The 144,179-nt window shown below is 39.1% G+C and overlaps 4 protein-coding genes and 1 non-coding gene across 10 annotated transcripts; 2 read left to right on the top strand and 3 right to left on the bottom strand.

Moving 5' to 3' along the window:
- The first annotated feature begins 1,832 nt into the window (after window positions 1-1,832).
- LOC133063027 (small Cajal body-specific RNA 14) lies at window positions 1,833-1,974 on the top strand. Its single transcript, XR_009694337.1, has one exon. It is a non-coding gene; the product is annotated as a small Cajal body-specific RNA 14 (non-coding RNA).
- Window positions 1,975-45,086: 43,112 nt separating this feature from the next.
- MAT2B (methionine adenosyltransferase 2 non-catalytic beta subunit) lies at window positions 45,087-61,995 on the bottom strand. Of its 2 annotated transcripts, none has more exons than XM_061151901.1 (7): window positions 61,722-61,995; window positions 53,861-54,055; window positions 51,140-51,254; window positions 50,798-50,950; window positions 47,818-48,011; window positions 46,732-46,845; window positions 45,087-46,225 (listed from the first exon to the last, which is right to left on the bottom strand). In XM_061151901.1, the coding sequence occupies exons 1-7, from the start codon at window positions 61,749-61,751 to the stop codon at window positions 46,055-46,057; spliced, it is 972 nt and encodes a 323-aa protein (XP_061007884.1). In that variant the 5' UTR covers window positions 61,752-61,995; the 3' UTR covers window positions 45,087-46,054. The 2 variants fall into 2 exon arrangements, with proteins under 2 accessions (XP_061007884.1, XP_061007883.1); XM_061151900.1 differs by lacking the exon at window positions 61,722-61,995 and adding an exon at window positions 59,094-59,272.
- Window positions 61,996-75,870: 13,875 nt separating this feature from the next.
- HMMR (hyaluronan mediated motility receptor) lies at window positions 75,871-113,767 on the bottom strand. 4 transcript variants are annotated; one of them, XM_061151896.1, is made up of 18 exons: window positions 113,633-113,767; window positions 110,497-110,595; window positions 109,928-110,010; window positions 107,519-107,566; window positions 104,061-104,249; window positions 102,919-103,005; window positions 102,734-102,834; window positions 100,656-100,730; window positions 100,347-100,525; window positions 99,541-99,689; window positions 97,952-98,166; window positions 95,360-95,476; window positions 90,426-90,572; window positions 90,015-90,167; window positions 89,828-89,927; window positions 88,798-88,974; window positions 77,775-77,937; window positions 75,871-76,812 (listed from the first exon to the last, which is right to left on the bottom strand). In XM_061151896.1, the coding sequence occupies exons 1-18, from the start codon at window positions 113,676-113,678 to the stop codon at window positions 76,793-76,795; spliced, it is 2,148 nt and encodes a 715-aa protein (XP_061007879.1). In that variant the 5' UTR covers window positions 113,679-113,767; the 3' UTR covers window positions 75,871-76,792. The 4 variants fall into 4 exon arrangements, with proteins under 4 accessions (XP_061007879.1, XP_061007881.1, XP_061007880.1 ...); XM_061151898.1 differs by having other exon boundaries at window positions 107,519-107,563; XM_061151897.1 differs by having other exon boundaries at window positions 109,928-110,007.
- Window positions 113,768-114,000: 233 nt separating this feature from the next.
- On the top strand, window positions 114,001-122,357 carry NUDCD2 (NudC domain containing 2). The gene is made up of 4 exons (XM_061151895.1): window positions 114,001-114,489; window positions 116,381-116,429; window positions 116,648-116,799; window positions 119,556-122,357. The coding sequence occupies exons 1-4, from the start codon at window positions 114,082-114,084 to the stop codon at window positions 119,637-119,639; spliced, it is 693 nt and encodes a 230-aa protein (XP_061007878.1). The 5' UTR covers window positions 114,001-114,081; the 3' UTR covers window positions 119,640-122,357.
- Window positions 122,358-127,962: 5,605 nt separating this feature from the next.
- CCNG1 (cyclin G1) lies at window positions 127,963-135,338 on the bottom strand. 2 transcript variants are annotated; one of them, XM_061151894.1, is made up of 7 exons: window positions 135,106-135,338; window positions 133,606-133,869; window positions 131,395-131,648; window positions 130,752-130,830; window positions 130,578-130,676; window positions 130,164-130,367; window positions 127,963-129,205 (listed from the first exon to the last, which is right to left on the bottom strand). In XM_061151894.1, exons 2-6 carry the CDS (start codon window positions 133,867-133,869, stop codon window positions 130,176-130,178), a joined length of 888 nt encoding a protein of 295 aa, XP_061007877.1. In that variant the 5' UTR covers window positions 135,106-135,338; the 3' UTR covers window positions 127,963-129,205; window positions 130,164-130,175. The 2 variants fall into 2 exon arrangements, with proteins under 2 accessions (XP_061007877.1, XP_061007875.1); XM_061151892.1 differs by having other exon boundaries at window positions 130,173-130,367.
- Window positions 135,339-144,179: the final 8,841 nt, after the last annotated feature.

The raw sequence follows: 144,179 nt of genomic DNA, 5'->3' as shown, positions 1-144,179 counted from the left end.
AAGGTAGAGTTTCGGACAAAATTGCTAGCCACCTTTCCAGATCTCTTCTTTCAAACACAGGTTACATCACAATTCAAACAAATGCCATGTAGCATAGTGCCACCTCAGTGAAAACTAGAAAATAAATTGTATTGATCCAAGGAGAGCAAACGATACAAAGTTAATCATTATTGAAAAGGAAGTGAAATTGATAGAGGCCCAGTCATGTCAGAACTCTTTGCAAACCCATGGACTGTAGACCACCAGACTCCTCTGTCTATGGGACTCTCCAGGCAAGAATACTAGAGTGGGTAGCCCTTCCCTTCTCCAGGAAATCTTCCTGACCCAGGGATCAAACCCAGGTCTTCTGCATTGCAAGCATATGCTTTACTGTCTCAGCCATCAGGGAAGCCCAAATCATTATTGAGTCTCTCCATTTAAAACAATAATGACAAAAAAATAAAAAAAACCTTTTTAAAAGAATCTTCCCTAGAAATCAGATAAACCAAACATGTTATTGCCATGTTCAAGAGTCAGTCTACAAAATAAGGCAAGCTCTCCTTCAGAAAGATGCAAAAGTCCACTTGGGAGCCCAATTTACGCTTATTATCAAAGTACTGATATTAAAAAGTACTGAGAAAACTTTCAGAATGCTTTATGTGTTAGTACATATTTAAAAACCATATCTGGATCTTTCTTCATCCCCTAGGGTCACAGGGTGCATGAGAAGTGTACATGGCGGCATACAGTTATTTGTAGCAGTATTTTCAGCAGGGGCTTGGACCAAACGACCCTTCAAGGTGACACAGTATTTTTCGAGTCCACAAGCTGTGTTTATATCCAATCCCAGCTCAGACAAGCTTCACTAACCACAGAAGTTGGGATAGAAGCCAGATGCATCCCACACATCCCTGTGGTCCTCCAGCCTTCTGGCAAACTCCAGGACCAGATTGGAAAATCTGTGCCCGGTGCGGGGGCCAAGTTTGGCGTGATCCGGGGAAGATTTATACGGCTTTGGTTGGAGTCCACACGGTATGTGCTACTTTGGCCAAGTTCAGCTTTGGGGTTTCTGACTCATTTGAAGTGAAATGTATCAGGTGGGGACAGATGGGTTCCCCGATAGGGATCAGAAGAGTCTCCTCCAAATTCTGTGGGACCCCAAGACAACCGAATTGCCCACCTCTCTACTTGAAGTCCTGGAAACTTGCAACGCAGGTGGTATCAGTGCAAAGGAGCTGGAGGGACAAGTGCTTCCCAGGATTCGCCAAAAATAAAAATAAATGGCTTTTAATTTCTGAAGGGAGAAAGGCTGGATTGATTTTACAGGCTCTCCTCTAAACAGCAATTTACATGCTGAAACTGTAAAGCTGAGGGTAAAATATCCCTTCCAGGTGATTTGAAATCCGTTGATTAATTTCACGTTGATGACCTTGTTCCCCTACAACAATAGAACTTTAATTCATCTCACTCAGGCTGCCTCTAACTAGTTTTCAACAATCACTAAATAACCAGCAAGTGGGGGCTACTCGGTGCATAGAATCCCTATTAATAAATACAAATGAAATGAAGCATATCAAAAGAACCTGAATCAGGTACCAAACTAAATAGGATTTTCTCTGAATTTAAGATCAAAATGCATCCCCATCAGAAACATCTCAGATACTGTAAGGCAACTCTGCTCAATAGATAGAAATAAAAGGCAATGGATAAACAAGGTTCTACTGTACAGCACAGGGAACTATAGTCAATATCCAATGATAAGCCATAATGGAAAAGAAGATGAAAAAGAATGCATATATATGTGTATATATATGTATAATTGAATCACTTTGCTACATCAGAAATACAACATTGTAAATCAACTAATCAACTATACTTCAATAAAATAAATTTTAAAAAATAAAAGATAAGGCAGTCACATACATCAAAACATATGGTTCCTGCCGACAGGGTCTGTATAGTTATCAGATTTTCTGTGCGATGGCTCCATACATGTTAAAAAAATAAATAAATAAAAGATAATACACAAATAGAAGCCACTATGTAATTTTAAAATTCTCTAGTAGCCACATTAAAACACAATAGGTGGAATTTCATCTTTTAAATATTTTTATTAAACACAGTATACCTAAAATATTATCATTTCAACATGTAATCAATGTAAAATGTCTCATGAGATTTTTTACATTCTTTTTCCATGTAAGTCTTTGAAATGTGGTCTGTATCTCACACCGAAAGTGTGAAAGTGTTAGTTGCTCAGTGATGTCCGACGCTGCAACCCCATGGACTGTAGCTCGCCAGGCTCCTCTGTCAGTGGAATTCTCCAGGCAAGAATACAGGTGTGGGTAGCCCTTCCCTTCTCCGGGGGATCTTCCCGACCCAGGGATCAAACCCAGGTCTTCTGGATTGCAGGCAGATTCTTCACCATCGGATCCACCAGGGCAGCCTATCTCACACTGAACAGCATCTCAGTTCAGACTTTCTGCATTTCAAATGCTCAAAAGACTCATGTGACTAGTAGCTACCATTAATGGGCAGTGTAGCTCTAAGGTTATAGCCACCCTAAACGTCTTTCTGTAAGCAAATATTATAGTTAGCTCAGACACAGGTTATAACAAGATGAATAATAGCTTTGATCTCACAGAAATGGCGCCATTTGGGAGGCAGTGTAACAGCAGGCCATAGGCCGTCTGAGAAAAGCCTGCTGAGGCGCTTACTCTGCCTGCCTCAGTTTCCTCATCTATGACATGAGGATAAGAGCTCTAGCTATCTCACATGGCTCAGTGATTAAATTAGCCAACACAAGTAGAGTATTTGGAACCACTTCTGGCATATCGTAACAGTCAACAAATCCTGGCAAGAAGAGGCTGATCAGAAATCTACCTTGAGGGCAAGGACTGTTCCTTATTCATCACCCTTAAGTCCCAGTATCTCTCTTGGGCCTGGTACCTGGTCAGTGAATGTTTTCTTCTAAGCTCTTAAGACACTGTGACGCACTGGGACCCTGCTTCCAGAAATAAAGGGAATTTAACTCAGACTGCTGGGTGCGCTGCCAGCAGACAGCCCTCAGCTATCCTATTGCTAATGGGATTACCACAAATGGAAGATCAGCATCTTGCTTAAACTCAAGCACTTTTTTCCGGGGTAGTTTACTTACAATAGGACTATCAGGCAGGCTCTCTCCTCAGGGAAGACTGAACTCATCCCTTGGGTATGCTTATGCATGGACTTCTCCACCCACCCTGTCCCGCTTCCTCCCCCTCCAGCCACAGATCCGAAAGGCTCTTCCTACTGAACACCCTGCCTGTTAACATGCAGCCCACAGAACCCAACTGGTGATGGATACTAAGAAACAGGAACTCTTCTGTTGCAAGAAGAGTTAGGACGGTGAATAAATTATTTACCAGTGGCTTTCTCACATTTTCTATTAACCTGGTCAATACACGTGCCACCTGTGTACTAGGCATTGTGGCTTGTCTCTTTGAGTCTTTCCACCAGTGGCTCATTTCTTCCAAGACGCACAACCAAGCAATGACAGAAGTAACGAGAACAGCTGCAAGCACTGAGACTCTTTCAAGAAAGCCTCTTTCTTCTTTAGGTTATCCAAGACCCACGCACTGCAACCAGACGCATGCCGTCCTGAGCCCAAACCCCGGACTTCTCTCCCATCTCGGACTTTCAAATTCTTAAATTTGCCCTTTACTTAAAAAAGTCAATGATTTCACCAAGAAAGTTTGATTAGTTTCTTTTACTTTCTGTAATGAAGTGCCATCCTTTTTACACTTGAAAGGATCTTTGTAATAATGCAACATTGATCTTTTGAATACAGATGAGCTAACCTAGATAATAGGATTTAGAATGTGAGAGACTGGACTTGGGAGGATACTTAAGGCTCCAGTGCCATCAAGAGGAATTGCAGCATAAGACATCTGCTGCCAGAGACATTGTCTGCCGCCGCATTAATAGATGGAGGATGGTGTTCCTTCCCGCACGAAGTTTTTACTTTGTTCAGCAGATGTCAATATGCTCTATCCCCAGATGTCAATCACCCAATGTGGGGAGGTGGTGGGGGAGAAGGGCGAGATTTAGCCCTGAGATCCATCCTTTCCACTCTGCAGCTTTCGACTTCAAAGGTGGAGAACTGGGATTCAAATTTGATACTAGAAGACAGTTTAATAAATCTTTAGGAAAAAAACCACAGTAAATCATTTATTCAAACAATACTATTTTGCACCAGGCTTAGGTAGAGGCTGGGGCTTCCCAGGTGACTCAGCAGTAAAGAATCTGCCTGGCAATGCAGGAGACCTGGGCTCAATCCCTGGATGGGGAAGATCCCCTGGAGCAGGAGATGGCAACCTCCTCCAGAATTCTTGCCTGGAGAATTCCATGGACAGAGGAGCCTGGTGGGCTACAGTCCACGGGGTCGCAAAGAGTCGGACACGACTGAGCGCACATGCACACACAGGTAGAGGCTAAGGATACGAGAATGAACTAAACACAGTTCAAGTCCTTGAAGAGCTGACAAAGAGAGGCAGGGGAGGTCAGCTCTGGAAAATGAAGTGTATTTTGCAAGAAGTCACACAGTAGGTGGCTATTTTTCCATCTCTCCAGCCCTTAGAAAAATAGAGAAAAGAGAGCTTTTTGATGGCCCCCACCCTCCAAGAGAGAGACTGAGGAGAAACAGCCTTATACAGAGCCTCACACACCCGGGGCGCTCTTGCTCTGTTAGGGTCGAGGTCATGACTTCCCTGAAATGAACAATGTTAGATACAACGTCAAAACAAAGTAAAAAGAACTATTGTGAAAGACTTACTCCGGTGACAAGTCCAGGAGGAGCCAAGCTATTATTCTATTTATGGTACATCTGAAATTATCCATGTCTTGTTTAATTAAGCCCAAATTTAGTTTGGGGAGTAAGGAACAGCAAAATCAAGTGAGATACTAACTGGAAAGTAGTCAGAGCCAGAGACAGCCTAGTGTGGGATGAAGGGAAAAGTGATGTGAAAGTGTTAGTCGCTCAGTTGTATCACTTTTTGCGACCCCGTGGACTGTAACCTGTCAGGCTCCTCTGTCCATGGAATTCTCCAGGCAAGAATACTGGAGGGGGTGCCATTTCCTCCTCCAGGGGATCCTCCCCATCTGGAGATCGAACACTGGCCTTCTGCATTACAGGCAGATTCTTTACCATCTGAGCCACCAGGAAAGCCTGGTGGGCTAAGCTGGGCTAAATCCTATCATCCAAGCCCCGAGGGCGTCTTGAGATTTAGACGATAGGGTAGCTGAGAGTTCCTGCTCCCTCACTCTGTAACAGGTAGTATGAGAAGCACTTTATTTGCACTGTCTCACTTACCCCTTCGTGGGACTATATGAGGGGGTTACCTCTGCCTTACAGATGAGAAAATTGGAGCCCAAGGTTGAATTACTTACCCAAGGGCTTGAAATTCTTAGGGTGGAGCTGAAATTAGAACTCAGTTTATCTGAGCCCAGAGCCTGAAGTCTTCAACAGGTAAATCATACCAAACACTTGGCCGAGAGGATGGATCAACAAGTCACAGGACTAGGAAGGAAGGCCGGGATATCCGATAGGCTCACAGGGAGAAGGCAAAGTAAAAGACAAGGTGGAGACATAAGCAGGTGTCATGGAGGCAGTCTAGCCATACAGAGTCAAGTTTGAGGGCAGACCTTAGAGTGACAAATAAGGTCAAAGGAATGGGGATAATGAACACGGGACCAAAGCAGGGGTTCCCTTACTGGAACGTCTTATAAGACAAGGACTTAGTCACCAGGTAAGACGGTAAGAGTACAGATCTAGACATAAAACGTGAGTTTCCAGAAAAGCAACAGCAGAGCTAATTTAGATGCCCTCATTACATTCTGCCTGGGAATAGAATTGGTCCCAGACTCTGGCCTTAGGCTACCTCTATGTAGGAACATGATAATCTCAACCCATGGGCCCTGAAACCTCCAAAACATGTTCTGTGATATTCTGGCTCCATGAAATGTTAAAAGAAAATAGGAAAAAGAGGAAGGAAGGAAAGGGAGAGGAAGGGAGGGAGGGAGGAAGAGTTTTTAATTCCTAGGTTCAGATAACTTTAGAAATTTTACATGCAATAGCATCCTTTGAGAGATTTATAATGCACATTAGCACAGAACTCCACCTAAAGAAGCAAACATTTTCCAAATTTATTTGTCCACTGAGGCCCGCAGGGCACATCCTAAAAAAATAGTGTAAAGAAATGCAGGGGCAGAGACCCACCCACCAGCCATCTCAGAAGAAGAAAGGGTATTACAGAAAGTGGGATGGCCACAGAAATGGGCATGAAGAGTCAAGATTGACCAGGAGTTATGTTGGAAAGAGTCGAAGATTTCATTTGAGAAAATGAAGATCAGATTACAAAGGAGCTGGGAAGCCTGAATGGACAGATAGTACGAGGGTCCTAAACAGAGGAATCCTAACATTGAAGATCAGATGTACTGGGTCTCAGAGCTCAACATCTAAATCGGGAGGGAATTTAGAGAGGAGAGTGGGGTGGGGAGGTGGGGTGTGTGTTTAACTCAAAGGTAGTGTATGCCTTGGAAGTGCCAGAGCTCTGAAATCAGACATTTCCTTCTGAATGCCAAGACATTCATTTACCAGCCTGGCACCCTGGCCTTAGGGACTCCCTCCCCTTTCGAGCACCCTGGAAACAAAGGCTTGATGAAGGAATATGACTTGCCCAAACTTCTACTCAAAAAGTATCTCAGCCACGGTTCACAACCAGTGTAGCTGCCTCCAGAACCACTGGGCTGGACCATGGTATTAAACCATCGCTGAGATCTGTTCCCTTCAACCCTTCAAGGACAAGAAGCCAGTCTCCATGGATCCCCCTGGCACCCTCTGCATCTCCACTTCCCTGTTGGTCGGCTGGGCATCACCTGTGTCCCACTTGCCCCCACAGGAAAAGTTTTATTGGAATACAGTGTTACATTAGATCTGTGCTATTGCTTTTAAAAATTCACCAAAGTCCACCTTTAGCCAACATATTTTTATTCCAGACTACTGTTATAGTTATTTTATTTCAAGCTAAGAGATACACTCAGTCCAGTTATATCGTTGGACACCTTTCAGGTGGCAGAGCCAACGCCATCCCTGAGGTGTGTCTCCGGTGGTTTCTATTCTCTGAGCAGCGTGGTCCTGCACGTGTTCCGCCTGCGGTTACCTAAGAGCAACACCTGTCCATTTCCTGTTGGATGTACCCCACTTCACACTACCTCCGACAGGTGATGCTCAACTCTAGAAGTCACCAGTTCTAAGGGCTTTCCCCCACCTCCTCTCAAATTAGACCCTGGCTAGTCTGGGGTGAGCAGCCCGGGGGGCGGCCCAAGGGGTCCAGAGGGTTCTCCATCAGAGTCGCCCCCGCAGGGTCATCCCAGCCCCTCGCTGCGACAGGCCCGCTGGCGGCATCTCTGGAGGTGAGAAGGTGCTCGGAAACCCGCCCGAGCCTCAGCTTTGACTTGTAAACAGAGGCTTTGAAAGAGCAAAGTCGTGAGTTTGTCTCCACTAAAGCAAACTTCCTCTGCTGTTTGCTTTGGGCGTTTTGCCGCTGTCTCTGCTGAGTGCGCATGGATTTTCTGTGCCTCTCAGAGCCGCGCGCAGCTCAGCTGCCACCTCCAGGCTCCCAACAGGCGTGAGCCAGTCCGGGTCGAGCCCTGGCCGAAGGCTTTCCTCTCCCGCTCCGCGCCTCCTTTAACTCTTTCTTCCCCCAGCGTCGTCAGGTGCCCCATCGAGCACCCTGCTAGAGTGCTAGTTAGGAGGCAGGCAGTCTGCAACTTGCCAGAGTGCTAGTTAGCAGGCTCCCCGTGTATCACTGGCCGGCACACCCCGCTGCTCCCAAGAGGAAACCGAGCAGGAGCCAGGAGGTGGCTTCCTGGGCGCGTGCCAGGCAGCGCACCCTGATAAGGTTAGTGCCTGCTACGCAGGGCTGTAGTGAGAGCTAAAGGAGATTCTCTCCATTTTCACCAAAGGGACTAAAAAAAATCAGAGTGAGGTATTCTGCCCAAGGTTAACTTTAGGTCTGCCCACCTTCCAAAACGGAGCTCTCCTGGGAATTCCCTGGTGGTCTAGTGATTAGGATTATGCTTCCATTGCCTGGGGCTCAGGTTCAATCCCTGGTTGGGGAACTAAGATACGGCAAGCTGCCCAGTGTGAAGCTCTCCCAGGTATGAAATTCAAAGCGCTGGCAATTTCTCTAAGTGCTGCCTGAAGCAGGGGGGTCCACGTTCAGATTCATTTTTCTTGAGACATGTGGCACCTTCACTATATCTTTCATTTTTCTACTTTGAGACAGGCACGGGTATTAAATGCTCATTTTCCTTCTTATAGAAACAAAAAGAGTACAAAGTGATTTCATTTTGCACCTCCCTCAATATCAAGTAAGCAAAAGGGGACACCTGGGTGTGTAGTGACTACATACAGCCACAAAGAAGGAATGTGCAGGCTAAGTCGCTTCAGCCATGTCCAACTCTCTGCGACCCCATGGACTGTAGCCTGCTAGTCTCCTCTGTCCATGGGATTCTCCAGGCGAGCATATTGGAGTGGGTTGCCATTTCCTCCTCCAGGGGATCTTCCCAACCTGGGAATCAAAGTGCTGGCAACTAATTTTTCAAAAAATGTTAAACACAGTATGGGCCCATACAGCCTGACAAACCAAGTATGCTCATAGGATAGGTCTAGAACTGTCTGCCAGTGCAGCCTCTGCAATGTCCTGCCTTAGGAAGAGTCAGCTGATTAGCTCTGTTAAGACCTCCTGCAAACTAAGGGGCCTGGGGACACTGGAACCCAGCAGGACTAGACCTATCTGTGAAAGTGACACTTCAGAGTTTCTATGATCATGGGGTTGAGGAAGGTCACACGGTTCCATCTTCAGAGAAAGCTGGCTGGATTCTGCCTACTTAATAGATGTGGAGGAAGATTAAATGCAAAAAATTTCTGATAGCAACAGCAGGATTTAAGTCCTATCTAAGTATTGAGGGCTGGGAGGAAGGATGGGCTTATGTATTATCTTTGTGACATTTCCAATTAAATGCAAAATCAACACAACATCTTCTGCCAGGGTCACAGTGGTAATGAGTGCTCACCCCAGCTTGTTAGCACAACAATCCCTCAAAACAGCTAAAAGGGGGATAAATCAACTCCTTTGCTACCTTTATCAGCATAAACAAAGAGATAAAAATACGGTATAAAATTTTAACTATCTTCCCCCTGTTCTACCTGCAAATGTGAAATTCCCCTGTGCTTCAATAAAGGAAAAATACATCCAATGAAATCTAACAAATGTGCCATCTGTTCGGAAAGACGGCAGGCATCTTTTACATGTGACACTACTGCCCTCGTGTGGTGTAAAGGTATAATGCAACTGTCTTCCAAAAAGGCTTGAAAGGTTCTGTCTACAAAATGTAAGTCTCATAAATGTAAGTCAGTTTTAATGAGGCACAATATATGAAGAAACTTTCATTTCAGAAAACACAAATATCAGTTATAATTTAAAAAAACCCTCCATGCAAATCAGGCTCTGGACTGAGCTTTCTTATGAAAGGGAGAAGAAATCAAGGGAAACAAGTGTCGTTAGGAAACAGCTGGATAGCAAGGACACAGGACTCTCAGACCTAATGATAACATCAGTCACTTCCCTGCCACAGTGCCGGCACCTGGCTTCCCACCTCAATGCTTTCCTGTATGGTTTTGCAAAGGGATGAGGGGAGGAGAGGAGGGGGAGGGATGGAAGACTTTTTAATTCCTACTCTTATTTATTATTTCTGCACCATTAATTTGTACCACCACCTCTGTCTACATCATTCAAGTCCATGGCCTTGAATATCCTCTGGGATATTCCTGAGACGGCATTGTTCGAGGGGATGGCAAGAATTCAGTGTCTGGACAGGGAATAACAAGGAAAACTTCCCCAGCACAGTGAACTAGACAGAAAAGAGACAACATTATAACTAAAATGAAACAAATAATACTTCCATTTTCTTCCCTCTTCTACTGGCTACAGAGTCACTCAGTTATTCAATGAACAAATTTTTTAAATGGCATGTGTATGAACATACGAGATGGTGGCAGGAACACTCAGCCCTCTCAGCCAGCCTTCTTCCTGGTAAAACAGGGCAAATGCCTTATATTTAATCCTTTCCATCATCCTGTGGGGTGATGGGCATCAAAGTCTTTCCAAGATTGCTCACAGCCTGTAGGCTTTCATCATAACATTCTAGTTTCAATTGAGGTGCAAGTGTTAGATTTAAATTTCATGAAGGAGATTGTTTGGATGATAATCTGAAAGTTGTTGAGTGGATTTCTTGAGCTTTGTGACCCAGAAGGCTCGGTTGTTTCCTGCAAGGGTTGAAATCAGGCCAATTGACTACAAAACGGGAAAGCCCCCCGAGGTCCTCCCCAGGGGAGCCCAAAGCATTGCCAGGTGTAGGCTGCTGCAGTCGGCGTTAAGGTTGCTGGCTGAGTGGCGGACATGCCAGCTAGGCGCCAAGCACCTCTGATGGCCGCAGGCTGCTGTGCCCCATCCCAATCCCACCACTGCCCCAGATCCTGCTGCAAGGGTGAGGGGGACCCTCACTCTCCAGCTAGTAAGCAGGGGGCAACAGAGCTGGTCTTTATTTTATTCCTATGAGGCCTGTCTGCTGTTCTGTGCGAGTACCCGCTCAATTGGAGGGAAATAATTTGCTGCATGTTTATTCCACCTTTAGAAGTAGGAAATTAATCTTTCATCAGACCAGTGACGAGGATGGCCTACTGAAGATTCACACGGAAAAGGCTGGACAGCAGTGTCTGAGAAAACGGGCTTCAGCCTGAGTTATACCCAAGCCCAGTACACCCCGCCTCTGCCACTGACTGGCTGTGTGATCTCACTGAGTTAATCCCTGTCTCTGGGTTTATATCCTAATCTATAAACTGGGGATACCTGTCCTGACCCGATTCTCTGGGTTGGTGTGAAAATGCTTGCCTGCTTGGCACACGAGACAGGTCAGCTGATGATAGCAGAGCTGGCACTGTCAATACTTGAAGCAGGTTTTGAAGGCCAGGTGAATTTGAGCTTGGGGTGAGCAGAAGCTTCGAAGCCAGAAAGCCTCTGGGTGTGATTTAGACTTAGTGACTATGAGGGATGCACACTCTCCAGCATCACGTTCAAGGGCAGGGTGGGGAGTCTGACAGCCCAGCCAACATGACCTGTAGCCATTTGTAGAGCATTCACTCCTTCCCTTGAATTCTGTCAGGGGCCACTATCGATCATCTTCCATCCCTTCTGAGCCATCGCTGCGGCTGGGCTGACAGGGTGAACGGTGAAGTGATGGCTCTTAAGTAGGAGGTTTTCGCGACGCCACACTGCTCTGGCTGCTGCTGTAGTCTTTTCACACCAGGGTGACCAGCCCTGCCCTGGAGCGTCTCTAATGTGGTCCCCCTAGTGCTGCTGAAAAGCAAGCCATGGCCTTCTTTGTTTCTTTGCTGTCGAGAGCTGGGCAGACGGATTAAGCGTCCAGTCCCTGGTCTCCTTTCAACCCAGTGTCTGTTCTCTACTTTGTATCCCAGGCCCTTTTTCAGACCAACTCCCGACAGGAATCTTGGCTTTTGATCCGTCATTACCTTTTCCTGGAGCTTCAGTCCCAGCTGTTTTGTCCAGACCCATTCTTCCTTTCATTCACTCCACTTCCACTTTTTCTTTTTGCTGGTGAAAAACAGCCCATTTGACCTGCCTCATCTGCAGTATCTTCCCGAGAAAAATTGAAACTGACACCCCAGTCTCAAGCTGGAGTTATTTTTTTCTTTTTTTTAGTTTTATTGTGACAGAAATTACATCTTAAAATGGATCGTTTAAGTATGTAATTTAATGAGTGATAGTAACATTACAATTGTACCATCACCATAATCTAATTTTAGAATATTCCCATCTACCTAAAAAAGAAACCTTGTGTCCATTTAGTGTGATTTCATATTTCCCACCCCCAGACTTTTGAACATTTCATATAAATGCAATAATACAAAGCATGTACTTCTGTGTCTGGTCAAGCTGAGATCTTTTTACATAATCTAATGCCTTGGCCATCACCTTGGACAGGCCCCAAAAGACCATACACCCTTCTGCTTTTCTTGTAGCCTCTTAGCTAAGATGCGCACATTTCTCTACCACTCTGAGTATCCTCTATATACTAGGCTCTGGGCTTAGGCTCAGGATACAGTCAGTGGTCAGCCACACTAGACACAGTCCTTGTTCTCACAAAGTCACACAAGTATTTATTTCACATAAATAAATTTAAACTTATCAATGTGATATGTCCTACAAAAGAGAGACAAAATCTTTTATTTTATTCTGAGCTAAATGAATACAGTTTACAAGAGTTGTCTACTACCAAGCATCTTGAAAAACATAGACTTTCTGGTCAAAATGGAAATGTTTTTTGCTAAAAGTAAAAGACATGGTTATTCTATGCAATCCCTATCAAAATCCCAGCTGCCTTTTCTGCGGAAACTGACAAACTCATCTTGGAATTCGTATGGAAATGCAAAGCACTGCAAATAGCCGAAACAATCTTGAAAAATAAGACCAATGTTGTTCCTAATTTCAAAACTTACTACAGTGCTACAGCAATTAATACAATGTGGTACTGGCATAAGGACAGGCATGTAGATCAACAGAATAGAATTGAGAGTCCAGAAAAAAGAAACGGACTTTTATGGTATATTGATTTTTGGCAAAGGTGTTAAGGTAATTCATTAGAGAAAAGTATAGTCTGAGTCTCAGCAAATGATTCTGAGACAACTGGGTATTCACATGCAAAAATAACCTCACAACAGATTTTAAACTAAATATAAGGGCTAAACTATAAAACTCTTAAAAGAAAACATATGTAAATCTTTGTGACCTTGAATTAGGCAGTAAATTCTGAGATATAACGAAAATTTGAGCAACAACAATCAAAAATAGATTAGACTTCATAAAAATTGAAAACTTTGTGCAGCAAAGCACATTATCAAAAAACAAATAAATAAAAAGATAACCTACAGAGTGGGAGAAAATATTTGCAAATCATATATCTGATAAGGGTTTAATATCCAGAGTATATAAAGAACACTTAAATCTCAACAACAACAAAATAATCCAATTAAAAACAAGTAAGGGGTTAGAGTTAGAGAACAGACATTCTCTAAAGAATTTATGTTAATACAAATGGTTTTGAACTTTGTGGGAGAATGTGAGGGTGGGATATTTCAAAAGAACAGCATGTATACTGTCTGTGGTGAAACAGATCACCAGCCCAGGTGGGATGCACAAGACAAGTGCTCCGGCCTGGTGCACTGGGAAGACCCAGAGGAATCGGGTGGAGAGGGAGGTGGGAGGGGGGATCGGGATTGGGAATACATGTAAATCCATGGCTGATTCATATCAATGTATGACAAAACCCACTGGAAAAAAAAAATAATAATAATAAAAAAAAATAAATAAAATTAAAAAAAAAAAATAAAACAAACAAACAAAAAAAACAAAAAAACAAATGGTTAACAAGCACATGAAAAGATGCTAGGGTTATTAACAAAGTATAATTTCATTTTACAGAAAAAAATCACAATGAAATATCATCTCTCATCCATTAGGATAATTCTGGTCAAAAAGACAGACAATAACAAGTCTCAGAGAGGATGTGCAGATATGGGATCTTCATACATAGCAGGTAGGAATGCAAAATAGTGCAGCTGCTACAAAAAACAGTTAAATAGTTCCTCAAAATGTTAAATATAGAGTTACCATATGACTCAGCAGCTCTACTACTTGCTATATACCAAGTAGAATTGAAAACACATGGCCTCACAAAAACTTGTACACAAATGTTCATAGCAGCAATATTCATAATAGCCAAAAAAACAGCAGCAACATAAATCTCCATCAACTGATGAAAGATTTAAAAATGTAGTGTATCCATGTAGTGGAATATGATTCAGCTGTAAGAAGCAATGAAGTACTGATACACACTACAACATGTATTAACCTTGAAAGCATTTTGCTAAGTGAAAGAAGTCAAAAAAGAAGGCCACGTATGGTATGATTCCATTTATATGAAATGTTCAGAATAGGCAAATCCAGGGAGGCAGAAAGTAGACTAATTGTTGCCTAGGGCCGGGGGGAGGGACGGGGGTGTAGTGGATGAGAGTGATATCGAAAGTGTACAAGATGTCTTTTGGGCTGATGAACATAGCCTGCAATTAGATAGTGGTGATAATTGGACAACTTTATGAATATACTAAAAAATGCTGAACTGTATACTTTAAAGCGGCACGTGAAATATATCTCAATAGAAGATCACCATAAGCCAATTCAAACAAAGCAGAAGTACACATAAAGTGAGAAGAAGAGTCTGCGTTCCCTTTTCCCCACACGACTGTCATCAATGTCGTCTCTAGGCTCCAAGCCTACTTTTCCATAATCTGCTTTGTGATGCTTTTAAAAAAAATATTGATTTATTTATTTGGCAGGTTCAGGTCTTAGTTGCAACAGGCAGAATCTTTAGTTGGGGCTTATGGGATCTAGTTCCCTGACCAGGGATAGAACACAGGCCCCCTGCGTTGGGAGCAGAGACCCTTACCCACTGGACCACCAGGGAGGTTTCTGCCTTATGATGCTCCCTGTCACATTTCTCACAAGAGGCCGATTGGCAGGCAGCAACGTCTCTTGACCCCAGGAGCGCCGTTAGTTCCATTCCAGGCTCCAGGGTCTTTCAGCCTTCCTAACAGCATCTCCATGTCCCCCCTTTTTTTCAAAAGGTACCAGTCAAAGCCAGGACGTGCTCCCGTCACAGGGCTGAGCCCTCCTCTGAGGTTCTGATAACATTCAGCCTCATCTTGTTTCTCAGTCCTTGATCTGGGAGCTGCTTCCCACAGTTACTGTCTTTGTGATATCTGGATTTCCCCTTCTTTCTTTTTCAGCACTCCAACCTTGTAAGTATTTCTGTACGTCAAATCCCTTATGTTGAAATATTTTGTATGGTTTCTGTTTGCTTAATTGCATCCCAACTGACAAAGCCCATTATATACCTATATACTCCTCTAAGTTTCTTTTCATTCATATTGAAATATTACTTACCATTGTTCTTTGTATAATGGGATACTATGTTATACAAGTTGTTTTACATTGTAGGCATCTTTATCAATGTACTTCCACATCATTTTGTATACAGTTAATGTATCCTTTTTATGGTACTTGGATCCATTTCATCTCCTCCCATGATGTTCATTGCTCTAAATGTGTCTAAAGTATATTGTTCTTTCAGGGAAATTTAATTGCACTGAATTCTAATTATATTCACTTATTTATGAGGCATCTACTCTGTGAAGACATTATACTGAGTGTTTGAGAATATAAGGATAAATTAGACATGGTCCTGCACTGGAGAAGATATGAGATACAGCTAAGACTATAAAATTGAATTTTTAAAGACATTTCCAGTTTTAAGTAATCTGTCCTTCTCCTTCAATACACTAGATATCTTACTCAGATTTTTTTTTTCATTTATTTTTATTAGTTGGAGGCTAATTACTTTACAATATTGTAGTGGTTTTTGCCATACATTGACATGAATCAGCCATGGATTTACATGTGTTCCCCATCCCGATCCCCCCTCCCACCTCCCTCCCCATCCCATCCCTCTGGGTCTTCCCAGTGCACCAGCCCTGAGCACTTGTCTCATGCATCCAACCTGGGCTGGTGGCCTGTTTCACCAGGTTTTTATTTTCAGTCAAATACAAATTTTCATTCAGTTGCTACTATGCAACTCTTTATCCTGTACTCATCTGCCTCATTCATACCTTGCAATGGCTTTAAGACAGAAATTTTGAGAGTGTATCTAATTTTTTTCAGATGAAATGGTAGTAGTTCCAAGGAGATATCAAATTTATCAAACTGGGAAAAATAATAATATAGTTATATCTAATATTACACTGGTATTCAGAGACTTACCTGAACCAAACTCAACTTGGACCCTACTGGAACTTAAATAGACTTCCACTGGGTCACCAAAAGGTATTTTCTTAGACATCCTAACAAGGTCATTTCTCTCGGCATGCATAAGGGCAAGATATTGATCCTATATTTCACTTACACCTGGGAGAAGTACAGAGGTCCTGAATAATCTATTAATGACATTTTCTTTATATAAGCTTTCTTTATAAGTCCATAGAATATTCAAAAGGCAAAAGAGGAATAGAATAAACTTACTGGACAGCGCTAAGGGTTGCTAGAGAACCAACACGTGACTCTGAAATTTGATCATTAAGAGACAAAAAACGTCAGCATATACCACAACTTTCTAGGGTAAGTATATCTTAAGACAATAAAAACAGCTTTAGTGAAGAAAGTTCGTCTGTCTAAAAAAAAAAAAAATGCCAGTCAATATACACAGAAGAAATTATACTATTCAAAAATCACCATTTCACAACCTTTAATGAGATAATCAAACCTAGTCAATGGTCATTGTGTTAAGCTTTCTAGAGCTTCTGCAATAAAGTACCACAGGCTGGGGTGGCTTAAAACAACAGAAATCTGGGAATTTCCTGGCGGTCCAATGGCGAGAACTTGTCACTCTCACTGCTGGGGCCTGGGTTCAAATTCCTGGTTGAGGAACTAAGATCCCACAAGCCACATGGCCAGAAAAAAGAAAACCATAAACTTATTGTTTCACAATTCTTGCAGTCTGGTAGAATAAAATGAAGGTGTCAGCAGAGCTATGCTCTCTCTTTCTCACTTGGTGATAGCCCCATCTAATGTCAGCATTCCTCAGCTGACAGCTGGATAATTCCAATCTCTGCCTCTGTCATCACCTGCCACACTCTCTGTATGTCTCTGACTTCACATGACCGTTTCCTCTTCTTCTAAGACATCAGTCATGTTAGATTTAAGCCCATCCCAATGACCTCATGGCTTCCCTGATAGCTCAGTTGGTAAAGAATACACCTGCAATGTGGGAGACCTGGGTTCAATCCCTGGGTTGGGAAGATCCCCTGGAGAAGGGAACGGCTACCCACTCTAGTAGTCTGGCCTAGAGAATTCCATGGAGTATATAGTCCATGGGGTTGCCAAGAGTTGGACACGACTGAGCAACTTTCACTTTCACAACGACCTCATCTTAACTTGATTATGTCTGCAAAGACCCTATTCCCAAACAAGATTCCACTCACAAGTACCAGGGCTTAGGACTTCAACAGATTTTTTCTTTTGGAGAGGGGAACACAGTTTAACACATAATAGTCAGCAGTAGATCATAAAAAGATTAAACAAAATGTTGATGGGAAACATTACACTGAAAGGATGAGAATGTCGCCACCTGAACCCACTGATCAACATTAGTATCACTAAAAGCTAAACAACCAAACATCACATATGACATGACATGATCAGATGTAAATAACTTGGCACCACTAGAGCATATTCTTACAAAACAAATAAAAAATAAACTGATTTGGAAATGAGTTTGCCTTTAATTCTTCCTTCCCTCCCACAGGGTACTGGAGATAGAGGAACATGTTAACCTGCATTGCTAGGAAGCATTGGCCAAACCCAGGTGAGACAATTATCTTGTTTCTAAAGACATGGAGAATGAAGGAGAGGAAAGTGTTCTAAAGTGGAAAAAGTAGAGCTAAGAGAAAATTGAGCTTTAAGAATGAAAAAACAGATCACATTAGGAAACCAAATCAATACACAGGAAAATTGTTAGAAAAAGTTTATAATAAAGTAATTTTACTATGTACTAGATATTAGATAAGAATATTTTCCTAATTCTATCATCCTATTGTGAAACCATATCCCTTTTCAAGAGGCATTTTGTAGCATTTGGTGATTCACTGACAGGGTATATAATATTTACTTTATGTTTTAAAAAATTTTATTTATTTGTGTGCATCGATTGCCATGTGCAGGGTCTTCATTGTGGCTGTGGGCTGCGCTCTAGTTGTGGCATGCGGGATCCCAGTTTCCCCAGCAGGGATGGACCCCACATCCCCTGCATTGGAAGGTGGATTCTTAATCACTGGACCACCAGGAAAGTCCCTGTAGGATTTACTTTGAAATGCTCCACACAGTGGACACTTTCTATTGAATGAATAAGTGGAGGGAGGGATGAAGATGAGGGGGCTGCTCTGGCTTTCCCATGTGGAGTAGGTCACTCTTTTCAGAACGTCAAGAGTTGCTCATCCAGGTGAGACCTAAAGACTACCTCTTCAAGAAAGTAGCATTTCAGAAACAAGCTCATTTCCTGAAAATGTCATAATCCTTTGGATCACATTCTGCCCACATCATAAATGGACTTAAGGATGAGCAAGGACTGCCATTTCCTGAGCACCTATCATGTGACAGGCACTGTGATGACACATTAAAGCTATTGTCTCAGTTAATCCCTAAAACAGTCACACGAGGCAAGTACCATTTTAATCTTCATTTTACAAGTCTGGAAATCAAGGTGTGACAAGATGAAGCAACTTTCCCAGGGTCCCAGAGGTAAGAACCAACACAGCCATTGTTTGAACAGAAATCTGTCTCCCTCCAAGGCTTGTGAATTTTAAGAATGGTGCAGCAAGATCAACTGGGAGGGCTTATCAATCAAAACTCTGCATAACCTACATGAAAGACTTTCAATGAAATTTAGGAAATGGAACCCACATTATCTCCTCTCCCTCCCAAGACCTCACTATATCAAGGCTAAAGGGATCTTAAAAGAAAAAGGCATAAACTTGTAAGAGCAAAGACTAGAAGGAAAAATGAAAATAAAACTTTCAACTCTGGAAAACAGACTCAGTGTTCATTGCTTTAACAGACCTGGGCAAACAGAACCCTAAGCTGGCAGAGGAAGGGTGGAGAAGCAACCCATTTGACATCAGAACTCCAAATGCACAGGAGTTTGTCACATTATGTACCTCTGGGATTGTGGAGTAAAAACCTGAAAACTCATGGAGCCTGCTTCATAAGCAGTTAGATGCACAGAGTCCTTCCCTCATCCTACACAAAGGTCCAGCGAGGACACCTCAGAGGCTAAGGTAGGGATTGTCCACAAGAAACAGGAGGATTAAGAGAAAGTTAACATACCAAAACTTGAGTCTTCCAAACTTCCTCCCCGACCTTTAGCCCAGAATGTCGACACCCCAAAGTATACCCTCTGGGCTCGATCTAACAAAAGGCCTCAATGTGGAATTTGACCAGCCAGGGAGGAAACACCGAACAACCCTGGCATTCGGGGCTCCCTGGTGAAGTAGCCAGTGAAGTCGCCTTCCAGTGAAGCCACAGCTGACAGCATCTGTCCTCCCTGCAGCTGTTTGAGCCCTGCTCTTAAAAGTGATCAGACTTGTACGATTTCAATTATACGACATTCTGGAAAAGACAAAAACCATAGACAGAGTGAAAAAAAGAATTTGTGGTTGCCAGGGCTTGGAGGGAGGGAGGGAGGAAAGAAGAGGCAGAGCACAGAGGATATCTAGAGCAGTGAAAGCACTCTTGTGATACTGCAATGATAGTCTTTATACATCTGCTCGAACCCACAGAATATACAACACCAAGAGGGAACTCCAAATAAGCTGTGATCTTGGGTGATTATGTAGGTTTATCAATTGTAACAAGTGCACCTCTCTGGTGAGAGACGCTGACAGAGAAAGCTGTAACGTGAGGGGATGGGCTATATGGGAACTCTGTACCTTCCCTTCAATTTTGCTGTGACCCTTAAACATCTCAAAAAATATTTTTGGGGTAAATAAATTTTTATTAGATCACAGTTGCAGTCACCATTTAGTTATTGGTGGTTTTCATGCTACAGTGACAGAGTTGAGTACTTACAACAGAAACCACACAGCATGAAAAGCTTAAAATACTTACTATATTTACTACCTTTTAGGAAAACAGTTTGTCAACCTCTGACATAGGCTTGGAAATCATACACCATTACTTCCATGGTATCTTGGTATTATTCTTACAAGTAGTTTGAAAGGTTATAATTTCATCAAAATAAAAAGTTACCCATCTCATTGCCCCCCTCAAAAAAAGATGTATATGAACTTGATGAAACGGGTCAGGAGATAGAAGGTGTGGTGGAATAAGAGGACTGAAAACTCTGAGATGTGCTTTCAACTTTAAGCTTTGTTTGAATGCTTCTTTCCCCTTTCTGGAAATACTCAAAGTTGGCTTACTTTGGTTATCACCCTACATAAGAAAATTTCCAAATAGAAAAAAATAAAAATAAAAAAAAAGCCCCTTTACCCATTATAAATCCCCAAGTCTCAGAAAACAGACGTTTTGGTTCTGATTTGGTAGAACACACAAGTGTACAGAAAATAACATCAAAAAGGGGGAGCAATAGCATAAAAAGCCGACAGCAGGGAAGTGATTAAATATACTGTGTTACACTCACAGCCTACAATAGTATGACATAGATATATTTAAAGATTGCTTGTTGTCATGGTTAAATGTTTATGATAGCACATTGAACAAGTCAAGGTATGGAGAAACACACACAGAGAAATCCATGCTAAGGAGTGTGTGGAGGGGTGAGCTGCCCTCTTGTATGTGACATAATGGTTTCTAAGAATTGGGGATAATAAGATCTATCTGTTAAAGAATGCAAAGTATTTAGCATATGGCAAATGCTCTGTCAATATTATATATAAAAAAAAAAACAACTGTATGAAAACAAGCCAAAACAATTAACAATGACAATTTCTGTGTGGTAAGATTGTGAGCTATCTTATTTGTATGTGTGGCTTGCTTCCCACCCCCACCGCCCCCCACCTGCCCCGTTTTCTATAATGAACATCCATATCTTTTTTTTTTAGTCAGGAAGAAAAAAATTGTCTTCTGCCAGCCATGCTACTTTCACCTGGAAGTTAAAGGACCCATAATTGACCAGGCATAATGTTCAATTGCAGACATCCAGAGAGAGTCCTGTAAATGAACAAACAGAACGGCTTTCACTAGCAGCAAGAGCATTTATGTCCAAAGAGAGCACAGTGGTCCCCTTATGAAGGCTGAGAGCTTGACATACATAGAGTGAAACAGGTTTTAAAAAAGTGTGTGCACTGGCCCAAGTTTCTCAAAAAGCCTAAGGGAGACCAAATATTCCTCGACAAAAGTGATTATTAGATACGTATTAAGTCCAAAGTCCTGAAGTATGTGTTTAGCTTGGTTATGGATTAACACTGAAAGAAAAGGAGGCTTGATTATTAATAAACATATTTCTTACTTAATCTGCTGAGGGATGCTTTGGGAAACTAAAGCATTACACTACCCTGTGGACATTCTCCAGGCTTGAGTGTGGGTGTCCTCACATATGTAAAGTGAAAAGCATCAACAAGTTCCTAACAGGGGCCTTGTGGATGGCTAGGTCTGAGGTTCTGTCACCACTTCTGAAAGGTCTCATTTCAGATTATCATTCTCCTCCCTACCCTTTTCAGTGAAAAAGCTTACAAGGGTTTTACACACTTGAGAAGACTTCTTTCAGAAAGATCCCACACAAAGTCCCTTGGAATGGATCCATCTGTATGGACTGAACTGTAGTCCCCCAAATTCATCTGTTGAAGCTTTGACCCATGATATGACTAGTTTAGAAGATAAGGCTTTTAAGAAGATGTAAATTAAATAAAGTCACAAGTGTGGGGCCCTAATTTTATAGGACTGGTGTCTTTCTAAGAAGAGGAAGAGGTATCAGAGCACGACCTCTGTGCACAGAGAGGAAAGGTCACTTAAGCACACAGTTAGGAAGGCACCCACTGTCTGCCAGCCAGGAAGAGATCTCACCAAAAACCCACGCTGATGTATGGAGAGAGTAACATGGAAACACTACCATATGTAAAATAGATAGCCAATGGGAATTTGCTATATGACTCAGGGAACTCCAACCAGGGATCTGTAACAACCGAGATGGGGAGGGAGGTGGGAGGGAGGTTTAGGACGGAGGGGACATAGGTAAACCTATGGCTGCTTCATGTTGATGTTTGGCAAAAACCAACACAATACCGTAAAGCAATGATCCTTCAATTAAAAATAACTAAATTAAAAAAAAAAAAAAAGAAATCCATCCTAACAGCACCTTGATGTGGAATGCCCAGAATCCGGAAATGTGAGAAAACCTGTCTCTTTAAGCCACGGAGCCTGTGATATCGTGTTATGGTGGCCTGAGTCAATTAACTCATCACTCTTTTTTTTTCAGGAAGAAGTTTTATTACACATATGAAGTAAATCATGTGTCCATTATTAATTTTTTTCCTGGTTGCAAATAAGCGGTAATCTTTTTGCCTTTGCACATGCTCAGCTGTGTCTGACTCTTTGCAACCCCATGAAATGTAGCCAGGCAGTCTCCTCTGTCCATGGGATTTTTCAGGCAAGAATACTGGAGTGGGTTGCCATTCTCTTCTGGGGATCTTCCCAAACCAGGGATCAAACCTCCCCTGTGTCTCCTGTGTCACCTGCGTTGCAAGCGGATTCTTTACCTGCTGAGCCATCAGGGAAGCCCAATAAGCAGTAGGTATGCACCGGACACCATATGACTTGAGTTGAAGGTTTACAACCACGCAACATGATAACTTCTGTTGGTGTAACCAATTAATAAGAATATCCTGAGTATAAATATTTTAAAATGTAAGGTTTTAAAATGAAAAATATGACTTAGGGAAAAATTCTTAAAATAATTTCAAACTATCATTTAGTATTTACTTGGACTAATAAATATGAATGTGACTATTTCCTTTTCCTTTTCATTAGTAATGAATTCTCTTATTTCTTTCCAGGCTTACAGTGTATCTGAATATCTTTAATCCATAGCTTACACAAAAATTTAACCACTCCACATTTAAGAATCTAAGGAAACAGATTCTACAATGGTTAGATTGACCAAGTTTTGAACTCCCCCGTTTTAATTCCCTTTTCATAAAGATCAGGCTAAAAGGGTATTTGCCTCTTATATGGATCTATTCATATTACTTGATGGTTCACTTTATTCTGGCTTGACTGTTTGTCTGAAGAACTAGATACATAAGAATCAAAATAGCTTCCTCTGATTACCAAATAAATGAATAATGAAAAATATGCAAAAGCCATCTGGGTCTACACAAGCCAATCCTAGATATCATGATTGTTCCCTTAAAGGCTGCTGAGGTTTGAATTATAGAAAACTGATGGGAAAATTCTTTTGAGTTGTTCAGGTATGTTACTGAGAAGCACAGACAGGATCATGGAGATTTTATCTTTGACATTAACAGAAAGGAACTTCCATTGAAAGCAAAATGCTTTTATGCTTCAATGCTCTCAAAAATGACCAGCAAGTCACTCTAAAATTTACTTCTGAAAAGGAGTCAGCTTCGTATTGACCTCATGAGAGCCGGATTTTGTTAATTGGAAGCTCATCTATGAACAGACATCCAAAAGTTCAATGAAGAACCGTAACACACTTTTAGTACAGGTTTCTCTTCATCTGTCATCTTACAGAGCAGTCAGTATTGGGACCTGTCCCTTTTTCTTAAGATATAAAAGTCCAGTTATTGCCGCAACATATGTTCGGTGAGCTGGTGACTTCTGGAGGGCAGGGTTTGGCTGGCCTCTTATTGATTTGCTTGACCTCAGAAATACACAGTAAATATAGCATTCTGGTCAAACTGAAAAGAGAAACTGGTCTCCCAACACTGCCCATACCAATCTCAACCCTTCACTGATTTAAAAAAAAGAAAAAGGAGAGGCAACAACAAAAGAAAAAACACCCACAAAAACAATAGGCGGCAAGCCCATTATAAATAAACTGATCTGCTTCAGCAAAGAGGCCTGGTTTTCGCCACCTAATTTAAAAATTACCATGCATTAAGGTAAAAAAATCAGAGTCTCTTTACATGGTAGACAAAAGGGGGAGCCAGGAAGACCATCTGTGACTGAGCAAGAATTGTGTTATGTTAGAGGAAGGGATGCTTGACACACCTCGTTGGCCTACCATGACCTCATCCTAATTTTTCCGACAATAGTGTCTGTAACACAACAGAAGACCTTCCAATGAAGAGTAATAAATCCAGACCTATTTAGTGATTCTTCTCACTACCCGATATTAAAGTATACATTTATTTTCACTTGTATATTGCCCTTGAGCACCACCAGAATCAAACCCATAAAGGCAGTCACCTCCATCTCCTCAATATTTGATGAATAAATAAACTGATGGATGAAATATAATGGACTGAGATTGTTGCATTTGCTTTCAGCAATCTCCTGAAGATGAAATTCAAGTGATTTGGAGAGAGGGAAATGGAACTATTAATACTATAACCAGAACATTATCCCTTGATCATTAGGCAAAAACTGGGAAAAGTCACCTGATATAAAATAGAGAAATCATGGGACTTAGCTGATGGTTCATTGGTTAAGATTCCCAATGCAGGGGAATCGGGTTCCATCCCTTTTCAGGGCACTAGATTCCACATGCTGCAACTAAGACCCAGTGCAGCCAAATAAGAAAAAAAAAAAAAAAGAGAGAGAGAAATCTTATTAGGAACTATCAAAGAATACTACATCCTACCATCAATGACTACATATAAAAACCATAATATAAATACATTGCAAAGCTATACATTTTAAAACAATCAAGTCACAGAATGTATTTCAAGGGGTAAAATGTGACTGCATGTATATTAGGTGAAAATGGCAGCTAGCAAAGGCATCATGTGGTTCTATTTAATTATTTGAAATCTCACACCACTAGAAACTCAGTAATCATCATTAGATTAATTCAATGTAACAAGATTTCTTTGCACTTATTGCTGCTTTTTGGAGGTGTCCGTATTGGACATGTATTCATACATAATTAGAAATAGCTCCATGGAGTTCAAGAAGAAAGATTTTGCTTCAGCCTGAAGCTCATAGCTGGATCATAGGACTACAATTACTGCCCTCATATTCATATCATCTACCCTTTGGAGATAGTATGGGTGAATGAAAGCAATTATCTTTTAAGAAACAGGACTCTGGGAACTTTCCCTAGTCGTCCAGTGGTTAAGACTCTGCCTTCCGATGCAAGGGGTGGAGGTTCGATTCCTGGTGGGGGAGCTGAGATCCCACATGCCTCAAGGCCAAGAAACCAAAACATAAAACAAAAGCGGTATTGTAACAAGTTCAATAAAGACTTTAAAAATGGTCCACATTAAAACAATCTTAAAAATTGGGGGAAGAATCGATACATGTACTAATATATGTATGGCTAAGTCCCTTTGCTGGTCACCTAAAACTATCACAACACTGTTAATCTGCTATACCCCAATACAAAATAAAAAGTTTTTTTAAAATCTTAAAAAAAAAAAAAAAGAAATAGGACTCTTGAAGAAAACAAACAATAACAAATCTGACTCTTAACCTGGTCTGTCAAGCTCCCTGGACCCAACCAATAGCAACAGGGCTTTTCTGACTATCCTCAGAACCTGATCCTTTCCTCTCCCTTTGGATACCTTTCTTAATGTATGGATTAGAGTCTTGCCTCCCTTGCCTTTTGTCCATCACAGATCTCTTGCAAGGAGGAAGCTCCTGTCACAGGCAGGATCAAGTGCCACCTGCAAACTGTCTCAAACTGAAACAAAATCTCCTTACAGCTGCAAGTTTACTTAAGGCCTACCACATAGGGTCATTTCAGGAACATATGGTAATCCCAAAGTTAGATTCCCAGGGTGGGGATGGGGAGAAGTTTCTGGAGTGTGTCCTCTCAAAGTATACAAATATATACGAGATTCACCGGAGGAGCTAGCTAAATGGGATACTTCCATGACCTCTCTTCCAAGATTCCCTTTTAGTAGGTCATTTTTATTGTGTATGTTGAATAGGTTTCTAAGGCAATTCTGCAGCAGATAACCCACAGATCACACCTAGAAACAGTGCTTCCAGACTTTAATGACATAGGGCAGACAGTGAGGTGAATGGAAGTGCCTCAAAATTTTACCCCAACTGGCTGAGCACAAGTCAAAAGATTTGCCTCTAGCTAGCTATTAAAAAACAAACAAACAAACAAAAAAAACACTGAAGTAATGAAAAGGAAGACTTTCAGAGCATTTGGCATTTATATCTCAATTCCTTCCTTTAGGAATGTGATGGCATTCTTACCTGGGAACTTTAAGCAATACTGTTTTGCATTTATAGTTTATTTTGCTCAGTTTGCAAAATGTTTTGCAGGGTATATTTGGTCTCCCCAGATTGACCATAAACTCCTGGGGTAGTTTGAAGGCTTTTAAAAAATTTTTTTAAATGACATGTTAAGAGAGAAAATGTGCTTAGCTCAGCTCTGTTGATGCAAGTGATGAAAGGTCACGAGGTGTATATTTTATACTGCCTCTCATTTAGCTCTAGGTCTGGAGTCAGATCCCTTTTAAACTGGAGACCAGAGATAACTATTAGGTGGAGAATACTAACATTTTAAATTAAAGAAAGCTTTTATTTTGTAATGAGGGCAAGTTTCATTTTAATGCAACAGTCCTCAAAATGCAGTCCACAACCAGCCAAATTCAAATGACCTTATTAAAAATGCATGTTCTCAGGCGCCTCCCAGACCTCCTGAATCAGAACTCAGGCAGTGCACCCAGACATCTGGATTCAATGAGTTCTCCTGGCACTGCTTTTGTCTTAGCCCAGGCTGCTACAACAAAATACCAAGACTGATGGGGGCGGGAGGGAGGATCTAAACAGCAAACTTTCGTTGCTCACAGTTTTGGAGGCTGGGAAGTCCAAGATCAAGGTGCTGGCAGATCCGGTTCTCAGTGAGAGCGTTCTTCCTGGTTTGTACATGGCCGCTTTTTTGCTGCGTTGGACTTCATTATGGCGTGCAGGCTCTTCCTTGTGGGGCCCGGGGTGTCTCTAGTGGCAGAGCATGGAGCTTCTCTACCTGTGGAGCACGAGCTCTAGAGCATGCAGACTCAGCAGTTGCCCTGCTCAGGCTTCTCTAGTTGGGCTTAATTGCCTGGGAGGCAAGTGGGATCTTAGTTCCAGACCAGGGGTGGCACCCTCGGCCCCTGCATTGGAAGACAGATGCTTAATTACTGAACCGCCAGGGAAGTCCCAGCAGTGTTCCTGATTTTACTGACATGGCCTTTCCTAGATGCGCTCTCTCTTCCTCTTATAAGGGCATTAGATCCCATTACGGAAGGCCCTACCCTCAAGACATAGCATAAATCGAATTACCTCCCAAAGCCTTGCCTCCAAATACCATCACACTAAGGGGCTGAGGACACATTTCATCTGTAATGTGTTTGAATGCACACTTAAATTTTAAGACTGGGGTTGAAAGGGACGGGGGAATCTGTTTTATTATCTAAAACAAACAAAAAAACTTGAAGTCAATAAAATAGTAAAGCTAGCATGTAATCAAGGTGTACAACCTGCTTGATAGAAAACACTATTCATAAATTATCAGATGTGCATGGAAAGAGATTCCCCCATATACACATATAAAATAAATGCACAGAAACAGGAATATTTCTATTGCATTTTACAAACTGCTTTGTCTCACTCCATCTCAGTGGACCCTCCTAACTTCCCCGAGATGAAAATTAAGTCCTATTACTTCCCTACTTAATAGGTAGAGATACAAAGTTCAGAGATGACCTAGGACGAGTCACATGGTCCCCAAGTCGCCTAAATTCTGTATTCACTTCCCTCCACCAAACTGCATTTCCTTCCTTTATTTTAACAAATGAATTTCCCTGTTCTTTCACCTTGTTTCTCAAGGATTGGGGTAAATGTTATCTTCTGAAGCTCCTTGCTCGTTTGTTTGTTGTCTGCAGACCTTTTCTTCATTCACAAATTAACAGCTTGTCCTCGTATTAGCCAGATGGATGGCTGCACCTGGTTAATTGGAGTTGTAAGATGGATAAGTGGATTAAAGAGTACAGCGGCTGGAGTGCTCACTGCTGGCCAGACATAATTAAGAAAGGAGGAGTGAGCAAGTTCTACTGGGGCTTCAGTGAGGAAAGGGCCCAGTGGACTGATTTCCTGGAACTGCTTCAGTTGCTCAATTATGAGAGGCGCTCGCTGCCACGTTGGGAGAACACTGCAATTCTGCTGCTGAGAGGGCACAAAATTCTGCTCTCTCCCTAAGATGTTCAGCATTTAAATCAGTGTTTCTCAGTGTGTCTATCAACTGCCTGTCTCAGAATCATCTGGATGTTTATTAAAAATACAGATTTCTTGACCTCATCGAAGGCCCACTAATTTAGGGGGTGGGGGTCGGTGGTGGGGACCAGGAATCTGCATTGTTAATAAAAGGGAAAAAGTGAAAGTGTTAGTCGTCAGTCGTGTTTGACTCTTTGCAACCCCATGGACTGTAGCCTGCCAGGCTCCTCTGTCCATAGCATTCTCCAGGCCAGAATACTGGAGTGGGCAGCCATTTCCTTCTCCAGGGGATGTTCCCGACCCAGGGATTGATCCCACGTCCTCTGCAATGCTGGCAGGCCCTTTCTTTATCGTCTGAGCCACCGGGAGGTCCATCTTCCTCTAAAGGTGGGAACCACTGACCCAGTGCATCCTCAAACATGTAGAATTTCTAGAATCACCTTTAAAAGACTTCACAACCAACACTTTGGGAAAAATAACTGGTAGAGCCCTTGGCTACCAAAACCTATAGCAATGGAATCTCCAAATCCCCGAGGTCCTTGACCAATCAGAGTCTATTGTCAGAATACAAGAAGGTTTTGGATGTCTCAGAAGCCTCCTGAGACACCTGTTAGAAACACACTTTCTCAGCCTCAGCCCAGAAGCTGTGAATCAGAAAGTCTGGGGACGAGGTACCCTCAGGACGAGTCTGGGGTTTGCTGAAACTGGAGGACCACTGCTCTAGATCCGTACTGCTCACCCATCAGTGCATGGATGAAGTACCTGGAGGGAGATCTTGTTAAATGCAGATTGTTTCAGTAGGTTTGGGAGCGAAAAATCTCCCAAGAGATGTTGATGCTGCTGGCTCATAGACTCTGAGTAGCAAAACTCCAGGCTATTTTTTAATCTAATGGCATGAGAGAAAATTCACGTTTAAAAAAAAAAAAAAAGAGCAGGTCCCCAGGCCTAGGTTGAAATGGTCGATTAATCAGCGCATTCCAAGCAAAGAAAGTAAAGCTGCTCACTGCTATGCACAAACCAACCGAACACTGTAAATCAATTATACCCCCAATAAAAATGAAAAACAAAAAAGAAGTGATGCTGCTAAAATACCATCAGTTGGCTTTGAGCTCTAATACTAGGGATGCATTTGTACCGACTGTCCCACAGGCCATCCTCTAAAACTGTGATAACTGTTAATAAGATCACAGGTTTTTATGTGGCTAGGAAAGGAACCCAAAAATGGATTTCCAAGGATCAGACTCTGACCCAGTTTACAAACATTGTCATCAATCAGCTAATAAGCTCTGATAAATTATCCCAGTTCTCTCTACAGTGACACTGGGTCATGTAAACAGCCCTGGTCAGGGACTTGGGGACTTCTAGTTCTGACTTATGTCACTTTACTGGGCCCTCACACATGCAGAGACAGTTTCAGGGTCTTGGTTTCCCAGGTGGCTCAAAGGTAAAGAATCCGCCTGCCAATGCAGGAGACGCAGGTTCAATCCCTGGATCCAGAAGATTCCCTGGAGGAGGAAATGGCAATCCACACTAGTGTTCTTGCCTGGAGAATCCCATGGACAGAGGAGCCTGGCAGGTTGCAGTCCCTGGGGCCACAGAGTCAGACATAATTTACTGACTGAGCACACACACACACTACCCTTGAAAGTCTGTATTCGCTGACCCCTTCAGTCCCATTATTATCCTTGCTCTATTGCTTCTGCAGCTGCACACTACTGCTGCCTACTTTTGCACCCGAGTTCAGTGCAAGCAGTTTGGTTCCCCTGAGTCAGCCTCTACTCCTGGTCCAGGGATCACAAACCTGAGCAACACGTGTAGGATTCAGGCGCTCTGTGCTTCTTGTGCTTGTACTCACCTTTACCTTGGTACGTTTTCAATTATTCAGCCTTGACCTTCCATCACACTCAAATTCCTAATTTGGAATATCGTCACATACAAGATTAGTTTGCCCAGCTGACAGCGGTTTACCAAGTAGCCCGCATCCTCTGAGATGTGGTATATATAAATTAGAGTGAGAATCTGCTTCTAATAGGGACCTACCAGAATAATTTGCTCAATAAAGACTTTGAATAGCTAGTAGGTTTATGGAATTTCTCTAGTGTAATTAGGAGAGGCATTGTTGTGTAATGAAGAAAATTAATTAGAACTAAGTGTTTAGGGATTGTCTGGTTAGGTAACCAAAGGCATATTTGCAGCCTAATTGTTTTTTGGCAGCTGGAGGCATTTCATACCCTTTCCGAGTGTTTAGTTAATGGATATTTTAACATGCCCCACTGTTTGCTTTTCCTTAAACTACTCCCATATTTAAAAAAAATAACAACAAAAAAAAAACCAGTTCATCAAAGGTTTGAATCAAGTATTTATCCCATTGGACAAATGCCTCAGTTATCTGATTTATTTGATCATACTGTCTGCCAAATGCTAATTATTTTCAAAAGAAGTCCATATTGAGACTAATTTGCATGCCCTCCTGCACCATATAAATTACAGAGTTCTGCTGTGTGCTTACAAAACACAAACACCAAAACATTTTCTAATGTCTTTCCAATATTTCTTCTAACCTGCCCCCAAGTCGCAAGCTTTCTGTCTCAAGTCTCCTCTGGAACAAGACGGAGTTTTGAAAACACAGTCTGTTTTAAAATAAGATGGATGATTCAGTTGGTTGACTATTTTTCTCATATGCATAAGATTTTGAGGTCAAGCAGACATAGATTCAAATCCTGGCTCTGTCACTTACTATGTGATCTTCAGAAAATTATTTAAACTACCTAAGGCTTAGTTTCATGATCTGCAAATGAAGATAATAAGCCTGGCATTACAGGGTTGAAATGAAAATCAGACAAAAATAAATATATTTTATTAAATTAAGATATGTTTGGTTTCAGATGAGAGAAAACTGACATAAAATAACTTAAAATGACAACAAAGAGGAGAATGCTAAGTGCTAATTATTTTCAGAGGAAGTCCATATTGAGACTAATTCTAAATAACATTTATCTAGAATAATTTTATATTTCCAAATGAAATTACAAAAATATTAACTTCCATATATCCTTCAGCCAGCTTCGCCAAATATAAAATTAGCTATCATAAAATTATCAAAATCAGAAAATTAGTATTGACAAAAATATACCTTAGTTTACAAACCTGATTCAAATTTTGGTAATCATCTCTTTTCTGGCCCAGGATCTCACATTGTATTTAAGTTTCATATCTTCTTGGTCTCCACCATCTGGGAAAACCCCTCAACTTTCTTTATTCTCTTAACCTTGACAAGCTTGAAGAATATTAACCAATTATTATATAGAGGCCTGCTTTTATCTTGTTTTATTGCTAAATTTGCCCCAGATTTGGCCATTGGGCAATCCTTCAAGTTGATTTCTGTGTCATTTTCACATACCTCTGTTATTTTGGGGGGCCCTTCCTTGCTTTCTGACACCTCTGCGTATCTCATTATTTAAGCCCTGGAATGAGTCATTTCTCCACAGAAACTTAACGGAAAGTTCAAGGCAATAAAGCTGGCTCCAGGTACAGCCAAACTAAAGGGTTCAAGGAATTTCATAATGAATTCAAATCTGTTGCTCAAACTTTTGGCTCTGTTTTTCTCAGGTTCATTCTTAGGCAAGTGATTATACATGGTGGCTAAGATGGCCATTGATGCTTACCTCAGAACTGTTTGGCCTGAGAAAACTCCTGAGAGTCACTGTACAAGTCCCACGGAGAGGTCATGTTAACACAACTTAGGTCACATGTCCATCTCTGATCCAATCTCTTTGGTCAGGTATGTATCATATGACCACAGGCAGGGAGGAGAGGAGTTCAGCACAATAATAAGGGCACTGCTGCTGCTGCTACATCGCTTCAGTCGTGTTCGACTCTGTGCGACCCCATAGACGGCAGCCCACCAGGCTCCCCCGTCCCTGGGATTCTCCAGGCAAGAACACTGGAGTGGGTTGCCATTTCCTTCTCCAACGCATCAAAGTGCAAAGTGAAAGTGAAGTCGCTCAGTCGTGTCCGACTCTTAGCGACCCCATGGACTGCAGCCTACCAGGCTCCTCCATCCATGGGATTTTCCAGGCAAGAATACTGGAGTAGGTTGCCATCGCCTTCTCCCAATAAGTACACTAGAAAAATTTAAAATAAAATATAGGTAATAAATAAAGGCAACATATGTATGTGTGTGCTCAGTTGTGTCTGCCTCTTTGCAGCCCCGTGGACTATAGCCCACCAGGCTCTGTCCATGGGATTCTCCAAGCAAGAATACTGGAACGAGTTGCCATTTCCTTCTCCAGGGAATCTTCCCGACCCAGGGATCAAACCTGCATCTCTTGTGTTTCCTGCACTGGCAGGGTGTTTCTGTAGAACAAAACAAACTAACATGGATGTCAGCTTTCTTCTGACAGTCACAGTGCAAGTTCCACGGAGAAGTCATATTAGCACAACTTAGGTCATACAAGGCACTTCAGAACATCCAAAACATTGAGCATGTATTAAAAATATGAAAGCTGCCAGTTAGCAAAATTTGCTGAGCATCTCCTTTTTTGTTGCCTTAAAACAAGCAAACAAAAACAAGAGCAGAAACTAGAGTGAGGAAAATGAAACGAGAATGGAAAGCCAGAGTGAAAAGGCAACCCATAGAATGGTAGAAAATATTTGTAGGAAATATTTCTACCATAGAAAATAATGGTAGAAAAGCTCGATAAGCAGCTAGGAAGACATACAAATGGCTAACAGGTATATTGAAAAGATGTTCAATGTCACTAATTATCAGGGAAATGCAAATCAAAACCACCATGAGACCATCTCATACCTGTTATGATGTCCATTAGCAGAAAAGTAAAAGATAACAAGTGGTGAGGATGTGAAAATATTAAAACACTGTTAACAGGAATGTAAAAGGGTATAACTGCTATGGAAAACAGTATGGAGGTTTCTCAAAAAAATTAAAAATAGAATTATTGTATGATCCAGTAATCCCACTTTGGGGTATTTAGCAAAAAAATTGAAATCAGAATTCAAAAAAAATCTGCACTCCCAGCTTCATTGAATCATTATTCACAACAGCCAAGACATGGAAACAACCCAAATATCCACCAACAGGTAATAGATAAAGAAAATGTGGTATATCATACAATGGAGTATTATTCGGTCTTTAAAAAGAAGGGAATCCTGGGGCTTCCCTGGCGGTCCAGTGGTTAAGACTTTGCCTTCCAATGCAGGGGGTGCAGAGTTGATCCCTGATCAGGGAACTAAGATCCCACATGCCTTGTGGCCAAAAAACCAAAACATAAAACAGAAGCAATATTGTAACAAATTCAATAAACTTTAAAAATAGTCCACATTAAAAAAAAAATTTTTTTTTTAAAGAAGGAAATCCTGCAGTATGATACAGAAGAATCTTAAGGATTGTAAAGTATGCTAAGTAAAATATGCCAGTCACAGGACAACTACTGCACGATTTCACTTTAGGTTAACTAAGACAGTCACGCTCATGTGAGCAGAGAGTATTAATAGAATGGTAGTGGCCAGGGGTTAAGGAGAGAGGGGAATGGGGAATTGTTAATCAATGCACACAAACTCTCAGTTGTGCGAGATGAGTAAGTTGCAGAGATCTGCTGTACAGTAATTAACGTGACTGTATTGTATACTTCAAAATTTATTAAGAGGGTAGCTGCCATCCTAAGCATTCTTACCAAACACACACACACACAAACAAGAAAACCTAAAATGAGGAAGTCGAAGCCTCAGTTTCAAATGTGGGAAGAGAAGTGGGGTAGGGATTGATTACATCCATGTTATCTGGGGAGATGACAAATGAGGGTACCACTTTATTAAATGTAACAGTCACTCCACACTCGGAAGACCTTTAATACTTTCTTAGTATTTGTTTGTTTTGTTACTATGATGGTGATTTAATGAGAGGCTGCTTTTTTAAACAAACAAGCCAGAATACAAATTCAAGTATGTCATGCCCTTCAAGAGTCTTGAGAAATAGTCTAAGACATTTGTTTCAGTGATGTTCCAAACTGCTGTGTCTAAAGTATTCCCCCCAAGAGCATATTTTCAAAAATCAATTAAAATTCATTTAAATTCAAGATTAAGGAGAGTGATCAAGTTTGATGTACCTATTTGGCATTAAAACAGTAAGGTGATAATAGAAAATCACTGGTTTCCATTTAACGGAATCCTATGAAGCTTTTAAAAATAATGGAGCACATATATATGTATAGCTATGAAATGACCTACAAAACACACCATCCAGTGGAAAAAAGCAAGGAATACAACAGTATGTATGAGTTCAGTCACTCAGTTGTGTCCAATTCTTTGGGAGCCCATGGACTGTAACCCACCAGGTTCCTCTGTCCATTTGATTTTACAGGCAACAATAGTGGAGTGGGTTGCCATTTTCTCCTCCAGGGGATCTTCCTGATCTGAGGACTGAACAACATACAAATAGCATGCTTTTAACTGTTACTTTTCAAGAAGGAGTACGTGTATGAGTATATGCTCAGTCTATGCACAGCCTATCTCCGGAAGGATATCTAAATAATTGGGAGTTTTCGAGTAGCTGTTGTTCTAAAAATATTAGTATGTTTGTGGCATTTTCACATGTTTGATTCTTAGCTCTTACTAGATTTCATGATCCCTTAGGACAGGGCTCATGCTCTGTTCTCCCCTATATTCCCATGTGCACAGAAAGTTACACTACAAGACACTCAATAAAAGGCTGCGTATTAACATGCTCAGATTTACACCTGGTGAAGCTAAGTAAAGATGGAGGATAGAGGAAAAGATTCATCAAAATGAAGATGAAAGTAATGTGAGGGCTTATTTGAGGAGGTACTCAAATACAATACAATCAAGTATCCATATTCTTATCTCATATAAGTAACTAAAACTTGGTAAGAGCTGTGCATTCCACTGACTACTAGTTATATGTGTAACAGAAAAGATAACTTTCCATTTCATCCCCAGAAACTGGGATAAGCTTATCCTGCAACCCAGTCTTGCACACAAGACATCTGCAGTTCTGTTTGCCATTACAAAATTAATAGCCCATGTGGTTGCCAAGAAAGGAACTTGGAAAGGGAACTTCCCACCACATAGTGTGTAGTTAGAAACAGCTGGCCCTGTGGCCAGGGAATATGCTGACGGCCGCTGAAGCATTTTCTATGGGTCATTGCCATTCTCGGAGCACCGGACCAGCCCACCAGCTCTTCATGAAATGATACAAACACACAAGCAGGTGGGTGCTGCTCCACTTCATTTCTTCATTCAAAACATTTCCTGAAGATCATAGCCATGAGTACATGTAAAGTGAAATATAAAAGTTCCAGATTGAGAGCAAGTACATCTGAGATTTTGTGACTTGATACAAGTTCAGAGAAAGACACAGTCCGTGCTTATGTGGATTGAAGTGTTGAAAAGTCTGCCAATCTGAAAAGTCACAATGCTTGATATTACTACAAGAGGCAATGTGATAAATCACTTTCCCCATCAACATCAGAAATCAGCTGATTTCATCTGCAGATTACAGCATTAAGTAGAGAACACGAAGGAAGACAAAAGGGTTAGCTAACACTTTAAATTTCTCCAAGGACCTACCATAGCCATGAATGTTTATAGGGGTTATTTCAGTTTTCTTTACACAAATATCCCTATTTTATTGCTGGAGAAACGAAAGCTCAGAGAAGTTAGTTAACTTGTCCCAGATCAAACAGCCATTGCAATGTCAAGACTCTACATTTAGGACCTGGCCTAAAGCAACAATTAGTTCCCCCAATCTGATGGCCAGTGAAAAGCAAAGATGAACAGCATGATCTCTGGGACCAGATCACTTGGGCACGAATCCTGATGCCATCACTTGTCATCTGTGAGACTTAACATGCCTATCACTTAGTTTTCATCCAGTCCTAAAGAGGGGCAATGCCAAAGAATGTTCAAACTACTGCACAATTGCACTTTTTTCACATGCAAGCCAAGTAGCTTGAAAAGCCCTCAAGCTAGGCTTTAACAGTATGTGAACTGAGAACTTCCAGATGTACAAGTTGGATTTAGAAAAGGCAGAGAAACCAAGATCAAAATGCCAACAACTGTTACATCATAGAAAAAGCTGGAGAACTCCAGAAAAACATCTACTTCTGCTTCATTGACTATGCTAAAGCCTTTGACTGTGTGGATCACAACAAACTGTGGAAAATTCTTGAAGAGATAGAAATACCAGACCACTTTATCCATCTCCCAAGAAGCCTTTATGCAGGTCAAGAGGCAACGGTGAGAACTGGACATGGAACAAAGGACTGATTCAAAATTGGGAAAGGAGTATGTCAAGTTTGTATATTGTCTCCCTGCTTATTTAATTTATATGCAGAGTACATCATGTGAAATGCCAGGCTGGATGAATCACAAGCTGGAATCAAGACTGTGGGGAGAAATATCAATATCTTCACATATGCAGGTGACATCACACTTATGGCAGAAAGTGAAAAGGAATTATTAGCCTCTTGATGAAGGTGAAAGAGGAGAGTGAAAAAGTTGGCTTAAAACTCAACATTCAAAAAACAAAGATCATGACATCCAATCCCATCACTCCATGGCAAATAGATGGAGAAACAATGGAAACAGTGACAGACTTCATTTTGGGGGATCCAAAATCACTGTGGACAGTGACTGCAGACACGAAATTAAAAGACGCTTGCTCCTTGGAAGAAAAGCAATGACCAACCTAGACAGCATATTAAAAAGTAGAGACACTACTTTGCCTACAAAGGTTTGTATAGTCAAAACTATGTTTTCCAGTAGTCACGTAAAGATATGAGAGCTGGACAATAAAAAAGGATAAGCACTGAAGAATTAACGCCTTCAAACTGTGGTGCTGAGAGTCCCTTGGACTGCAAGGAAGTCAAACTAGTCAATCCTAAAGGAAATCAACCCTGAATATTCATTGGAAGGGCTAATGCTGAAGCTAAAGCTCCAATACTCTGGCCACCTGATGCGAAGAGTCAGCTAACTGGAAAAGACCCTGATGCTGGCAAAGATTGAAGGCAGGAGGAGAAGGTGATGAGAGAGGACAAGATGGTTGGATGGCATCATCCACTCAATGGACATGAGTTTGCGCAAACTCTGGGATAAAGGACAGGGAAGCCTGAAGTGTTGCAGTCCGAGGGGTCTCAAAGAGTCAGACATGACTAAGCGACTGAACAACACTTACCTTCACCGTCTCCCTTACCTCCATCTGTAAAATGAGCATAAGAACAGTAACTACCCATGTGGGTTATTTTGAGGGTAGGTGGATTTATATAAGTAAAACACTTAATGTTAGCTTCTGACTCGAGAGAATCAGGACAAACACACTTTGATGGGAAATAGAAAGGAGTATGATAAAGGTGTAAATCACAGGAAGGTAGATCAAGGCAAGACAAATAGTGCAGAGATCTCAGTTATGACCTGAGACTGTATTTGAGGGTGGGAGTGGGGAGCAGCTCACCAAGAGAGAACATGGTTGACAATGGAGAGAAAGAACATTAATGAAGACAAACTGGGAAATCAGAGTTGCCCTGTGGATAGGAATATTCTGCAGTTTTTCATCGGCTTTGCTGTTGTTATTATTCTCTCGTCTTTCAACAGAAAAAGCATCACTTTGTTGAACTATCTCAAAAGCAATCATGTAAAACAGTCAACTCTATACAATTTGCACTCCTCTGAGAGGTTTAGTCTACCTTCCTCAGCTCAGGCAAAGCCTTCTGGAAACAAAGCACCAACTTGGATTCCTAAATGAGCTTCAGTCCCCGTGGTTCAGCTACTCAAAGCTTCCAGCAGCACAGAACCTAATAGTTCAGGCTCCACAGCTGGGTTCTGAGCCTGGGGCTTCCAACGACTTTTCGCAGAGCTTCATGATTGGTTTGCTTCCATGGGATTTGGATCAAGAAGATGAAAAATGAGCACAAGATTATTTGGAAACAGTTCATATTTAAGAAATCTTCAAATGCTTTCACAAACAAAAGTAATCTATGAATACTGTATAACAACCCTCTAATAACTTCCCACTTGCTAATGTTTATCACAGGAGGAAAATTAGCAGCGAGTACACCCATACTTCGAAAGTTAGGAAAGGGAAGATAAAATCCACGTAGTCTGGAAGAAAATCACTTTAGTCAGTGGAGAAGAGCAGTTCATGAGGGAAGTAAACTGTATTTGAATTTCCCAGCATTGTGGTAATCAAGTGTTCTATCTAGATGATCCCTATTTTTGACAGAGTATCCCCAGCCTCCAGCACCCAAACCACCAACCTCTGTCCCCACCAATTCATGATAAGCCATCCCAGGAGCATGTACTGTTCTGCAGCCACAGGGATGGGGTTATGCAGATTGAAGATCACCTATCTTTAATGCATAAAGTTGAAACCAAATACAATAATCTCATAACACTCAAACAAATCAATGCCTTCAGTCACCATCCACCCCGATTCTCTTGTGGGATCGATGGTGACCCTCACACTTCATTCTGGAGCCGAGCCTCCCTTCAGGGCCCGCACATTAGTGAGTCCAATTGGCCATTTTTTTTGTTGCAAAGCTGCTGGTTTAAAAATCAGCATTTATAAAGAAGCTTATTGATGCAGTAAAAAGCCATGACAGAGATGTAATAAATAATGTTTTGAATTACAGTTTGGACATTTAAAAATGCTATGGGCTCATTTTCATGAGGTATTTGCATTTTTAATAGGAAAAAAAAAAATCTCTGAGCTTCCAGTCCCAGGTTAACAGCCTCATTCAAGTTGTAAATTTTTTGTAGGAGCAATTACAAACTGTACAAAGATTCATTATTTCTCGAGTACTTTATCAGGACATTTCCCCATACATCTAATTTGTCCTGTCTGAAATGTAACTTGACATAAGGGATTCTCTTAATTGCTTTTGAAGCCCTTCCAAGATAATCAACAGCTTTTTGGAGGATGATAAAAAGACAGTAGACAATATTGCCAGTTTGCCTAAGGATCGCACGCTGAAGTTTACGTTTAAGAGATAGCAAAGAAAGGCAATAATTGGCTCTTATGCTATTGAGTATCTCTATTTTAACTTGGTTTCCAGTTAAACAGCAGTGTCTAAGAATAGTAGGAAGAAGATGCCCCATTTTTATCTGCCCCATTCCAATATCTTGTCACCTTGGGGGTGGGGGTAGATGCAGTCCTTATTTACAAATGGACAAAAGTATAGTCTTTTTATTCTGAAGAATCCTAATCAAAGATTAAATAAAACATAACCAAATTTGGGGAGGAGAAGAAACTGTGTCAAAAGCTGGTTGTGTTTCTGCAAACCACCACTTAACAATTAAAGCAAATGATGGAACACTTTTTTAGAACCGTTTTACCTTGAGTTTTCAAGCTGCCAATTCTAAATAATTCCATTTTTTAGTTACAGAACTATTATCTAATATACATAGTTGGCAGATTATGGTTCCTACAGATGTCCACACCTTGACACCTGGAACCTTATAAGGTATAATAATAGACTTTGTAGATGTGATGAAGGCTACTGACCTTGAGATGGGGAGATTGTACTGGATCACTGGGAGACACCCCATCTACTCAGATCCATCTTTAAAACTTGAGAACTTTTCCCAACTGTGGTTCGAGATGAGACAGAAGGGTTAGAAAGATTCGACCTGAGGGCTCAAAGCCACTGCAGGGTTTGAAGACAGGACGGGGCCAGGAACCAAGGAAAGTGGTGGCCTCTCTACGCTGGGAACAGCCTTCAGTTTATAACTAGCAACAAAATAGGGACTTCATTCCCACAGACGCCAGAAACTGAATTCACAAGCAACCCAAATGAGAAGGAAAACTTATTCTTCTCCAGAGCCTCTGGAAAGGAATGGAGTCTGGAGACACTTTGATTTCAGTACAATAAGACCTGAATCAGAGTTAACTACACAACTATGAAATAATACATTTGAGTTGTTTAAGCCACTATATTGGTAGTAGTTTGTTAAAAACGCCCAGAAAAACAATACGCTGTCTAAAGCCAAGTACTCTATTTTGGTATCCAGATCATTTTTGTAACACAAAATTAATATGATTTGTATTATCATCTTATCATTTAGTTAGTACCACCCTGTGCAATGGAAATTCAAATACTGCTGGCTTAAGTAAAATTAAATTATATCTCACAAATGGAAAATATACAAGACTCTAGTGTCCTTTTAGGAAGCTGACATTAACTTAAGAACACCAGGGCATTGGATAAAAATTATTAGCTTTGTTTTAGATCAACAATGTTAACATGCCCTGCTGACCCTTTATCATCTCCCAAGAACTGCTCTTGGCAGGAATCGCAGAATTGATTGTTCTCAATTTTAAAAGCTTAGCCTTGGCAGTCTGTAATGTAAGAAGTCCACAGGAGCTCAAGGAATATTTAAATCTTTTCAAATAAAACATACTCCAAAATGATAAGAAAATAAAAATCACTTTTTCCAGGTGACTGCAGGCAATATTAATAGCCAAAATTAAAAGGTTAGTGTTCCAGTGTATTAACTTTCCCAAAGAAATAAAAGCATAGCAATTCACGTGAGCCAGAAGCTCACAAGAACTGTCATGGAAGGCACAGAAATAAAGAAAACCAGGAGGCTTCAGCTCATAAAGATGGTCAGGAGGAGATTCACCATCTAAGTCTATAAAATTAACAAAAGTATGATGTTCCCTTTTAAGATGGCAGATAGAATACATGTATGAAATTTTGTTTCCTCCCAAAACCCTAGTTAAATATATAAAGACACAAAATAACAAGGACAGGAAGAACACAAAATGAAACAAAAGTAACAAAACTTTGGAAGCTGGAAACCAAGGAAACTATGGTAAAGGATTTAACCAACAACCCCCTCCCCCAGAGCTGGATTGTAGCCAATGGTTGCAAGAGCTGAGAACCAAGGCAATTTACTCTGCAAACCCTCCAAAGACTCAGAACCAGACGGCCCAATCTTGGGTGAAAGGGACTGAAGACAGTAGAGAAAAATGCACGAAACTAGATTCCCAGATCCCCTTCCCAACACCTCCAGATTTCGGCAGGTCTGTCCCCTCGATAGTCTTAACACAGATGACTTCTGGAGTGGAGTACTGGAGGTGAGATAGGAGGGGCGAGGATGGAGGTACCTGACTTAAGTCAGAAGAAGTGAATATAATGCAAGAGGAATGCTAACTTGAGGACTTTGAGCTATGCGGGAACTCTAACATAATCTAGCAAGGAGTTTGACATCTTGGGTCTAGGTCTCTACTGGATGAACAGTACACTCTTAAGAAAGACTGTTATATAAAATGCAAAACTTGGCTCCAACAGCAGTCCTCTATGCTACTCATTATTGAATCTCTAAGCTGTGTTAACTCCAGTACGAAGAGGATGGTATGGGAATCCCTGGATGCTGTGGGTACCACCCGCCCCAGACGGGTCACCTTCTGACCCTTCCTATCTTCAGCATCTCAAGGGAGGTTAAAGGCATCACAGCGATGTGTTCAGTGCTCTGCTCCCTGTGGCAACACATTTTTTGTGATGAAACTTTCACTTTGATACATACCCCCTGAAATGGTTTAATAGTACAGATCTCAGGCTTCCTCCGTCACTAGTCACCACACCACTGGCAGCCAGGCATTTGCCCTCCAAATAGGGGACTGGAAGACCCTTTTCTGAGGAATCTGGCCTGCCCAAGAGGAAAAACCTGAAAATCATGACAATGAGAGCCACACCCCCACCCCCATCTAACAATCCGAAGCACTCACATGGTCCTAGAATAGTTGTTCTCCTTTGGGATGACCTTGGTCCCAAAGAACACTGGGTGATGTCTAGAAGCATATTTCTGATTACACAGGTGTGGCTGCTATCTAGTGAGTAGAGGTCAAAGGTACCATCAATCATCCCTCAATGCACAGGCGGTCCTCCTCCACAGACACTCAGCAGTTCCAAGTGTCCTTTCAGCGTCTCACTCTCAGTCATGACCAGACAGCCAAGGAGTACCAGGCAGCTTAACAAAGCTAAGCTTCTCTTATAGAGAAGAAAACAGAATAATAAGCACATGACTATCCCTCATGCTGCTGAGAGACACGTAAATACAGCAGATAGACAAAGGTGCCATCTCATGCGGTCTTAGCTCATATAGCACAGTTTTTTTTTCTTTTTTTCAATCATCCATCCTTGTCCGGGGGCTTCCTTGATAGCTCAGTTGGTAAAGAATCTGCCTGCAATGCAAGAGACCCCGGTTCAATTCCTGTGTCGGGAAGATCTGCTGAAGAAGGGACAGGCTACCCACTCCAGTATTCTTGGGTTTCTCTTGTGGCTCAGCTGGTAAAGAATCCACCTGCAATGCAAGAGACCTGGGTTTGATCCCTGGATTGAGAAGACCCCCTAGAGAAGGGAAAGGCTACTCATTCCAGTATTCTGATCCAGAGAATTCCACGGACTGTATGGGGTCGCAAAGAGTTGGACACAACTGAGCAACTTGCACTACCTTCATCCACTGGTTTCAACGTAAATTCTAACTACAGAAGATGAGTTCTACAGTCAATAACCCTCATTATTTGTTCAACTATCCAATGACTTACTACATACTCAGCACATAAAGTCTGAGGCTGATACAGTGTAAGAAGAAAAAGAAACTATTTCCTGCTCTTCAACAAGCCCAAATGTCTGACTCTTCCTAGGCAAGTTTTAGCATCTCATATTAAAATGTTTTGAAGCCTCCAAGTCCAGTTTACATTTCAAAAGGTAATGTTTTGTGAGTTCTGTAACAAACTAGGGAAAGCCTGCTATAACATTCCACACAAACAACTAAGTGACCCTGCTGTAGACCACAGATTGACAAGCAACACTGTAAACCAAATACATGCACACGACTATAAAGACGCCACACACTCAAAAGCACATCAGTAAGAAACTGATTCAGTCACTGATAAAAGGGAATAAATGCAGCCACAAAAGACTACCAGGCACGTTCTCTTTGGTAATCTGGTACACACTGGACTGTGGGGGCTGCTGATAGTGCCTCGTGGGCTGGGACGAGGTCCTCCACCAGGTGCAGTGGCCCCCACGGTCACTGGCATCAGGGCCATGGCCTAGGGGTCAGGGATACTCAACTGGCTCACGGAGACCTGTGTGGTGAGGGGCACAGGAGGGGACTTGGTGTGATCCAAGAATGGCTCTTATAAATGACTTGAGCAAATGTTGAAATTAATGGGAGTTATGTTTCTCATTGTCAAAGAAAGTACCTATGAGAAGACAGAAGCTAAATAAACCCTGTGGAGCAACACTAGAACTGGAAGCATCGATGTGAATCATTGATTTCTTTATGTAGAGATGTCAAAAATGTCAAGTCTTCATGAAAGAGAAAAAAAGACTAAGGAACTATTCCAGACTGAAGCTAAAGCAAGTAAGAAATGCCATGAGTAATCCTGGATTGAACAGACTTACAAAGGACATCACTAGGACAACTGATGAAATGTGAATACGGTCTATGGATTAGAGGTGATCATTGTATTGATGTTATCTTCTTGACTTCGATGCTTCTATTATAGAGATATGTGGACATGTATTCTTACCTTTAAAAAACACACTTAAGTTTAGATCCTAAGTAGGTGATTAGGCATCATGACTCCAACTTACTCTTAAATGGCCCAGGAAAAAAACACATGTATCATGTGTGCATGCGTTTAAAAAAAAAAAAGAATGAATGACAGGAAAAATATGGCTAAATGCTGAGAGTTGGGGAATATGGAAAAAGAATTACAGGCATTCTGTGTGGCATTATGGCAACTTTTCTGAGACTGAAATTTCAAACTGAACAGGGGAAAAAAAGGACATTCTCTGTAACTATATAAATCCCAAGGTATTTTAAATGAAAAAAGCAACACACAAAAAAACTAAGTGTAGTAAAATATGTATTTTGCTATTTAAATAAAAAAGGGATGCTGAGAGTATAAACATAGAGAGAATAACATGCCAGATCTGAACTAAACTGATTTCTTCCACTGATGAAAAACTTGGGGTTTAAAGGGGATCAGGTCTGGCTAGAGAAGAAAAGATTTTTTTTTAATGTGAAAATCTGAATTGAGTACTATGTGAAGTAAAGTGTAACTCAGGAAAAAAAACAAACCCAGAATGCTTCAGTACTTGCCAAATACAAGTCCCAGGCTGGTTACCTCAGAAGGACCTGAAGAACATTTAAAACTACATTAGCAGGTCATCAGTTTCAGAAATTCTATTTCAGTGGGTCCAGCATAGCACTCAGGTAGCAGTAAAATTTTCCCGCTGCTGCTGCTAAGTCACTTTAGTCGTGTCCGACTCTGTGCGACCCCATAGACGGCAGCCCACCAGGCTCCCCCGTCCCTGGGATTCTTACAGGCAAGAACACTGGAGTGGGTTGCCATTTCCTTTTCCAATGCATGAAAGTGAAAAGTGAAAGTGAAGTCACTCAGTCATGTCCAACTCTTAGCGACCTCATAGACTGTAGCCTACCAGGCTCCTCCGTCCATGGGATTTTCCAGGCAAGAGTACTGGAGTGGGGTGCCACTGCCTTCTCCCTAGTTCCTAATAAAACATAACATGGTTTGGGAACTGAGGCTTTAACCAGATCACCCAGACCTGATCCCCTCTAAGCCCCAGATTCTAAGTAAATTAGAAATAGTTTTAGCCCAATGAAATAAGATTATAATCTAGGGAAAGAATACTTCACAAGTGAAATCAGAAAATCTGAACACCGGGTTTGTACTAACTCTGAAAAGAAGCCAAGGCTCACCTGTTATTCTTTCTTTCTGCTTCCTTATTAAGGACAAAAAATACTGTTGAGGTCAGAGTAACCTGACTATTACTTGGTACAGAAAACACAAATACCCTGCATTAATCAGAAGGAACATTCTTTGTAAATATATTACAAGAGTACAGCTATTTACTTTTCATTAAGAAAAATCAGTGGGTACAAGTAAATACAGAGTCTGTAACATTCTAGATTTCACGTGGTAGATTCACCAGGGCTCATTTTATTACTGTGCTTTGTATTTTAATGTACATTAACTATATTCTGCATCAGATAAGAAGGTGATTTTACATGATAAGGAAATTTTAAAAATTATAGCAACAAAACAGTTTAGATATCTGGTCCTTACATTTCAAAAAAGAGAAGTAAATACGAGAAAACTAAGCATTACCATGCCAGCAGTACATATTTATTATTATTCATGAATGGTCAAGACTTACAAGGCCCATTACTATTAGTATAACCGCACATATGAAATATCACTTAGTGACATGGAGTGAAAAGGACAGTTTCATATATATTTAAAAAATACATACACATACACACAGTCTCTCTCTCAAACATTCGCCGTTCACTGCTACAGAAGCAGGAGGTATCAAGCTGCAGGAGTTCCAATATACATAACATGTTGAAATGTCTCAAGCATAAAAACTGCACTTAGGTTGCAAAAATAAAGTTTCTTTCTTCAAACATTTTGATCTGAGCTCAAGCAAAGCAAACATGAACACCAATGATTTGTATCCTATTTAACACAATTTAAAACATAAAAGGATAAACAGTTGTAAAAGTCCTGAAAATGTAGAGGTTATTTATAGGAATGAACAATGCATTTCTTCCCCCTCCCCCAAAAAAAGTCTACAGCAGACGTGTTTCATCCTGGCTCTCAAATACTTGAAAATCATAATTTACTATATTCACACAGCAAATTGAGGCAGAACAAAATGAGAAAATCATTACTTCAAACAAGGCATTATTGCCCTTAAGTTTCCCTAGACAATTCACTAGTGCAAGAGCATCATTTACCTGAAAGATCATGAATCACAATTGAAGAGCACTCATACAAAACTATTTCCTTTTTTCTTTAAAAAGTGCCATGACTTCTTGACTTCTCGTTTTAAAAAACCACCACCACCACCCCCACCACCACACATACACTAATGAAAGACCGTCTGTCTCCATCTCTTGTCAATGAGGAAAGGCCAGAGTGACTCTTTGATTCCAATTCGGAATGGTGTTCGCTGGCCAATGCCCAAGGTCTCCAATTTGGAGCAATCAAGCTGAGCATTTCTCGGACGTTGTGCTCCTACGACAGGGCTGTCAGTTATCTTTAAAATAAACACACAAAATCAAAAATAAATGAGAAGTCCCATGATGAGGTTTTACATTCTCTATTTCCTTTTGCCCTCAGTGCAAGAAATATGATTTGATTCCTAGAAAAATAAATAAAACATCTGCCGCAATCAAGAAAACACTTTTTCTATAAACTTCACCAATACACATGGGCTCCTTTTTACACGGCAATTTAGAGAAAATTAACAATAGAAACTGCCAACATATAAGCAAAGTTCACTTTGATTAGTGCTGGAAAATAGTTATCCAATACTTTTAAACAACAAGAAAAATGTTATCCATAGAACACAACAGTGATGGACCTGGACTTCCAAGAAGTAAGAAGGCTACCTGTTTGTCTGTCTGTTTCGGCCAAGTACAGCTTGAAGGATCTTAGGTACCTGATCGAGGATTGAATTGGCCTCAGCGGTAAAAGTGCCAAGTCCCAACCACTGGGCTGCCGGGGAATTCCCAAGTAAGGTTCTAAATGCCATGTACTTACCGGTCTTAAGTGGCTGCTGGGGAGGTTGAAGGCATCTGCAATTGCACACGCCATTTCATACTTAGTCATCTGTTCGTTCCCGGACCAGTGAAAGGTTCCCTTAATTGATGGATCCTGACAAGGACACAAATAGTTCAAACTGGTTTCAAACTTTCTGAGTGGAGTGGAACAGCAACTGTGACGAGACAACTAACTTAAACAGGTCCAAGAAATATGACGTACTGTACCTTTCTGGAATGCTCTACACAAGATATCTAAAATCAAATTCCTATAAATCTCCCCAGTTAAAAATGGAAAATCAGTTTCTAGAATTTAGCTGTAAGGATTTTTTTCTTTAAATAAATTGCTAGTGGCTCTGATTTTATTTAGTGGAAATCCTAAAAGGATCACAGATTTTTATGAAACACAGACCAATTCAACTAGCATTTTCAATTATCCTAAGAAGCTAACACCAAAACTTAACAGAACCATTTTTCAGGATGAGTTAGTTAATCATAACAGCCTTAAATATTGTCATGGTATGTATTTTTTAAAAATATATAAATTTTGATGCATTAAAAAAACCAGTCATGTTACTATAAATATTCTAAAATAACTCAGTCTCTAAGTTTTCTTTCTGTAGATATTCTATTTAGCTCTAACTTTTTCAAATACTTAAAATGAACTATTGTTCAAATATCTAAAAGAATAATTATAACTTATTCTTACAGTGGCTGAAATGATTAAGGTTCTTCTGTGCCACTACCTAGATCTTAAATAGACATTACTTAAGACAGGCTTCTTACAAGACATCAGGCAAAGAAAAATACAAGTTTTCACTTATCTTGCAGTAAGAGAATGACAAATGGAGTCTATAGTATTTGACAAATAAAATCAAATATAACAGCATAAGTTTTTATTATTCATAAATACAGCTACTATCCAACTACTTTTTTTTTTTTTCTTTTTTTTTTATTATTATTATTTTTTTTTTCCAGTGGGTTTTGTCATACATTGATATGAATCAGCCATGGATTTACATGTATATATCCAACTACTTTTGCTTAGTGTCCTTGTAAATTTTGAAAAAAGCACTTCGGTTCTCACCAGCATCCTCTTCTCTGCTAGCTGACGGCACACGGTGGCCACGTCTTTGACGTGCGTGGGGAACCGCTGTTGCCAGTGGTCCATGTTGGCGGACTTGTTGCTGAACTGCACTTTATCAAACATAATAGTCACGGCACTTTCCTCAAGCCTTTCAACTTCTCCATACAGAACAGGAATTCTCAAAACAGCAGCTCCTAGAGAGTAATAAAAGCAGGTAACATTTCAAAGCTCACTGGTTCTTAAGTCTTGCTGTAAGATCAGAGTGTGTGGATTTAAGATACATTATCACAGAAAACGTGAAATATACCAGAATGACACAGCTCACCTATTTAAACAAATGTGATCTGGAGTATTTTTAAATGTCTCTGTCATGTGGGGTATTTTTATAATTATATAATTTTTTCATTATTGTGGCCATTAAAAATAAAACTGATCATGACAATTTCAACAAGTTTTTCCTAGTCCCTGATTATTCCTAGATTTAGAAAATGCAATAAAGGACATTTTGGGGACAAAATTCCTACACAGATTGTGTATTGCATTAATGCTAAATTTCCTAGGTGTAATAACTGCATTGTAATTATGTGAAGAACATCCTTGTTGAAGATACATGGTGAAGTAGTTTGGGCTCAAATTCAATGAGTTCAGGAAAAAAATAGTGTACATGTAAAACATGTGGCAAAATATTAACAATTGGTGAAATCTGTATAAAGGGTATATGAGTGTTCACCACATAGTCCTTGAAATCACTGACTAAGGAATGATGAGGTATTTTATGTTGGTCAATACTGAGGAGTTATAAAGGACTAGATAATTTACAATAATTGAAATTCAATGAAAACTATTTTAAATTAACTTACTAAAGAGCTGGGCAGATGACTTCTGAGTAACACAGGTTTGAACAGTGTGGTTCCATTTATATGCAACTTTTTTCATGCAGAGTATCATGTATAAGATGTACTGAAGTGGATAGCCTATCCTTACATAGGCATAAGGTGAGTGATATTTAATATAAGGTTCATGTGCTTTCTTAATGTTTTATAACTTCGTTTTTAAAGAGTTACATTACCATACAGTACGCCTTGTCTCTCTTGTAGCTAGAAAAACTCTGTATCAATCTATCATCACAGGTGAGTGGTTTTTAAAAAGAAAATTAACAGTATTTAGCTGTATTATGAATGACTGCAATACCAATGCCAATAGTTTTATAATGATTCATTCACTAGTGTATAGGCGAGGCTACCATGAAGCAATCGTTACTGGTTACACTGGCTACCATTTATGGCTTCTTCCTTACTGATTCCTGAATCATATTTGTAAATAAATATAAATTTCTTCTCAGATTATCTTCATTTTTGATGTGTAGTCTTAGTAATACATGACACGTATAGTGTTTTGTACCATATAAAACAACACTAATGTAGTTACTGACAATTCATCTTGTAAACAAATGAGGTAAACTTACAGTGTTGACACAATACTATATGTAATTTCTCTTATGATTTTCTTAATGTTTTCTTCTCTCAAGATTACTTTAGGAATAGTATATAATACACATAACACAAAATATATGTAAATTGACTCTTTATGTTTTAGTAAGGCTTGGGACAAGAGCTGCTGTTTAGTTTTAGTTTAACTGTTTGCTAAGTTGTGTCTGACTTTTTTGTGACCCCATGGACTGTAGCCCACCAGGTTCCTCCATCCACGGGATTTCCCAGGCAAGAATACTGGAATGGGGTGCCAGTTCCTACTCCCAGGGATCCTCCTGACCCAGGGATCGATCCTGCATCTCCTGTTTTGGCAGGAGGGCTCTTCACCACTGAGCCACCAGGGAAGCCCCTCTGTCAAGAGTAGGCTGTGAGCAATTAAGTTTCTGGAGAGTCTAAAGTTACACAGGGATTTCCAACTACACAGGGGTTGGCAACACTAATCCCGGAGCAGTACAAGGGTCAGCTGTATACTAATATATATTCAAAGACAATTTCCAAAGTATAATTTATAATACTAGTACTAATAAAAAACCCTAGGTGTTAATATGGTATGACTAGTAGGGGATGATTCTCAAGGATGTAGTACAGCCTAAGGCAGTAGTTTCAGTGCAAAGGATTATTAAATCAGATATTATGCAGCCACTGATATGAAAAAGATATCCTAGAGATGGCTCCATAAGAAATGAAATGCATGTATGTGGGGGGGAGAAAAATCAGGTTATAAAACAATATGCACATATGTTTAGAAATCCACAAAAAATACTTTCATAACCACACTTAGTGCTTCTCTGAGGAAGCACTGTAAGAGAACTCTACAGCTTTAGATTTTTTTAAAAAATTTTTAAGGAGGTTTTTTTTAATAATTAACACATTAATGTGTGTATATATATACACAAACACATAGGAAAAAAGAAAAACCATACAAATGACTGTGGATATACAAACACAAGAAAAAAGAAAAACCATACAAATGACAGAATACTGCAATCTAAGAAAAATGATACTGATCTTTTTTTTTTTTTTTGAACGATTACAAAAACCTGATTTATTTTCTATCTATAATGGTATTGATGTACACACTGACACTGGAAATGGTCTGAAGGGATTCATAAATTCTTCAGGATTTCAAAAATTCTTGTTTTTCTTGTTAACTACATTCCCTAGTTTTCTCCAATGGATTTATGTTCCTTGACTACTTTAAAAAAAAAAAAAAAAAAAAAAACAGGAACTTCCCTGGTGGTCCAGTGGTTAAGAATCCGCCTTCCACTTCAGGAGATGTGGGTTCAATCCCATGTCCAAGAACTAAGATCCCACAGGCCACAGAGCAACTAAGACCATACATCATAACTAAGACCCGGCACAGCCAAATAAAGAAAAATAACTAAATAAATATTTTAAAAATTAAGATACAGACACACATACACACAAATCTTAAACAAAAAGGAATCCTCAAAAAGAGTCAGGGAGCTAACTAAAGAGATGTGTCTTACCTAAATTGTTCTCCAGGACGGCCTTTTCTCCTTCTAATTTTGTTTTGCCATATAGATTTAGGGGATTTGGTATATCTTCCTCTCTATAAGGTGGGTTTGTTCCATCAAAAACATAATCAGAGCTAATGTAGATTAGAAATGCTCCAATTGCAGCTACAAAAAAAAAAAAAGAGAGAGAAAACAATCTATTAAATTACTACACAACCTGACGCTTTACTGGAATTTTAACAGCTTATTCATTAAAAGTATAACAAATTTCTTATAAGCCATCTACAAAAGTTTAATATTTGCACACACAGCAATCATTTAATTTTTATGAAGATTTTATAAAGTTGTCATTACCTGCTTCCTTTGCTAAATTCCCAGAAGCATTCACGTTAAGTTGAGAAGCAACATCTGGGTGATTTTCTACAACATCTGGCCTTCTCTCTGCTGCACAATGTACGATGACATGAGGCTAGAAGTTAAGCATTGATGTGTTTTTAGCCCAAAAAGGAATAAAAACAGAAGAACTATAGCCTTCCAACAGTAAATTAATTCATAGAAAAATGTTTATTAAAACATTCCTTCAACTAAAGAATCATTCTAATTTTTAATGTGGTTTTGTCACACTTCCCTTTTTCAACGTTCAAACTTCCTTAAAAATATATGTAGGCCCTGAGAAGGAAAGAGCAATCAAGCAGTCCCCAGGCAAAATCAGACAAAACTCTGGGGCAACAACCAGGCTTCTAAATCAAAATAGGCTTCATCCCCTCACCTGAGCAGGAGAAAAGGGCAATCATTTATGTCATTCATATGACCTAAACAGTTAAGTCTGTGGGAAAGGGAGAGGAATAGCAATTGCAAATTAAATTCATAAATTCTAATCTCTTAAATCCATCATTTAAAGAAAATTAAGCATCCATAAAAACTATATTGCCAGTTAAGTATTTAAGTATGCCACCTATATGCTAAGCAGTGTGTGAGGATCAAGGATTTCACAATCTAATGGAAAAAATGGGTATGTAAAGAGACCATTTCAATACTGTATGACATGAAGGTCCTTGGTAGAGACGGGGCATCTACTTCCCAGAGGAGCTGAGTCAGAGTTATGATTTGGGAAGATCAGTAATCAGAAGGGCTCATGTACCCACACATGAAACTTCCTCCTTCTCAGAAACTGCTTGAAGAAGCATGACCTGAAAGTTGCTGTCAAACTTACATATGCATAAGCTGGGATGGTTCTTAAAATGTGCAGTCCCAGGCTCTACCATAGGCTTACTGAATGAAAATCTCTGGGAGTGAGACATAAGAACAAGTTTGCCAAGTGATTCTGATGCAATGTTCTTTGGGTCATACTTTTACAAAGAACCTGAATTCCTGATTTCACCTCTTACTCAGAGTTATAACAGAACCTAATTCTTTCTGTAACTTTTCTGTGACCATGGCCAACGAGTTGTTTAACCTCTCTGAGCCTCTGTGATCTCTAAAATGGAAATGAGTCCCTTGGACTGCAAGGAGATCAAACCAGTCAATGCTAAAGGAAGTCAACCTTGAATATACAGTAATAGGACTGATGCTGAAGCTGAAGCTCCAATATTCTGGCCACCTAATGCAAACAGCCGACTCACTGGAAAAGACCCTGATCCTGGGAAAGATTGAAGGCAGGAGAAGAAGGGGGCAATAGAGAATGAGATGGTTGGATAGTATCACCCACTCAATGGACATGAGTTTGAGCCAATTCTGGGAGAGAGTGAAGGACAGGGAAACCTGTCTTTCAGATGTGCTGTAGGCAATGGGGGTCACTAAGTCGGCAACTAAACAACAAAAACAGATATGAGAACATCTACTGTGCAGTGACGTAAGGTTAACAGATACTATTTTCAAAAGGATTTGCAGCGGAAGGAGAGGATGGGACAAAATCGAGAGAGTAGCAATGACAGATATACCACCTTGTGTAAAATAGCTAGCTAATGCGAAGCTGCTATATAACATAGGGAGCACCGCTCTGTGACAACCTTAACAAGTAGAAATGGGGTGGGTGGCTCAAGAGGGAGGGGATAGACACACACACACACGGCTGATTTGTGTAGTTTTACCGCAGAAATGAACAATTATCCTCCAGTTAAAAAAATAATAATAAAGCAAAAAGAAAAAAAAAGCAAATATTTTTACCCTCAAAACAAGAAAAGGATTTGCATAGAAAGTGGTTCTTAGAAGAGTAATTCACAAACAGAAGCTTTTTACAAAATACTTCATTTTCTGCCTTTTGTTAATCTATATCTCAACCTATTTTTTTAAGGATGACACACTTTTCTATCCCCTCAAAAAAAAAAAAAATGTGCCCTGTATACTATTGTTGCTTAATAGGTTAAAAGCTTAAGTACTATAACTTCCTTGAGAACAACAGTTTTTATATCACCCAGACAGAATCACTGCAGATGGTGACTGCAGCCATGAAATTAAAAGACGCTTGTTCCTTGGAAGAAACACTATGAACAACCTAGACAGCATACTGAAAAGCACAGATACTGCTTTGCCAACAAAGGTCCGTCTAGTCAAAGCTATGCTTTTTCCAGGAGTCACGTATGGATGTGAGAGTTGGACTATAAAGAAAGCTGAGCACCGAAGAATTGATGCTTTTGAACTGTGGTGTTAGAGAAGACTCTTGAGAGTCCCTTGGACTGCAAGATTAAACCAGTCCATCCTAAAGGAAATAGTCCTGAATGTTCATTGGAATGACTGATGCTGAAGCTGCAACTCCAATACTCTGGCCACCTGATGCAAAGAGCTGACTCATTGGAAAAGACCCTGATGCTGGGAAAGACTGACGGCAGGAGGAGAAGGGGACGACAGAGGATGAGATGGTTGGATGGCATCACCAACTCAATGGACATGAGTCTGAGTAGGCTCTGGGAGTTGCTGATGGACAGGAAGCCTTGCACGTGGCAGTCCATGGGGTCGCAAAGCGTCAGACATGACTGAGTGACTGAACTGAGACAATTCTTAATAGTTTCTTGCTTACCAGCTGAGCTACCAGGGAAGCCCTTTAATAGTTGACTTATGCGTTAAAATAAACCATACCTGAAAATCATAAATGATGTGATGAACTGCATTAGAATCCAAGAGATTGACCTGCTCAAATTTTGGTCTTGCTCTTCTAAAACCACAGCCAACGGCATGCCAATTATTCTGCTGAAATTCTTTGTACACAGCTCTGCCAAGAAGCCCAGTGGCACCAGTAATGAGAACCCGCCTGTTGGGGATGTTAACTTCCTCCTAAAATGTGAAAGACGAGAAAAGAATTAATTAATTTGAAAATAGCCTTTCAACAAAATTAGCCACCATCTTCATTCACTAAACATTTCAAGTCTGAGTTATCTGCTTCATGTCCCATATGTATAAGTCTTAAGTTAGAACAAAGATCAATCAAACTGCATCAATAAGTATGTCACTTAAGAGAAAGTTTTAATAATCCTTCCCAAGAAAAAGAACCTAAGATGATACAGCAACGAATCACCTAGTAAAACGGATTTAGATTTCCTAACAGCAATAATGGAAAAACTTATTTTTAGGATCAATGATGTCCAAAGTAGTAATAAACATCAACTTTATGTTCTTCCATTTATAAAAATGCAGTTTAAAGCTTACTTATTTCCGCCCTGATCAAATATTAGGGTTATATTCTGCCAACATGTTTCCAAACCGACAGTTTTGCTCTTCAATTTTTAATCTCAAGTTTCCTTTTAAACCTCATTGACTTTATCATACTGTGATATGTCCAAATTAGAGAATTTCATATTTCATAGAAATTTATGTGAAAGAAAAATAAATTTGGTCCTTATAGAACTAACATTCTAAGTTTAACTAAATTGGTAAATATTCCTACATTGACTCTAAATTTACCTATTTAGACCAGTTAAAACTAATAAAACATAAGTAGAGGATAAGAAAAAAATAAATATTTTAAACTGATCTATGTCACTATTGTGAAAAAGGAAAAATTCCTCACACACTGAAATTTAAAAAAGAACTACTATTTAGGAAACAATTCCAATTATCTCTACATAGAAATTTCCCTTTTAGAATGTGAGGGTGGGATATTTCAAAAGAACAGCATGTATACTATCTATGGTGAAACAGATCACCAGCCCAGGTGGGATGCATCAGACAAGTGCTCGGGCCTGGTGCACTGGGAAGACCCAGAGGAATCGGGTGGAGAGGGAGGTGGGAGGGGGGATCGGGATAGGGAATACGTGTAAATCTATGGCTGATTCATATCAATGTATGACAAAAAAAAAAAATAATAATAATTAAAAAAAAAGAAATTTCCCTTCTTTCCAAGATAGGTTAACACCAAATATCCTCACAGATATTTGAATTAAGAAAACACTATTCAAAACAAAAAGAAAACACTATTCAAAACAAAAAACAATTTTTACTAGTCTATCAACTTGGAGCCTTTTAAATGTGAAATATTGGTTTAGTCACCTAATTCTGAGCTGTCAAAAACCTTAAATATATACACACAATAACCAAAGATCTTTTTTCCCTAGCCGTTAAGGCAGCTAATTGAACAGACTAAGAAAAAAAAAAAAAAAAAAAGGCCACCTAAATCAAGTATGTCTATCAAAGGAAAAACCAGAAATGAAAGGGCTGACAGAAACAGAATAAAGGTAAGTTTTTAAAGATATTTCTTCCTTAATTCACCCCACTTCAAGATGTTTTAGAAGCTGAAGAAAAATTCATCTAGGCTCTCCCTTGCAAAACTTGGCTCTAAGTCAAACAATCTATGCAAACAAAGATTTCAGCCAGCAAAATATTTTCTTTGAATTTTTGGCAAGAAAACAGCCCTGCAATGACTGCAATTGCTAAAGAGGTTAAAACAGGCCAGGTCTAGTAGAGATACAATCAGAAAACAATTTGCACAGGATAAATACCATAAAGATCCCTGGGAAAATACTATAAAAGGCCTATGAGTTGGTTTCCTCTGAGTTTCTCACATCACGCTAAAGAAGGAAAGGGATAGACAGTGGTTCTTGGATCAGTGGTTCACAGGTTTTATTCGCCTAGGACAGGAATCAACTGGAAGGCTTTCAGATCCAGGAGATTTGGAACTAGGCCTGATAATTGGCATTTCTAACAAGTTTCCAGGTGGTGCTGATGCTGGTGATTTGGAAACTGAACTTGAGAATTCCAGGAACATCCAAGAACTTCCTAAAGATAGCTCTGACTCAAATTAAAAAAAACTGCCATCTACCCTTCCAGAAGCAACAACCTCGTTACCCTTTTCCCCTTAAAAAGGAAAACTAGAAAAAGAAGTCAAAGACCAAACACCATGCTTGTAGGAACCACAAAATTACTGAACAGTAAAATAAGATCTCTGTGTACTTCACTGGTGAGTGAGGCACATTTTTTCTTCCTTTATCATCTGTTAAATGAAGGAAATAAAGATGCATCTTACAAATGTGTTATGGTTTGGCAGTCTTTTTGGCTTTTCAGTGCATCTTAAAATAAGAGTCCAGATAATCTTATAATTGAGAGCATCTGAGATTTGATGAAATATAGTATTAAGTTACAAACGCAGCGGGGGTCTTTAAGGCATATAATGTTCTTCACTTTAAAAAAGTATGGGTGGTTGCGTGGAGAAAATACAAACTTTGTACAGCCTGGGATGATCTGTAAGCTCCCTGGAAGAAAACAGCCCATGTTACCTAGTGGTCAGATGTCAGTGTGCAATAATTTTCTATATCAAAAGAGCAGAGATCTGAAGTACAAGCATTTTCTGAAACAAGAGATTCTGTACAATCCTCTTCTTGAAAACTCTCATGTGAGAGTTTTCCAAAGCGAGGAACCTTAAATCTAAAGATGTTACAGGTTTTGCCCACAGTAAAAGGAAAAAGGTCGGAATCTATCGTCTAGTCAAATGCATGCTGAATTTTGTCTCAATCCTTTGAACTTAATCCTTGGTTTCTTGATGACTAAATTTTATCTTCTCTGCCACAAACTGTGGCATTAAGAAGTTACTCGACTCTACTAATGTAAGTCGCTGGTAAAAGGATGGATTTGGACAGATGATTAAGGCTCTTATAGCTTTACAATCCTACAATTCTAACATTTTCCATATTACCCTTCCCACAGAAGATACCTGAATACACTGAAAGAAGTTTGTTTAAACTAACTTTTCTTCTTTTCATACAGTTCTCTTTAGAGAATCAATAAGCATGTTCTGTCACAGTATAGAAGCCAAAACAATAAGCTTTCATTCGGATTGCGAGTTTTTTGGTGGTTGGCAAATAAAATACACATCACTCTGAAATTAATAGAAGTCAAACAAAAATGTCTCTATTTTTGAGTCTCTATAAACAGAACTCCACCTGAAGCATCTTAAAGCAGTTTGATTCTTTTAAAACCAGAGAAATAGTCCTCTAAAAATAATTTCGGCTCATTACTCTATAAATTACTTTACTTCTGCCAAACACAGGAATGTCCAAACACCTCAAGGAACTCTAAATGGAGGAACAAAAAGCTGCATAGTTAAACCAAAGCATAATTAAAACCTGAAGATATTCTGTCTTCCTGAAAACTCTATTTCTCAATTTTTATTCTTATGAGTCAAGTATATTAAACATGACTTTAATTTGCATCTACCTCTTCTCCTATCAACTCACAATTTACAGAATTCAGTAACACCAGGTGACCAGATTTATACACACACACACAAAATGTTTGAAAAAGTAAGTACTAATAAATGAAGAGTCATCGCTCTTATTATGCCATCAAATCAAATAATAAGAAATTCTAAGGTACAGGACAATAAAAGGCTCTTCCAAAATGGTCCAAAACAGTACTCTGGGACAGTGGTTTCTACTTTAGCACACTTGGATTAACGTCTACTAAAAATGTTCTAGAGAAAGTCAAGAGTGAAATATCACAAATATTAAAGTAGGATCTTAAGTTTTAGTGGTAAATATAACTATACTTCGCGATTTTCAGAACCTCTTCAATTTGGCAACGTTTCACATTGATTTATTTGATTCTCACAACATTCCCCTAGAGATAGATCTTTGAGTAGACACTCCTGGACTTTGAGAAACTTTTTAAAATACCTAGGTGACACTGGTCTAAACTTCCACTGTCACCCTATTGTACCCCATGGCCAGTAATACGAACAGGAACCACCACAGTTTATTTCTCTAACATAAACTATAAGACAGTTCCACTAGGGAGTTTTAACTCTACAGGTTCTGAGAGAAGCAAATACGTGTCAAGCTTTTGGTTGTGCAATTTGAACGAAGGAAAACGCATTTTCATTTGTCTACTGAACTCACTGTTAAAACTGATTAAGCTTTATACACACACACATGCATACACAGTGCACATATACACATACATAAGCAATACACAACTTTAGGGACTCAGCATTGTGTGGGGTACACAGGAGCAAAACAGAGGATCAAACAGCTCATCCATCCTAACTTTACTCCCCAAACCCCAAAATGACTTGAAAACACTAAATATGCTGTATTTTGAAGGCGTAAAAATTTTGCATTCTCAAAAATAGCCATCACTTACACCTTCTCTTATATCCTTAAGATATACTGATCTTGGCATGAACATTCTTCTTATCCCCAGTACTAGATATATATCCTATGGACTGATGGGAATACTGAGGGGCCTGGAATGAAATAGAGATCGGAATTTATGAAGAAGGTTTATGCAATCTCTGCAGTGGTTCAAAGCCTGAGACAGTCAAAGAGATTGTATTTGAATCTGCAATCTTACTGAATGAAGTTGGACCAAAGACCTGCTCTCTTATTCTCAAATATCTGTAAAATGGAACAAAACCAGTATAATTATGAGGACTAAAATAATGCATATAGAGTGCACAACAGTGCCATGTATAAACTTACCTCCAATCCTGTTACTACTTCTGAAAAGCCACCTGGCCCCTCTTTTCTCAGAGATACGAACAGTTAAGATCAAAAAAGACGAACAAAGGATGAAAACGAAATTTAGAAAAAGTCAAGACAGCTCAGAAAACCCCTCTTCGTTCCTGAGAGACCGGAGGCTCGAAAAGTGAAACCCGACCTAATCACTTCCTGTCGCAGGGGCTGATAAACAAAACACAGAAGAGTGTGCACCGAGGTAAACAAACTCGGCGGCGCCGCCCTCGTCTCCAGGGGCCTCCGACTCTGGGAGGATGCGTCTGGAAAAACACTCGAGCCCCCGCCACCAGACTCTTCCCGCTCTGCGCACTCGGTTAATTACCACGAGACGTCTCTCCACCCCGCAAGACCCGGGCCAACTCCCTCACCTCCACCAACCGGCAGTCCCCGGGAACAAAGTGGATAGAGAGCTCTTTCTCCCGGCCCACCATGCCCGCCGTCTTTGCGCTGTCGTCGCCGCCGCCGCCGCCGCAGCGACCGCCACTTCCTTCAGCCCGAGATCGCGGCGGGCCGCAGCTCCAAACCCCCCCGGGCCCGCCTACCCTAGGTTCGGGCCAGCCCCCTTTCACCGCTTCCGGCTTCCGCCGCCAAGACCGCGCCTCCTGATTGGCCACGCTCCGCCGACGCCCCTGAAAGGGGGCGGGCGCGCTCGGGACGCTCCCAGCCCACGCGCCAACTCTTAAAGGGATATACGAAACAAAGGCCCTGGTCTTAAACTGGGAATACGAGTTTTGTTTTGGGGCCGGAGGGGGACACGGGGGGCGGGGGTCAAGAATATTTCGTGTGTTCTTCCTTCTCGACTAGGTAAGGAGTGAATTGGATCGCCCAGACTGTGTGCGGTGTCTAAGAATCAACTGAGCACATGATACCTAAAGCGGGATGGAGGTGGTGGTGGTGTAGTCGCTAAGTCGTATCCGACTCTTGCGATTCCATGGACAGAGGAGCCTGGCAGTCTACCGTCCATGGGGTTCTCCAGGCAAGAATACTGGAGTGGCTTGCCTTTTTCTTCCCCAGGGGAATCTTCCCAACCCAGGAATCGAACCTGGGTCTCCTGCATTGTGGGAGGATTCTTTACCAACTGAGCTACAAGGGAAACTCATAAAGCGGGATGAAACACTTTCAAGTCTTGGTGGGAGGGGTGAAGCGGAAGAGCAGACTGCACAACGCTTCTCTATCTATTGAGCATTAAAAGTTTTTCTTGAGAGCTTGAGAGAGAGACTGGAATAAAAACAAAAGTGTTGATATCTGCGTCATTAACACTTAAAGAACCCATTTGTCTTTCTGGCATGCCAGAAAGTAGTACGCACGAAATTCCGAACGTGTCACACTCTTCTTAACTAGTTAAAAATAAAAACCCGTAGGGGGCTGGGGGACGAATTATTTGGCTGCCCCTTCAAAACAAGGATTTTCGGACTTTTATCAGTAATTGCTGAATGAGTTATTGTAGGAGCCTGGCGGGGTACAGTCCATGGGGTCGCAGTCAGACACAACTTTGCGACTAAACAACAATAACTGGGACTCTACATTCTAGTGAACTTTAACCCGAGTCAAGATCAGCCTTTGAGAAGCACTGCCTTACAGGTTGCAGCGTCAAGCTACGCTAGGCGAACCTCCACTACCAAGAAAAGTAAAGGAACTAGGAGAAGAGAGTCTTGCTGAACCTTCCACCACCTGGGTTAACGCTTTTTTCAAGTCACAGATCAGAAGCGGCCCTAGTAGGCAACTGCAACTCATTTCCAGTTCAAACCCGAAAAGTTGCGTGTGAAATTTATTCGCAAAAAACCCGAGTATGGATCGCATAGGTTTTGCCAAATTTTAACGTAAATCTGTACTGTTCTTGTCCAGACACGCAGGATACCAAAGCCTTTAAAAGTCGCCCACAAACGTGATTACTGCTTGGGTCTTTCTAAAACATATTTTCATAAACCTTTTTTGGTTTAACCTTAGAGCTCAACACTAAGCAGCCTTTAAGAAAAATTTTTCCACGTCTGAGTCCGGTGACTTTCTTTCCTACCCAACCCCCAACAAGAACTCATTTCCTAGTTACTGTAAGAATAAAGTTTCTTTGGAACTGCAACAAGAGAGACTGAAGCTTCACACTTTTCTATTTTAGTTTTACTCCAGGCTGTTAATCAATTTAGCATTATTTAGAGTCCTTGAGAGAAACCCTCCTACGGGAAACCATGCATAATTTGCAAACAACAAAGAAATGGTGTGGGTGTTGGGGAAGCAGATTCAAGATCCTCTTGATCGTTTTTTAAAAGAAATTTTTGTGAAGTTTCTAGTTGAAGCGGTAATGCAATCTAATCTTTACAGAAAAAAAAAAAATTCTGTCCTACTTGAAGACGATTTAAGGACTTGCATATACAATTAGCATTTTGATTCTCAGAGCAGCCTTACCTGGAGTGAGGAACAAAAAGTTTACTTGCCTACATTTGAGGATCTAGTTTAATATTTGCCAGATAAAACTTGGGTATGGGTCTAGGGGCACATCTTCGTACATGGGTTTTAATCATCCTTCTTAAAAATGGAAGTTTCTACATGAATAAAAACGCCATTGTTATACAGACAATATCCAAGTTCCTGTGGTGGCTAAGTCTATAAATTTAAATAGAGCAATCTAGAGATAAAAGTTAGGTTAGCAGGTTCATTTCTTGCCAAGACAAAGAAAGCCTGGAGCACCCAACTATAGATAAAAGCATTATTTCTATAGAACCTTCATCTACATGAATGCATTTTAATCTGGTTAAGTGAAACTGCTGTTTTGGGCTATTTTTTTCAATTGAGACTTAGCTGAGCTCTCCATACAGGGTCAGTAATTAAAGCTGTTTAATTATTCCAAGTCCCAAAGTTATAAATCTTAAAGAAATGAAATACACTTAAAAAAAAAAAACACACACCCTTTTCAGCTTTTACATTCCCAGACGTTCACTGGGATTCTTGTAAAGAAACTCTATAAAACTCCAGACTGCTTTTCTTGAATAGCTCACTCTTACCTGTTCCATGTTCTCCGGCATTTCAGGCATGATTCCACAATTATCTGAGGAAAAAGATTTGAGATGGGTTTCAGCCTTTGCCTCCTCGGGCCGGGTCTTTGTTCTGCCTGCAGAGAGCGCAGGCACAGGAAAACGTGAGCCACAGCTTCACTCGACCTTTGAAATTAGCATTTTGAGTCGGATCCCAGAATCTCGTGCAGCATTCCACATTGCAGTAAACTGGCAGCTGATTCCCCGTGACAGTCTTGAAAATACCCAATGAGAAGTTTCATGTTGTACTGCCAGCCAAATAAGGTCCATTATCAAAACCATTAGGAGAACCAACTTAGAAAGAAATATAGATACAACCACAAAAAGCCTCCTGTGGAGACTTGTTGCAATTTTCTCTTGCGAAAGAAAAGCAAGAGCCAGCAGTTGGAAAGCACGCAGGCCATGCAATTGATTCCTATTCTGAAATAATTTATTGAGTTATGTCTGATTACAACAGAATCCGTTCGGTAAAGTTCTCCAGTGCTTTCTAATTAATGATTTCAAAAGACCGGTAAAAGGCACTGGTGGTAACAATACGCAGATGTTAAAAACCAACAGGTTATTTCCATTAACATGTCCTGTCCTGTTTGAGGAAATGGTGGGTGGAGTAGCTTTAAATTTGGCTGAACTTTAAGGACTTCTATTTCCCGTGATTCCCAGACTTACCAGCACCATACAATATATGAAACAAAATCAAGTGAAGCCTAGCAATCCTATTTTTAAAGTTTAAAGGGTATTGAATATACTCAGCTAAATTTTGAACCACCATTCTGGATTAAGGCTTTGTAACAATTTAACAACCAACAAAAAAATTGCCATTCAGATACTTCCTGGGTGTTCCAGCGGTTAAGACTTCCGAATTCCAATGGAGGGGTTGAGAGTTCTTAGCTACACCTTCAGTTCAGTTCAGTTCAGTCACTCAGTCGTGTCCGGCTCTTTGAGACCCCATGAATCGCAGCGCGCCAGGCCTCCCTGTCCATCACCAACTCTGGGAGTTTACTCAAACTCATGTCCATCCAGTCGGTGATGCCATCCAGCCTTAGCATGTAGCTAAGATCCTACATGCCTCAGGGTCAAAAGACCAAAACATAAAAACCAGAAGCAATATTGTAACAAATTCAATAAAGGTTTTTTAAAAAGTTGCCATTCATGTAGAGCTTTAGAAAAAGGTGACTTTTTATAACCTACTCCTATAAAGCACCTGGTAAACTGTATGAGGCATGTAGAGGGTCTGTAAGTGATGAAGAACATACAGTTTTAAAAAATTGATGAATTAAAGTTCATCCAATACTTCGGCCACCTGATGCAAAGAGCTGACTCATTTGAAAAGACCCTCATGCTGGGAAAGATTGAGGGCTGGAGGAGAAGGGGACGACAGAGGATAAGATGGTTGGATGGCATCACCGACTCAATGGACATGAGTTTGGGTAGGCTCCGAGAGTCGGTGATGGACAGGGAGGCCTGGCGTGCTGCAGTTCATGGGGTCGCAAAGAGTCAGACACGACTGAGCGACTGAACTGAACTGAAAGTTCATAAAAATTTAAAACTTCTGTTAATCAGAAGACAATATTAAGAAAATAAGTAAAACACAGACTGGGGGAAATGATCTTGATACATCTATCTTAAAGGACTTACATTCAGAATACTTAAACTCCAACTCAAAGTTTTTTAAAAATCATTTTTGAAATGGACATAAGCTTTGAACAGATGCTTTATAAAGTTAACATTTGTTTTGCAGAAGATTTTACTTTCGTTTTAGGTTCCAAGGATTCACTAATAAACCACTCATTACACATACAATAAACAATCTTAATATTTAATAGATTATCTGACTTAATTTCAGTGAGAAGTGAAAGAAGCGCTTAGTCATATCTGACTCTTTGGACTGTAGCCCACCAGGCTTCTCTGGCCATGGAATTTTCCAGGCAAGAATACTGCAATTGGTAGCCATTCCTTTCTCCCAGGGGATCATCCCAACCCAGGGATCGAACCTGGGTCTCCTTCATTGCAAGCAGAATCTTTACCTTCTAGGCCACCAGGGAAGCACAGTATTCAGCTATAATACAGTCAGTATACAATCCAATATACATAATTTCAATAAATAGTTATTAAAAGAAGAGAAATAGAAACAACAGAAGTAACAGCTTACATATCACCAAATTGGGAAGACAACCTATATCCAGACTTGAACAGTGCCAGGAAGTCCCCAAATAACTAATAAAAAAAAATAATAAATTTAAAAAAAAAAAGAAAATTCCAAAAAAAAAAAAAAAAACAGCAATCTGGAGTCCCAGTTGGGAAAAGGGTCCTGGGTGGTGTGTCGGGTGAGACTTCAAATTGCAGCTTCTGGGAGCTCTCATTTATAATCCCAGGCTGCAAACTATCATCAGTTTATATGCAAAAATGCAATGCGGCTCTGTGGTTTTTTTTTAACTTTTACAATGCTATTTGTTTCACCTTGTGAGTCATAAGACTTCTTGGGGGGGAGGGGGGAGGGGCATTTGGCCAAGCCCTCAGGGGCTTAAGAAATTTTATACCCACCCCCTTTCTTATCTAAAGTGCTCCTAGATTAGCTGGTAACAATTGGTGCGCTTGCAGGCCAACTGGAATCCAGAGCCAGGCAAGGTCAGAAGGCCTGCTCCCTGACTTCTGAAGCCTGAACAAGACTACTTCTGTTTTAATTTCCCTAACATTATAGGTTAACAAGCATTTTGAGCAATTAGAACGTTCATTCATTCCTGGTGGGATATAGCATTACACAAACACTTCAGAAAACTGGCAGTTTACTATAAAGTCAAATAAACACCTACCCCATGACCCAAAATTCTACATCTAGGTGCTTACCCAAGAGAAATGAAAGCACCATATTCATAAAGTCTTGCACAAGAACATTCGTAGCAAGAACTTCCCTGGTGATCCAATGGTTAAGACTGCATTCTTCAAGACTTCCCTGCTGGTCCAGCCGCTGGCACTCCACACCCGCGTTGCAGGGGGCATGGGTTCCATCCCTGGTCAGGGAACTAAAATCCCCTATCCCTTGCTGCACAGCCAAAAAAAGAATATTTATAGCAGCTTAATTCAAAATAACCTAAAACCTAAAATTCAAAATAAGCCAAAAAAAAAGAATATTCATAGCACCTTAATGCAGAGCAACCTAAAACCTAAAACAACCCATAAATCCATCAGTGATGAATGGTTAAACAAATTATAGTACTGTGGAATACTACTCTGTGGAATAATACTGTGGAATATTACTCAACTATTCAAAGAAATGAACTATATGAATGCAATGAAATAAAATTTTATATTTTAAGGCAAAACAAGAAAAATTAAACATAAAATTCTGTGTCCACTTGGCCTCCTCCCCTCACCGTAATGTGCAGTGTGTGTCTGTATTACATACTAACCAGAGGTCGCCAAAGATGGGAGTATCTGATAACTGTAAAGATCAATCTTTTCTCCCCCGTCCTCTGTCAATAGCAATGCAGTTCTTTCCTGGTTCTGTAAAGGGTCTAGTAACTTATTATTTGCTTTGTATGTGCGAACCTGGACTAGGCACCTTTGGTGAACTTTATGTAAACATCAGTATGTTGTTCAGTTGTATGAACCTTTGTCTCAAAATGTATATGGCTGTGCTTTCAACTCTGACTGGCAGGACAGAGTTCTCAAAGCTTTATGAGAATCTGTTTTCCAGGTTATAACCCTCAGTTTGGCTCAAATAAAATTCCCCTTTTTCCCTTGATTGTTAAGTGAATTTTTATTAAGGAATCAAAATCATTATACTAAATGAAAGAAACTAGACACAAAATAGTACAATTTCATTTATATGAAATTCTAAAATAGATAAAACTAATCTATGGTGAAGAAAATTATCTTGCCTTAGGGAAAGGTAGAGGCTTCTCAGGTGGCGCTTGTGGTAAAGAACCTGCCTGCCTGTGCAGGAAACTAAAGAACCTGGGGACTTTTCTTGTTGCGGACCATGAGCTCCAGGGAACTCGGGCTTCAGTAGTTGTGGCCCACGGGCCCAGTCGCCCCATGTCATGTGGAATCTTCCCAGACCAAGGTGTGGAACCCATGTTCCCCGCACTGGCAGGCAGATTTTTAATCTCTGGACTGCTAGAGAAGTACGGCAATCCTCTCTTGTCAGTAGTGTGGAACACAGACAGCTTCCACATTATTCAAGGTTAAGGGCTATTAAAGGTTAAGTGAAGTCGCTCAGTCGTGTCTGACTCTGCAACCCCATGGACTGCAGCCTCGCAGGCTCCTCCGTCCATGGGATTTTCCAGGTGAGAGTACTGGAGTGGGTTGCCATTTCTTTCTCCAGGGGATCTTCCCGACTCAGGGATCAAACCCAGGTCTCCGGCATTGCAGGCAGAAGCTTTACCCTCTAAGCCACCAGGGAAGCCCCAAGGACTACTACAGAGATACAAGGCCTGAGTGGAGGAGATATGGCCCAAGCTTCTCAGCACTTGGATTTTTACCCATAGTCCTCGGCACTCACAGATACAGTCCTGCAAGTTCCCTGGGAGGCCAAAGCTTGGTAAAACCTTGGTAAAAACCTTGAGGCAAAAGCTTAGAGGCTTAAGGAACAGGCCCAAGTATAGGCCATTCCTTCTAAAGAGATCTTATCCACACCTTCAGTACACCCTAGCCTGGTACTCCCAGGGAATGCAATCCAATCATACCACAGCTGGATCCTAAAAGGTCTAAAAATTCCCCCTTAGATAGTCTTTCCTTTGCAGACCCGCCAGGACTACTACGGCAGCTGCTGCTGCTGCTAAGTCGCTTCAGTCGTGTCCAACTCTGTGTGACCCCATAGACGGCAGCCCACCAGGCTTCCCCGTCCCTGGGATTCTCCAGCAAGAACACTGGAGTGGGTTGCCATTTCCTTCTCCAATGCATGAAAGTGCAAAGTGAAAGTGAAGTTGCTCAGTCGTGTCTGACTCTTAGCGACCCCACGGACTGCAGCCCACCAGGCTCCTCCATCCATGGGATTCTCCAGGCAAGAGTCCTGGAGTGGGGTGCCAGTGCCTTCTCCACTACTATGGCTACTACTGTTATTATTGTTGTTATTATTATTAGCAACTTTATGAAACACTAACCTCAATGGCCACTCACCCATGTAGTTGGTGTAAACCCCTGCTGGTCTTTACTATATTCTGTACCTTTATTTATCCTTATACTATTTAGGCAGTGTTCCTTTTTCTTCAGAGTAGTTAAATCAGTTTGTAATTTTACATTTATGATTGATTGTCTTTCTTGCTATACTATAACTTTGAAGTTAGGCGTTGTCTTGGTTCTTTCTATAGCCTCTAGCAGATTACAAAAACCTTGATAGGACTTCCCTGGTGGCCCAGTGGTTAAGAACTAGCCTGGAAATGTGGGGACACAGGCTTGATGCCTGGTCTGGGAAGATTCCACATGCCTCGGGCAACTGGGCCGAGGTACCACAACTACTGAAGCTCTCTTGCCTGAGAGACCACGCTTCAGAAGGAAAGCCCCAGCGACCAGAAGCCTGTGCACCACAACTGGAGAAATCCCGCTCAGCAACAAAGATCCAGCACAGCCAAAAGAAAAAAGAAAAAAAAGTTCTCTCTCAGAAATTATAGGCACTCTGGAGTGGTATTAGCAAAACCCTGGGAATTTCCTTTGAAGTTGTTCCAAATATCTGTTAAAACTGCTAATAAATGGAATTAGATATTTTATACAGTGAGATATGGACTGAAGAGCCTAGTGGGTTACAGTCCATGGGGTCGCAAAGAGTCGGACACAACTGAGCAACTTCACTTTCACTTTCTTTAACTGTTTCATACTTGAAGGATTGTATAATGCTGGAGATGGGAGGGGGTTAGGTGTTGGAACTTGATATTATCAGTCTAAAACCATCATACAAGTGGTAGCATCAGTTCAGTTCAGTCGCTCAGTGTCCGACTCTTTGCGACCCCATGAATCGCAGTACTCCAGGCCTCCCTGTCCATCACCAACTCCCGGAGTTTACTCAGACTCATGTCCATCTAGTCGGTGATGCCATCCAGTCATCTCATTCTCTGTCGTCCCCTTCTCCTCCTGCCCCCAATCCCTCCCAGCATCAGGATCTTTTCCAATGAGTCAACTCTTCGCATGAGGTGGCCAAAGATTCCTCCTAATAACTGTTCCACTGTCTTCATATTTTTGAAAGAGAAGAAATCATTAGCATCTACAAAATGTTTAATGGGCATATTTTTTTTTCCCTTAAGGGATTTTCTTCCATTAATGATTAAAAAAAGATAAAACTAAAAAAAATCCCCAAAGACCCTCCAAAAAAGGTCTTCAGGTAAATAAATAAAGCCACTTAAAAGCAGTAGCCCAATTTGAAAAAGGAAAAAAAAGAAAACAGCCCAATATTGAGAAAATAATCTCAGGATTAAAACTTTAGTATCAAAATGAACTACTTCTTTCAAAAACTAATTTATTTTTTGGCTGTGCTGGGCTTTCGTTATTGCGAGAGCAACAAAGATATATACAATATGTAATGATAAAATCATCACCATAATCAAGGTAGTGAATGTATCCATCACCCACAAAAGTAATATTGTCACCTTTCTTACTCCTGATATTGGTAGTTTATGTATTTTTATATTCTTGATTAGCTAGAGGTTTATCAGTTTTATTGGTTTTTCTCAATGAAATATTTTTCATTGATTTTTATTTTTGTTTTGTAGCTTACTGATTTCTGCTCTAACCTTTATTATTGTTTTCCCCCTACTTACTTTGGTTTTAAATTGCTCTTTTACTTATTTCTACAGTAAGAGTTCATTGATTTGAAACATTTCTTTTTTGGAAATAAAGGCCACCAGTGAGGTAATTTTGCTCTAAATCTGGTTTAGCAGCATTCTACGAGCTTTGATATATTGTGTCTTCATTTTCAATCTATTCAAAATAGTTTTTAATTTCCTTTCAAATTTATTCATTGACCAGTATCTCATTTAGTGGTGTGATAATTGATTTCCAACCATTTATGGATTTTCCAGAGACTTATGTTATTGACTTCTAATTCAATTCCATTGTCAATGGACAACACCCTTGGTATGACTGGAATCCATTTAAATTTAGAGACTGTTTTCATGACCTAGTGTATAAATAGTCAATCTTGGCAAATTCTTGTGCTCACTTAACAAAATATTCTGCTCGTGTTAGGTGATTTCTATAAACATCAACTTGATCAAGTTGGTTCAGAATATTTTTTAAATCTTCTATATTCTTTCCAGTTTTCTATTTGTTCTACAATTTATTGAGGGAGGCTATTGATATATCTATGTAATTAATTTTTCTATTTCTCCTTGTAAATCTATCAATTTTTTGACTCATGGATTTTCAGACTATCATTGGCTACATGAATATTTATTTTGGCCTCCTGATGAACTGACTCATTTATCATTATCACATGAAACATATTCTTGGTAATATTCTTTGCCCGGAAATCTATTTTGTCTGATATTAATACAGCCACTCTAGTTTTTGTTTTCAATCTGTTAGCATAATCTTGGCACATCATCTTGTGTGTGTGTGTGGTAAGAACACTTAACAGGAGATTTACCCTCTAGCAAATTTTTAAGTGTAAAATACAGTATTTTAATTATAGGTATGATGTTGCAGAGCAGGTGTCTAGAATTTACCTTACACAACTGAGACTTTATGCCTATTAATTAGCAACTCATTTCCTCATTTCCATGATGGTGGTTGGATGGCATCATTGACTCAATGGACATGAGTCTGAGCAAGCTTGGGGAGATGGTGAAGGACAGGGAAGCCCGGCGTGCTGCAGTCCATGGGGTCGCAAAGAGTCGGACATGACTGGACAGCAACATTTCCTCTGCCACCCAGGCCCTGGCGACCAGCACTGTACTCTTTGCTTCAGTGATTCTGAATATTTTAGATACCTCATGTTAAGTGGAATCATGCAGTTTCTGTCCTCTGGTGTTTGGTTAAGTTTACTTGGCATAATGTTCTCAAGGTTCATCCATTTCTTGCACGTGGCAGGATTTCCTTCTTTCTAAAGGCTTAATAATATTCCACCGCAGGTATATTACATTTTGTTCCTCCATTCCCACATCTTAGCTATTGTGAATAACAATGCAATAAACATGGGGGCGTAAGTATCTCTTTGAGATTCCAATTTCAATTATTTGGGATAAATATACATAAGTGAGATTGCTGGACTATTGGCTTCCCTGGTGGCTCAGTCGGTAAAGTCTGCCTGCAATGCAGGAGACCTGGGTTTGATTCCTCGGTTGGAAAGATACAATCCATTCCAGTATCCAGCTCCAGAGGAGCCTGGTGGGCTACAGTCCACTGGGTCACAAACAGTTGGACATGACTGAGTGACTTTCATGGTAGTTCCATTTTTAATTTTTTTTTAGAACGTTCCACTGTATTTTCCATAGTGTTACACCATTTTAAATTTCCATCAACAGTGTGTAAGGGTTCTAATTTTTCCACATCCTTGCCAACACTTATCTTGTTTGTTAGGCAGAAACTTTTTTAGTTGGATGCAGTCCTACTTGTCCATTTTTGTTTTTTTTTTTTTACTGACCTTTGGTATCATAACCAAGAAATCATGGCCAAGACCAATATCATAAAAGTTTTTTCCATGGTTTGTTATAGTAGTTTTAATTTAAGGTTTTACATTTAAGCCTTTAATCCTTTTTGAGTTGATTTTTGTGTATAGTGTAAGGTAAGGTTCCAATTCATTCTTTTGTATTTGGATATATAATTTTCCCAATGCTATTTGTTTGGAGAGACTATCGTTTCCCCATTTCCAAAGGGAATCTGTCCCTGTATTGTTGCTGAATTACTGTTTGTCAGGGGAAGGAGGGACTAGGTCTTCCTATCCCTTCAGCTTGGTGTATCTTTTAACATCCTTGCATTTTTCACCTTATTTCTGTCATTATATATGAAGTGTATTTCTGTAGGCAGCATATAGTCATCTTGCTTTGTAATCTCATTTGATCATTTCTGCATTTTAAGTGAAGTAAACAGACCATTTACATTAATTTGATTGTTGATATAATTAAATTTAATTATAATACTATTAATTTCTTTTTGACTCATCTGTTGTTTTCCTTTTCCTCTTTTTCTCCCCCCCCTTTTTTTTTTTTGTGCAATAGAGTTTATTAAAGTATAAAAGGGATAGAGAAAGCTTCTGACATAGACATCAGAAGGGGCTAGAAAGAGTACCCGATTGCTAGTGTTAGCAAAGGAGTTATATACTCTCCAATGAATCCAAAGAATGTCTGGAGGTTGTAAAGACTTATCAGATCTACTCCCATAATTTACATATTAAGATAACAGAATTAGCCAGAAGGTTTAATCCAGAGACTGTCCTCAGGCAGGATACATTATTGTTATATAATCCTTGTAAAGACCAGACCTACTCCCATAATTTACATTTTAAGATTACAGGATTAGCCAGGTTTAATTCAGAGATTGTCCTCAGGCAGGATACATTATTGATATATAATCCTAAGGAATGTAGAGGAAAGAAAAAAAAGTTTGTCCTTTCTTTCTCCTTGAGAATTCCAGACCCCTCTCTCCTTGGGGACCCCCAGACTTCTTATCAACCTGCCTAGGAAATGACTCTCTCATTCCCCCCTTTTCTTTTAAGAGAATTATGTTGCCAAGGAAAAGGGGTGTCGTTTTCATACCATAACTACTTCCTGCTGTTTAGGTGCGTGGTCCCTAAATTGGTGAGGCAACATATTCTCCTAACCCTCATATTGAGGGTCTCTGATCCAGGGGCCCCAAGTAATAATTGGAGGAGGCTGTGGCACTCATAGGAGCTTAGACAACCATTTGTAAATTAAAAGCTTTTAGATGGTTAGAAAACCCCATTATACAGTTACAGACATAAGACAAAATAATCATTAAACAAAGTTAAAATCAAAATGAAAAGTCACATTATGTCCATAGTTACGTCAGTCCAACTTAAGGTTGTTAGATGTAAGAAGAGGCATCACATATGATTGTTGTTGAAGGTATTTGCAGACTTGGAGAAAGTCTTTTCCTTGAAGTGGAGATGTCCACCATGGCAAGCCTTCCACTGATGAAGAGGGGAGTGCTCCGCAGACCCAGCAGTTAGACAATTATGAAATGCAGCGTAGGAGTGAGCCCAGGACAGGAAGGCATTGTCTTGAGGATCAAACAGCAGACTCAGGATTTCTGGAGTCAGCAGAAGCAGGCTCACATAGATTATCAGACCCATTTTTGGCTTGTCCAGACAGTTCCATTATGGAAGCGGATGGGGAAGAAAGTGGGCCAGGGGCTTCAGTAAGCACGGAGTAAGTTGCCCCAGTATCTAAAAGGAAGTTGACGGATTGGCCCCCCACAGTTATTAATACCCAGGGTTCCTCAGGTGTAATTAGGATGGGAGCTTGTGTGGGGACCCCTGGGCACCTTCAGTCCTGATTGTCTTGAGAGTCTGATCCCTGAAACCTATGCCTCTGGGGGCAGCCTCTCTTCCAGTGTGGTCCTTTGCAGACCGGACATGGAATCAGGGCAGCTTAGATGCCTGAGGGCAATCCCGCTTGAGGTGCCCCTCCTTTCCACAGTAATAGCAAGCCCATCCCTTTTCACCTGGGTCCCTCTGGGCATTTCTCTCAGGCTGTTTAAGAATGGTTCTCAAAGCCATTGTGAGGGCTTCTGCCTGTTCCTTTGTCCTTTTCTGCCTTTCTTTCTTTTCCTCATATTCCCTACCATAATAGACCTGAGCCAGTTGCAACAGATTATCTAAAGACTGATTTGGTCCATACACCCATTTTAATAGTTTATGGCGGATAACTGGAGCCAACTGAGTGAGAAATCTATCCTTTAAGATCACTTTTCCCTCTTCGCTTTCAGGATCAATCTCAGTGAATCTGTGAAGGGCTTCTCTCAGTCTAGGAATTTACCAGGAGCTTCCTTCTCCTCTTGTTCTATGTTTACCAATTTGGCATAGTTTAAAGGCTTAACGCACGCTTGTCTGCCTTAGTCCTCCAAGAATACATCTGACAAAATGACTCTGATCCCATTTTCCTTTAGCTGTGTTGTAGTCCCAGTCTGGTTCTGTAACTGGGACCGCCTGATTCCCAGTGGGGAGGGCGGTTATCTCGTCCTCTCTCTTCCCTACTGATTCATTACCAAACCATTCATCTCCATAAGCAACTGCTTTTCTGAAAACTCGAGTTTTTGAGTCGGGAGTCAGCATTTGTCCCAAGATATACATCACATCCTTCCAAGTAAGGTCATAAAGCAGAGCAACACCTTTAAAACTCTAATATATTTTTCCGGGTCCTCTAAATAGTCTCCCAGATCCTCCTTGATTCTTTGTATTTCTTGATAAGAAAAAGGCTTATTAATTCTCAGACTGATTATTTCTCCCTGTGGGTGCTTCATGAAGAGGCACCAGCTTGTGTGGCTGTTCCTCAGTCTCTCTGGCTGCTATGCGCATATGATTCCAGGGATAGATTGGAGAAACCTACTTTTCTTTATCTCTTTGTCTCCTGTCCTCCATCTCATCTAGCAAAGTAGGAGGACAGGAGGGAGCTGAAGGAGTCACACCCAAATCTATACCCTTAGGACACAAGTCTGGCATATTTCGCAGCGAGAAAAAGGGCAACACATATGCTACTTCTACCCATTTCCCTTGTTTTCTACAGAACCAGTTTAATTGTAAAACAGTATTATACTTAAGAGACCCTCCAACCGGCCACCGTTCACCATCCTCCAATGGATACCATGGCCATGCAGTATCACATAGGAAGACCAGGTGTGTCTTCTTCAAGCCCTGGGGATCAAATCTATCCCAGTTTTTCAGGACACAGTTCAAAGGAGTGAGGCTGGAGTTGTTAGCTCCCATCTTGTCCTGAAGAATCCCGGTCGAGCCTCCAAGATGAAAGGTTGTTGCTGAACCCACAAAAAGATGCCAGGATTCTTGGCCTCCAGAGGAGAATTCAATCTGGGGCCAGAGACGAGGCTTGATCGCTCAGAGCTTTTGTGCAATAGAGTTTATTAAAGTATAAAAGGGATAGAGAAAGCTTCTGACATTAGACATCAGAAGGGGGCAGAAAGAGTACCCCTTTCTCTGCCTTTTGAATTGACTATTTCTTTATAATTTCATCTTGGTTGACTTACTGACAAGTGTTTTATTTTAGTGATTTTATTAGGGTTTATAGTATATATTATTAAGTTACCACAGTCGGTCTTCAAATAACATTATTCCACTTTATATATAGTATAAAGAACTTGCAATCATATTCTTCCATTTTCCCCCTCCTAGGCTTTGAGCTATTGCTGTCTTATGTAATTTTAAAGATGTCTAAACTACAGACCACACTCTTGCTGTTCAGTCAATTATATTTTACAGAGACTAATAAATTTTTTTTACATCTGAAAATAATTTTTCATCCTTGCTTCTGAAAACTACTTTTGTGGAGATAGTTTTAGGTTGACAGTTTTTCTTTATCACTGCTTTTCAGCAATTGTGATGTTTCATATTTATTGTTCCTATTTGGAAACGTTTCCACCATTACTTCTTCAAGTGATTTTTCTGTCCCCTCCTTCCCTCCTCTGGGAACTCTGATTACATATATGTTAGACTGCTTGAAGTTGTCCCAGAGTACATTGGTGTTCTGCTCGTTTTTTCAACCTAATTTCTGTGTTTCATGTTGGATAGTTCCTATTGCTATGTTTTCAAGTTCACTAGTCTTTCCTTTTGCAATGTCTTCTCTCTGTACTCACAAAGAGAGAGTTTTTTTCTTACATACTGTAGTTCTTATCTCTACAAGTTCAATTTGGATGTTTTTTAATGTTAAATATCTTCACTAAGTTTTGGTATATGTGGCATATATAAAATAGCCATTGTGATGTCCTCTGATAATTCTAACCTCTATGTCAGTTCTGGGTTGACTGAATATTCTCTTCAGGAGATGATGTTTCCTGCCTCCCTGCATGTCTAGGGATCTTTTGATTGGATGTTAAGAAACTGTAAAACTTACATTCTTGGGTGCTTGACATTTTTATAAACCTATGCAGTTTCTTGAGCTTTGTTCCAAAATGTAATAATTTTCTTAGAAAGGACCGATCCTCTTGGGTCTTCCTTTTTTAAGGTTTGTTAGGTGGGACCAGAATGCTCACTTTAGGACTAATTATTCCCCAGTACTGAACCCTTCTGCATATCTTAGTCAGTTCTCTATAAATCATGAGGTTTTCAAGTTAGGCTGGTGGAACAGGCAGTGTTTCTAGCCTGTGTGAGCTTTGAGCACTGTGACTTTTAATTTCGGGGGACAGTCCTTCCCCAGGCTTCAGGCAGTTTCCTCATGTGCGTAACTAGTCAGTATGCAGCTGATTCCTTGCGGGACCCTTTGTGCATCTCCACAATTCTCCCCTGCAGTTTTGTCCTTTCAGTACTCTGTCCTGCAGTCTCCAGTATCTTTGGTCTCCGCAGATCTCAGTTCCGGCTTTTCAACTTGGTTAGTTGGATGGGCCTTGCCTGGGTTCCCCTTTCATGTATGTTTGCAAACTCTCTCAAGGCTGTAAACATGGATGAACTGTATGATTCACCTTGATTGTCATGTCTTAGGGATTTTTTTTTTCATGTTTAACATCATGAAAATCATTCTTTTGTATATTTTGTTGTTCTTGGACAGTTTTAGGGTGTGCGCGCATGCGTGCGTGCGCGCATGTGTGTGTGTGTGTGTGTGTGTGTAGGGTAGGAGGAGCAATAAATCTGATCCATGTTACTGCATCTTGGCTAAAAGCAGAACTCTTGAATGATTCCATTTTATTAGACGGTTTTTCTAATTTCTACATTTCCTTTGAACTTAACTATATATTAAGATCTAATTAAATAATTAAGAAAAGTTATCCTGATTAAAATAGTCTCTGTTGGTCCACCAATGGAGAAACATGACAAAAAGTTGGCTTGTAATATACGAACTGTGTAGATCAGGTATTTTAGGTGGAGAATGACCACTTTCTAAGTAGTATACTATTAATACCATTAGTGATTCTGGAGACAATATGGGGAGAGGAGGGCAGAGACAATAAATGCATCTTAAATAGAAGAATTAATGTGATTTCATATAATAGAAGTTGTATAATTGGGTCAGTGACAACGTGTAATTTTATTTCATGATACATAAATATTAATCAAACACCCAGCAATCAGGCAGATGTCAAGCAGCTAGACAAATTTTCTAAGGAGGTTACAAGCAGGGACTTCCCCAGCAGTCCTGTGGTTATGACTCCGTGTTTCCAAAGCAGGGAGCATGGGTTCGATCCCCGATCAGAAACTAAGATCCCACACTTGGTGTGTGGTGTGGCAAAAAAGAGGTTACAAGCAGAGTTTCTAAGAATTAACTGCTGTTTATGAAAGAAAAAAAAAAAAAAAGCAGATTTCTAGACCAAACCACAGATTGTAATTTAAGAGGTCTGGGATGGGGTCTAGAAATCTGCAAATTATTAACCAACTCAGTGGCTTTGGTAAGAGAGAACTATGAAAAAAAGCTTGCCTCTATTTCTTATTTGAACTGGATAAACAGATGATGGGTGGGACAGAATGAACATTATTAGGAGAATTAAGTAGAGGCAAGAACAAGCCAAGGTGTTTTAGCCTAGCATAAGAGGTTCAGACTAGAAAAGGTCTTCAGCATCAAACTAAAAAAAAACCCCAAGGTTTCAGAATAGGGAAATGATAGTATGAGAATGATTTTTAAAAGACTATTGATTTGATGGGATGAGTGAGCAAAGCTGGAAAGCGTCAGAACATTTAGAATGAGGCAATAAGGGTGAGCATCAAGGAGGAAGTACTGACAAGAGTAACTAGAATGTCAGAGAACACTGGTAAAAACAGTCAAACTTCCTATCACATATGTAAGGACAGGAAGTTAGTATTAAATAAGAGATTAACAAATATTATAAACACAATAGTAAGCAATAATAATAATAAAAAACATAGTAAGAAAAAATAGTCTTCAACAGGTTTTTCAGATGTTTACTTGCATGATTCTCGAAACTCCACTACGAGCTCAGGAGCAGTTTGTATTGCCTGGAAGGAGTATTAAACAGCAGTGTTAGTTTTCTAAATTAAAACTAATGCATCCGTCATTATGAACTAAAAGCAGTTTACCTTCTCTAAGGAAGATGAAGCAATACTTGCATTTTATTTATATTTCTTCATTCGCTATTTCAGCCAATTTCAGTTTATTGTCAAAGATACAGAGATTGTAGTCAAGAAAGAGAGAAAAATGGACTTCTCCAGTAGCATAGTGGATAGGAATCCACTTGCCAGTGTAGGGGACACAGGTTCAATCCCTGGTCTAGGAAGATTCCATATGCCAAGGAGCAACTAAGCCTGTGTGCCACAACTACTGAGCCTGTGCCCTAGAGCCTGTGCTCCGCAACAAAGGAAGCCACCGCAATGAGAGACCCTCACACCGCAGTGAAGAGGAGCCTCCACCCGCTGCAACGAGGGAAAGTCCAAGAGCGGCAACAAAGACCCAGTGCAACCAAAAATAACGTGAATAAGTAAAATAAAAGAAAAAAAGAAAAATCTACTTCTCCAAAATTACAAATCGGATGTTTAGGTTACAAAATGTCAAGGGTGTGATAGAGGGATTAATTCTGGTAGGGAGTGGGTATGAGCAAAAAAGCCAGACAAGGGGACTTCCCTAGTGGTCCAGTGGCTAAGACTCCACACTCCCTACGCAGGGGTCCTGGGTTCAATCCCTGGTCAGGGAACTAGATCCTACATGCCGCAACTTAGAGTTTGTACGCCACAACTAAAGATCCTGCATGTTGCGACTAAGACTCCACGTGGCCAAATAAACAAATAAGTAAATAAATATAAAAAAATAGAGAGAGAAAGAAGTAAGACAAGTTTTCAAGGAAGATATATCAGAAACTGTTAACAGATTTTTCACAGTTCATAAAGATAGATAACTTGCTCAGTGCTGTGAAACGAAATCCAAAGGAAGATAACAGAGTTCTGTATGTTTATTCATTTCTTACCTTCTTTCAATGGAGTTTTGGGAACAAAATTTTCTTTACTTTCATGAAGAAAAGCCTTTGAAGGATCAAAGTGTTTGATACCTAGAACTTTATTCAGTTCCTCCTGAAGTTTTGCTTCACTTTGTTTTCTTTTAGTAAGCTGAGCACGGAGTTTTAACACCTCCTATTGTAAGAAAAAATACAGTCAGTAAAATAATTATTGAAGATCATGTTGGTGAAATGTGTCACCAATATTACTGACAATTCCACAGTCGCTCATTTTTCAAACCTTAATAGCAAAAGCCTACTGCATACAGGCTTTCAGACTATAAATTACAAAATGAACAGCTATGACAAAGAAGATAACAAGTCATTTAAATCTTCCTGTCCCTCTATAGGTACAACGTTGTATTTCTGATAAAAGTTCAACACCAAATTAAATGCTGAGCGTCACTACTGGGGAGACAGCATGAGCAGCTCTGCTGACTTGCTCCCTAGTGATATAAAAAAATTACCAAAAAAAGCAACTACTTAAAGCCTCTGTAAATAGCTTTAAAGTAAAATAGCAAGTGAAGAAACAATTATTCAAGCAGATCCATAAAAAAGTGGTTTTTGTTTTTTACAAAAGGCAATGTCCTGTTGTGTTTGAACCAATGCTGTTCCCTCTCGCCCTAGTCCTTGCTTAGCAAAGCAGAGACTCCGCACCAGACCTCTGAAGCCTGGAGCACAGGGTTCCATCCTCCCCCAGCTCCCAGTCAGGCTTCTCCTGCCAAGAGGAGCAGGATGTCAGCACCTCTCTTCCTCATCTGAACCACAGCAAATATGGCTGAGAAGTGTGTGTGTGAGGGGTCTTTTCTTCCAAGAAACCAAGGCCCTATCTTAGGTGCAGAGTGCTGAAAATACCCAGACCCTGATCACCCTTTACCTGGCTCATGAGACAGTGGTTCCAAGCCAATAGAGGCAAAGTGAGAGACCCTCAGATTGCTCATCTCCCTCTCCCCCAAGTCTACTAAGCATCCAGCTACAGGGACAGAGGTGTCACTCAGAGGAAATCTTGCCATAGTCCCCAAACCCAGATCTGAAGACTTGTCTCAGAAATTCTGCCTGGGAGGAGAATACAGAGCTCCTAATTTATCCAGCACAAGCTGGAATCAAGATTGCGGGGGGAAAAATATCAATAACCTCAGATATGCAGATGACACCACCCTTATGGCAGAAAGTGAAGAGGAACTAAAAAGCCTCTTGATGAAAGTGAAAGAGGAGAGTGAAAAAGTTGGCTGAAAGCCAACATTCAGAAAACTAAGATCATGGCATCTGGTCCCATCACCTCATGGGAAATAGATGGGGAGACAGTGGAAACAGTGTCAGACTTTATTTTTTTGGGCTCCAAAATCACTGCAGATGGTGACTGCAGCCATGAAATTAAGACGCTTACTCCTTGGAAGGAAAGTTATGAATAACCTAGACAGCATATTAAAAAGCAGAGACAGGAGGAGCCAAGATGGTGGAGGAATAGGATGGGGAGACCACTTTCTCCCCTACAAATTTATCGAAAGAACAATTCAACGCAGAGCAAACTTCACAAAACAGCTTCTGATCGCTAGCTGAGGACAGCAGGCGCCCAGAAAAGCAGCCCACTGTCTTCAAAAGGAGGTAGGACAAAATATAAAAGATAAAAAGAGAGACAAAAGAGCTAGGGATGGAGACCCGTCCCGGGAAGGGAGTCTTAACAGAGGGTTTCCAAACACCAGGAAACCCTCGCACTGGCGGGTCTGGGGGAAGTTTTCGAATCTCGGAGGGCAACCTAACTGAGAGGAAAATAAATAAAACCCACAGATTAGTGCCTAAAAGTAACTCCCAGCAGAAAAGTACCCCAGACGCCCGCATCCGCCACCAGCAAGTGGGGGCGGAACTGAGAGGAGCGGGCGGCATTGCTTAGGGTAAGGAGCGGGCCTGAGTGCCCTGAGGGCAATCGGAGGGAGCTTTTGTGAGAAACCAACTTAAACTGTGGGACAGCAAAAGAGAGAGAGAAAATTAACCGGCCCGAACGCGCTGCCGGCCGTTGGCAGAACAAAAGGTCTGAGCAAGTCCAGAGGAGCTAGCCGGCTGCGGACCGGCCCAGCCCCGCCGGAGGCAGGAGGCAGGGGGGAGGGGAAAGGGGCAAACTCGGCCCCAAAGACGGCATCCCCTACCGCACTGCAAACAGGCCTCCAGTTTCTAACCAAAGACTTCCTGAAATTCTGGATGGTTGACATCCGCCGGGAGGGTCGCGGCTAAACACAGGGTGCACGCAACCGACCTGCATGAGCTGAAACTGAGGCTGGGACCGCGGAAGGGAGGAGGAGTGCCGCACCCGGGGAGAGTGCGCCCGACAAGCTCCTGGCTGCCTGAGCTGCTCGGGCCTGGGAAGGCACAAAACGCAGGTGCAACCGAGTCCACGCTTTTGTGGAGAACCCGAAAACTGGAACCGCACGCAACGCAGGGCACGCTCCATATGCTCAGGGAGCCTGAGCAGCATAGATGGAGAAAACAGCGCCCCACCCCTCCCCGCAGCGTGACGGAACTAGCAAACCTGAACAAGAGACCACCTCCGCCCGCCTGAAAATTAGGCACTGAAGAGACTGGCAAACAGAAGCCAAATAAACAAAGGGAACCGCTTCAGAAGGGACCGGTGCAACAGATTAAAATCCTGATAGATAACACTGACTACACCGGAAGGGGCCTATAGATATCGAGAAGTCTAAGTTGGAACGAGGAGCTATCTGAAACTGAACTGAACCCACACTGACTGCACCAGCTCCAGAGAAATTCCTAGATGTATTTTTAATTAAAAAAAAATTTTCTTTTTTTTATTTTTTCTCTTTTATTTTCTTTTAAAATTCCCTATTACTCCCCCATTACTCCTTAACTTTCATTTTCATATATTTTTATGCTTTTCTTAATTAGGAAAAATTTGTTTTTCTTTTTCTCTTATTTTCTTTTAAAGTCCTCTATTACTCCTCTACTACTTAATTTTCATTTTCATTTCACTATAACCTTGCAAAAAAAAAAAGAGAGAAGCCCTATTTTTAAACCGAACTTCATATGTATTTCTAAAATTTTTTGTGTTTTTGTTTTTAATATTGTATTTTTAAAAGTCTAACCTCTACTCTAGATTTTTAATCTTTGTTTTTCAGTATATGATATAAATTGTGGACATTTAAGAATCCAATATTCAGTTCCCTTTTTTATTCAGGAGTGTGTTGATTACTCTCTCCCACTTTGACTCTCCGTTTTCTACCTCAGAACACCTCTATTTCCTCCTTTCCCCTTCTCTTCCCAATCCAGTTCTGTGAATCTTTGTAGGTGACTGGGCTACGGAGAACACTCTGGGAACAGACAACTGCGTAGATCTGTCTCTCTCCTCTTGAGTCCCCCTTTTTCTCCTCCTGCTCATCTCTATCGCCCTCTTCCCTCTCCTCTTTTTCATGTAACTCTGTGAACCTCTCTGGGTGTCCCTCACGGTGGAGAATCTTTTCATCATTAACCTAGAAGTTTTATTATCAGTGCTGTATAGTTGGAGAAGTCTTGAGACTACTGGAAGAATAAAACTGAAATCCAGAGGCAGGAGACTTAAGCCCAAAACCTGAGAGCACCAGAAAACTCCTGACACACAGAACGTTAAGCAATAAGAGACCATCCAAAAGCCTCCATACCTACACTGAAAGCAACCACCACCCAAGAGCCAGTAAGTTTCAGAGCAAGACATACCACGCAAATTCTCCAGCAACACAGGAACAGAGCCCTGAGTGTCAACTTACAGGCTGCCCAAAGTCACACATAACACATAGACCCATCTCAAAACTCATTACTGGGCACTCCATTGCACTCCATAGAGAAGAAATCCACTTCCACGCACCAGAACACCGATGCAAACTTCCCTAACCAGGAAACCTTGACAAGCCAATCGTCTAACCCCACCCACTAGGTGAAACCTCCACAATAAAAAGGAATCACAGACCTCCAGAATACAGAAAGCCCACTCCAAACACAGCAATCTAAACAAGATGAAAAGGCAGAGAAATACCCAACAGGTAAAGGAACATGAAAAATGCCCACCAAGTCAAACAAAAGAGGAGGAGAGAGGGAATCTACCTGAAAAAGAATTTAGAATAATGATAATAAAAATAATCCAAAATCTTGAAAACAAAATGGAGTTACAGATAAATAGCCTGGAGACAAAGATAGAGAAGATGCAAGAAATGTTTAATAAAGACCTAGAAGAAATAAAAAAGAGTCAATTAAAAATGAATAATGCAATAAATGAGATCAAAAACACTCTGGAGGGAACCAAGAGTAGAATAATGGAGGCAGAAGATAGGATAAGTGAGGTAGAAGATAAAATGGTGGAAATAAATGAAGCAGAGAGGAAAAAAGAAACAAGGATCAAAAGAAATGAGGACAACCTCAGGGACCTCTGGGACAATGTGAAGCACCCCAACATTCAAATCATAGGATTCCCAGAAGAAGAAGACAAAAGGAAAGGCCATGAGAAAATACTCGAGGAGATAATAGCTGAAAACTTCCCTAAAATGGGGAAGGAAATAGCCACCCAAGTCCAAGAAACCCAGAGAGTCCCAAACAGGATAAACCCAAGGCGAAACACCCCAAGACACATATTAATCAAATTAACAAAGATCAAACACAAAGAACAAATATTAAAAGCAGCAAGGGAGAAACAACAAATAACACAAAAAGGGATTCCCATAAGGATAACAGCTGGTCTATCAATAGAAACCCTCCAGGCCAGAAGGGAATGGCAGGACATACTGAAAGTAATGAAAGAGAATAACCTACAACCTAGATTACTGTACCCAGCAAGGATCTCATTCAGATATGAAGGAGAATTCAAAAGCTTTACAGACAAGCAAAAGCTGAGAGAATTCAGCACCACCAAACCAGCTCTTCAACAAATGCTAAAGGATCTTCTCTAGACAGGAAACACAGAAAGGTTGTATAAATGTGAACCCAAAACAACAAAGTAAATGTCAACGGGACCATATCTATCAATAATTACCTTAAATGTAAATGGGTTGAACGCCCCAACCAAAAGACAAAGATTGGCTGAATGGATACAAAAACAAGACCCCTATATATGCTGTCTACAAGAGACCCACCTCAAAACAAGAGACACATACAGACTAAAAGTGAAGGGCTGGAAAAAAATATTACATGCAAGCGGAGAACAAAAGAAAGCAGGAATTGCAATACAATACTCATATCAGATAAAATAGACTTTCAAATAAAGGATGTGAAAAGAGACAAAGAAGGACACTATATAATGATCAAAGGATCAATCAAAGAAGAAGATATAACAATTATAAATATATATGCACCCAACATAGGAGCACCGCAATATGTAAGGCAAACGCTAATGAGTATGAAAGAGGAAATTAATAGTAACACAATAATAGTGGGAGATTTTAATACCCCACTCACAACTATGGATAGATCAACTAGACAGAAAATTAACAAGGAAACACAAACTTTAAATGACACATTGGATCAGCTAGACCTAATTGATATCTATAGGACATTTCACCCCAAAACAATCAACTTCACCTTTTTCTCAAATGCACATGGAACCTTCTCCAGAATAGATCACATCCTGGGCCATAAATCTAGTCTTGGTAAATTCAAAAAAATTGAAATCATTCCAGTCACCTTTTCTGACCACAGTGAAGTAAGATTAGATCTCAACTACAGGAAAAAAATTGTTAAAAATTCAAACATATGGAGGCTAAATAACATGCTTCTGAATAACCAACAAATCATAGAAGAAATCAAAAAAGAAATCAAAATATGCATAGAAATGAATGAAAATGAAAACACAACAACCCAAAACCTATGGGACACTGTAAAAGCAGTGCTAAGGGGAAGGTTCATAGCATTACAGGCTTACCTCAAGAAACAAGAAAAAAGTCAAATAAATAACCTAACTCTATACCTAAAGCAACTAGAGAAGGAAGAAATGAAGAACCTCAGGGTTAGTAGAAGGAAGGAAATCTTAAAAATCAGGGCAGAAATAAATGCAAAAGAAACTAAAGAGACCATAGCAAAAATCAACAAAGCTAAAAGCTGGTTTTTTGAAAAAATAAACAAAATTGACAAACCATTAGCAAGACTCATTAAGAAACAAAGGGAGAAGAACCAAATTAACAAAATTAGAAATGAAAATGTGATCACAACAGACAACACTGAAATACAAAGGATCATAAGAGACTACTACCAGCAGCTCTATGCCAATAAAATGGACAACTTGGATGAAATGGACAAATTCTTAGAAAAGTATAACTTTCCAAAACTGAACCAGGAAGAAATAGAAGATCTTAACAGACCCATCACAAGCAAGGAAATCGAAACTGTCATCAAAAATCTTCCAGCAAACAAAAGCCCAGGACCAGATGGCTTCACAGCTGAATTCTACCAAAAATTTAGAGAAGAGCTAACACCTATCTTACTCAAACTCTTCCAGAAAACTGCAGAAGGTAAACTTCCAAACTCATTCTATGAGGCCACCATCACCCTAATTCCAAAACCAGACAAAGATGCCACAAAAAAAGAAAACTACAGGCCAATATCACTGATGAACATAGATGCAAAAATCCTTAACAAAATTCTAGCAAACAGAATCCAACAACATATTAAAAAAATCATACACCATGACCAAATGGACTTTATCCCAGGAATGCAAGGATTCTTTAATATCCGCAAGTCAATCAATGTAATACACCACATTAACAAATTGAAAGATAAAAACCATATGATTCTCTCAATAGATGCAGAGAAAGCCTTTGACAAATCCAACACCCATTTATGACTAAAACTCTCCAGAAAGCAGGAATAGAAGGAACATACCTCAACATAATAAAAGCTATATATGACAAACCCACAGCAAGCATTACTCTCAATGGTGAAAAACTGCAAGCATTTCCCCTGAAATCAGGAACAAGACAAGGGTGCCCACTCTCACCACTACTATTCAACATAGTGTTGGAAGTTCTGGCCACAGCAATCAGAGCAGAAAAAGAAGTAAAATGAATCCAGATAGGAAAAGAAGAAGTGAAACTCTTGCTGTTTGCAGATGACATGATCCTCTACATAGAAAACCCTAGACTCTACCAGAAAATTACTAGAGCTAATCAATGAATATAGTAAAGTTGCAGGATATAAAATTAACACACAGGGAGGGGGGATCGGGATGGGGAATACATGTAAATCTATGGCTGATTCATATCAATGTATGACAAAAAAAAAAAAAATTAACACACAGAAATCCCTTGCATTCCTATACACTAACAATGAGAAAACAGAAAGAGAAATTAAGGAAACAATACCATTCACCATTGCAACAAAAAGAATAAAATATTTAGCAGTATATCTACCTAAAGAAACAAAAGACCTATACATAGAAAACTATGAAACACTGATGAAAGAAATCAAAGAGGACACAAACAGATGGAGCAACATACCGTGTTCATGGATTGGAAGAATCAATATTGTCAAAATGGCTATTCTACCCAAAGAAATCTATAGATTCAATGCAATCCCTATTAAGCTACCAACAGTATCTTTCACAGAACTAGAACAAATAATTTCACAATTTGTATGGAAATACAAAAAACCTCGAATAGCCAAAGCAACCTTGAGAAAGAAGAATGGAACTGGAGGAATCAACCTGCCTGACTTCAGGCTCTACTACAAAGCCACAGTCATCAAGACAGTGTGGTACTGGCACAAAGACAGAAATATAGATCAATGGAACAGAATAGAAAGCCCAGAGATAAATCCACAAACCTATGGACACCTTCTCTTCGACAAAGGAGGCAAGGACATACAATGGAAAAAAGACAACCTCTTGAACAAGTGGTGCTGGGAAAACTGGTCAACCACTTGTAAAAGAATGAAACTAGAACACTTTCTAACACCATACACAAAAATAAACTCAAAATGGATTAAAGATCTAAATGTAAGACCAGAAACTATAAAACTCCTAGAGGAGAACATAAGCAAAACACTCTCCGACATAAACCACAGCAGGATCCTCTATGACCCACCTCCCAGAATATTGGAAATAAAAGCAAAAATAAACAAATGGGACCTAATGAAACTTAAAAGCTTTTGCACAACAAAGGAAACTATACGCAAGGTGAAAAGACAGCCCTCAGATTGTGAGAAAATACTAGCAAATGAAGCAACAGGCAAAGGATTAATCTCAAAAATATACAAGCAACTCCTGCAGCTCAATTCCAGAAAAATAAATGACCCAATAAAAAAATGGGCCAAAGATCTAAACAGACATTTCTCCAAAGAAGACATACAGATGGCTAACAAACACATGAAAAGATGCTCAACATCACTCATTATTAGAGAAATGCAAATCAAAACCACAATGAGGTACCATTACACGCCAGTCAGGATGGCTGCTATCCAAAAGTCTACAAGCAATAAATGCTGGAGAGGGTGTGGAGAAAAGGGAACCCTCTTACACTGTTGGTGGGAATGCAAACTAGTACAACTGCTATGGAGAACAGTGTGGAGATTTCTTAAAAAACTGGAAATAGAACTGCCATATGACCCAGCAATCCCACTTCTGGGCATACACACCGAGGAAACCAGATCTGAAAGAGACACGTGCACCCCAATGTTCATCGCAGCACTGTTTATAATAGCCAGGACATGGAAGCAACCTAGATGTCCATCAGCAGATGAATGGATAAGGAAGGTGTGGTACATATACACCATGGACTATTACTCAGCCATTAAAAAGAATACATTTGAATCAGTTCTAATGAGATGGATGAAACTCGAGCCCATTATACAGGGTGAAGTAAGCCAGAAAGATAAAGAACATTACAGCATACTAACAGATATATATGGAATTTAGAAAGATGGTAATGATAACCCTATATGCAAAACAGAAAAAGAGACATAGATGTACAAAACAGACTTTTGGACTCTGTGGGAGAAGGCGAGGGTGGGATGTTTCGAGAGAACAGCATCGAAACATGTACATTATCTATAGTGAAACAGATCACCAGCGCAGGTTGGATGCATGAGACAAGTGCTTGGGCCTGGTGCACTGGGAAGACCCAGAGGGATTGGGTAGAGAGGGAGGTGTGAGGGGGGATCGGGATGGGGAATACATGTAAATCCATGGCTGATTCATGTCAATGTATGACAAGACCCACTGCGGTATTGTAAAGTGATTAGCCTCCAACTAATAAAAATAAATGAAAAAAATAAAAATAAAAAGCAGAGACATTACTTTGCCAACAAAGGTCTGTCTGGTCAAAGCTATGGTTTGTCCAGTGGTCATGTATGGATGTGAGAGTCGGACTGTGAAGAAAGCTGAGCACCGAAGAATTGATACTTTTGAACTGTGGTGTTGGAGAAGACTCTTGAGAGTCCCTTGAAGTGCAACGAGATCCAACCAGTCCATCCTAAAGGAGATAAGTCCTGGGTGTTCATTGGAAGGACTGATGCTGAAGCTGAAACTCCAATACTTTGGTCACCTTATGCGAAGAGTTGACTCATTGGAAAAGACCCTGATGCTGGGAGGGATTGGGGGCAGGAGGAGAAGGGGACGACAGAGGGTGAGATGGCTGGATGGCATCACCGACTCGATGGGCATGAGTTTGAGTAAACTCCGGGAGTTTGTGATGGACAGGGAGGCCTGGCGTGCTGTGGTTCATGGGGTCCCAAAGAGTCGGACACAACTGAGCGACTGAAGTGAACTGAATTTATTCCCAGAGCAAGTGACTTCATTTACAACAGAATTTAGAGTAGTTCAAGCTGAAGGGTGCCCTTAAGAACAGTAGAGGCTGTGTGGTGCAAGGGAATGGGAAGTGATTAAAAACTGGGCTAAACTGTAAATTGCCTAGTTTGTAGAAGAGAAGTGGTGAATAGGACAGGTGGGAGGGGACCTCCTGTAGCCAGAACAAAGTCAATCACTGACCTAAGACACAATTCCAACAAAGGAACCAGAATTAGACTGGATTAATCTGTAGAGGAATTTATGACCTGGGGCAATGTTGAAAATAACAGAGGGGAGCCAGCAACTATGTGTGATCAGGGAGAGAGGGAGGCAGCCGTACCCAAACCAGAGTCATCTCAGGGTGACTGTGGACACACCTGACACTTAACCTCTCTCAGCAGCAACATCAGAGGCAGAAACTAGTGGGCGGTAGGGAGGAGGAATACACTTCACTAAACAAGAAAATAACAACATACCTGTAAGGGGACAGCAGTACCCAGAGGTGCTACAATACATTGTCTAAAACATCCATTTTCTAACAGAAAAAGTACAAAGTATGCAAACAGGAAAGCATGATTTACATACTGGGGAAAAGCAGGCAACAAAAACTGCTTGTTTCTGTCTCAACAAAAACTGAGAGTTATCCAATATTGAACTTATCCAAAAAAGGGTTTAAAGCCATTATAAACATGTTTGCAGAAGTAAAGGAACTTAAAAAAAAGGGAGTAGACTCAAAATTCCTAGAATCAGAAATGAAAGAGCGGCCATTGCTACTGACAGTATCAAAATAAAAAGGAATATAAGGGGATATGGCACACAATTGTGAATCAACACATCAGAAAATGAAATGGACATATTCCTAGAAAGACACAAACTATTGAAACTGTCTCAAGAAGAAATAGTCAATCTGAGGTAGGATTGTATTGCTATAAACTTCCCTCTTAGAACTGCTTTTGCTGCATCCCATAGGTTTTGAGTTGAAATAGTCAGTCTGAATAGACCTAGTATAAGTGAAGAGATTGAATTACTGATCAAAAACCATCCACAGAGAGAAGTCCAGGTCCAGGTGCCTTCACCACTGAATTCCATTACACATTCAGTAAAGAATTAAAACCAATAATTCATGAACTATTCCATAAATAGAAAGGGTGAAACACTTCCCAACTCATTTTATGAAGTCAGCATTATCCTGATAAAATAAAAACCACCCAGCCCAATATCAATAGAAATAAATGTTACTTTACAAACCGATTTGAGATTGCTATTTTCATCTTTCAATTTCACAACATGCTTGATTTTTTGCTTTAGATTCTGATGACCCAATAATTTAGCATATGAATCTCTTAGATTATTTAGTTGTTCCTGAGCCGCACCATGTTCATTCAACAAAGCCTGTTTCTCTGCTTCAAATGCATCCAGTTGTAGCTGAAAAAAGATTTTTTTGTAAAGTTAAGACTTAAAACTATTAAATCCTACTTGACTCATATTAACTATAAGGAAAACTAAAGTGAAAGAAAGTAAAAAGGCAAAAGACAGGACTTCCCTGGTGGTCCAGTGACTAAGACTGCAGAAGACTGCAGGCTCCCAATGCAGGGGGCAAGGTTTGATCCCTGGTTGGGGAACTAGATCCCACATGCTGCAATTAAGACCCGGTGCAGCCAAATAAGTAAATAAATATTTAAATAAGAAACTCAACAACTACAACAACAAAAAAGGCAAAAGACAAAAATACATTATATTGACTTACTCTTAGGGCTCGCCATAAATTGTCTTTTTTTTTTTTTTTTAATAAAAAGTTGTTTTTCATTTCAAAGATCAATGAAACAGAAAGAAAGAAACAGGGAAAGAAGACCTGCTAGCTGGCCTAATCTGTATTACCACAACACATTATAATCAATACTGTCTTCTGACTCTAAATACCCAGATTCGCATTTATCCTATAAGTGTTAATTAGAGCAACACTGAGAAAGATCATAACAAAATAAGTGTCATAAATTTACATAAATGATCAAAAGTTCATATCAGGAGAGCCTTCTAAGGTATTAACTTTTAAGAATCTTATTAAGGGGTAATATTTAGGCCTATAAAGGCCATATTAAAAATGTATGCATAATAATATAGCAACATCTATAATAAACCTCCTGTAATAGGAAGTTGGATTGGCACTGTAAATGCACAGCAAAATGATCTTTCAGAAGAACCATGTCACTGTCATGCCTGTGACAGGGAACAATACAGATTCTCAAATACAAATAAAGTTAAGTCCTAATTGACAGACCTGAAAAGGCTTTGTTTTATTATATAATTCTTCATAGAGGAGACGCCACTTATTCACTTCCTCAGTTAATTCTGCTATTGAGTTTTCTTTTCCAGTTTTTCTGTAAGGGAAGATTAAATTTAAAAACACAGTATACTAGAAAAAATAACTTGAGATGCATGGCATTTCTGTTTTCAACCTAGATTACCTTGCTTCTTCCTCTTCCAGTTGTTTCTTAAAGTCTTCGCTTTGTTGCTTGAGTTGGTTCTGCAAATCAGTTATTCTTTTAAGAGAAGAAACTGTAATTTCTTTAATTTCTGCTTCTTTAAGTGCTGATTTGGTCTGCAGATCTAGAAGCATCCTTGGGTTTGAGAGAGAAGAGTTCATTAAGAAAGTTACAGCCATTTCAATTACCTTTTTAAAAAAAAGAATCTCAAAGAACTGTTAAGAATTATACTTTTCAAACTATGTAAATTCATAATTCATCACTGAAGATCACCGAAAGCAAGCCATGGGACGAGTTTTCTGCATCATTTAGTAGCTGGCTTGCAGCAACATCCAATTGTCCTAATGGTTCTAAGACCACAGGTATGGGCAGGCTTTATTTCTCCTACAATACCTTGCATATTCTTGATTTGAGTTCTCAGTTGTCAATATCTGATCTCGGGCATCCTCTGCACTTTGCTCAGCCTTGGCCAGTTTTTCCTTAAGTGACTCATTCTGCACCTTAAGATCTTCTAGCTCACTTGCTGTTGATGCTTTATAGCTTATTAAAAAAAAAAAAAAAAGGGTAAAGGATTTTTCTAACTCATGTATACACAACAAATCTATAGCTGATTGGTTTACATTTTATACACTTTTAGGTGAAACAAACAAAACCTTATCTATTTTCACATTTGCACAGGTAAAAATTCAATGTTTTGAAGTCAACTTAATACTTAACATGAACTTATATGACTTACGCAGTTCCTTTAAAGAAAAGAGTCAAGTGCCTACTATGGGTGGAATCTATGAACAAAGATGAAAAGAAATCAACTACCAAACATGGAAATTACCTCAAAACAAAAAACCCACACAATCCCTCTACCTACTGTCATACTTTATTATCTTGAGAGTAAGAGAGAGAAAAAAATGCCTCTTCAGGTTGTTGCAAAATAAAAGGAAACATAAATACATAATTAACTTTGTTCTAAGTGTTTTGAAGGAAAACTACAGAACCTGTTGGCTGATAAAACTGGAGAACCTACATTTTGCTTCATGACTCAGAAAAGGCTTTTCTGAGGAATTTACAGTTCAGTTGAGATACGATGGGTAAGAAGGATTTAGCGAGCCGACTGGGGAAAGTACTTCAGAGGGAAAAGAGGCGTATATGCTCGGAGGCAGTAGAACATAGTCCATTAAGAGCTGGGAATGGGGCTTGCCTGGTGGCTCAGTGGTAAATAATCCGCCTGTGAATGCAGGAGACTTGGGTTCAATCCCCGGTCTGGGGAAGACCCCACATGCTGTGGAGCAACTAAGCCTGTGGCCACAACTGCTGAGCCTGTGCTGTAACTACTGAACTCAAGGGCCCCAGAGCCCACGCTCCTCAGCAAGAACAGCGACCTCATTGATAAGCCCGCGCACTGCAGTTAGAGCAGCCCCCACTCACCGCAACGAGAGAAAGGCCCGCACAGCCACGCAAACCCAGCACAGCCAAAACTACATAAATAAAATCTTAACCGTAAAAAAAAAGAGCTGTGACAGGAGTCTGATGAACGAGCGAGGCAGCAGCAGAAACAAGAGGCATGAGTCCTTGCTGGTGGGGCACAGTGGGCTTACCTGAATGATAAAGGGCATACTTCAAAGGTCTCTTAAGTAAGTGTGTAGATTATTCCAGAGATACGCGAAGAACTGACTGGGGAGGGACAGGAATGCTGAACTGGAGGATTAACCAGAGGGCGATTATTTTTTAGCCCAGGTGAGTGGTAAAGGCGGCTTGGACCAAGGAGCTGGCAAAAGAAAGATGTGAGATCTCTTTTGGAGGCAGAATGGAAAAAATCAAGAAAGAGATTGAATGTTGGGAGAAAGGGAGAGAAGATGATTACGATGACTCAAGATTTATGGAAGGAGAAACTCAGAAGATGGAGATGTCACCAACTGCAATCAACAAGAATGAGACACGAGAGGGACAAAGGGAGACAAAGATGATCCAGAGTTGTTTTGGTGGGGTTAATACCAGATGACGGTGAGAGATCTACTTGAAGTCAAGTAGGCAGCTGAATATATGGGTAGAGGATGAAAGGAGAGGTCAGGTTTGAAGAAACAAATTTTAATGCTACTCGCATACTAATGGTGACTGACATCACAGAATAACTAAAAGTCTCTAAAGGCACTAGTTTTCAAAGTAACAAGAAGGAAAATCTCTTTTCAGAGTTGAGAACAGCACTAAAAGTTATATATGTATATAGTTGTTCAGTTGCTCAGTAGTGTCCAACTGTTTGTAACTTCATGGACTACAAGACAACAGGCTTCCCTGTCCTTCACCATTTCCTGGAGCTTGCTCAAACTCATGTCCATTGAGTCAGTGATGCCATCCAATCATCTTGTCCTCTTTTGTTCCCTTCTCCTGCCCTCAATCATTCCCACATCACAGTCTCTTCTAATGAGTCGGCTCTTTGTCACAGGTGGCCAAAGTACTGGAGCTTCAGCATCAGTTCTTCCCAACAATATGCAGGGTTGGTTTCCTTCAGGATTCACCAGTTTGATCTTGCAGTTCAAGAGACTCGCAAGAGTCTTTTCCAACACCACAGTTCAAAAGCATCAATTCGTCAGTGCTCAGCCTTCTTTATGGTCCAACTCACGTATCCATACGTGACTACTGGAAAAACCAAAGCTTTGACTACACGGATCTTTGTTGGCAAAGTAATGTCTCTGCTTTTTAATATGCTGTCTAGGTTTGTTATATATATATTAATTTATATGTATGCTGACATATAAAAATTAAAATACATAGGGGCTTCCCCAGTCGTCCAGTGGTTAACACTCTGCACTTCCACTGTAGGGAGAATGAGTTTGATCCCTGATTGGGGAACTAAAATCCCACATGTCACACAGCATGGCCAAAAACTTAAAACAAAACAAAACATATATATACACACATACAAACATACACACACATACATATATATATATGATATGTATGTCAAAATAGATCAGATGCAGGAACACACCACTGAGATTAGAAGGTACTAGTTAATGAATGGGTACTAGGCAATTGATTATCCATGGCAATTGATTATCCATTTGGAAAAAGAAATGTGAATTTTATCCCTTTATCACTACACATACAGAAATCAGTTCTAGGTGGAAAAATGAAAAGTATAATTTTGAAACTTAGAAAAAAAATAGGTGAATATCTTTATTTAAGTTCTTGGGATAGAAAGAAGTTTTTGTAAGCAAAAGTGTTCACATAAAACTCTGTACGTTTAACTACACTAAAATCAAGAATTGCCATTCATCACAGGAAACCATAAAGAAAATAAAAAGATAAGCCACACTCTGTAAGATATTTGCCACCCATATCGCTGATAAAAACCCTACAAATCAACCAAGAAAAGATAATCCTCTAAAGAAATGAACAAAAGTCACATATAAGCTTTTTACAGAAAAGGAAAAATGAATTATCCACAAGAAGAGGTCCTTTTACATTTAGTATACCGGCAAAATTTATGAAGTCTAACAAGCTTTGGAGAGGAGGTAGATGAATGAGAACTCAAACATCACTCTTGGGAGTGTAGATTTTCACCCCTCCTTTGTAAAATGATTTGAATTAAAGTTGAACATTCACTTAAATGTGACTTTAGAGTAATTCTTACAGGTATAGAAGACGAGACCACAAGAATATTCACAGTACTGTTAATAAAATGAAAGAAATGGGAAACAAACCAAAAGCCCAAAGTGAGAATGGATAAATAGTGGTAGACTGATAGATCAAATAGTCTATAACAGAGGATGAGATGGTTGGATGGCATCATTGACTCAATTGACATAAGTTTGAGCAAACTCCAGGAGACAGTGAAGGACAGGGAAGGCTGGTGTGCTGCAGTCCATGAGGTCACACTTAGTCATATGACTAATGACTGAACAACAATTCTGTAACAGTGACCATGAATAAACTATAGCCTCAGGCAATATTGTGATTCAATCTTAAAAACATACATAATGCAGAGTTGAAAAGGTAAGTCCCAGGATATGGCATACACTACCAGGACATTTTTGGTGAAGTTCTGGAAAAAGCAAAATTAGGTAATATAGTATTCACATGGACATCATTATAAAATATTACACAGGAAAAAAGTAAGGAAGTAACTGATGTAGATTTTGAGGTGGTGTTACATTTTGGGGGGAGGAATGAAGATGGGACAGTGGAGGATTCATATAGATAGCAAGCTGTTGAAACTCTTTTGGTTTATAGGTTGTCTTCTATGAGCTCATGCATGCTAATTTTACCTTTATGATTTAGGATTTATGTACACATTGTATCTTTTTACTGAATATACTAAAATACATATAAGAAGAGCCCTCCACCCAAAATTATATAAAGTAAATACAGTAAGTAAAAATGTTAACATTAATACACGCAGTGTGAGACTGTGTGATGTACTAGTGTTTGCTGTATTATCCTTTGTAATTTGTAGTGCCCTCCAAAATAAACTTGTTTTAAAAAAAGGAAAATAAGTAGACTGGATAGGAAGTAGATACACTATAACATCTAACAAGAAGATGGGCTATGAGATTGTATTATAAACTATAAATATAAACTACTATATATAGGATGAATAAACAATGAAGTCCTAGTGTACAGTACAGGCAACTTATATTCAATATCTTGAAATAAACCATAATGGAAAAGAATATGTAAAGGAATGTATCTATATGTACAGTAGAAATTAACACACGGTAAATCAATTATACTTAAATAAAATAAATTAAAGAAAAAATGATGGACTATAAACATGAGGAGGATTTGGGGGTAAGAACGGTATTGGGAATGAAAAGTGCAGAAAGAAGTGGGGGGTGAAGGGAGATTTAAAAAGACGTATTTTTAAAGACGAAGGCACATTAATATGTTTTAATACTGACTGGAAAAATTCTAGAAGAAAGGTTGAAAATTAAGAGATAAGGGATGAATGATGAAAAGACGCCACTAAAGGTTAAGGAATGAGATACCTCATCCATAATAGGAGGGAAGAAGATAGGGTAAGCATAGATGCAGGTACATTTATAGGTTCCATGGAGCGGAAATAAAAGCATTTGGATTCTTTGTGAGGAAAATGATGACATCAGGAGAGTCAGACAGATGTGTATGAAATCTGAAGTGGGTACTGGGAGAGGGATATTACTATATATTCTAAGACTACAGGTAACATGAAATACCCACTTATGATTGGGCATTGTGGAATTTAAAGTAATAACAATTGTTTTATTCAAGTAGTTTTGCTGACAGATGTCCCTAGGTAAACACCCCTTGCCTGCTCATGTATGTTTGAGAGAGCAGCCTCCCCATTAAAATACCTTTCAAATTGAGCAGTAACATCTTCCAGGTTCTGCACTGTACTGTTATGTTTTTCTTGCAAAAGCAGGGTGGCCTGAGTATGAGCAGCATTACTTTCCTCCAGTTCGGCTTCTTTCCTAAGGACAAGGAACGGTTAAAAGATAAGATGCTAACTGCATCTTAATTTAATATACCATTTAATATACCATTAGCTTAAGAAAGAGACTAGGATGTACCTTTGACACTGTGAATCACATATCCCACACTGGACAGCTTAGATCTACATTCATGATCTATATCTGCTAGCATGTTTATTTACATGCAGCTTCATCTTATCTTTCCCATTCTTATTTTACTTTTGTTTTCATTCTAATTTACTTACTTTTATTTTCATACCATATGTACTTATGTAGGTAGTTTAAACACTTTTGGGGAAGAAAGGAGATTAAAAAGATTCTAAGACAGAATCTTGGCAGCATCCAAGACTGAAGAATGTGAAGGATTATAAGTTAAGAAGCTCTTGGGTTGAATAAAATTTAATTCTCTGAATTAAGATATTTAGGGAACACTAGGTACAGTTAAGGTAACTTCATTTTAAGAGTTCTTTTGAAAAAATAATTACAAGACTATGTAGATTTATTGTGACTATACCAATAACCACAAAATAAATTACTAATTATTTAAAGATTTAACAACTTATTTAGGAGACTATTTTGCCTAGACAGAATGGCTTTCAAGTCATCTTTATAAATAGAGACTACAAATCTATACAGATTTTAAATATATGAATATTACATATTTCTACAATGGTGATAAACTTTATTTAACAGTCATATAAGCTTATAAGAGGTATTTTAAAGAACACACCGAACTAAAACTGTAAGAAGCATTATTCGCTTAAAGGCTAAGTTGGACACTGAAACAAGATATACAGTTGTTCAAATTCATTTTGGAATGAGCATAGAATTTTAAAAATACACACCACAGCTAAAAGCAATCAACTACTACTAAAAGATTTAAAATAAAAATACTTTTTCCTGGTCTCTAGAGGAATCCTGTCAACTTCTAAATTTTTCTCTTAATCCTGAAATTTCCACACTGGAAAGGACCTTACAAATAATCTCATAAAACTCCTTTATTTTGTATCTAATGAAAAGAAAACAAAAGAAATTAAGACAGCCTTGCTCAGAATCACACATTTAACTAACAGATCTAGTATTAAAATCTTTATCTCCTGACCTTTGAACTGACTTCTTTGAGTTAGAATAAATGATTATCTCATTTTTCTTTTTGAAATTGACATCATCCACTGAAGTTTCTCAATGTCCCTGTTCTCTGAGGCTGGCTGCAGTATGAAACAATCCCCCTAGTTATACTTTGGTACTGTTCCCCAAAATGCAGGCATATATAAAAAAATTTGGTGTTTTTTAAAATCACTAACCACTAAAAGAAAATAGAAAAGGGATTAATAAAGAAGCACCTAATAAGAGATAGATACATAGTTGTGATATAAGTGACGATTCTGTAACTTTATGTCTAGTTCTTTGCTGCTGCTGCTAAGTCACTTCAGTCGTGTCCAACTCTGTGTGACACCATAGACGGCAGCCCACCAGGCTCCCCGTCCCTGGGATTCTCCAGGCAAGAATACCGGAGTGGTTTGCCATTTCTTTCTCCAAAGCATGAAAGTGAAAAGTGAAAGTGAAGTCGCTGAGTCATGTCCGACTCTTAGGGACTCCATGGACCACAGCCTACCAGGCTCCTCCGTCCATGGGATTTTCCAGGCAAGAGTACTGGAGTGGGGTGCCATTGCCTTCTCCACTAGAAAATGTTTACTGCTGAGATCCCAAGGATTCAAGTATTTGTTTACCATTTGAACTCAAGAATCAACTTGGATATTGTAAATAAATGTGGTGAAGGGCATGTACTGTGAAAACAATATGAAATTAAACAAAGGGAAAAAAAAGGCACTGGATCTCAGGCTTTCTACTTTTAATGATACACTTTTTATTTCTGGATTTTCCCCAGTTCTGGTTGTTTCTTCCCCATTTTGGTTTTTGATCGTTATTTCTGAAAGTGTTTATGGCTCCCTCTTTGAACTTTAAATAAGAAAAGGGCATGGCTTCTGACTTGGGCTGTCATACTTGTCTATCGTACTTCCTACGCATGTACTTTACCTCTCTGTGTCTCTTCCTCATTTGTGGACTTCCCTGGTGGCCCAGTGGTTAAGAATTTGCCTGCTAATGGAGGAGACCATGGCTTCAGTCCCTGGTCTGGGAAGATTTCACCTGCCGCAGGGCAACTAAGCCTGTGCCACAAGAACTGAGCCTGCACTCTGGAGTCTGCATGGCAACGACTGAGCCCGTGTGTTAGAACTACTGAAGCCTGGGTGCCCCAGAGCCCATGAAAGTAGCCTCTGCTCACCACAACTAGAGAAAGCCTGCATGCAGCAATGAAAACAGCACAGCCGAAAGTAAACAAAATTAAAAAAAAAAAAAAATTCCTTATTTGTAAAGAAATTCCAACCTCACCACTCACATGATTGGTGTGAGAATCCCGAGAATGTACTAGAAAATAACTTTTAATTATAAACATGAAGTCCTATTAATACGAACCCTTTCAGCTTTTCTTCGAGGCGTTTTAGTTCTGCAGCTCTAGATTCTGCTTCCTCTTCCAGTTGCTTAAGCAGGTTTTCAGCTTGTTCCTCCTTTTGCTGTAATTTATCCAGCTCATCCAGGGCTTGCTTTAATTCTTCCTCAAAGAGAGTTCTCTCTCTTATCATTTCTTCTTGAAAAGAACATAGCTTCTGCTGAAGACCAGAGGATAATTCCTGCATATAAATAGAAAGTGAGCAAAATAATCTGAAAGGTTTTGACAATTTAATAATTAAATTTAATAATCTGTGAGATTTTACTAAGGACAAAAGAGAAGTACAAGTAATGAAGTATGGACACTAAACTCGAGAGCTTCTGAGAAACTAGAGAGATTCATATTCATTCTGTCGTGGATTATATCCTACCCTTTGCTAAGATTGGGGTAAATGTTATTTCAGTCTTTTCCCTATGCAACACACACTTCTTAGACAACTAAAATTATATTCTACAACTGGCTTTTATCATATATTTTTTCTCATATGATACTATATAAACAGTATTATGATTTCAATGTTATATAGAAATATTTAAAGTTATATAAGTAAATAAGAATAAATAAATACAAGTAAATCACCATTGCAAAAAAAATTGTAACATTACAAATAAACGAAAAATTGCCTTTGACTACTCCCCACCCCAATCTTAGTTTTCCCACTTCAGAGATAACCACTAAATTTTGCATTATAAGCCTTATGGTCTTTTTCTATATATCTACATTCTTTTAAAACATAAATTAAATAAACTGTGCATAAAAAGGTCATTTAAAATATCATAAAAATAGTTGTTGAGGTCTTTTCAAGTCAGTATATACAGATCTACCTAATTCCTTTGTCACTGCAAATTGCCCAACAATATATTTCACATTAGTTCACATGAGTACTTACTTGCTTGACTAATTCTCACCAAAAACATTCCTTTAATTATTATGACAAGTACAGTGTCTTCTCATTTTACAAGCTATCTGAATTTCTCCTGCTAAGAATTATCTGTTTCCATCCTAAGCCCATTAAAAAAACTTTATTGTTTAATTAAAAAAATTTTTTTGGCAGCATTGAGAGCCACGCAAGATCTCCATTCCTTGACCAGGGATCAAATGTGTGACCCCTGCAGTAGAAGCTCGGAGTCTTAACCACTGAATCATCAGGATTATTATTATTATTTTTTAATGAACTTCCTGTGTTTCTCATTGATATGTAAAATGTTCTTTATGTAATCTGGATTTCAAAGTAACATTTTGTTTTTTGTCTAATTAGACATTCTTTTACCACAGAACTGTAAATGCTTATATAGTAATCTAACACAAGAATGTGCTGAAAAAAAATTGAAACAATTTCCCTGTATTGTTTCAACTGTTGCTTAAATTTTTCAAATCATGAGTAACTTGGTGACATCAGTTAAATACGCAGCAAAGACATAATTACTTCCTCAGAATAAGATTCTAAAAGCAGGATTGCTGGACCAAAGGATATACACAATTTAAAGGTTTTCTGATACACAGGGAAAGGTATGACATAAAAGAAGCACCAGGCTTTTTTAATATTGTAAACTACCTTCTCTTGTTGCAGAAGTGAATCCATTTGCAATACTTTTTGTTGTAGCTCTTCATGTTCTTGTTTTTCAAGAATAGACCTCTGTTTTAAGCTTTGTATCTCAGAATTTAGATTTTCATCCCGTTCTCTGTTCCTATTGATGAGGTCTTCTAGAAAAGGAAAAATATTAACAATGCTGTAGTTAGATACTAATATTACCTTCGAAAAACCCAGATTCCCATGGTGGTTCAGAGCGTAAAGAATTTGCTCACAATGCGGGAGACCCAGGTTCAATCCCTGGGTTGGGAAGGTCCCCTGAAGAAGGGAATGGCAATCCACTCAAATATTCTTGCTTGGAGAATTCCATGGACAGAGAAGCCTGATAAGCTATAGTCCACGGGGTCACAAAGAGTCAGACATGACTGAGTAACTAACACATACACACACACACATACACACACACACACACACACACACACAGAGGTCAAGTACTTCCAAAGAGGGAAAAAAAATTCTGAAGTTCCTATTATTACTACATATAAAACAGTATATATGTTATATAATAAAATCCTCAAACCTCGCTCTATGTATCTACCAATTTTAAATGGCCACCCAATGAGGTCAACTGCATATATTTCAATCAAGACAAGCAACATATTAAAATAAACAGATAACAAATATCATAAAAGATAAAAATTCCCATGCACAGAACAAAATTTTCATTGTTGTTTATGTAATTATTTAAAAAGTTGCTATATCAGTACTTTTAAAGTTGCTATATCAGTAGTACTTATCTAAAGAAAATAGTACTAAAAACAGTAGAATACCTTTTTCTTCTTCAAGCACCTGGCATTTAGCATTCAAGTCTTCCACTTGTTTGGACAATATAGCACTATTTTCCTCAAGAGACTGCTTAAGGCTTAAAACTTCATGATTCTTCTCTTTCAGATTTTCTTCTAACTGGGCAATATCTAGCTTGTATTTTTCCACTTGATCTGATGCACAACTGCATTAAAACAAATTATGTTGAAGAGCACATCTATTTAAGTAGAGGAAACATTAAATGAAAAGAGATGAAAATTACGTATTCATCACACTTCAATAAAACAAAGTCCAAAAACTATTCTTCATATTACCTTATTTCTTCAATGTATTCTAAGAGTTTTTCTGTTTCAGATTTTTCATCAATCTTTTCTTTCTCTATTGAAACACTAAAAAAAAAAATTAAAAGCATACATTAATATACACAATAATCATACTTACTCTGTACCAGAGTAAGCATCTCTGGTACAGAGTAAGCATCTCTGGTACAGAGTACAGCTTACTCTGTACCAGAATAATGCTTACTCTGTACCAGATACTGTTCTCTCAGGTAGGCTGACTCTAGGTTCTAAACTCCTAACCACTAATTTATGTGACCTCTCACGTTGACAATTTATGCAAGTAGGAGGTTCAAGTTTTTTTTTTTTTTAAGTGATAAAGCTTTCCAAACATATTCTGACAAAAGAATTATGATAATGATAGTTTGTATATAGTTATAGATCTGTAACACTCTGAGTGTATTAGATATCACTTTTCCTGTAGCTTTCTTAGAATTCCCACCCACCACACACACAAAATAGAATTTTGTGTGCTTTAAAGCCTTTCTTCCAGGCTGCCTTTTATTCAGTTACTTATTGAGAAAGGGGCAAGGGACTTTAGTAGATATCTTATGAAAGGATGCATATGAATGGTCAATAAGCACATAAAAAGATGTTTGACATTAATAGCAACAAATTAAAAACATAGATGATATACTACTTTACATCCACTAGAGAGGCTGAAATCAAACAGGCTGACAACATCAGGTATCAGTGTGTATATGACTGTTAAGTCGATTTAGTCGTGTCTGACTCTGCAACCCTATACAGCCCACCAGGCTCCTCTGTCCATGGGATTCTCCAGGCAAGAATACTGGAGTGGGTTGCTGTGCCTGCCTCCAGGACAAATATCGGTGAGGATATGGAATGAATAGAACCATCATGCATTATGAAGTGGGAGTGTAAAATTGTATAAACACTTTGAGCTTTTTTTTTTTTTCACTTTGAGCTTTTAAAAAAGCATTACATGGGGACTTCCCTGGTGATCCAGTGGCTAAGACTCCATGCTCCCAATAAAGAAGGCCCAAGTTCAATCCCTGGCCCAGGTTAGATCCCACAGGCCACAACTAAAGACCCTGCATGCTGCAACCAAGACATGGCACAGCCAAATAAATAAATAAACAAACAACAAAACAAACAATGTAAAAAACATTATATGTACACAACACTATGACCCTGAAATTCCACTCCTAGATATTTACTCAGAGAAACAAAAACCTATGTCTACAAAAAGGCATATATAGTAGTTTTATTGACAATAGTCAAAAATTGGAAACCCAAGTATTGATCAATAGGAGAGTAATAAACAAATGGAGGTATATTCGTATAGTGGAACACTACTCAGAAATGAAAGAAACATATAATACATACAACAATATGGATGAATCTCGACTCTGCACTTTCAACACAAAGCTCATGGGTTTGAGACCTGGTCAGGTAACTAAGAGCCTGCAAGACGCGCAGCATGTCCAGGAAAAAAAAAAAGCCACATATACACATGTATGCATGCATGTGATGATAAATGTCCCCAAAAAGTCAAATTATGATGCTGGAAGTCAGGAAGTGGTTGTAGGGGTGAGGCGGGGGGGGGGGGACTGTAGGGAGGAACAGGGAGCAGGAAGGAGCACGAGGGGACTTTCTGAGGGAATGACAGTGTTCTCTCTCTTGTTTGGGTGGTTACATAGGAGCACACAATTGTCAAGTCACTAAAATGAATACTTACGATCTGTGCATGTTATTGTATGCAAATTACAGTTGAGTAACTAAAAGAAATCTAGGATTGTAAATTAATCATAGCTTCCTGTATTAATGCTTCTCAGTTTCGGTCTCATTAAACCGCCGTAAGATTCTGTGCCTTTCCTCAACACTGATACAGAAGGTGTACAAACATAATACATTCATATTTCTTTTCAGCATAAAATGTTAGGGAACGATTAGGGTTCAGCTGTTACTTAGGAAGAGAAATAGGGCAAGTGGAGGCAGGCAATGAGATGAGTATGGAGTAATAACTAGCCAAGAAAGCCAAATACAAAACTGGTTACACAATGTAACCTCTTTTTCTTTTAGTCACTCACAGTTTCCCTTCAAGTTGTACTATTTTCTCCTGAGACTCCACAAGGTTCTTCTGGGTGAGCTGCGGCTTCACCTCCATGCCTTCTTGTTTAGCCACCATGCTCTACACAACAGAAATATCTGTTTTAGGAAACCAGAACTTGTTCAGATCCCCAGTTCCAGCAAACTTACCTAAGGTATTACTCACCCTCATCTTGGTTTCTCTTTTGTTTCTCAGTTTCATCAACTCAAGGCTTAGAATTCTCAAATTCTTCTGGTTATTATCTTCAGAAAACTGAGTATAGCAAACACATAAAAAATTGAGAACTATTTTCTACTACAGTTGTGTAAAAATCACTTAAGTATTGATTATTCTATCTATTATAGGGACTACTATTTGCTTACAACATACTTTGGTAGAGAAAAGTATCTTTAACCCACAGCGGGATTACGGGCTTTATGCTATTTCTATTCTTGTCCCTCCTTTTCCTTCATGTGACTTTCTGGTCTACTTTTGAAATCAGCTTCAGTGATAATTTATCTGTATATGCTGGGAAACCTACTGTGTGGCCCTAAAACAAGATTTTTGCAGAGCTTTGCCTGTAAAAATTGATTAATTCAAGTGTTTGCTTAACAAAATGCATTTGCATTGTCTTGTCTACTTTGAAATATGCAGGCTATAGGGTCCATCACAGGCCTAATAAATGATAATCTCCCTAAGTGAGGCTCAGGAATCTGCTGTCTTGCCCATGCTTAATTCTTATGCATCCCTACTTCCTTTGTAAGCAAAAGCCCAGCACATTACAGGCCCTGAATAATTGATTCTTATTAAGCTGAACGGTGATTTACAGCTTCCTTCCACTTCTATAAAAAGCAGGATGACCATGCTAAGTCCTTTAAGATCTATTAGTTTATTAATATTGATAAACACAATTTATCTACTGAGCACATTTAGTCCACACATTTATTCATTTTCTACTGCATTCCCAAAGAGATTTAAGACAGAGGCCTGCTAACATGCTATTATTTATTGCAGAGAAAGATCTTTAAAGATACTTCTAGATGTAAACTCTGCAACGTTATTAGTGGTCTTATTAGTTGGGAGTGACTTTGAAGGAGGGTGAGAAAATATCAGATGTTAAAAAGTAAATGATTGTTTATATCCTCTTATGTGCCAGGCACCATAATAAACAAGATGCAATAATAATTCCTATTGGGAGTGGCTTAATATTTAAAGTACATTTATTGAAGTTAAATGACTAAACTAGGCCTAAAATTCCCAAACAGCTCTATGAGGAAAAAAACATAATTGTTTTTTATTCAATTGTAAAGATTATGAGGTTCAAATACCTTAGATTTTAGGAGCTCATTAGTCCTGGTTAATTCAAGAAGCTGTTTTTCCAGTGAAGCGTTACTTGCAGACAGAGATGTTTTTTCCCTGACGGCAGCGTTTAGCTTTGCTTCCATCTTCTCCAACTCAGCTTCCAGATCCTGGATCCTCCTGTCCTGAGCCCCACGCTCCTGCACAAGAATGCGGATCTGACGGGAACAAGGAGATGAAATGAATACCTCATGTATTCCTGCCAATACGGTACTAGAAGCTGTACTGTGCTGTGCTTGGTCACTCAGCTGTGCACAACTCTTTGTGATCCCAGGGACAATAGCCCGCCAGGCTCCTCTGTCCATGGGGATTCTCCACGCAAGGATACTAGAGGGAGTCTCTATGCTCTCCTCCAGTACTAGGTGCTCATGATAATCAAAACATGAAAATTCTAGAAAAACCTCTGATTGTGATATGATGTTCTTCAATAGTCTTAGCTGTTTGAGCAATCATATTTACTTTATGACACATCTTGAAAATCTGTAAGCATTTTAAGAACAGAAAATTCAAATTGCCATAATCTTCTAGGTGTAATTGTACTGTTTATTTACTTTTAAGGCATTGCTACCTATAAAAGTTCTTCTTTTCTCTAGTTCTAATTATAGAAATTCAAATTACAGCTTAAAATGCTAAGTACCTTTATTTCTGGGAAAACAGAACAGGGCTTCTGGGTAGGGTGTCGTAGGCATTAGCAAGCCATCATACCTGATGACTAATGGGTAAAAACCAAAACCAAAATAAAAAACACATATTTGTCAATAGGAAATGTGGAAGCCAGAAGATAATGAAATGTTTAAAATGTATGGGAAAATCTGCCAATATAAAATTCTATTCCCAATGAAAACAGCCTTTAAATATGAAGGTGATATACAGACATTTTTCAGAGGGAAAAAACAAAAAAGAGCTGAGAATACTTGTCAACAGTAGAACTGCACAACAAGAAATATTAAAGGAAATTCTTCAGGCTGAAGGAAATGATCTCAGATGTTTATAAAATATGCACTTAAATATAAGGACTGATAGACTGACAATAAAGGGAATAGAAAAGGTTTACCATGTAAATATTAGATAAATGAAAGCTGGCATGGCTATGTTAATATTATACAAAGCAGACTTCAGGCAAACATTATTACTAGTAACAAAGAAATTTTATGGTCAAAAGATGATTTCAAGAGAAGACATAATCTTAAATTTTTCACGCACAACAAAGTAATATTGTAACAAATATACAAAGTCAAAACTGACAGAATCAAAAAGAGATTAATCCACAGAGCTGCAAGTCTAAAAATACCTTTCTCATAACTAATCAACACCCAAAAATATCAGTACAAATAATAACTTTGAAGAAAACTATTAAATGATTTGAACTAATTGATGTATATAGACCACTACAACCAACAAGGGCATTTACATTCTTTTCTAGTGCACATAAAACATTTACTACAATATACTTCATGGCTTCCCTGATAGCTCAGTTGGTAAAGAGTTCGCCTGCCATTGCAGGAGACCCCAGTTTGATTCCTGAGTCAGGAAGATCCGATGGAGAAGGGATAGGCTACCCACTCCAGTATTCCTGGGTTTCCCTTGTGGCTCAGCTGGTAAAGAATCTGCCCGCAATGCGGGAGACCTAGGTTTGATCCCTGGGTTGGGAAAATCCCCTGGAGAAGGGAAAGGCTACCCACTCCAGTATTCTGGCCTAGAGAATTCCATGGATACAGTCCATGGGGTCACAAAGAGTCAGACACTTTCACTTCACTTCAAAATAGACTTTATGCTTGGTATAAAAGTGTCAAGAAATCACAGCTATATTAAGTCACATGAAAAGCATTCTCTACTCCTACTGGCTTTGTGTTCAAACTTATCTCAGCATTCTAAGCCAACAATACTTAACTAAAACTGTATCAAGCACCACTTACATATACGGCTGTGAACTAGATGCCAGGAACTGAGATTTAAGATTCCCAACTGTAAGATTCTTTATTCTTACATTATTGGTTTATAATCAATGTTCATAGCATAGTACTACAAAGCAGAAAAAAGAACATTTAAGACTATCTACATCACACTTTTTTCAGTTAAAGAAGTATAAAGGGATCGGGATGGGGAATACATGTAACTCCATGGCTGATTCATGTCAATGTATGACATAACCCACTGAAATGTTGTGAAGTAATTAGCCTCCAACTAATAAAAAAAAAATTAAATTAAATTTAAAAATAAAAAAAAAAGTATAAAGAAGGGTTTGTAAACTCAAATGCCTACATGACCAAGTAGACAATATAAGAGAGCCAGGTGAGGACTGACAGCAAATGCGATGTCTAAAGAAGGCAACCCAGGTAGATGCAACCTATTACTTTCAGAATGGATAAGCAACAATGTCCTATTGTATAGCACAAGGAACTGTATCATCTCCTGGGATAAACCACAATGGAAAAGAATATTAAAAAAAAAAATGTAAAAAAAAGAATGTTTATATGTGTAAAACTGAGTCACTTTGCCGTACTGCAGAGATTTGTACAACATTGCTTAAGCCAATTATATGTCATTTAAAAAATATAATTAAAAAAAAAAAAAAGAAGAAGAAGGCAACCCTGCACAAGCCGAGTAGATTGCTGCCCTGCAGGGGAACACAGAAATTGTCCTGTCAGATCTTCTTATTCTGCAACAGTAGTCAGAAATCTGAGTTTATTTTCCATGAAATTTTACTTTTAAATTGAATATTGATATTCAATTCAAATTAGTCAAACAAACAACAAATACTTGGGGGGGGGGGAGTTAAAAAAAAGTAAGCAGGTTTTTTAGGTTAGTTTTGCTCAAAAAAGATTTCCTCTATGGTGGAAATGCACTGTTCAGTGTGGTAGCCACTCTCCACAAGTGCCTACTGAGCAGGTAAAGTGCGACTACTGGAACTGAATTCTTAATTTTATTTAAATAGTCACATGTGGTGAATGGCTACCATATTGGGCAGTACACATGCAGTTGGTCATTTTATCCTTGAGGAAGGATATACCTTAGTGCAGAGATGCATTAAGTTAGCACAACTCCACTGCAATTCAACTAACCTTCTAGGATTTCATGCTCACCAAGCAATTCTCTAGGTAGTTATTGTTTTAACACAGAGATTAGCATGTAGGAATAGTGTATGCTATGAGGAAAGGTAAATATTTGATCCACATACAAACTAAAATATTGAGTTTTACTTATCAGTTTTTCATGACATAGATGATCTTATATCCCTCCCTTAGTATGCTAACTGTATACTACATTGACAATCAAGGTCTACAATGTGGTATCCAAGCCAAGGGTTGGTTACCCTATGGGTACCAGTCTGGATGGTACATGTGTTTCACTATCTGACTCCTCAAACAGCAACAGAATCCTTGTCTCCTGACTCTATGTTTTTCAGTAACTTAAAAGTATTGCTCACCTCTTTTTCCAACATCTTCAAATCTTTATCATTCTTCTGAGATTCCTTCTATTTAAAAATCAAAGAACAGTGACAATCAACTTTAAGTGCCACAAATATCATAGCCAATTTTGATCTTTAGTTATCAGGAAGGATTAGGCATTCCAAAAGATTAATTTCTATTTTAAACATTTCATTAAGTCTAGTAAATATTTTGTAGGTGATTTATCTAGCCAATGAAGGAAAAGTTTCTTCAAATCTTAAAATATTTCAGGTGTGAATGTTTTTAGCCTAACAGATTAGACTTTTGCTAACAAGTTCAGTGAAAATAACAGATCTTCTTTTCTAATGTTAAATAATACATTTTGAGTATTTAATTATACTGTCTCAGAAGAAAAAAAGACTCTTAAAAAGAGATATCAACTTAAATCTAGATCCCAAATACAAAAAATAGTACAAATGCAAAGACATGAAGAAAAACTGAAATAGTACAAACTGATTCTACTCATCGCCTTTATCCTCAGTAAGATGTGTTTTTTTACATTTTATTTTTATACACACCAGTTTTTGTGAGATAATGGCCAAAAACAGAATATCTATCTTATCCATCTACAGATGGAAGAAAAGTCATAAACATCTTGAACAAAATGTATTTTATATATTTCTAATGTGGCAGATGGCCTGTCACATGTTTAATTTTCCACCTGATGGCATTTTCTAGGAAGATCAAGAAAACAAAGGCCTATTATATAGGAGTTTTACACAAACTTGTATGTAATTTAGTTTTGGTTTGTGAATTCTATAATTAATTTAAAATTTCAGAACTGTTTCTCCAGGAAATTCAAGTCAAGAAATTTACATTAATTTCCAAGAAAAGGATCTTTATATCAGTACTGCTCATAAAGATATAATGCAAGCCGTGCATATATTTTCAAATTTTCTGATAGCCATATTTAAAAAGTAAAAATTTTAATAATACATTTCACTTTACCCAAAATATCAAAAGTATATATTTCAACATGTCATTAGTATAAAATTATTAGCAAGATATTTTATATTTTTGGTACTAAGTCTTCAAAATTTGCTGTATATTTTATACTTATATTATTGTTTACGGGCTAAGTAGTGTCCTTAAGTAGTCTTTTGTGATTCCATGAACTGTAGCCCGCCAGGCTCCTCTGTCCATGGGATTTCTCAGGAAAGAATACTGGAGTGGGTTGCATTCCCTTCTCCAGGGGATCTTCCCGATCCAGGCATCAAATCCGTGTCTCCTGCATTGGCAGGTGGATTCTTTACCACTGAGCCACTAGGAAAGCCCATTTTAAACTTATAGTACATCTCAATTCAACTGCTAAATTTTCAATAGAAATATCTAACTATATTTATTTATTTTAAAAATACTTACTTTATTTGGCTGTGCCAACTCTTAGTCGTGGCATGCAGGGTCTTTAGTGGTGGCTAATTTTATTATTATTCAATTTTAATTAATTGTGTCATTAGAAACTGATACTTGATTCTGTTGATATTTCTAATATCTAACTATATTTAGACTTCACAAAACACAGAGATGAAAAAGTAGATTCACATATCCAAGTTATTCCAAAAACACTTAAGAATTACAACAAGTGAACGGAGTATCAGTTTTTAATGACACATTAATTAAAATTAAATAATGCTAAAAATCCAATTTTTCAAGTGCTGAGTAGCTACATGTGGCTTATCACTTTCATACTGGACAACCACAGGTTTTTTTTTTGTTTGTTTGTTTTTTTAAATAGAATAAGAGATTTAGGTAACTGTTGAATGAATGAACAAGAATAAGCTTAACTCAGAGCTTTGATTTTCTAACCAAAGAGCTTGGGAACTCTTTCCCAACTCTGAATCTTTTTCACATTAAAATACCAAGTTGTACAACTCCTTAAGAAAGTACAACTTGCTTTATGAACTAACAGAAACAGTAATAGTACACTCCTGCACAAGTCCTAACATAAAGATATTAAGGATTAATCTCCTGCCACTCCGTGACAGTTTCTGAGTGGCAAACCCCTTGTACACATTAGAATGGTTTTTTCTTTTCCTTCATCAATATTTACCCTTCCCTTACTTTGTAAAGTCAAATGATGATAAAAAATCAAAGCATTACATAATTTTTAAGGGCTCACTGGTATTATAAAGCTTATCTATCTATAGAAATGACTGAGAAGTGGAGACCACTTTGTAATTCTGAACTAAGGATACATTTAAACACAATATATTTGGTAATGACATAGGCTGATAGGTAAAACTTACTAGAGTTCCAATGATAATGTTTTACTTATTTACAGACTTTTTGATTACCTTAATTTATAAACTGAACTCATTCTAGTCAAATATAATACCTTTCAGAAATGATACAGTTGATAAACCAGGTAGAATATAAGGGCACCTCACCTTTAATGCTGAAGTCTTGACTTTTCTTGCTGAAACAGGCAAGGTAGTATCTTTGTCAACGTTAAGATTTTGCTGTGATTCTGCTGTAAAATGAATTGTACAGATTACGTTTGGTGCTTACACGTTTGAAGCACAGACAAAATACCCATTCCCAAATTCCTTATAGCAACTATTAGTGAAGCAATATAAAATTATTCTTTTCTTGATTGTACATTTTCAAGTAATTAGTTGCACAAATGCCACATTTCTTTACATATTTTAACACTTTCTTGATTTTCCTAATATTCCCTCTAATATTCTCCAAGATAGGATTAATGTAATCACCAAAAGGAAAACTACATGTCTACGTGAATGTCTTACTTAACTTTTCTGGTTATATGACAGTGTAATGATGAAAGTGTTATTCAGAAGTTGACCCTTTTGTAAATCTATCAATTAAAAAAACTTAAATATAGTTGTAGCTTCACAATTTTAGAAATGTTATAACATCTTTAAATTTAAATAATGTTATCCTTAACTTCAAAATTTACAAGATCATATAAACATTATTCTATTTTGGGATCCATTACCTTTTTGCTTTTTAAATCTTTGTGACTTCTGAAAGGATACTGGTCCTTTCAATACTTCTGAAGTTTTAACATCATAAGCACCTGGGGATGGTGCACATCCTAGAAGAAAAATAAAACATTAAAATCTCATTTGATGTGACTTAGATGTTAACATGTTTTACAAACATCATATGATATCATTTATATGTGGAATCTAAAAATTAATACAAATGAATCCATATGCAAAGCAGAAACAGATTCACAGACATAAAAAAAAAACAAAAGGGTAGGAGGGAGACGGATAAATTATAAGTATGGGACTAATACATACAAACCACTAGACATAAAACAGATAAATAACAAGGATTTACTAAACAGCACAGGGAATTATATTCACTATCTTATAATAACCTATAATAGAAAATAATCCAGAAAAAAAAGAATTGAGTCACTTTTCTGTACATGTAAAACTAACACAATATTGTAAATCAACTATACTTCAATTTAAAAAAGTAATTTTTAAAAAAGTAACAGAAATGTAAAAATACCATTAATAAATTTCTTCTTTTCTGATTAAAAAAATGACATAAACTTAACATATTCACAAAACAGAAACAGATTTCAAAAACAAACATGTACCAAAGGGGAAACGTGGAAAGGAGCGATAAATTAGAAGTTTGGGATTAACATACACATACTACTACATGTAAAACAGATACCCAACAAAGACCTACTATATAGCACAGGAAACTCTACTCAATATTCTGTAATAATCTATGTAGGAAAAGAATCTGAAAACCTATGAATGTATGTATAATTGAATCTCTATGCTGTACACCAGAGACTAACACAACATTGTAAATCAATTATACTCTAATACATTTTTTAAAAAATGCTTTGTTTTAAATGTAAAATTAGCACATCTGATATTATAAAGTAGGCCTGTCTGTGAAGAACAGTATCGTAATCTTCCCAAATGATCTTTATTTCAGCTGGGTCAAGGGAACACAGACAACTTAGCAAAACAACAAAGATAATCTTGGGATGGGCATGTCCAGTCTTGAAATGAACATGTCAGAACAAGCAACACAGCTATTAGTAAGAACTGAATTAAGAAATAAAATACTTGGAATCAAATCTACTCAAAGAGAGTCACTGAGATTTCAGAAATGATGCTACTAAAAATGTCTAGCCCTGAAGATTTAGCTTGGAATAAAGATTTAGTGATGATCCATCTGTGTCTAATATCAATACATCAGAAAATCTATAAAGCCATGTTACCCAAGGTACAAACTACACGAGACTGTATTTCTATGTTCCAGCAATTTATGCTGTATAACCTCATGTAACTAGAGTCTCAAATCAAAGGAATTTCCATGTACTTATGCAAAGCTGACTTGAGATCTGGCTCAATTACTTTAGATCTCAGTCTGGATGTCACCTCTTACATTTTCTCCAAATGCCCACATCAAGCTAGAACTCTCCATTCCATAGCAGCTTGCATGTACTATTCCTATCGCAGAACTTCCCGCAGTTTTGTAATGGCCTATACTAATGTACTTATCCATCTCCCACCTTAGACAAAACTGCTTGAAGTTAGGGAGAGTCTCAATCACGTCCCTACCCTCAGTATTTAGGTCAGGGTAGAGTTTGGTAGTGTGGCAGAAAAAACAGAAAGTCACTGGGGATGTAGGACTGGGAAAAGAGTTTCGTATAATAATCAGCTAGATTAGGGTTCAAATCCAGATTTGTCTGCCAATCAATAGACAATAGTATGGGCCAGGTACTTTATAGTCAAAGGGAGAAGATGATGGATAGGAACATCATACTCTCTCCTTTTCCAGTCTAACTTTAAGACCCTTGGAAAGCTATTTCTATTTGAGACTGTTCTTCATTCATGAAACAGGGATAAAAAAATAGTATCTACCTCACACTTTGGTTGTTTGGATTACTGCAGTAACATAAGAAATCACTACAGTGCCTCATACACACACTAAGCATCAAATAAATGGTCACTTATAATTAATAAAGCTGTAAGCCTGAAGTTTTATGTAATGGTCAAAACCAGTTCAATCTATTACAAAATAAACAAATCTCCCAAAAGGACACAATGACAGAACTTAGAGTAGTTCTTTGAATGTCTGAGAAATTATATGGTCCTTAAGTCTTTAGTTAGAAAATAAGCTTGTGTTGATCCAATTCTTCACTGGCCTTCCTTTGTGAGCAGAGTGATGCTCATTTCAGTTTGTATGTTAGCTGACAGAAATTAAGATGTAATGAAAGACTTAAAAAGTATACATTATAATGGATAAATCACAAGCTGTGATGTTAAGCCCTGTCACTTGCAGGCTGCTCAGTAGTTAGAACCCCCCTTAGTTTCCTCATCTGTAAAATGAAAACAATTCTTCTTGCCTCACCTGGCTGTTGGAAAGAATAAACCAGACCCAGTAGGGAAGACCTTAGCACAGTCCCTGAATACAGTTAGCATCCCTAACTGCTCAGGAACACAGGATGGATTCATACAGGCCTGGTTTCAGGCCCCTGTTCTGCCAGTTCGGTTGTATAACAGTGAGCAAATATAAGTCTCCATTCTTTTATGGATAAAATAATGAATATTACGGATTTGGGGGAATTGCTCCCTTTACTTCATCTATAGTGTTTTCAGTAAGTGCTACTGCCATAATTTTATACCTATAAACTGCCTTTACCAATCTTTCTTCTTTTACGCCTGAATGGGACATTCAAAAGAAATTCACAAGTCCACACCAAAAGCAACAGTAAAATATATGTATGTGTATATACACACACATACATACAAGTGAAGACTACGGACTTGATCAACAGCTACCAATGCTTCCTAATTCCTATCCCCTTACCTTGGCTTTAGCTTCTCCACAGCACTAATTGTATATTGGCTGCATTCTCCAACTAAATTAAACTCCACGGAGCTGAGACTTTGCTTCGCTCACTGTTATATGCTCAACCTGAATAGTGCTTGGCTAGGAGTAAAAGCTTAGCATGTGTTTCAGGAAAATGGATCAATTTAATGAGCCCCATCCCAGCCGTAAAAATCGCCTCCTATTTGATGAAGGGAACCCAAGAAGGACAAGGGGCGTGAGAGCATATCTTGTCCCCCAGCACTTTTCCCCGTACGCACCAGAAGGGTCATTGAATCGTTTCAGGGGCGCCTTAGGGAAGGACATGCTGACGACCAGCTCCACAAAACCGAAGGTCTCTACTGGTCTGCGGCTACTATCCTGCGAGTTGTTTAGGCCTGTTGGCTTCAAATTCAAATCGCCCCGCTTAACCCCCGCCCATCGACGTCAGCCAATCGGAACGCCAAAGGCCAAAGCGCATGCTCCTCGGCTCTCGCTGCGTTCAATTACGTGACCTGTTTAGGCCACCATCCAATAGGAGGCTACTACTGTCCGCTCTTTCCTCACTGGCCCAATCAGTACCGGCGTTACTCAATTGTAACTACGCACTAGCCGCGTTTGCGCAAGCGCAGTTCGCACTAGAGAGTTTTCCGTCGCTTTTGACGTCATATTGGTGGCAGTGTAGTGAATTCTAACTTCTCTGGGTCCACCCTCTTCCATCGTTCCTTGGATGCGAACTTTTCTGGATTTCAGTTCCTTAAACCTGGGTCCTGCCAGCGTCCTCAATGGCCAACTGAAAGGGAAACGCGCAGATAAGCGGAGACCGCAGGTTACATTTCTGCGCATGTGCAGTGACCCGAGCGGAGACAGCCGGGGTGTGGCCGGAGGCGGGGATTCCGGGCGTGAACTCGGCTTGCTCGGTGCCACCGCGGCCGGGAGGCGACTGGATATGTCAGCCCCGTTTGAGGAGCGCAGTGGGGTGGTTCCGTGCGGAACGCCGTGGGGCCAGTGGTACCAGACCTTGGAGGAGGTGTTCATTGAAGTTCAGGTGCCGCCAGGCACTCGCGCCCAGGATATCCAGTGCGGCCTGCAGAGCCGGCATGTGGCGCTGGCCGTGGGTGGCCGCGAGATCCTCAAGGTAGCGGCTAGGTCGGGGCTTGTGCTCAGTTTCTTCCCGGCCTCCCCAAATTTCCGAGCCCTCAAGTTCATGGTTTCCGTGGAAAGATTGCTGGAAGGCTGTTCGGCCTCTCTGGCTGGCCGAAGGATGAATAAGATGGCCCTGATTTTGGTCTGGTCGGAGCCTCTGACCTCAGGGCCGTTCGTTGTTTGAGGTTGGAATGAGTAGCCCGTTTACCTTGCTTTGTTTGCAAGCCAAATGAAACTCCTCTGCGGGTCTTCACTGAGAACTGCCTAACTAGATCGTTGAAGGAAAACAAATATTTTTATCCGTACCTCCAGGCACTGATCTTGGTGCTGGGAGGACCGCGGTGAACGAGCCAGATTCTGTACCCTTACTCAGGGAGGCATAATTAAATCAATAAATATATAGGAGGTTATAGGAAATGAAAAACGAAAATAAAGATGTTGGGTTGAGGATTCGGAGGTGATGTCCATTGATTTATTTTCTCATCTAAAATTGGAAAAATTCTGTAAGTTTGTGGTGTTTAAGCCGGTGGTCAAGAAGTTGTGAAGAAAGTAATGGATATCCCTTTTATTCTCATCAGTACCCTTTGGGTCTGGGACCCCTTTCTTCCTTGTTAAAATTTATAGTTAAATTCAATTAACTTGAAGTTAGATTTCTTTCTCAGATTAGAAGCCCAAGATATTTGATGGCAGTGTTGTGTGATGGTGAAAGGAGACTGCTTAGGAGTATACCTGGCTTTGCCGTTTTCCCAGTTTTGTAACCTTGGGCAAGAGATTATTCATTGTCTAAGCCTTCATCCCCAAAGTGGGATAATTATAGTACCTTTCTCGTAGGATTGTTTTAAACGTAGCATGGTATCTATGAATGAAGAGCTTGGAGTAGGTAATAAGGAATATGTAATAAGCTTGCACTACATGTTGCTGTTATTATCTTAATATGAAAGTGTTTTGAGTGTCTCAGAAAAGGAAGATTTATGTGAAAGACACTGATTTATGTCAGCTTGGCTCTTGGTGACCTTTCTGAATAGTTGTGCTATTCATAACTTACTGAATGGTGATTTCAAATTACATTTCAAATTTACTTTAGTAATTGCAGTAACCTAGGGAATTTGGCAATAACTCTGTCTCTAGGATTTTAGATACATCTATACAAGTAGTATTCACTCCCCAATCTCCCCCTTGTTGACATATGAAAAGACTGTTTTCTTTTTTTAATGTGACATGTTAATTTCATTTCCTAAAGCTAAAATTTGGTAAGTAGCAACAAATCAAATTGGATTTGAGCAGGTGCAGTCCCTTTTAAACTTACATTTTACTTAGTTCTTTCTTAAAACAAGAGTTTCTGAAAAATCAGTTACAACTCATCTGACATCACACGTATATACGGATGTGTGTGCTTTAACTTTTGTTTTTCTTTTAATGCTAAACTGCCTTACAAAGAGATTGAACCAGTTTTTTTTTTTTTTAAGTTTATATTAAGATATCATTTTTCCTTAATATCTGCAGGAGAGCTCTTTTTGTAGTTTATTATAATTGGTAAAGTTACCACACTTCAGATGTTAACATCACATTTGACCAATCAGTAGTATTTCTTTATCTTCTAAAAATTAAAGAACCCTGATCTTTTTGTAGAGCACTCTGTGTTCTTTACTGTAGTATATAGTCCATAGCGTAAACTAGGTTCTGTTTCACTAGCTAGGCAGGAACTTAGGGTTGGCCACCTATCAATGTGTTGAAATGGTAGAAAATTTGTTGTGCCTACTCTAAACAAATTAAGTAATTATATGTAGATTAGATAGGAAATAAGGGAAGTCTTAAATCATGAAAACTTTATGAAAATTAATGGAATTTCTTTATTTTTAGTAACTCATATGTTTATTTTTCAGGGCAAACTCTTTGACTCTACAATAGCCGATGAAGGGACATGGACTCTGGGTAAGGGTAATCTATTACATTTCTTAGAATCTCTTTAAAAGTTAATTTTGTCTTGGAAATTAGTATGTTTCCCCCTGCTGTAGATTTGCAACTTTGTAAGCTATAGTAGAAGGAATGTATTGAAAACAATTGTATGTCAACATTTCCTAATTAGGTTTCTGAAAATATAAATTAATGATGAACTTTGATTTCTTTGTGATTTTTGTTTTTTTGTTTAGAGGATAGAAAAATGGTCCGTATTGTTCTTACAAAGACAAAGAGAGATGCAGCAAACTGTTGGACTTCTCTTCTAGAATCTGATTATGCAGCTGACCCTTGGGTGCAAGACCAAATGCAGAGAAAACTTACATTAGAGAGATTCCAGAAAGAAGTAAGTCAGATCGATTGATGAATATGTGTAGTTAAACATCTTAAACTCATGGAATGATTATTACTTGAAATCAAAACTCAAACGTCATTTTAAAAAATTGCTAACATTTTTCAAACAAATCTTTTCAGTTTAATGGTTAGAAAACTGACTGGCCTTTCTATATAGGGATTTAACCTTCACCATCCCACCCCTGCTGCCCCAGAGGAATTTATCTGCATCACTGTGATATCTAAGTTTAAATTTATTTAGTTTGCATCAGTAGTTCATGAATAAACTGATAAAAATTCTCTCAGTACACATATCGTGTAAAAAAGTGAAAGGCCCTTTAGTATCTCCCATTCTGTATCTCTGTCTCATTCTCATCTCAATACATTGAATTTATAGTTTTGTTTTTTTAACATAAGTGGAGGATCACACAGTATGTATCGTCATGTTGCTTTTTCATTTAATAATGTCTTAGGTCTCTTTCCCTACTAGTACATGTGGATAAAATTTGTTCCTTTTAATTGCTTTAGAGTGTTTCCTAGCTTGAGTGTATTGTTTTTACTTAGCCATTCCTCTTTGATGAGATTTAGATTTCTGTGTCTATTTCAAACAAAGTTTGTGCTTTCATCTCTGAAAATACTCAGATTTTCCTTTAAGATAGCTATCTAGAAGAATTATTGCATCAAAGCACTGTTAAAGTTTTGATAGATAATTTCTATATAAATGATGATGATTCCCAAATGTATGTCTCTAGCCTAGACTTTTTACAGAATGTCGGAACTGCGTATCCAGCTGTTTACGTAACATCTTGGCTGTTTAATAGACACATCCAACTCAGTATATCCAAGTGAACCCCCTAATTTCCCTCCCACATTTGTTGCACCTCTGGCCTTCTCATCTCACCTGATGGAAACTGGTTGTTCAGATGGAAGAAATGGGAAATCATCCTCCATTCCTCTCTTTCTGTCACACCCTGCTTGTCCGGAAACCTTACTGTCACGGCCTTCTAGATATGTTTAGAATTTGAGTCCTCATCACCACCATTCTACTACCACTCTCACCTGGACCACCACTAAAGTCTTGCTTAGGTTAGTCTAACGACCTTCCCCCGATCCTGTTTTTTTTTAGCTTGAACTGGGTCTTCATTGCTGCACACGAGCTTTCTTTAGTTTCAGAAAGCAGGGGCTACTCTCTAGTTGCGTTGCTCTAGCTTCTCATTGTGGTGGCTTCTCTTGTTGCAGAGCTCAGGCTCTAGATGCACGGGCTTCAGTTGTTGCAGCACAGGACCTCATTAGTTGTGACTCGCAGGCCCTAGAGTGTGTAGGCTTCAGTAGTTGTGGCCCATGGGCTCAGTAGCTGCGGTTTCCTGGCTCTAGAACATGGCATCAACTGCTCCTTGGCATGTGGAATCTTCCTGGACCAGGGATTGAACTTGTGAACCCTGCTTTGGCAGGCAGATTTTTATCCATTGTACCACCAGGCAAGTGCTCCTTAATGACCTTTTAATTGTTCTTTTTACTTCTACCCTTACCAAGCTGCAGTCTTCTGGAAATAACAACTAGAGCAGTCCTTTTAAAATGCAAATCAGACAGTATTACTTCTCAGAACTCTTTCACTCAAGTGAAAAACAAAGTCCTTTGCAAGGCCCAGACTGATCTGGACCTCCATGACGTCTCTGATCTCCTGTCTTACTGCTGCCCCCTCATTCATTCTGCTCTAGCCATGCTGGCATTTTTGCCTTTTATCAAACATGCCTGACCATTCCTTTTCTGTCCTTTTGACTGCAGTGCTCTTCTTCCAAAGTTTACCTGATTTCTTCACTGTTTTCCAGTAATTTCTCAATGAAGCATACTTTGATGATCCTATTTAAATATTCTTATTTCCTGATTTTCCTTACTTTACCCTACGTCTTTTTTCTTTTCTATAACACTTACCGACTTGCAATACACTGCATCATGGGGCTGACAAACTATAGCCAGCAGTCAAATCCAGCCCACTGCCTGCTTTTGAAGGAATGTTTTACCCGAACACAGCTGTGCTCATTTGTTTGTGTAGTGTCTTTTATATAGCAGCAGAATTAAATCTTGGCCATGACCAAGACTATATGGCCGTCTATGCTTAAAGTATTGACATTTACTACTTGGCTCTTTACAAAAAAGTGTGCTGGCCCCTGCACCAGGTAGCTTAGGGTTTATTATTTGTCCTCCTGTTACAATGTCCACCAGAACGGAGATCTTTGTCTATTTCGTTCACTCTTAAATTCTGCATGCCTTTCATGGTGTCTTCTAAACAGTAGCAACTTAATATATGTTTGTTGAATAAATGAAATGCCTCTAAAATGACTGAAGCCAGAGGTAGTACTTACTCTTTAAGACTGTTATGAGAATTGAATATTTTAATGTATATATATACACACCTCTTAGAACCCTGCTTGGCCTATAGTAAGCTCTCAAAAAATGCTAATTATTAAAATCTGTTTACACACTGATGGTAAAGAATGTTTGCCCATACACTTGTGAACATTATAACATGCATACTAATCTTCTAAATATTTGTAAATATGAAAATTGAAAAAATATCTCATAGTTTTAGGTTCCATTTTGGCGATTACAGTGAGATTTGATATCTTTTCATGTTTATTGACCATTTGTTAATATATTTCCTTTTTTGTCAGTTGCCAGTTTATATCTTTTTACCATTTTCTTTTTGGCTTATTTATATTTTTCCTTTTAATTTAATCTGAATTTTCTTTTTTTTTTCATGTCTTTTAGAATCCTGGTTTTGACTTCAGTGGAGCAGAAATCTCAGGAAACTACACTAAAGGTGGACCAGATTTCTCGAATCTTGAGAAATAACTGTGATCTTCTTGCTGCATTTTGTGGATCCTAGCAGATATTGCCAACTTAATAACAGGAACAGATTATGTGGTGGAAGAAAAATGTGGATGCCTAGTTAACAAATTGCAAAATACAGTTAAATATGGTTCTAAAAATTGCATTCAAATATGATTTACATAGGAAACATCTTAAATACTGTGGGAACTATTCTATTGATACATGGTAACTTTTCTTTTGGACTTGTTTTTGCTCAGCATGACATTTTATATGCTGCACTTTACTAATTTCATATTTAGCCTGTATTTTTAATACAAAAAGTTTTAGGGTATAGATCATGTAAAATGACAGGGTGCCTTCAGGGAAAATTAAGTTTTTCTTTCAATAACTGTGATGCAGGAATAATGTTCAATAAATTCTTCTAAATAGGAATCATGTAACCCTTTGTCTAAGTGTACCAGTTCACACAAGAAAATTGTATTACTGAAAAAAATTTTCAGAAAGGAAAAAATACTTCATGAATATATTCTGAGTAAGTTAATTTTAAGAGTTACTGAAAATTTCTGAATTAGTATATTATTCTTTAAGAGATGCCTTTATGTCAAGAAATTGAAAAGTCACTAAAAACATATCAATAAGAATAGACTAATGCAAAAGAGAAACACTGAAGCAAATTTGGTTATTGGTGAATCCTTTGTTAGTGATAAGAAACACAGTCAATGAGTATAACTCAGTGACATCATTTTGATCTTCATTGATCCAGGCATATAGGTAAGAATTGTCTTGAAATTTTCTTTCATCCTTTTTGTATCCTTCTAATTTTAAGTATTTTGAATAGTCTCAAATGTATAGAGAAGTTACAAGTAAAGCACACAGAATTGTTTTCTTCCTGATTCCTCAGGTTTGTGTGTAAGTTGATAACATGATGCCCCATCACCTCTGAGTACTTTAGTGTGTATTTCCTTCAAAGGACACGCTCCTACATAGCTTCAAATACAACCATTAAAATCAGGAAGTTAGCACTGACACATTATGACCACCTAATTCTGGACGTTTATTCTATTCAAGTTTGCTTATTGTCGCAGTAATGTTCTTTGTAGCAAAAGGATCCAGTCAGAATCACGCCTTGCTTTTATTTTTTTGGTTGTACTGCACCACTTGTGGGATCTTAGTTCCCTGACTAGGGATTGAACCCAGGCTTCCAGTAGTGAAAGTAATGAATCCTAACCACTGGACTGCCAGGGAATTCCCGATTCCCCGCCTTTTGCTATCATGGGTCTTTAGTATGCTTTAGACTGTAAAAAGTCTTCATACTAACCTTGACTTTTATAGCCATGACACTTTCGAAGATCACAGGCTAGTTTTGTACAACATCTATTATGGTGTGTTTTGTCTGATATTTCTACACGATGAGAATCAGGTTATGAATCTTTGACAGACTGTTGCAGAAGTGATACTGTGTTCTTACTGCATCCTATCACAAGTTACTGGTTACAGTTTGCCCTTTTTCTGATAGTGTTTACTGTTGGCCTGCCATATTGGTGGTTTTCAAATTCTCAGATTCAATCAACCAAGGATAGAAAAAGAAAAAAGAAGTGCAGAAGCTTCCAAATAGCAAAACTTGAATTTGCCTTGCAACAGGAAACTAGTTACATAGCATTTATGTTGTGTTTACAACTATTTACATTGTATTTTATTAGGTATTATAACTCTAGAGGTGATTTACAGTATCGGGGAGGATGTGGGTAGATTATATGCAGGTTATATGCAAACATTATGTCATATTATTGAGCATCTGTGGATTTTGATGTCTGAGGGGATTGCTGGCACTAATAACTGTGGAAGCTGAGGGACAGCTGTACTTAGATCATGGATGAAGTGGTTTCTGTCCATCTTCTCACTACAAAGCCATTCTTTCATGCTTATGACTAAATGTTGTGTGATGTAGTTTCCAAGTACTACCTTGTTTTTCGTCAAGCTTTCAATTTATGTCATATAATACACACTCATTATTTCCACTTTGTTCATTGGGCAAAAATCTATTATTTGCCTTACTTTGACCCTCAAGATTTTTCTAGATTTGGCCAGTGGAAATTCCTTGTAGATGGCTGTTATGTCCTTTTGACATGTTCCCATTATTATTTGAGCAATTTCTGGTTCTCTGGCATAAGATATTCCAGGCTGCTTGTGCTTTCCCTACCCTTGGCCAAGAATCAGCCATTTTTCCGAGGAGTCCTGGTTCTCTAGTGAAGAATGGTGTTTAGAAACCAGGATCTGTCAGTGAGAAGTTGCTGTTTGTGTGTGTATTATGCATATGTTTACATATATACATTTATGTCTACATATATGTTGAAATCCATGAGTTCACACTTAGTTTGATTTCTGATTCCATGGGGTTCCTTTTGCTCTCTCCCATTGTATAGTGAGATACCTGATTCTTGTTACCCTTAATGTATTTGGTCCCCCATTCTCGGTCATCTTCCCGTGTGAATGCCTTTCTCAGTCGCTCAGTCTCCCCCACCCTGTGCTCAGCAGAGGTACCCGTCTCACCTGCTTGCTTTCTGATGCCCACCTTGTCCACTGCAGCCCAGGCACACCCCTTGACAAGATACCTGCGGTGTTCATTCTGCCCAATAACTTAAAGGATGAATGGGGAAGAGACTTGTTTCTTTTAATTGGTTTATCTTTTTGACATTAAAACTTTTTTTTTATATTTTGAATAAACATAACTAAAATTAACTTGTTTGTAGTTTTGTGAATTTTAACTTACATAGATGTATGTGTGAACACCTCCAAAATGAGGAAACTGAACAGTTCAATCACTACAAAATCTCTTTCATGTTCTGTTTATAGTCACACCCTACTCCTAGCCTCAAACCCTGGCTGCTGCTGCTAAGTCGTGCATCAGTTGTATCCGACTCTGTGTGACCCCATAGACGGCAGCCCACCAGGCTCCCCCATCCCTGGGATTCTCCAGGCAAGAACACTGGAGTGGGTTGCCATTTCCTTCTGCAATGCATGAAAGTGAAAAGTGAAAGTGAAGTCACTCAGTCGTGTACGACTCTTCGCAAGCCCATGGACTGTAGCGTACCAGGCTCCTCCATCCATGGGATTTTCCAGGCAGGAGTACTGGAGTGGGTTGCCATGTCCTCCATCTGATGCTGGAGTCCACTGATTTTAGTCTCTGCCTCTATATTTTTCAAGAATTTCATTGAAATAGAATAATAGGTAATCCTTTTTAAAAGATAGCTTTGAGAGATAATTCACATCCCATATACTTTATTCATATAAAGTATATAATTTCTCAGTGGTTTTTAGTATAGTCATATATTCAACTATCACCACAGTCAACTTTGATTTTCATCACCTCAAAAAAACCAAACCCATACTTTTTTCTCTCATAATTTTATTTTGGCTGTGCTGAGTCTTACATTGTGGTGCTTAGTTGCCCTGTGGCATGTGAGATCTTCGTTCCCTGCCTGGGATTGAACCCAGGTCTACCAGGGAAATCCCTGAAACCTGTATTTTCTTAACTATCACCCTCCACACATACCCAACCCTCTCAAGCAATCACTAGTTATTTTTCACCTCCGATTTCTCTGTTAACGGATACTTCATATACATGGAGTCATAATGTGGTCTTTTGTTTCTGGTTTCTTTAACCTACATAAGGTTTTAGAAGTTCACCCATGTTCTAGAATGCCAGAGCTTCATTCTTTTTGTCTGGCTGGATGATATTCCATTGTATGATTACCACATATTTATCCATTTGTCAGTTGATGGACATCTGGCTACTATGAATAGTTATGCTGTAAAAATTCAACTACAAATTTTTATGTACAACTATATTTCCTTACAGAGGAGTGTAATCTCAAGTTTTTAAAAAACTTTACATCTAATCATTTGAGGAGGATTGTTTGTTTTCCAATCATGCTTGCTGCTGCTGCTACATCGCTTCAGTCCTGTCTGACTCTGTGTGACCCCATAGACGGCAGCCCACCAGGCTCCCCCATCCCTGGGATTCTCCAGCAAGAACACTGGAGTGGGTTGCCATTTCCTTCTCCAATGCATGAAAGTGAAAAGTGAAAGTGAAGTTGCTCTCAGCGACCCCATGGACTGCAGCCTACCAGGCTCCTCTGTCCATGGGATTTTCCAGGCAAGAGTACTGGAGTGGGGTGCCATTGCCTTCTCCGCAATCATGCTTGATTGTTTTCCAAAGCTACACCATTTTACATTCCCACCAGCAGTATGAATTTCAGTTTTTCCACATCTTTGCTAATACTTGTTATGTGATTTTTTGATCTTGGCCATCCTAGTGAATGTGGAGTGGTATCACACTGTGGTTTTCATTTGCATTTCTCTGATGGCTAATTATGTTGAACATCTTATCTTGTACTTATTGACCATTTGTGTATCTTCCTTGAAAAAAAAAGTTTATTCAGATCCTTTGCCCATTTTTAATGGGTTATCTGCCTCTTTAATATTGAAGTGTAAGAGTTCTTATATATATTCTGGAGACAAGTCCTTTATCATACATGATTTGCATGTATTTTCTTTTTGTATGATTTTCACTTTCTCAACAGTGCCTTTTGAAGCCTGAATGCTCTGTTTTGATGTAGTCTAATTCATCATGCTTCTGGTGTCATGTCTAAGAATTTTGAAATCCCAGGTTATGAGGATTTTCTTCTAAAAGTTTTATATTTTTATCTTTTACATTGAGATCTGTGACCTTTTTTTTTTTTTTTGGAGAAGCTGTGAAATATAGGTGGTTTCATTTTTTAGCATATAGATGTCCAGTTGTTTCAAAATCATTTGTCAAAAAGGTGTTCATTAAATTGTTTTTGCACTTTTCACAAAAATCAATTGCTATTTATATGGGTCTGTTTTTGGTCTCTGTTCTATTCCATGGATCTATGTCTTTCCCTTCACCAATACAACACTGCCTTGACAATGGTAGCTTTAAATTAAGTCTTAAAACTGGGTAGCACGATTCCTTCAACTTTTTCAGAATTGGTTTGGCTGTGTTGTTTCTTTGCTTTTTCATGTAAAGTTTAGAATCAGTGAGTCTGTCTACAATAAAAAGTCCTGAAATTTCCACTGGGATAGCATGTCTTCTGATCCATGAACATGAGGCATCTCTTCATTTAGCCCCTCTGATTTAGATCATCAACATTTTATGGTTTTCCGCTTATGGAACCTTTACATCTTATATTTATTCCCAAGTGTTCATTTTCTGGAGATGTTGTAAGTTATTTCTTTTTGAAACTTTTTGATCCTGTGACTTTGATAGTTGTCTCCCTGGAAATTTTTGCATAAACCACAAATAGGAAAGTTTTTGTCTGCTCTAGTTTGTAGGTCTTTTGTTTCCTTTTCTTGCTTCATTGCACTTGCTAGAAAAAAAGAGGTGGTGGAAATGGCCATCCTGTCTTGTTCTATATGTTAGTTTTGAAAGCATTTTAACATTAAGTATTATGCTAACTGTATGCTTTCATTGATGACCTTTATCCAGTTGAGGAAATTCTCATCTATTAATTCTTTGTTAGCAGATTTTTCTCATGAGTGTACTGGAATTTTCTCAAATGCTTTTTTCTGTATCAGTTGATCCTCTTATTTTTTTCCTTTAGACTCTCAGTATGGTGGATTATTTTGATTTTCTAATTTTGACCAGCTTATCTCCCTTCCATCAAACCTGGTCATGTTGTATTGTTGTTTTATATATTTGGACTCATTTGTTGAGATTTTTTTGGGAAGGGATATTGTTGAGGTATTCATTTGGGATATTGGTCAATAGCTTATAAAATTTTAAAAAAATGTACTATCTTTATCTTGGTTTGGTATCAAGTTATTGCTGGTCTTATAAAATGAATTGGGAAGTGATTCTCCTTTCTGGGAGAGATTTATAGAATTTGCGTTATATTTTCCTTAAATGATTTGGGATTTGCCAGTAAGATTTTAAACAATGGACTCAGTTTTTTAAAATAGTAGAATTTACTCAGGTTATATAACAATTTAGTTTTCATAGTTCATGCCTTTCAAGGAATTGATTCATCTAATTCTCTGTGCAGTTATTTGTGGTATTAAAAAATATAGTTTCCTTTTAATGTCTTTCGAGTCTGTAGTGGTATCCTTTTCATTCCTAAAATTTGTCAGTCTTGCTAGAAGTTTATCTCCTGCTCTTTTCAAGTCCCAATTTTTTTTATTTTGATTAGCCCTATTGTTTCAGTTTCATAGATTTTTTTGTTTGTTTTACACATCCTTCTTCAGACTTTCTTCCTTCTGCTTGCTTTGGGTTTATTTTGCCCTTTTTCTAGTTTCTTAAAATAGAAATTTACTGGTTTTGAAAACTTTTTTTAACAAAAGTGATTGATACCATGATTACTAAGCACTGCTTTAGCTGCATTCCATATATTTTGATATTTTCATTCAGTAAGTTCAAAATACATTCTCTTTTTAGACTTTCACTTACAGGCATGGATTTTTCATAGATGTTTCTTATTTAACGTCCAAGTGTTTGGAGATTGTCCCGTTAACTGTTTGTTTTCTAGTTTTATGGTCAGGGAACACATTTTGTATGATTTTAGTTCAGTTCTTAGTTTGTTTATGACCCAGGATATAGTCTCTCTTGGTGACTATGCTACGTTCACTTGAAAAGAATGCTTATTCTGCTATTTTGGGATGAATTTTATATAAAGTAGATCCACATGGTTGTTGGTATTTTTCAGTCCTTCTACATCCTTGTTGATTTTCTAGTGCTGTACATTACTGAGTGGAATCTTTTAAGTCTGCAGCTGAAGCTTTGTCCATATGACCTTTTCACTGCTGTCAGTTTTTAGTACTTCTTGTATTTTTAAGCTCTGATGTTAGGTGCATACGTATTTAAGACTCATATCTTGGTGAATTGATTCTTTTATCACTGTAACATCCTTTATTCCTTTTAACTTTGATACAATTTCACATAAGTCCATTTAATCTATTTTGGGAAGTAATGTGCAGTGTTTAGGAACATAGCCTGTGTCACAATTGCCTGGATTTGAATCTCACATCTAAGTACAGGTATGTGACCTTGGGCTTATCTCTTACCTGCTCTGTTGTTCTGGTTTATTTGTAAATGGGATAATCTCATTCAGTTTGGAGAATAACATGAAATGATTCATATCTGACAACAGTACCTGACAGTAAAAACTATCACTGCTAACCACAAACGTTAGATCAGAAATATCTAGTTTTTAAAAAGTATGCCACATTAATTAAAAATACATAGAAGGTTAAAGTGCCTGTTTTAAAAAACAGCACTTACAAAAGCAGGGATTATTCAATATATCTAACCTGAGTCAAATACGAAAGGAACCTTCTAAGTTTTTCTTTATTCAGTAATTCCTTACAGTATCTACTTTCTAGTTTGTTAGTTACATGAACAGTTCAAAATCATATATTAATAATTAACAAGCTGTCTGACCAGACTAATACAACACTTAGTGGTTGCCTGTCATTACCAACCACCTGTTGGAATCCTGTTTAATTAGGTAAGAGGGTCACACAGAACTACAGATGGGCTGAATCTGAGGGTGATTTAGTATTAAGGACAGTCCTAACAGTGATGGGGTAGTCCAGGTGGTGATGGTGGTCAAGAACCCACCTGCCAATGCAGGAGACATAGATTATGATATGGATTCGATCCCTAGGTTGGGAAGATGCCCTGGAGGAAGGCACGGAAACCCACTCCAGTGTTCTTGCCTGAAGAATTTCATGGACAGAGGAGGCTGGCGGGTTATAGTCCATAGGGTCACAAAGAGTCAGACATGACTGAAGTGACTTAGCACACCCATACAATGGAACCTACATAATAAAAGTGACCAACAATGCATAAGCAAGTTTTTAATGCATATTAAGCATATTTGTCATCATCTTGTGTTTATCTTTAAAAAACCACTAGAAAGCAAAGTGTCAATTAGGTAATAGCTATACTATCATAATTTTTTTTTTCCTTATCATGCATCTTACCATGCATGTTCAGTCTCTAGGTTATGTCTGATTCTTTGTGACCCCACGGACTATAGTCCACCAGGCTCCTTTGTCCATGGGATTTCCCAGGCAAGAATACAATTTCCCAGGTTGCCATTTCCTTCTCTAGAGGATATTCCCAGACCAGGGATCAAACCTATGTCTCCTGCATTGGCAGAAGGATTCTTCACCAGTTAGCCACCAGGGAAGCACACCACGCATCTTACTTTAGTGCTAAATTTAAATAAAGTGAGTGGAGACAGCTTTTTATTGTGGTGCTATTATCACGTTGCCAAAATAGTTAATTGCAGAGAAACGAATAGAAAACCACCTGGCAAGGGAATGCATTTCAGTAACTTTATTGAAAGGTATATCCCTTAGTACCAAAACATAATGGGAGTTGGTTAGGTTACCTCTGGCAACTCAAAATTAACACTGATGTATTCAAAATATTGAAATTTATCAGTATTTTGGGAAAACTGTAAAGTTATCCATAAAACATGGTTTACCAAAGTATAAGATACACTGTGGTTCTTTGGTTCATTTTCTAATGCCTCTGTAACCATAAAATGATGTCAAAATTGGGTACAGCCATCTTGGATGGATTCAGGTTACACACTGCATTGAGTAACTCTCTGCAACACTTTAACCCTGTAGATCTCTGAACACTGCACCTCGGCAACCTTATAATTATGAAGATGCCTACTTACCTTTCTTAATACTTCCTTTTGGCACACAGTAGGGGCAATTAATGTAAGTATATTCTCTTCCTTTTAAGCAAAATTCTAAGTTAGAACCAAGTTTTATAAAAACAGTCCTCAGTAAAAACTGATGGAGTGTTAAATCAAAAAGTTTTCCGAGTGACACTAATTTGTTTTGAGTTGCTAGTACAGTAAAAACTAACTTTCTTGATGGGACTAGACTGAGGCAGTAAATTTTGTATAAAACTTTTAAAATCATGGCTACAACTATCACCTGTTTTCTAGAAAAATATTAAAGATAACATGCCAAAATTAACAGGTTGGTAGTTTTGCTTTACATAAATGCCCTCAAATTTAAATGTGATTTCTATGTAGCAGTAAGGTCCACATCTCTGGGTTAATAATTACTTGCATCATAGGTGCCAAGAAACTAACTATTCTCACTGCCTAGAATAGTGACCCTTATTGTGCCTTAAAAAGTGCATTTGTGAAATGGTGTTTTTGATGTAAACCTCATAATTTAAAGTTTAAATTTAAGTAGGTTACCTTTTTTAAACACCACCTAAGTACAATATATTGACCCAATATAGAAACTTGGATCAATGTTAGAAATGAAGATTCACAGTTTACCTTTCCAGGCTTGTCATTTGCATTTCACATTTATACTGTTACTTTGATTTGTATGTTTCACAGGTGAATTCAAATTTGAGTAATTCCACTATAGGGTAATGTTAATTAGGCAGTTTTCCCAAATCTGAGAACACCAATGCTAATCTAGTTGTGATGTTTTGAGGCTTCACAGCTTAAATCCGTTATAATATTATGGAATCCACAGCTCAGGATTGTGGAGAAAGGCTTCAGAAGTTTTTTGTTGCTGTAATCATCCTATTTAACAAACAAAAAATCAAGTTATCAGAAGTCTGCCAAACACAAATTTTGCTACCTGTTAAAATATCTAAGATTCATAATCATGTCTTATGTAGATGTATTCTATGCTCACACTTAGTTTTGAGTAGGAAGAAAGTTAAATCACCACCATGAGTTAAACTTAGATGGTAAGAAAGTCTATCATATATTCCTGAGGAGGTTTACATTTTTTATGCATGTAAATACTTGCCACTGTTCAACTCTTATAGCAATGATACACAACGACAGTGCTGAGACACCCTGGCAGTTTCCAAAGACCCAGTGTAGAAACCACCTGTGCTAACTTATTTTTCTTTAAGTATAACACCCGAGTTCATACTGACTTTCCTAATAAGCTAATAGTCTCAAATTAGTTCAATGTATGGTTCAAAATTTTGGTCCTGTTCATTTACTCAGGCTTGTGTAACTTTAAATGAACTAAAGCTTGAGTCTACATATAGCAAAATGATGTGCAATTAGAAAAAAACAAAACACTGTTTTAGTGCTACTTTTAAAGTTTACATTATTAAGGAGGATGTGGCTTTGTAAGCTGATAATTTAATGAAACAGCTAACATATATATCAAAGTTTAGATAATTCCTTACTCTTGGGATGTTGTATTGATACCTTGAATGTAGTGTGCTCAGTCACTAATTTGGGTCAAACTCTTTGTGACCCCATGGACTGTAGCCCACCAGGCTATGTCCATGGGATTTTCCTGGCAAGAAGACTGGGGTGGATTGCCATTTCCTGCTCCACGAATGTAGTAAATGCCCTCAAATAATAGCTGACTAGATCAGTGAAGTCATTTTCCCCTTTCCTATTCCAACTCCATTTTGTTTATTTTGAAAATAATTCAGATTTATATTCTTGAATTGTAGAAGAAAATTATATAGCATTAGAAAATTTTCTATAATGTGGAGGATTAACTACGAACCAAATTTACCAATTAAGGGCCCATTTCCGGAATTGTTGGAAGGTGGGTTATTCTGTAGTAACTATGCCTCAGTTGCCGTGCAGTCCGCCCAGAAACAATCCATTTCAACTTCTGAACATTTGGTTTGGAACACTTGTTCGATGAATATTCAGCTAAACACTTGGATACAAGCTCTTGCCAGAAAGTCAAATCTCTGCCACTGATCTGTACGTAAATTAAAAAAAAATGTTAACAGTCCTGTAGTTTTCATTATAGAAATAATTACAATCTTATTAACATGTCTTTCCTTGTCAAAAAAATTTAACGGTAAGTTACTTAAATTTCAAGCAAACATATGACACCTCACTTTAGGAACAAGTGGTTTAGTTTTTTTTTACAGCTGTGAATAGGATTTAGGCTATGACCTTGACATACCTTGGAATGTTTCTGAAGACGTTCTACTCCTTCTGTTAACTCTATATACTTCTGCGCTTGGATCTCCAATGCGATGATAGACAATGCCAACACAGACGGCTAAAAGAGATAAATTTTAAAGTAAATATTGAATATGAAAATAGGTATATAAACAGATTTAATCTTTATATTTACCTTTGCTTTAGAAAATATGATCCTGCAGTAGCATGCCTTAAGTTGGGCTTCTAGTCTTTCAAAATTAAGGCTACTCCTCCTTTAAAGAGAAAATGAAATTTTATGTAGGTAATTTTACATTGAGTCAAAAGAAATTTTTAGAAAAATAATGAAGTCAATTTTAAAGTGAAGTTTATGCACACTTATCATAGAAAAATGAATTATTTGAAGACGTTTCCTTCCTTCAGAGACCTTAACTTCTTAAGGATACCATAGATGAATTGTAAATAATTTGGGCCATAAAAGAAAAATTTATTCTACAACTACCAAGGTTTCTTTTCATTTTAATAAGTCTGTTTTTGAATTGAAAGTTTCTTTTTCCATAAATTAGTGTTAGATGCTTGCCTATTAGGTTCTGTAAGTTAACTAGTCTATAAATGGAAAATGTAATGTTAAAAAATTTACCATCGTAAAGAATTCAAAGACTCCAAGAAGCTACTTTTGACTGAATGTCTCCTCACTCCTGCTGGAGAGTGAAGTGAAACTCAAGGGGCTTAGCTATCATTTTACTTGATTGACATTCTCCCAGGATACTGACTTCATATAACATTCAGATAATATTCTGGTTTCTACATCTCCTTTGTTGAAAACAAAGCTCACATACCTTTCATGTGGCACACCCTCCTGAAGGAGTGAATGATAGAGTTGCAGAAACTGAAAGGCAGTGGTAGCTTTGACTTTCCAACACACCTTCTCCAGTACAATCTTCTCCATTCTCATCAGGTCTGAAACCGTGAACCTGTACTGACTGATTCGGATCAAGTCAGTAGCCAATGGGACATTCCTTTCCTCTTCTGTTGCTTTTACAGCCAAATAGAAGCAGCTTAGTCCAACACACCCAAGGTGCTTGGGCTGTACCTAAAAAGACAATAAATCCATCTCTACCTTATTTCAATTAAAAAAAACATAAAGTATAATCTAGAACTCAGACCCATCACTTTGAAAAATGTATTTGTGAGGTGAATTTCTCAGTGGCGAAGGACCTAGCAAGATCCACTGATGCCTCAACTGTAGACTGTTAACCATATGCACCCACTTGGAACCAATTTTTAAGTAAATGGAGTAAGTTTCAGTGTAATGTTTGGCTTTTGCATGTAACAATTCTTAGTTCTTTTGGTTTTTTAAATCACTGAAGACTGATAAGCAGTAATTTACTTGGTCAAAGACTTATATGAGGACTGAAATACCTTACAGCTTATACACAAAATTTCTTTTCAGAATGTTGTGTTTTTCCAGGCTGTTTTCTTTGTAGCAATACTTGTGAAATGTTTTTAAATACTGTGACACATACTGTTTACTCTACCTGTAAAGCTCTAATCACTACCAGTCTTTTAAATTTATCCATCATTTTCTGAATGTCTACAATCAAAATTCTATCCAGTTTATTTAAAAAGTTTTTTTTTTTTGGCTATGCTGGGTCTTCCTTGCTGTGTGGGCTCTCTCTAGTTGTGGAGAATGGGGCCTATTCTTCACTGTGGTATGTGGGTTTCTCATTGTGGTGGCTTCTCTTGTTGCAGTGCATGGGCTCCAGGGTATGTGGGCTTCAGCAGTTGTGGCTTCTGGGGTCTAGACCACAGGGTCAGTAGCTCTGGCACATGAGCTTAGTTGCTTGGCCGCATGTGAGATCTTACCAGACCAGGGGTTGAACCCAAATCTCCTGCATTGGCAGGTGGATTTTTTACCACTGAGCCACCAGGGAAGCCCTCTATCCACTTTAACTTTCAGCTCAACTGAAGCTTTAAAAAGCTTTTACCAGTATTTGGAATCTCCTCTTCTTAGAAACCCTTCAGCAATATATTTATATCTCTCTTGAAGTATAATGTAATTCTTTTCTTATTATTCCTTGTACTAATGATAGTTATAAGTGCAAACATTACTCCCACTAAGATTATAATATACTTAAGGAACAGATGCCATGTCATTCACCTGTGACACTTTTAGAATTAAAGGTAGTGCCTACACATGGTGTCTAAAAGAGTTTTTTTTTTGTTTGTTTGTTTTAAAGAGTTGTTTAATCAGACTGTTGAATAAGTTTCTTGAGCCATTCAACAAACACTGAGTTCTTTCCATATATGTTGCATTCTGTTAGGTACTTTGAATAAAACATGAGTTTCATTTTAAGTGTCACATTATCTCATTATCTACGAACAACCATGGACACAGAGAAGTAGATGTATTTTTAATAATTAAACTCTGAAAGCTACACAGATGTCCTGCTTATCCAATACAGGGTAACAACTGTATATCCGCTCCGTCAGAAGATACTCTCTACTATATGTAAACTTAGGCTGGAAATGCCAAGCATAAGCATGACCTGGGTAAATGTAAGGCTAAACCAGTTGGAACTTTATTATATACGAATAAAGATCAAGAAATATACTCTACTGACCAGGTGGTAGACAGCATCAACAAAAAGGAAAAAAAAAATCTAATTTTTAACCCACAATCTAGCCTTCTGCCTTTAACATATTTCTTTAAAAACAACAGTAAATAAGTGAAAATACCCAAACTATCAAACAAGACTTTTAAAAACAATAGCCAACTCTCCTACTGGGAGGCTTTGCAATGATTTGATATTAGACTATTATTCAATGTCAGAAGTTAAGTCTAATAGCCGATGCATTATTCTTGATTAAAAGGAAGAATATTCATCAATGCTATAGTACACAGAATTACCAAAACATTTTGGTTACTTGCTGAAAACACACAAAAAAATGGTCAAGTTGTGAATACCAGCCCAAAGCTGGCAATACCATCTCCAAAACACATTAAGCAAAATCATGAAATACTCAGGGTAATGTAGCTTTAAACGTACCTTCATTTTAGACAGGAATCTGTCCAGTAAATTCACAGCTAGAGAAAATGTCTCCGTGTCAAAGCCAAAGAACTGAGTTAGACTAAGAAGATCTTTTACTTCAAAGTCCCTCAGTCTTGCAGTCATTCTAAGGCCATTATCATGTGCAGATTCAATTAGTCTCAAGCCGCAGACCTTTGGCTGACATCTCAACTCCTGTTCCAACAGGGCATTCAGCTGGTGTAGCAGTTTCTGAGAGTCAGTTGTTGTCAGTACCTCTATCATCTATATATAGAACAAAGCCCAGAAAGGAGTGAAAGAACAGCCCTTCCTGTCCTACCAGGTGTCTTATAACACAAGCCTCCCCTTTCTCAGTGCTGTTAGTGAATCTCAGTCATTGCCAAGGGCCATGTGTTATTCTCCCCCTCCCCAACCAGTTGGTTACATCCATCCTAAATTGTGACTTCCTAGAGGGCCTTTAAAAAAAAAAAAAATGCTAATCTTCATGCCCAAACTTTGAAATGAAATGGTAGTATGTATTCTGCCGCTTAGTAACAATGTGAACTATTCAAGTTAAGTCAATTTTTCTTAGTCCTCAGTTCCTAATCTGTTAATAGGTTATTACCCATTTCATAGACTTATGTGAAATAAAGGTAAAGAATCTGCTTGCTATGCAGGAGAAACGAGTACGATCCCTGGGTTGGGAAGATCCTGTGGAGAAGGGAATGGCTACGCACTCCAGTAGTCTTGCCTGGAAAATTCTGTAACACCCGAGCCTGGCGGGCGACAGTCCACAGGGTCGCAAAGAATTGGACACGACTGAGTGACTAACACTTTCAGTTTCAGGAGCACAGGTATATAGCACATACAATAGGTGCCTAATAAACACCTGGACAATATTAACGAACTTATTTATAGTCTGTAAAACAAGGCAATATCTGCCTCTCTAAATGGCCGTTAAGATTAAACAAGATGATTCAACTAGAGTTCAGCATAGTGCTTGGCACTCAGTGCTCAGCAACTGTTAACTTTTATTGATGTTACGAAAGGAAACTCAGGTGTTAAGGGCACCGGCAGTGGGACAGGAGGCTAATCCATCCCGCAAGAGAAACCTGGGAGTCTCATTAATTTAGGGCAATAATGAACGCCTACTATGCCCCAGGCACAGGATACATGGACAGTCCCTCCCCCCAACAACCAAAAGGCAGGAAGCAGAGCATCTTCAGGGTTGAGCGACGGAAGAGGTGGACAGATGCGGAATCACAATCTTCAGGGATCCAACTCTTTGGCCCCCCGGGCTGGTGCCTGGGACCACGCCAACTTGACAAAAAGACTGCTCGGGAGGTCTGATCTGGCCCCGCCCCTCCAGGCTCGGACTAGCCTGAACTTGTTGCTCGGTCTAGAGTTAACCGAGGAAAAGGGCGCGAGACGAACCCTCCACCCCGGCCCCTTACCCTACCCCGCGCCCCCAACTCTGCTCCGTACCTGCACCCTGCAGTCAACCCCGAAATCCTAGCTCACCTTGATCGCGACTGCAGCTCCTCAGCGGTAACCACCCTCCCCGGGCCTGCTCTCACCTCACCCCACGATATTAGATCCGAGAGGCCTACGAGGCGAGAGGACTCGCGGGCAAGAGGGGACAGGCCCGGGGAGGGGGAGCCGTCTTGGGTGGGGGTCTCTGCAGCGCCGCCGAGACGACACTGCCCTTCTCCGGGTCAGTTCGGAGCCGAAGGGGCCGCGCCTGGCCTTCCGAGTAATATATTGGAGGGCGGGGCTTTCTCGCTGCGATGGGAGGGGGAAGTGGGAAGCATTTCCGCGCTAATTGGTGTAAGTCTTTTGATGGATGGCTCCTGCTGTCCAAAGAGGGCTGGTGCGTAGAGGGAAGATGTCCGGCCAATCAGCACACGTTTTTCATTATTCCCCGGAGTCAAATTCTCCGCCCCTTGAGACCACGCCCCTGCCTCTAAGCGTCTCTCATTGGAGGATTTCCCCAAGTGTCTTCGCTGAAGAGGGGGAGTTAAACGCTGCGTTCACTAACCCAGGCCCGGGTAAGGCCTCTGTTGGCAGAAGGATTGGCCAGAATATCGTTCCAGAATGTACTGGGAGTTTTCATTCTGTTCCGTTTAGTAGAGTGGTTCTGCTGTCTTTGTAAAATCACGGTGGCTAGTTCTAACAAAAAAGTGAAGCCCCTATTTTTCATTACAGATGGAGAGGTGGTGGGTTTTCTGTGGTGTGGTTTATTAAGTTTCTAGAAGTTTCCCCATGTGCGCTTTGGAAATCACTGGTTCCTTGCCTTATTTTGTTTTTTGTAAAGTTTAATCAAAGAGTGGAGTTGGGCTACGTAGGTTCTTGGTCTTCCTCCAATCTCCTGAATTTGAATTGTGAACAAATTAGAAAAGTTGGTAGTTCTTTAGGGGCTTAAAACAAAAGGTATGTGGTTGACCCTTAAGAGGAATAAGACTAGAATGATTGCAGTGATTAAAAATCTGAGTCCACAGATCCCGTGTGTGAAGCGATATTATTTTTTTTATTTACTGGCCATGAACTTAATTTCTGCTTGTGAGCCTCTGCCGGGTAAGTGGGAAGATAATTAGCTTGAAGCGTTCCTGGACTCTTTCCCTCCTTTTTTCCCTGTTCTCACAAATGCGAAGGGTCTGCATTTAAAAGGGGGTTGAGGATTGGAGAAGGAGGAGTTGGTTATCATTTCTCACGGACTGTATGTACTTTGATGTCTGGTCCCATGGCCTCTTCCTGTTAGTGGCTACCTGGGCTTTGAAAAAATGAGACTCTGAAAGGACATCTCTGTTGTTTGCCCTGCCAGATGCTTCCCCGAGGCAAATGACAGGCAAATGATGCAGAACCAAGCTTTGAAACGGGGGCAGAGTTGTGAGAAGAAAAGGGTAGGGAAAACCGGGGAGAAAAAGTTAATGCCTCAAAAATATTATCTCTAAAGCGTCATGGGTCCGTTCGGCAAAGCTCCACTTTGTCAAAGCTCCGTTTGTCAAAGGTTCGTTTGTCAAAGCTCCGACCAATGAAGAGTCCTTGGTCCTCCTTGAAAATAAACTCATGTAATGAGTATAAAAAGGCAATTTAAAACATTTTAAAAATTCTTTTTACAGTAATACGTGAGTTTACAAATGTACATATTTCTGCTTTAGTAACAAAGGAACAAATTAGGAACCAAATTAGCAATATAGGTATATACATATGCACTTTTCCACTATTTATTGAAGATGTATTGTATGCCCGTGGAGGATGGGATATACTAGTTCCTGTCCTTGTGGCACGTGTAGTTTTGTGGGTAATATAAACCGATTTGCTTTGAAGTCACAGATTACTAACTAGGTTTTAGACTTTTAGCAACTTTTTAGTCACATTAAGTTTCCATTGTCGTTTCTTAAAAAAATAGGAACTAAATACACTTTATTCATAGTGTTATCGGGAGGATTAGATAATACAAAGTACATAAAGAGGTAGGCATTATGCCCAGAGCACAGTAAGTACTTGATAAATAGTACCTTTTATTGCTAACATTTCTTTTGAAATGTTGTGCTTAAAGAGGTATTTCATTCTGTTTTATCTATTTTAGCCTTAGTCTTCTAGAATCAGAGTATTAGAATTGTTTGTTATTGTTGTTGTTTAGTCGCTGAGTCATGTCTGACTCTTTGCAAACCCGTGGACTGTAGCCCACCAGGCTCCTCTATCCATGGGATTCTCTTGGCAAGAATACTGGAGTGGGTTGCCATTACCTTCTCCAGTAGAATTGTTTACTTAACACTAATAAAAGTATCTAAAGTGCATGTGTTAATTTCTATGCCTTTTATACTTAAAATATATCACTGTTTATGTAATAAAAATGTTTCTCTTGCATTATGATCTTATTACTTTTTATTAAAACCTGAAATTCCCTGTATGAAAAAAAACTATTTCAGTAGTACTGAAGAAGCATTGATTAAATAGAACTCAAATCAAATGAACATTTTTTACCTTTTCTCCTAACCTCTCACCTCCACCATCATTTATATTCCATAATATTAGAATACAGACTATTTAAATAACTTAAAAGTTCTAATTAGCAAAATGTGCAAATGTAAGACAGTTGTGTCCTACTGTAAAAGAAAAAAAAAAAATGAGCCTTTTGTTAACTGTGATTTTATTTTTAAAGACTGGTAGGTTGAGTGATGAGTCTGTCAGGAATCTTTCAAAGGACTGACTTCCAGGCTATTTTCTAGGCTCAGTGATATATTTGGCTGTCAGTTTCATGCTTTCTTCTCCATCGCCAGTTAAGTGCAGCAAGAACTGAAGCTCAGAATAATGGCCTTAAAGCTGGGCAAGAATCCAATACAGTAAGAGGAGGATTTAATCATATTCTCTACATTGCAGACTATTGAAGTGCCTTGAGCAGCAAAAAAAAAAAAAAAAAAATTATAACAAGCAGGTAAACACTGATGGCTTATCAAATGCTGCCCTAGCCATGGGAACTTCCTCGTTGGTTCTGTTTCTGTCCTGGAGACTGGAGGGATCTTTGCACTGCTTTCTGTTGGGGCTCTCTGACAAGTGTCCAGAACTTTGGAATGTAGGTTTGTCCAGCAGTGATGAGGGACAAAAATATGAGGATCAAAAGGATCACAGCTGAATTGTCTTCCCCTCTACTTCCTGATCCTTCCTGAAACTACTTATTACAGCCCCCTCCGTGTATCCAGCTGTTCTCTGGTACATCTGCTCTGTCTTAGAAGAGAACTTGCTAGATTGTAGCTTAATGCGGTCTTCCTTGATCTCTGGGATAGTTTGGGGCTGAGAAATTGTGTATAGTTTGGGTGGTGATGGGAAGGCAGGGAAAAGGATACACAGAAATCAGATTACTATCATTTGTAAGATAGAGTGGGAACCTGCCATATAGCTCAGGAAGCTCAACTTGGGACCCTGTGGTGACCAAGAGGGATGGGATGAAGGGGGGAGTCAGAGGGAGGTCCAAAGGAGAGGGGATATATGTATACATACAGCTGATTCACTTTGTGTGTGCTCAGTCATATCTGACTCTTTACGACCCTATGGACTGGAGCCCTCCAGGCTCCTCTGCCCATGGGATTCTCCAGGCATGAATACTGGAGTGGGTTGCCATGCCCTCCTCCAAGGGATGCTTGCGACCTAGGAATTGAACCTGAGTCTCTTATATCTCCTGCATTGACAAGTAGGTGCTTTACCACTAGTGCCAACTGGGAAGCGATTCACTTTGTAGTAGTGCAGAAACTCCCACAACATTGTAAAGTGATTATATGCCAATAAAAATAAAATACAGGATGCCCAGTTAAATTTATATATGTATAATATTATATAAATTATATAAAATTATAATATAATTTATATATATATAAAATATATAAAATTATATATTTATTATCCATTATTATACAATATATAAAATTATATATATAATTTTACATGTAAAATTATATATATAATTTTATATATGTAAAATAAAACAGACTGGTAATTTCAGTTATATCTTGCCCTTCAGAGATTCTAGCTACCTTGGATAAAGTCACCCTTTCCAATTAATTGAGATATTCACTGGAAAAATAAACTTTGTCAAGTAACTACTGCTTGGTTATATAAAGGTACCCGGAGACATTGGATGGAGATCTCCCACATGCTTGCATTTAGTCTAATGGCCATAGACTTTGTTGAGTACAGGGCACAAAGCAAAGATCAGTCAATAATCAAGAGTTTATATTTGTTATGTATTTCCCATGTGCTAAACTTAAACACACAATACCTTATTTAGTCCTTTAGCAACTGTGATATTGAGAAATGAGAAATATCTTGTATATCTCCTAGTTGCTAAATATGCTTAACTATTTTACTGTTTACTAAATATACTTAACAGGGCTTCCCAGGTGGTGCAGTGGTGAAGAATCTCCCTGCATACAGGAGACCCAAAAACTGCAGGTTCAATCCCTGGGTCGGAAAGATCCCCAGGAGTAGGAAATGGCAACCCACCCCAGTGTTTGGCAACCTACCCCAGTATTCTTGCCAGGAAAATTCCACGGACAGAGGAGTCTGGCGGGCTATAGTCCATAATGTTGCAAAAAGTCGCACTTGATTGAACTACTGAATGTGTGTGTGCATGCGTGCACACACACACAAATATACTTAACAAAAAACTTGAATTTTGATTTTACAGTATTAAAAAAAAGCTGTAACATTGTAAACTGACTCCTTAACTTCAATACTTATTAATATTTTGCCCATGTTGTCCTTTTACTTTCTGTTTTTCCAGCATTCAACGCATATTTATTGAGGACTTTCTAGATGCCAGACCATTGTGTTTTGTAGTCTCAGATTAAAAATGTTAACGAGTTTGGGCAGTAGGGTGTGTTGATTGTTGTTCTCTGTGAAGATAGTGGTTGGAAGGATCAGCTGGGTCATTCTCCAGGGGTGATTTGTTTCTTTTTTGAAGGTTTATCTCTGGGGTCTGATGCTTTGGTAGGAGAAGGAGGGATTGGGGATGGATAATAAGTTCCCTTCCTTATTCAGCTCTCTGTCTATGCTGCTAACCTTCCTTACAAAAGCATGTACTCACACACATACACACCTCTCTACAAAAAATTTTGACAGAGTTGAGATTTGGGAAATGAATACTTTCTTTTTTATTGGAGTATAATTGCTTTACAATGTTGCATTAGTCTCTGCTATACAAAGAACTGAAACAGCTATATGTATAACATATATCCTCTTTCTCTTGGACCTCCCTCCCACCCCACCACCATCCCACTGCTCACAGAGCATGGAGCTGAGCACTGAGCTGAATTCCTTCTACTATATAGCAGGTTCCCACTAGCTATCTGTTTTACACGTGTGTGTGTGTGTGTGTGTGCACACGCTCAGTCATGTCTGACTCCTAGTGACCCCATGGACTGTGGCCCACCAGGCTCCTCTGTCCATAAGATTTTCCAGGCAAGAATAGTGGAGTGGGTTGCCATTTCCTCCTCCAGGGAATCTTCCCAACCCAGGGATCAAACCCGAGTCTCCTGAGTCTCCTGTATTGGTAGATGGATTATTTACCGCTGAGCTGCCTTGGAAATCCCTGTTTTACACAGGATAGTGTACATATGGTAATCCTACTTTCCCAGTTCCTCCCACCTCCTCTCCCCCTCACCGCTTGTCCACATGTGTTTCTCTACATCTGTGTTTCTATTCCTGCCTTCCAAATGTTTATCTGTACCATTTTTTAGATTCTACATTTATGTGTTAATACACAATATTGTTTTTCTCTTTCTGACTTACTTCGCTCTGTATGGCAGGCTCTAGGTCCATCCACATCTCTGTAGATGACCCAATTTTATTCTTTTTTATGGCTGAGTAGTATTCCATTATATGTATGTACTATTCCATGTGTGTACTACATTTTCTTTATTCATTCATCTGTCGATGCACATTTAGATTGCGTCCGTGTCCTGGCTATTGAAAATAGTGCTGCAATGAACTTTGGGGTACACGTGTTTTTCTACATTGTGATTTTCTCAGGGTATATGCCCAGTAGTGGGGTTGTTAGTTCTATTTTTAGTTTTTTTAAGGACCCTCCATATTGGCTCCATAGGTACATATCTCCATAGTGTCCATATCAATTTACATTCCCTCCAGTAGCTCAAGAGTGTTCCCTTTTCTCCACACCTCCAGAAGGTGTAGTTTGTAATTTGTAGTTTGTAGATTTTTTGCTGATGGCCATTCTGACCAGAGTAAGGTGATACCTTATTATAGTTTTGATTTGCGTTTCTCTAATAATTCGAGAATCTTTTCGTATGCCTTTTGGCCATCTGTATGTTTTCTTTGGAGAAAATTTCTAATCTAGCTTTGTTGTTCCTTTGCATTGTACTAGAATAAGGGACCTCATAGGCCAGAACTTTTGTTCTCTAGATTGGCCTTAATTGCTTGAAGTCACCTACTTTCCTCATTTCTTTAGCCTTTTAGCTCTTTCACTTTTGATCTGAGTTTTGATTTAGTGAAGTTAAGAGGTTGGTGCAAAGGACACTGCAGACAAAAGCCACAGTATGTGCAAAGGCACAGGGAAGAGACTAAGAGTCTATAAATGAAATATGGATCACTCTGCTGGAACACTGGGGGCATTTGGGGGTGTCTAGCAATGAGATGGCGAGTGAAGCAGTTGCCTATCCTAAAGGACCAGGTAGTCATATATACCACTATTGGGATTTCAGACTTTATAGGTTTCTAGGAGCCATCCATGGAATTTAAAGAGAATACCACATTGGATTTGTGCTTTAGAATGACTGTTTGGCATCAGTGTGAAAACTGGAAAGAGGGAGCCAAGAGTAGAGTTAGAAAGAACAATTAGGAGCCATGGCCTTAATCTAGCAAAAAATCGGAAGACTCAACTGAGGGAGTGAGAGGGAATGGAAAGGAGGTGGATTCAAGGGACCTTAGAAGGTCTGGCTGATGGGTTGTGGTGATTGATTAGATTTGACTGGCTAGGGGATCAGGATGAAGGAGTCAAGAATAATGTTCACATTTCTGGTTCAGGCAAGAGTTGAATGGAGAAGCCTATTTATGTACTAAGATCAGAAAATACAGGAAAAGAGACCAAGTTTGTGGGGGAAGACGTTGAGGTAGTGATGCCTGAGGAAATTCCAGGTGGAGATGTCCAAAGGCATCCAGAGGAACATTGATGCCACAGATAACCTTGAGACTCATTAGAATATGGGGAGGGGGGTGGTGATTGACTCATGGAAGTAGATAGTTAGGGGCCATTGGAGATGGTAAGAGAAGCCTGAGGAGGGAGTCTAGGGAACAGGAGTCTGTGAAGGGATCTAGAAGGAAAGGACTTGTTTCAGGATTCAAGAGAAAGTGTTTCAAGAAGAGAGTGAACACCAGTGTCCGATGCTATACTGAAAAACCAAGACAGGAAACGAAATCATTGAATGTGTAACCCACTCTTGCAAGGAACTCAAACAAGGATAGAGGCCCTGGAGAGAGTGGATGTGGAGTTGAGAGAGAGATTTTATTTTTCAAAGATGAACTAAACTTGCACATGTTTATACAGAAACAGGAAAGAGCCAGCAGAGAAAAAGAAGGATCTGACTACTGGAACAATCTAAGTCCTCATATGACACTAGTCAATTTGCGTTTAGTCAGCTGTATTGTTATGGAAGCTTCTAGTCAAATACTCACAGACTACAATGGAAGCACACCACACAAAGGGGCAGAAATTCTGTGTTTAGCGTGCCAAACTTTTCTAAATAGATGTTAAGAAATATTACTACATGCTTGATAAATGTTTATTTTTCTATAGCTATTTTATATTCAGTATTTCCAGTTTCAAATTATCCAAAGCATTCCTCTTGATTTAAAATATTCTGACTTGTCAGTTTTAGGAACTTTATATCAGTGTTGAAGTAAGAGTAATAAATAAAAACATGCATTTTATGTACCCATGTATAGTTAAAATATGATAGAACAAGGCATCTATTTGCAAAAGCTTTAAATATCAAGCTTTTGTTGGAAGTCAGCCATACATAGATTGAACTCAAATAGAATAAAAGCTTTAGGCACATTACAGAAGTTTCTATTTTTAATGGAAATATACATATGTTTACATCAAACAACCATGAATGTTCATGAGCATGGAAATACATGGTTATGATAACTAATACTGCCAAACAGCCTTGATAAAAAAATTTTTCTATAACACACTTCCTGTCAATCTTGGCCTTTAAGAGAACTTTTAATAACTAAAAGCAGTGGTTTGGTTGAGACATCAAATGACAGACTATAGTCTGAGTCTCATTTTTCCCCATCTCCTGACTTCAATACTTTCATATTTTAGTTGGAAAAATAGTAACAGTACTACATCTGAGGTTTAATTAATTGAAATGATACTCAGAGATAGCACATGTTAGAACTCAATAAATGTTAGATATTATTATTTGGAGAAATAAGTAACCTTCTGTGAGATAAATAAATTACAACCCACGTACCACTGACGTCAATGACTAAGTATATTTAAACTATCAAGGTCTTTGTTCTTTTTTATTTACAATAATAAAATAGTCTTCCAGTTGTTTTCACTTTAAAGTGGCAATTCATCTCCTAGTATGCCAGATATACGACCTCATAAACTGGGAGTGGTTGGCTTAACACAAATCAACTAACAGACATAAACCAATATTATACGTTTTCCTTTAGTCTGTCTTCTGTGAAGCATTTTCTGTAAGTGGACTCCCCCTTACATATAAAAGTGTGTGGTGATTCCCATCAAGAGATAGTAGCTCATTTCAGTTGCTCAGTCATGTCCAACTCTTTGCGACCCCATGAACTGCAGCATGCCAGGCCTCCCTGTCCATCACCAACTCCCAGAGCTTACCCAAACTCATGTTCATTGAGTCAGTGATGCCATCCAACCATCTCATCCTCTGTCATCCCCTTCTTCTCCTGCCTTCAATCTTTCCCAGCATGAGGGTCTTTTCAAATGAGTCAGTTCTTCGCATCAGGTGGCCACGGTATTGGAGTTTCAGCTTTAGCATCAGTCCTTCCAATGAACACCCAGGACTGATCTCCTTTAGGATGGACTGCTTGGATCT

Source organism: Dama dama, chromosome 9, assembly GCF_033118175.1.
Source record: "Dama dama isolate Ldn47 chromosome 9, ASM3311817v1, whole genome shotgun sequence".
In the NCBI taxonomy this organism is placed as follows: Eukaryota; Metazoa; Chordata; class Mammalia; order Artiodactyla; family Cervidae; genus Dama; species Dama dama.
The sequence above is the reverse complement of the archived record's forward strand: the minus strand, read 5'-3'. Positions and strand labels throughout refer to the sequence as shown.

Bases quoted from the DNA above. Each gene is read 5' to 3' on its own strand.
- MAT2B (XM_061151900.1), bottom strand. From the start codon at position 59,156: ATGGTGGGCCGGGAGAAAGAGCTCTCTATCCACTTTGTTCCCGGGGAC. The intron at 51,255-53,860 runs GTATGGTTTATT...CTTAACTTCTAG, and splicing joins ACATCATTTATGATTTTCAG to CCTCATGTCATCGTACATTG. The intron at 46,226-46,731 runs GTAAGTACATGG...TTTATTTTAAAG, and splicing joins CCAGCAGCCACTTAAGACCG to ATAACTGACAGCCCTGTCGT.
- HMMR (XM_061151896.1), bottom strand. From the start codon at position 113,678: ATGTCCTTCCCTAAGGCGCCCCTGAAACGATTCAATGACCCTTCTG. The intron at 90,573-95,359 runs GTATTTTAATGG...TTTTTTAATAAG, and splicing joins GTTACTGCTCAATTTGAAAG to CTATAAAGCATCAACAGCAA. The intron at 89,928-90,014 runs GTAATCTAGGTT...CTTCCCTTACAG, and splicing joins CTGGAAGAGGAAGAAGCAAG to AAAAACTGGAAAAGAAAACT.
- NUDCD2 (XM_061151895.1), top strand. From the start codon at position 114,082: ATGCGAACTTTTCTGGATTTCAGTTCCTTAAACCTGGGTCCTGCCAGC. The intron at 114,490-116,380 runs GTAGCGGCTAGG...TTTATTTTTCAG, and splicing joins GTGGCCGCGAGATCCTCAAG to GGCAAACTCTTTGACTCTAC. The intron at 116,800-119,555 runs GTAAGTCAGATC...CATGTCTTTTAG, and splicing joins TAGAGAGATTCCAGAAAGAA to AATCCTGGTTTTGACTTCAG.
- CCNG1 (XM_061151894.1), bottom strand. From the start codon at position 133,869: ATGATAGAGGTACTGACAACAACTGACTCTCAGAAACTGCTACACCAG. The intron at 130,677-130,751 runs GTAAATATAAAG...TATCTCTTTTAG, and splicing joins TCATATTTTCTAAAGCAAAG to CCGTCTGTGTTGGCATTGTC. The intron at 130,368-130,577 runs GTATGTCAAGGT...ATTTACGTACAG, and splicing joins GTCTTCAGAAACATTCCAAG to ATCAGTGGCAGAGATTTGAC.